The sequence below is a fragment of the Megalops cyprinoides genome, chromosome 11 (genome assembly GCF_013368585.1).
Source record: "Megalops cyprinoides isolate fMegCyp1 chromosome 11, fMegCyp1.pri, whole genome shotgun sequence".
NCBI classification, from domain to species: domain Eukaryota; kingdom Metazoa; phylum Chordata; class Actinopteri; order Elopiformes; family Megalopidae; genus Megalops; species Megalops cyprinoides.
The window spans coordinates 22,866,782-23,010,960 of record NC_050593.1 but is presented as its reverse complement, the minus strand read 5'-3'; the positions used below and the strand labels follow the sequence as shown (position 1 = coordinate 23,010,960).

Genomic DNA, 144,179 nt, shown 5'->3' with positions numbered 1-144,179 from the left:
TGTAACAGAAAGATAAAGGAGTTATAGATAGAAGATATATAGAATATATAGAAACGGCAAAAGGAAAGAAGAAAACAAAAAGAGACAGAAACTTAAAATCAATATGTGTATACTAAAGGGAAACTAGTTCATGGAGAAAAATAAAAGAAAACAGGAAGATCAAGGTCACTGGTGAGTAGTAGGCCATTAGACATCCAGCCATCCAATAAACAACTTCGTTTCACAAACAAAAACAAAAAACAAACGAGCACCATATCCCTGCCCAACTAATGAGCCCAAAGGACAGCACATGCAACTCACTTTATGAGCTACAGGGATAGAGAGGGACGTAAAGGGGTATGTGTCCCTAAGGCGTATGTGTCCCTGTCAGTCATCACTTACAGAAAGACCAGGTTTTCACAGCTACAATGATTTTGCATCATTTTCAAAGGGAAGGTCCAATGTTTTGAGCTCACAGAAGGGAGCCTCCACATTCATCTCAGACTGCAGCACCGAGACACTCCCATTCCTCCAGCTAATATGCACCCTCTGTAGGCTGAGGTAACACCCATACACCCAATCTAATTATATTTTCATCAGCAAGAAACAGAACAACGAAACACAGAACTCCTGAAAAGCAGGACTTCACTGCTGATTGCAGAAAATCATCTAAAAACCCTGAGTAATTGTGGTTTTCTATTTAAACACAAAAGCCTGTTTTAGTGTTTAGCTTTTCCTCAAAGCAACTGCCTGTGAAAGTTTTGGTCTGTTATGATTTACTTCACAGCGAGAGCAGCCAGTCTGCTCATTCAGCTTAATACAAATGCAAGTTGGACCAAGACAGTTTATGATGAATGTACGGTGCACTCTGCTTATACGAATCACATTCATCTGGAACGATGTGATTTCTTATAAGCAGTTGATTATTGAAGGCAAAATTACAAATGAATGAATAAAATGTTGTAAAAAATTGTTTTTCCCTTAGCTAACTAAGAGATATCTTCAACATAATTTTTGAAATATGGAACAGTATGTATTTGAATGTACGGTAGCTTATTCAATCCTTGAATATTTATATGAATGGTTAATTGCTAGTGCTGTATAGGATACAATACCGTGATGCAATAACAAGCAAATTGCTTAACTCTTACCTCCTATTTTTCATCAATATACACAGTTGATTCTAATGTCAGTAATTTTTATAAATGAAGTGCAACGTACAGCAAAATTGCACCAGTGGGTTTGAACAACAAAAACACAAGAGGAAAAAAAAAACGGCGATGCAACATTTTTTTTTAAAGGCAGCTCGTTTGGGGAAAGGTCACAGACAAGCGTCCGAGACGAAATGAGTGGTGGCAACAGCAGGAAGGAGACCGGAGCTGGGAGACTCCCTCAGGCTGTGCACGCTTTGTTCCCCTCCCACATGAGCCGTGATTAATGCAGGACTGGATCAGGTAAACCCAGCGATTTTTTTTTTTTTTTTTTTGAGGGGATAGGCAGCCAGTCTCGGGAGATTATCGGAGCACTCGCCAAGCAGCTGGAGGGGAAGAGAGTGAAATGCGGCTTGCAAATGGCCCGCAGGCAAAGAGGTTTGACAGGTACACTGGGAGGAACACAAATTGTATAAAATACTGTCTGTTATGATACAAATCAAGGAATGTCACTGTGCCTCTGCGTATGTGTGCGAGTGTCCATATGTGCATGCACACATATTAGTGTAACTGAGATGTTCTGCATAGTGTTACACAGCTTTGATAGTTTTTAGGTTGCTAATTTGGTACACCTGCTTCATTTTGGATTTATTACTTTGGAGTCTAATCATAAAAGGAGAATATTTGACAGCTCTTTTGTAACTGTAAACAATACTTGATTGAGGTTATTTAATTTTTGATATTATAATTGTAGTGCTAATCTTTACTGTATTGTTGTGGTTTGCATGTGAGGTACAGATTAAACTCCTACACATTAAAACAAGATGACATTTTTCTGAATTTATGAATGCAAAACATTGATGTTTTATATAGTAGTTAGCATCACGGTCATGGAATCTGGCTGAAATCACTGACACATGACAGCACAAGAGCACTGTTTTGAAATGAAGATGAGTCTTCCATGCTAAAAATTATAGCCGGTTTCTTAACTAATCCCCTGGGGCCTTATGTGACCTAACCCTTCTTTTAATTTTGACCCTAGGACCTCTCCTACCTAAAAGCAGTTGAATCCTGCTTTTGCTGAGGCTGTACTTGACTTTAAAAACAACTATATTAAAGCTACTGTGAAAGAGGACCACACTGTCCCACACTGGCCTTCAGAAAAAAAAAAAACCATTGACCATATACAGAAATGCATGCCTATACTTAACAATGTGTTTTGACGTGCAGTCAGGATAAGAATCCGATGTGACGTTTGTAGGCACTTTTCCCAAAAACTAAATACAACGATGAATGAGGCCCAATGAAATGTTGTTCAATGATTCCCGTATAGTCTACATAACATAGGCTAATGAGAGCTGTGCATGAGCAATGTCATTAATGATGTCTTAATCCACCTCACATGTACAAAACCAGCAGTAATAATCTCGGTTTTTCTAACACTGAATTAAAATGGATTATTAAAGCCATGAATTCAAGTCACATAAAATCCGATCCATGATCTTCTCCATGTACAGCCAAGTAAGCAATTTGATTGCTAACTATTGCTAGTCCAATAGCCAAAATTGCTAGTTAGTAGGTGCAGTCAGCAATTAGCTAATTTTGATAGCTAAATACAACTGTAAATGTCAAAAAAAAAATACCATGTTCCTGCAGTTGATTCAATTCACTATGTACAAGGAACTGGCCTTTAGTGATGGTGGTATTATTCATCAAAAGGTCTGACTGATTCAGGCATCTGAACTTGAAATATGATTCATTGGTTGTCATAAGGTCCTTTATTAACACAGGGGGTGTATTTTACAAGTAGAAGTTAAACCGGGATTCCAGGCAGGGCCAAAGCTCATCATAATGTTGTTACAGTCCAATCAGAGCCAGACAAAGCATCCCATTGGCTTCTATTGAAATAGCCCTTAGCTTTCAATGGGAAGCATAGTGTCCAAGTGGGGAGCTAAATTCTCATCACAATGTTATTGTAAAATTAGGGCCAAGCAAAGTATCTCATAGGCCTCAATTGAAATACAATTTTCTCATAGATTTCAATGGCTAACCCAGCTACCGTGAGCTGACTTGAACTGAACAAGCGGGGATTTTAAAATGTTCGAAGGTTAGTGGTACAGTATATAAATATTTCAGTTTTAAAAGATAGCCGCTTGCAATGTACTTGTAACAAGAAAACGATTGGGTATTCAAAAAAAACATTTGAATTAATTTTTACAGTAGACTTGGCTCTCTTTGCCTCTTGTGAGCATCTGCCACTGTTTTATCGTTTATCTGCCAATGTTTCACCGGTTCACAGAGTCACTGCAGAGCTCTCATCCAGGAAACAACGGCCTTACTTACCAAGAACCTGGTTTACATGATTATGTGCAAGATGCTCCACAGACAACATACAGGAACACAGCACAATACATGTTCAACTAAAACAACACCAGTGGCAGATGCTCACAAGAGGCAAAGAGAGCCAAGTCTACCATCAGGTCTTGTTTATAAAGTGGTAGGTGTTAAAATAGCTATGTACAGTGTTGTTGGACGTCCACAGTATGATATAGTCGGTTTTACCTGGAGGAAACTGACTGTCCCTGAATCCAGATCTTCGTGGATTTGGGGAAGAAAGTAAAATCATCCCTCTTTTGGTGTATCTGGGAAAAGGAAGTAAATTCTTGACATAATTGTTTTCATAACAGATACAATATTTATATATCTGTCTATGCATCCTGTAATGTTGGTATGTTTGCAAGTTGTTATTTGACTCCAAAAGGTATTGATGCGTATCCATTATGGCAATTTGGTAACCTCTCTTTGCTGATGTTGAAATGGGGCCTGTGTCACTTGTCAGCATTTGAACAGCTTGTCTTTCTCCCAATGGAATGTTTTCAAAGGTGCATGTATATGTCAAATATGTCAATATTCTTGTCTTTTTGTTTCAGTTTGATAATGTGTGGGCATGTACCTGTTAAGGTTGATGTGTCTAGTCAGAGGATACATATAGAAAGGTTTGGCTGAAAACAGGGGTTATGTAGCATGTTTGTAAAAGCACATTTTATGCAGATGTCCTGATAAGAATCAGGTAACAGTTTCGTTTGTGCCAGACAAGATCTTTTTACAACAGTAGAGATAATCTTTTTGAGCTCAATGTATTGATGTTAAGACACCATTGCTTCATTTTCTCACAACACAAAAACCTATCATAAATGCAAAATACATTTGTAAACTGCTCCATTACCTTTGGGTTCAAGATTGTGCTACAGCTCCTGTATTATGGTTTCACTACAGGTACTGTAGTATAGAGCATTATAGGGTAAATAGGAGGGGCCCAAGCCCCCCTGAGATGGCTTTGTTGGCTTGACTCCACACACCTGGGTCTCTCTCTCCACCCTGTGCAGCTGGCTCCATGTGTAATTCACCTCCATAAGCAGGTGACCCGTCCTCACACCCCGCTCATATCTCAGACACATTCAGCCTTCATTTCCTTTACACTGTAAATGCAGTATATTTAGTCTCCATGCCACTCACACTATAAATTAATGTCATGCTGTAACGATTACATAATTGTCGTGAGACTGTAGCCAACAATATTGTGTTCACGCTGACACTGTATCCATGTCGTTATTTCTAACTAAATGTCATATTTTCCCACTGTACATACCATTCCTCTCATTCTAACATTAGGCAGCAAGGTATGCTCTGCAGTTCAGTAATAATGTAGATCAGCCTGTACATACACATGGCTTTCATTTCACGCACATTGTACAGGCATCTCCTCTTTATCACAGTATAAGAAGTATACAACAGTATTGTGATGTAACTGCTGATAGTCTACCTCATCTTCAGCACCCATACCTTTGTATTGGTTATGTGGGACAGTACATGCTAAGGTGTTCAGGACACTCATTTTTTGCAAATTTTCCCGTTGGGTGAAACATCCTTTATACTGCATTTCACAATGACTGTGCGTGGATAAGGTCTTACTCTTAAGTCTCTACTTCCTGAAAACACTCAGCACAAAGGTTCCAGTTTCTGTGATCTTCATTTTACGCACTTAGATCCCAATACACTCTGACAAATGCCATGCAGCAAGAATCACCTTATAAGGCAAGACGACACTTAGGACCCCCCCCCCCCCCCCCCCCCCCCGTGTCACTCAGTCGCCCACCTTCCCTTAAAACGGGGCCGGGCTGCTCCACCCCTCCCTCCCCACGGTGGTCGAACACCACCTAATGAAATATCACAGGAGGACTCGGCCCCGACAGCGCTGGATGAGGGGTTAGAGGGGAAAACACAAGGCGAAGCACAATGGCCACTGATAAGGCCCAGCACAGGAAACGCCCTGCATCCCCAGCGGACCTCTCTGTACGCAGGCACTTCCCCTCAGCGGGATGTGTCCTCACGTGGGAATTTGCCTTTATGTTTTTCCCCCTAAACACATTGTTCCTCCTTCAAGGCAGTAACATACAATACCCTTCACTCGCTACTTCATAAGAACAAGAAACAAAAGAGCATTAATTTAGACAGTGAGAAATAAGAGACGGAAACTACAGTAAAATTATAAAAAGGCAGTGAATTTCAACTTTATTTTATTGTTTTTTTTTGTGCAACAATTTATTTCTGGCAATGTTTCCTGTGCATCATATACTAAAGAGTCAACTGCCTGTACATCCGTACATGACCTGTACAATCAGTCAACAGTTATTTTTTTTAGGTGATACTCGGATGATTGTTGCTATACGTAATGTGCAAGACAACACAGAAACAGGGATAACTACAGCAGAACCGATGCTCAGGGAGCCGAAAGTGAAATTAACACAGATACTGCTTAGCCTTGCTGTACTCACCCCTTACTCCAGGAAGGCAAAAACAGAAAATTTACCATTTCACACTTAGAGCAGAAGTAACCCCCAGTCTGCTGCCTTTGGCACTTTGTCACCGAACAAAAAAAAAAAAAATGAATTCGATGAAAACCAGACTTGAAATTGTGATCTGTTTTTTGTTTCTATGTTAAACAACATAGAATGGTGCAAACTATTTATACTACACAGACTTCCAGATATGAATATTTGTAAGATCACGTTTGAGTCACTTAAATGAAAACCTGAAATTTAATAGAGAATGACCATCTTTCAGTGACCTCTATGCACACATCTCTATATTCTGTAAGAACTTATTGTGATGCATTCATTGTGGTTTTTACTGGCAATTATGAAAACCAATATTTAGTGTAAAGCTCCTGATACATGTCAATGCGAGGCAATTGCAAGTCTGCTGAGATGGCCCGTTGTGAATCTACTGCAGAACTATCTTTCACGAAATTGATCTCCATGCCTTTCCAGAAGTGGCTGATCATTCAAATGAGTTGCAATCGTTCAAACTGAGGTCCCTTGAATCTTTCAAACAAGAAAAATGAAGCCTGAATAATTATGACTGTACTGCTTTCCAACAGAACTTGTAACTAGTTTGACGCATACTAAAATGAAAATTAAATTGGTATGTTATATAGGTACACTTTCTGTAGGACAACTTGGTAAAATAAAAAATCAGTTCAAAAGAAAGCTAGACATCCTCCATACAGTACAACTTTGCATATGTGCACTATGTACACATGAATATGATTTACCCTAATTAGTAACACAAAAACTGGATTTCTTGTATAGTTGCTACTAAATCTATTGTTTCATCCTCTGCTGATCAGTGGAGCAGAGGTTGTAATTCACCTCTGTCTATGAATAGCATACATAAAAAAGTTAGTGGACGGATTTGGAAGAAATTTGGCGAAATGATTGCCAATAGGAAAACAAATTATGTCATTTCATCTGTCTGGAGGTATGCACCCTGCAGAGTTCCACTCTAGTCTCTGTTTCAGAATACATTCTTCATAGAATGAGCCATATTTTAAGGAATGGCAACAAATGTCACTGGACATTCCTCTTAAATGTGACTAGACCATGGCCAAGATTTTGCTTTGATTCATCATTTTACCTGAATGACAAGTGATGTAACAAGTTACATCGTGAATATGTCGTGAACAGTACATTGCAATCGCACTGAGCTTCATGCAATTCTTTACCACTAACCATTAACATACCAACTGAACTCAGATTTGAAGGCAGTCAGTACTCACGGAATTAAAGCATACATATGACAAATCAAAGTAATCGGGATCCTTTATATACAGATATTATTATGATTCAACTTTGACCCATGTTTCAGAAAGGATTTAAGTACTACAGAAAAAGGAAAAATCAGCATATTACACCACTCAGTTGCAAAAGCTGTGCTAGCTTTTTGTCCCATTTCCATTAACAAACTTGGTAAAACAGCTCACAAATAAACACCACTGAAATTTGGATGGAGTGCTTGTCTGTAACTTAAACCAAAGATCCTTAAAAAAAACATGGTAAATGTATGTACAAGATAAAAACATAAGAAAAGCTAGAGAAGGATCATTTGTAACATGATGAAAACGACAGGCTTCCAGGCCGGCCTACTCTCCGCGCGGAACAGTGATCCGTCTCCACTCCAGCAGAAGTGACAGCGGGGACCGCCTTCACGCTCAGTCATTTCCTGTGTCTTCTTTTCTCACAGACCCACTTGAGGCAGCCACTGCGCTGCGTGCACCAGGGGAACGGCAGTGAGAAATGTCGCCGGCGCGCCATGGCCGCGAAATCTCTCCGTCCTGCCTCGACATGACAGCACTACCTATGAAGCAGCTACGGAACTTTATTTTAACACAGCAGGATCACAGCTCATCCTGTGTGAGAGTTAACAAGAGCAGGTTACCGGTCAGACGGCAGGCCTCGCAGACGCTGCGGTCAGTCGCACAGGAAACTCGCGGGCAGACAGTCTTGCACCCTGTGAGAACGTTAGGTGTAGCGCTTCCTGTGAGCGCTACGGCTGCTGCGTTTGGTTCCGCTGCCGAGCTGCGGCAGCAGCTCTCCCTTTGTCACACCTTACTGCGGAAGGACAAACTGAGAAAACATTCAGCACTATGAGTAAAGCCTTTGTGTGGTTCAACACAACACGCAAAATATTCACACACAATGTCTGCTATTTTGTTTTTCCCCCACAACACAGACTTGAATCATGCTGTTTCTTTGGAAGGAGGATACATTCTTCTTAATTTCAAGTATATTTTTTTCGATACACACATTTTTTTGTTTATTTTTTCCCCTTGCTACACAGGGTAAAGCATAAAGCATGTGGACATGGCAACATAGACCAGGTTTGTTTTGAGTCATTCACATAGAGGTGAATGTGAGGTGCCTCAACCACAGACTTTGGCAAAGCATAGTTGAGGGCATGGGTGCACCTGGAGGGAAGGCTTCCGGGGTGGAGATCTCTCATCTGTCACAGAGCGAACCCCCAACACTGGAGAGCCAGCCCTCCATCTCTGTCCCTGAAGCACTACAGAGGATGCAGGATACACAGCAAAGCTCTACAGCACCACTTGACAGCTCTGCTCCCAACCATTTTCTACAGAGAGAACAGAGGTGGTGAGCTTTACCAAGCCAAGGACACTTCACTTTCAGAAAGTCCTAGGCCAACAATGTTAAGGCCACTCCAAATAAAAGACAGTTTTTTTAGCCAACTTTTAGAAGAAAAGAAAAAAACAAAAATCTATCCGTCCCATGAGGACGAGCAAATCGGGCTTGTCCTCCCACCCCTCGTCATGCGTCATGGCTTTTTGGTTCCCTTGGATTTGCCGTTGGAGCCAGGCTTGATCTGGGTCAGCTCCACATCGGACAGGGCGTCCGAGGGCAGGCAGCTTCGCATGCGCTCAATGGTCTTCTGGTACGAGGCCTTCTCCTGCTCCAGGGAGCGGATCATGTGCTTCATCTTGCTCTCCCGCGACAGGAAGTTCTCCACGTTCATCTCCAGGCTCTGGATCTTAACCCGGGCGGCCTGCAACAGATGGTGGGCACGCTTTAGCTCCGTATCTCCAAAGGCCTCTGAAATCCTGCATCTGCATTACAGGCTTGTGTGTCCGTGCTCTGAAGATGCAGCACGGTGTGGCATAGTTCACCCTCTCCTTCTCTCTCACACCACAAATATGCAGAGGAACTTTAACCTGCTTAATACAGCATTACATCACCACTTAAGACACCCTTCCAAAAGGAGAGGCACTGTGGTTAATCCTGTATCCAATGTGACCACCAGCAGAGCGAGAAAACAATGCTTACCTCAAGGGACCATCCTCAGCATTGTTTTTTTTAGACAAATTAATGCCTCACCATGCATTTTTCTAATGTGACTCTTAAAATCACAGCTCTTTGTTGCTCACGCAGAGAGTTGTTGGTCATCATCACATTGAATCACCTATCCTAGACTGTACATTGACATGATCCTTAACAAAGAGACAGTATGTCTTGCTTTGTGGAAAAATGAACAAGTATTTTCTTTCTTTGTCTGCTCATTACTATGTCTGGAGATGTGCTCTGGCGCCACCTGCTGGAACTGAAGGTGCCAAACATGAACTGGAAAATACTAGAGTTTTGTGATGTGACAGAGCTATTTCAACAGCTTTCGACTTCTTTTTCGACTTCTTTTTCCAAATACATTATTGTCTTCACTCAAGGAGCAAACACAAATAGAAAGCGTAAGATCACTAACTATCAGTTACAAAAAATGTAACTGAAAACATGAAAAACTCAGACACACAGGTGCTTGAGGATATGCATAGCCATTCCTGCACGCTCATACGCATACACACAGGAACACACACACACATACACATACACATACACTCACACACACACACACACACACACACACACACACACACACACACACACACACACACACACACACACTCTTACCTGGAGCTTCTCCAGCAGGTCCATGTTCTGCTTCTTCAGCTGGGCGTTGGTCTTCTCCAGCTTGTCTAAACGGTCAGAATCATCAGGAAGAGGTGCAGCCTCTAGCATCTCGTCCTGTAGAACATGGTACTCCACCTCATAGGCGTGCAGCTGCTTGGAAATGTCCATTTCCAACACCTGGCAAAGCAGTAACAGTCACATCAGTGAACACACACAGGACGAAGATCACTAGTCACTGAAGAACTGCAGGACCACAACTCTGTTCAATCCTGTATTGCATCACACGCAGACATCACCTCTGCCATGTCCTACCTGAGCAATGATCTGCTCCATCTGGGCTTGGGTCAGGCTGGGGATGGTGGTTTTCATGTAGTCCACCACAGTCTCAAAGCTGTCACACTCCACAATCTCGCCCTCGTGACTACTCAGCAGACACAGTGCTACCTTGAAGATCACCTCAGTTCCCTGGACAAACAGGATATCTACAGAGGCACACAAGGGCAGGTGAGGATCAAAGGATAATCCGAGTACCTTTGCCACAGTACACAGTAGGACTGGGTGAATGACGGGCAAAGTATCGCATGGTACGCACCAAACACACGGGCCACGAACCCCAGGGGGAACTGAGAGGCAAAGAGCGTGAGGAACCAGGGGGCGGCGTACAGGCTGGGGCAGATCTCATGCTCCTCCAGGTGGTTGTACAGGTCGCGGTGGTAGTCGTGCAGCAGTCGGGACAACTGGTACATCTGGATCTACAGGGGATGTGCCTGAGATGTGAAGGACGCCTGCTCCAGTGTACAGGGAACAGCCTGGTCACTTGGCCAGCTTTTACAGGAGGTACGGTAACAAAGTGCCAGCAGAGCAGAATGGCACCGTAAAGGACTTGACGTTACCACGCCTGCTGACCAAATCCCTTCAGCTGAGACCGCTGGGTAAGAATTCAAGCAGGGTGAATGGGGAACAGCGGAATTAGTGTTAAGGGTTGTGTGTTTGGGTGAGAGGTTGTGACACCTCTGTGCTTCTGTTGGGTGGAGACACTTAATCCATAATTCATTTACCATTTGAGAGAAAATATGAGTGGCATTTTCAGAATCACATGAACTACAGGGAGTGTCACCTGCAGGCCATGGTAAATTCAGCCTCATCACGCACACGCTCAGAAGCAGTTGAGTACGGTTCTGCTTTTCCAAGAGCCAGCCTACCTGGAGGGAGATCATGTCTGGCCGGTACTGCCTGCGGAAGCCCAGGTCGTACATGAGGAACTTGAGCATGTCGAAGGCCTGCTCCTCGCTCATGTGCAGCAGCAGGATCCCAGCCACGAAGCTGATGCCCTGGCAGTAGCCCACCTCCGTGTCCAGCAGGGAGTAGGCCTTCAAGAGGTTATAAAGAGACAGCTGCCCCGCCCCGAGCTGCGCAGAGAAGTACTGGTGCGTGGGGAAGGTCCTTCCTACAGACAGCAGACAGGGAAAGGCGACAATGTCCATATGCCCAGGCCACCAGGCCAACCACACACACAGCATTCCCAGTTTCTCTCAGTCTATCAAATGTGAGTTTTAAAAAACAGCACAGGCTAGGGGTGTCCTAGGGCAGCAGTGTATCATAGTGGTAAGGCGCAGAACTTGTAACCAAAAGGTTGCAGGTTTGATTCCCTGCTGGGGCACTGCTGTTGTACCCTTGGGCAAGGTGCTATATCCAGAACTGCCTCAGCAAATATCCAGCTGTGTAAATGGGTAACATGTAAAAAATTGTAACCTATGTAAGTTGCTTTGGATAAGAGCATCTACTAAATGCCAATAATGTGACGTAATGTAATGTACTGTGTCCTCACTATGAACACTTTTGGTAATGTTTCCGCAACAAAGCTGATGTAAGGAGTACCCCCGGAGCAGGAGGTCATGGTATGTTTTTCCTTGCTGTAGATCTCTCTATCCATTAGCGTGTCTGTAAAATATCATGCATCACTTTGCCAACTGAACGGACCCCAGATCTGTATGCAAATCACCAGGGCTACTCATGGACACCCAACCCCTGTTCCCGCCTCCCTAACACGCACCCAGATCGACCAGGATGGCGTGCTGCTGTGCAGTCAGCTGCTTGAGCAGGTCCTGGTAGGAGGTGTCCGGCGGCTGCTGTCTGCTGGGGAGACGGTGACGCAGCCGATGCTGCTGGGAAAGGAGCTGCCAAATCTCCCCACGCCGACTTTTAGGGACTCCTGGAGTAGGAGGGGGTTGACAGGGGAGAGGGAGAGAGAAAGAACTGTTAGAAAGTGCATAAGATAGAAAGGGCAGAGAGAAGGAGTAGGAGGAGAGAGCACACAGAAGAAAAAAAACTCAATCCAGCACACAGACAGCAGTGTACATCTCAGCATAGGTCACTTGATACCTCTGTATTTCGATACCTCGGTACCATGGAGATGGGGGCTGACAAAATGACCCCCTGTGGCTCTCACCCTGGTAGAGGGCGGTGTGAAGCTCCTCCTTGTCCCACTGGACCTTGGCTCGGCCTGGGACGCTGAGCTTCTTCTCCCACAGGGCCTGGACGTCCTTGGGGCACTCGCCCACCTCCTGGTAGTCCAGCTTCATCTTCCGGATGTGCAGCTCATCTCTGCTGGCTGCCAAACGGAGAGGAGGAGGGAGAGAGGGGGCGGAACAGGGTGAGTCACTGTCAGCTGTCACCACAAGGACACTGCAGTCAAGCGCCTTTCAGAACATCTCCATGCCAACTAAAGACCAAACTCTCATGAGCAAAGCACCATCACCTGTTGCGTTTCACCCAGAAAAACCTCATTACTTGGCAGAGGTATCGCATTTCCTTAGATCAGAGGGAGCATTACTGAACAAGCAACTACATCAGAATTGGCCAAGCATGACATACTGCGCTGCATTAAGGCCAATCAGCGACTGAACGAAAGCAAGACAGATCCCATTATCTGACCCCCGCAAGAGGACACCAGCACATGCCTGCATGACCTTATGCTGCAAACCAGGTGAGAGGGCGTGTGCTTGTCTTACCTTCTACTCAAAGAGAATATTCACAACATTCAACTCCTCATCTCAGGTGCACAGGGGCAGAACAAATGGCAAACCGAGAAACACAAAATTGGGAGTTTGGAGCAGGTACATTTGTGGAAATTCAAGCTAAGTAAAAAGTGAAACACTAGGTCTAAACATTTCCTCTAGAGAAGTGATCTTCCAGTCTGTTCCTGAGATTGCACTGTGTGTATTTTGACTTTCTTTCCAGATGCACTCTCATTTATTTGGTTTGATCGAGCCACTAATTGATTAACGATTTGACCTCACTTAGCACGTATTGGCTGTTAGTACTTTCCTTGCTACTTTCTTAGACTGTAGGATGCTGAAAGGTTTTCCTCACAGACGTATATAAGTGAAGGCTATGAGTTACTCAGTTTAGCACCTTAAACAAATGTTTGAAAAGAGAAAGGTACTGATTTAAACCCCACAGCTAAACAACTAAGGAAGCTCAGCTGAGACATCTGCTGAGACAGATATGAAAAAAAATAGGTCAAATACACAGGCACGTTAACAGCAGCACCAGTAGTTATTTGCAACATTTCTGGCTGTACTCTGTTTTCTCACAAAAGAGCTGCTATAGGGAAAAAATAACTGCACAGCTACAGGGGAAAAAAACCAGCATTCAGGAGGTGCCCCAGGATAGGCTTCCAGAAAGCCGCTTTAGGAAACCACAGTACTCTGATCAACTTAACTTTAGCATTCATTTTTCAACAGAGTAAGTTTTCATTTTTGATTTAATTGTATTTACACAAATCTTCAATCCCTGCCAACAGAAATCCTCAAATCCAATAAAGGCACAGCATTCAGACATCCCTAAACTAAAAAGAAACCTTCCAGGACCTTTAACATAGGTTGTGACACTAAATACATCACAAGCCAAAACTAAACCTTGAATGTATCCAGATACAACCCAGCTCAGCCACAGTCTGCATTACTGAAATTGAATGAACCAGGGCTACTCAATTCTGCTCATGGAGGAATGCAATTCAGTATATGTCTTTAAAGCACTAACATTGTCAGACCTGGGGAGGAAAGTTGAACTGCTCCAAGACCAATTACAGGTAGCTATCATTTCTATTGGTGAGGCCATAAATATGCGGAGATTTACGGTTGGTCTTTTGGTGTTTAATAAGCTCCCCAACCCAGAACTCTCCAATAAATAAATAAATAAAATAAAATAAAAAAAATTTCCTCTGTGTTTTGAAGTGTTGTGTGATGTACTAAACCACTCTATATTGCAATCTACTATATTTAAGTATATCCAACTGTAGTGTGATTTATTTATTATTAATTTATAATGTATTATTTACTATTTATAGTGTGCTAACATCTGAGATTTTCATTCATGTCACAGAATCAACAATTGTGCTTCACTAGAGGGCGGTGGTGTGTAAAGACTCCATAGCTGGCTGAGTAACCTTACAGGGGAAGAACCTTTGACACAGAGATGATGCATGCACAACCAACAATATTTAGAGTGGGTCTTGTCCGTACCCCTCCAAACGCATCACGCAGCTTCTGTCTTGACTGACCCATGTAAGCACATAATAGAGAGTTTATTTACATCCATTAAGCAGGGAGCTAGGCTAAAAATCTAAAAGTAATTTAGTGTGTTAGTGAACATCACAATGTAATTTTTCCCGGGCCTTCATTACAAGTCACCCCTGATTGTGGCATGAATTGGTAGAATCAGGAGATTAAAAGCCTGATTCCAATGACAGTCAGGAGACACTAAGGCGCTCCAGGACTAGGGCAGATTAGCCCTACAGATACTGCGGCCCTCCAGGACCAGGGTTGAGTAGCCCTGGAGACACTGGCTCTCCAGCACGAGGGCTGGGTAGTAGATCTAGACATAAGAAGGAGGTCAGAGAGGCAGTAGAGGGAAACTGACCCTCCAGGCGCTGGTTCTCCTTTTCCATGCGAAGCAGCAGGATCTGCTGGTGGATGGCTTTCTTCCACAGGGCCCGGTACTCAGCTGGGGTGCGACGGGGTCGCTCTCCTGAGGGAGGCTGATCGGGGGGCAGCAGGCTGGCCAGGGGGTCCTGGTCCTGGATTGAGGCTCTTGGGGAGAGGGGCAGCAGTTCCCTCCCATCCAGGCCATCTGCACCCCCCCACAGAGATGGAAAATGTGAGACACGCCTGAAACAAACCTGATTCTGAATGGCTAATTTGTCCTAAGAATGGCTTTGTGTTGGTGCTCGCTGAGCTATGTTGGTGAGTAGCAGGTTGCGTGTTGATGTTCAACGTGTTGAGCATGAGTGTAGAATGGATTATGTCAAACAGTTCATTGGGTTGTGACTGGGTGCTCAGCGGTTTGTGTGGGGATATACACAGACTGTGTGTCGATGCTGCTGTGTATATGGGTGTGCATGAACACCTGGATGCTGCATGGATGCAGGGGGCTTGTTCATGGGTGAAGCCACCCGCAGGAAGATCTTCTGACGCCAGGAGACTCGGCGGGGTGTGAGAGGGGGAATCAGGGAGTCGCTGCTGCACCCTGAGAGGGTCCTCTTCCTGCCATCTCCATTACTGCACCGGGGGCACAGAGAGCAGTCAGAGAGGACAGGACACAAAACACACACATGCATAAGCACAGACACATATACATGCATGCACATCTACTACAAAAAGCACCTCACACACACATACACACCTACTACAAAAACAACCCTCTCACATACACACACCACTCCTTCCTCTACCTTAAACATACTCTTACCATACACACACACACTCACACACACACAAAGAACATAAATTTGCTTAGAACTATGAAATCTCACACACAACCATAAGTAGCACCTTTTTTTCTCTTTACACCAATGCAATTACAAATATTGAAAATCTCACCAGACATTTGTGTACAGCAATCCTAATATGGACTTTGACACCAAGTTGGCACTACCACCAAACTGCTACTGTCTAATGAGTAGTTAATTCATCTAACTTAACATCAAACAGATGCTATCTCAAAAGCAAACCTAAGTGCATTTTCATATAAACACAATGACCATGATGACCAATTAATAAAGCAAAATTAGACATTCAATCATTAGTAAACATATTCATATAGGCACACATTAACAGAAAAAGCAGCTCACTTAAAGGAAAGAATGCGTTTTGGATTAAAAAGCATGAGCATGATGGCATTTTTGCAACCGTCACAGTTTCTGTGCATCACACGTTCAGAGACATGCAATACACATAAAGCTCACATCATAGAGTTCGACATGCATGCATCCTGCCAAATACCATCTGTACATGAGAGAAGCTGAAAAGTTAAGCATACATTATTCATACATAAAGATCTTTAAATGAAGAGTAGGATAATTTCATTTTAGTTGACTTACATGTATTAAATTCCCTTTTAAATTCCTTTCAGAAAAAAATGTCTCATGAAGAAATTTCCATGTAAGCAAGCTCAATGTTATTGCCTTTTGAATTGATCTAAAGGCAATAACAATATCATAAACAAAAACCAACACTGGGCTCATGGTCTGAGCCAGTGTGATGGAGCAGAGTCAACACCTGTCCCTGGATCAGTTAAAGATTTCTTCACATAATTGGGGTCAGGATTAAGACAAAGCAATCTGATCCTGGATTGGCTGCTGCAGACAGAAAGTACCTGAAGTATGGCAGCCAATAGAGTATAATTACCCATGATTCTTAGTGTGTGCAGGACTTAAAGGACACTGCGGCTTGAACAGAGCGCAAGGCAGTCTGCTGCTGGAGCCAGCTGGCTCCTGGGCGCTTTTCATTAATTACCTTGTGTCTGTCACTAACCTCAATTAGCCCTCCTTTCTGCCAGAAACGCAGACTGGGGTTGGAGCGGACGCGCTACAGCAACTCCACCGCGTTGATTATACACACCGCTCACATTTAAAAAGCTCTGGCGAGAAATAATTAGTAGAAGTGTCAGGACTTCACCTCTAAATCTCCACTCCGCTGACCCTAGGCCTGCAGAGAGCTGACTCGGTCCATTTATTTAACTACCTCACCCGTACCTTTAGGAAAAGGAGAAATGGTATGGTGGGACTTCACTGCACAGATATAGCGATGTAATGAGAGTTGCATACTCTGTAGTAGTGTGTTTAAATGCACCTTAGGCCATTTTACACCAATTCAATGAAAAAAATTCCTACTTACATGCTGTGATTGTCATAATGTCTGACAAGGGAACAGTGGAAGGGGGATGAAATAAAACTTCTCTAAAGCCCACTAGGATGTGGAGGATGGAAATAAAAAGGAACAGGCAGTGTGCAGCAGGTTTCTCCTTCCCCAGGTAACAAAAACATTTCCCAGACAACCCAGTCCAAAACTATTACTACTGATTCCATTCTTTTATACTGCTGTACAGTACAGGTTATGTGTCATTTTTGGCTAGTGGTAATGTTCAATCAATATTTACTCTAAATGGAACTTCTAGAAGAGAGACAGTGCTTCAGAGGGGAGTGAGTTAAAAAAAAAAAAACTGCTGGTCCTGTATTAGCAGCTCATAGGATCAATTTTAGTAGGGCTTTATTCAAAGTACACTGCAAGCACATTCACCCATACCCAATAGCATTATATGTGAATAGTTATTTTTCCCCCCTTTACCACCCAACTATTCATGAACAGCAACTGAACACTGCCCCCATCCCAGCAGCCTCAGCACCTGAGCAGATCGCGGGGCAAGGTGCATATGAACCTCAGATCCACACGTAATCCAGCATGACTGCTTTATACATGTACAGCCATACAGCGCACCAGGGAAGACAGGCACATTCCCCTGATGTTATCTGCTTACCTCGCATGCACCTGAGTAAGTTGCAAGGTGCAAGAGGTAAGATGAGCGAACTCTGGCTGACCTATCCACCCCTATGCCGTGCAGAAAGAAGCCGGTTTGTTCCACTGCTGTGGGCCCCTGGCCATTGTCGGCATATGACACACGTGAACTCCGGTCACAGGGTTCAGACTGCGCTGACAACACAGGCTTTTACCGTCTGAGCTACTCAAGAGACAACCTAACAATAATTACTTTTAATGAATCACTTCAGTGACATCAAAACCTCAGATGGATCTGACCACTCTGAGTCAGCTGTTCAGGGCCAGTTTGTCGGAGGCCCCTCCCATGTTCCCCCGACAGCCTCACAGCAACCCTGCAACACAGGCGTCCTGGGACGTGGGAAAGGGCACTGCTTGTGCCTGAAAAGTGGCTGTTTTGGCTGGGAAAACCTGCCATTCGTCCCGCCTGCCCTTTTCGCTGCTCCAGGGATCCACGTTTTTGGTGGAATCTTTCCATCTATTACGGTGCAGTCCTCCACACATTGTGGAGCCACATCTTTGAGATCATGCAAAGTACATCCTGCACCACTTAATGCTAGTTTGCCATCTAGAGTACGTTTATCTATATGTGCAGGTAAGTTAAGTTAACACAGTTAAGTTTCCTCAATCGAAAATAAGGAGAAAAATGATTCACACCGCAACTACACCCAGTTTGTAACGTGAAGTGATTATTCAAACAAACATTTTTTGAAACAGATGTGTCAGATATTAGAAAATGTTTGATGAAAGTAAAAGTTAGTCCACACATCTAATAGAATTAGGACAAATAAAGCAAAGCGTATTGCCTTTTCATAGTGGAATATCCATTCTAACGAAGCCAGTAACATTGTGAGAGTTACAGGAGAGGCGGTGCTGTTATCCTCTCTCTTTACGTCTGGGTTATGATAAGGGCTACAAAGAGCTGCCATGCAGAAGAACAGGAGAGAACCTCAGTCTCTATGTCCCCTAATGAAGGGTTAACATAAGTAGTAGGTTTTGCTTTTCCACTATGAAAGCTGATAAAGGCAACAAATTAGGCAGAACGAAGTCTGGAATTAGGAGTTGGACACAGATACACTGAACACTGTCAGCATCCCGTTGACGAGATCTCTGCGGTTTTGGGTGGGGCGGTCGATGTGTTGGGGGGGGGGGATAGGGGGCTGAACCCCCTCTCACCTCTTGGGGGTCCCGCTGTCGCCAAGTGAGCTCAGAGAGCCCAGAGAACCCTGGTAAATGTTTTTCAGGAAATTGGGTGCTGAGAAGGAGGAGGGGAGGCTGAAGGAGGACTCGCTCTCTGAAACACTGCGTTTTCTCGAGATGGTGACGGGGCTGGGCGGAGGCGACCCAAAACACACACACAGGCCCACAACAAATAAACATTGATTAAAAACAAGGGCAAACAAGGCCGTGACAGCAGTCAGGCGTAATTCTCGGGTGAGCGTGAACATGGTCAGGAAGCGTAAGTGGACCTTGAAGCCACAATGAATTATGAGAAAGTAAAATTTAAAACACCATTGTAGAGATATAAGCATATGTGACTTTTTTATCAAAGAATATGGCTGTGAAATTAAGTTCAAGAGGCAAATGCGTATTTACTTCAAAATAAATATGTCTACTACAGTTTCATGTCAGCCTACACCTTCTCATGGTTTCATCATTTACACCTGTACACTTTCTCAGTTAGTATCAAATCAAGGAAAACAGAGCAACATGCCACTATTCAGTATAAGTTAGTTCACATGCTACAAATGATTTGACCCCTCATTTTTTTAATTTTCAGCAGAAACAGCCTTTCTCAAGTAAATACTCTTATATGCATTCTCATGCAACTGTTACACCATTACGAATGTCACATTTTTAGTTCAATAAAAGTAGGGCTATTTAGAAAATATTCTGAACACTACTGCACTAAACAACAAAAACATTTTCATCCAGTTCTGATGAAAACTCAGATCAACTAATCTTGCACCCTTTCATATCAACACTCAACACTCACCAAAGACTTGCGGAGTGCTGTGAACTAAACAAGCATAAACAGTCAAACAATGCGGTGCAGGAAGTGAGATAATAATGCAGTACCTGCTTTGAAGCAGCTCTGGGGCCACAGACTGCTGTCTGCGGAGTGGGGCCTTGGTGTTCTGGGACTGCGGCTCGTTGAAGGAGATCCTCTTCTTGACTGGTGGGTGACTGAAAGTGTGGGCGCGCCGGCGGAACTGCGGGGCGTCCGGGTCTTCCTCAGCGAAGGTGCCTGGGGGTGTACCGGGCGGAGAGTCGCTGGGAGAGTCGTCCTGATGGAGGGACACATACAGGGTTGATGAAAGAGGACAGGAAAATTTTGAGGAAACCACACACTCACTCGTCCTCTGTTCACATGCTCAGTAGATAATCAGCAAACACAGGTTAGGAGTTCCCACACACACTCAACACTCATACTCTCCTCTCCAGTGACTCCCAACAATTATTCATAACGTATTCATATAAACAACTCATACAGAACATTGCACTCTAATAGTTACACTCCCTGGGAATACCTCCTTACAATACACATTGGGTTAAAAGAGGAATTAAATCGTATAACTCACTCAGCATTGAATGTTTATTACACATCCAGATCACACTTCTAAATCCACATTTACCCAGTGGCCACACTCATGAGATCAAATTCCACGCTCAATTCCACGCTCAATTTACATCCAAACCTACACTCACCCAGTGGCAACAATCATGAAATCCAATTCTGCACACAATCCACACCCAAATCCACATTCATCCAGTTTACACTCAACAGATCCAGTTCCACACTCAATCCAGAATTAACTTACTCACCCCGTATTTACACTCACATACACCTAACTCTGCACTAAATCCAGACCAACTGCATGTCTGCAGCCCTCTGTCTCCATGCGGGCTCCAGGGTCTATTACAAATGACCACATCCCGTGACTCTAAATAGCACGTGCTATGGGAGATGGGCACTCATGTAGCTGGAGCCTGTTTACTGAGCCATGGATAGGAAGGGCCATTTCTCTGCTGTCCGAGAGCTGCGTTTCCTCTCGCTCTCCAGTGCACACTTTCCTGTCCTGTGCACAATATCCTGGAACGCAGTTCTCATTACTCAGCTGAAATGGCCTAAGGAAGCGGCCGGCGCTGGAAAACACTTTCTGTGGCACCAGCAGGACAGTGCTTGCCACCCACTGTCAACTTTCCTAACGGCTCAAAACAGAAAACAGGATCTGATCGTATAAAATAAATGTTAACGCTTCACTTTAGCACCCTTTATGACTGCCACATTATGAATACACGATACTTATTTGCTTAGCTGGTGCGCATACTTACAGACTGCATTGTCATTTATCTTGTAGATAGTGCAGTCCACCCATGCAACTGGTTTCTAATGGGTAAAGAACTCTGCCAACATGTATAACAGCAGTGTCTCGCCTGGGGTTTGACCTTTAGCCAAGTCTACCATTCCCTGCCTAATAATTATATACAAAGGCCACACAAATTTTATCAGGCATACTGGGAATAACCACCATAAATGCCTTGTTAAGTCATAGAAGACGACATAATGACATCTGTAGCTTCTTGTTACAAGTGCAATAAAGTGTTGTAAAACATGCGTTATTGGCATCACGCTCTGGATGCTCTGAGACATGTAGTGTAAGTGACAATAAGTCATCTTATGACCACTTGTGCAATGGCTATGAAACCTGTTAGATAAAACTTATGAAGGATCTATGCAGTGCTTGTCAACATCGCTCAAAAAACTGTTACTACATAAACATATTCATTATATTCATTAAAAGAAGGGCAATTCATTTCACCTTGAACCATTCATCTCTTTGGGGGTTTAAAAGTGAAGACTAAAATGTACTGCTATTGTCCTTTCCACTTTATTTGAAAGGTGATATCCTAGCATACACCCATAAATGATAGCAGGGGTATTATAACAGTCAAAAGGGGAAAGGTTTTTCCAAAAAGAAAAACAGACATGCACAGGGAATAGTAAGAGGGACATGTGAGAGCTTGCTGGAAGGGAAGGCATGGTGATTTGTGGCCCTCCCTGCCCACGTTGCTGCCACGTCTGTCGAGGGGCCGGGCCAAGGGTCGCCATCACACGCCTACCACACATTCTGCACTCTAGTGAAGGTGACCAGCTCTCTGGATTTCAAAGGGGAGCTCCAGATTGCGCACATAACAGCCTGACAGGTTAGTAAACCCAAAACCGCCACGGTGTTTGCCCAAAAGGACAGGAGAAAGCTGATATATCACAGCAAAGTACACTGTCCACACGAGAGCTGTATTCAAGATAATCCACTCGATTCATACTCTGCTATTTCGTAGAACTGTACACACAAGGCAAGGTTACAGTGTGATATGTTCGTAGAGCGAATTCTAGGCACTCTCAACCCCACACTCGGTGACATAAGAGGAATTCATTCATTCGCAAAGGTTACCTAAGAACGATACTCACGCGCTCAAAGCTTCCCATGCTGCCCATACTGCCCAAACGGCCTCGCATTCGGTTAGCTCCCTGTGAAGACAGCCTTAGCCTTAGCATTTCTACAAAGGAACTGACTCAGACTCATTTTAACATCCAGATGTGGATACCAGAGGCTGTGATCTTAAACGCTAGCCATCCATGTATGAAATTCACATTGTGATGTTCTGTGAAAAGTATGTTTAACAAAAATTTTAATTCATTAAAATACACTTATTTATAACCATTAACTTTTAAGTTCAACAACTACAAATACAAAGTTTGCATCATTTGCGCTATACTGAAGTAGATGCATTGTACTCTGTGTGAAGGTATACTAAATACCAGCACTAAATGTCCAAATGTAGCCCATAGGTGAATGTTTATTATTTTTACATACAAGGGAAACACTTTAATCCTACGGCACAATTGGTTTTTCTGCCTTGACTCACAAACAGATGGCTGGGGCCTCCAAAACACTGAATACTCAGACAAAAAGGCATTATTTACCCATAAATGCGGCATATATAGGTCAAACCAAATCCCACATAACAACAACAAAATCAGCCAGGCACACTTACCCTGGAGAATATATTTTCTAGGGAGCTGGTCAGGGAGCTGCGGGCTTTGTTCTTCAGGATGTCCAGCTTAAAGCGGCCGCCAGTTGTGGAGTTTTCTGATGTTGTGTTGTTTGGAGCATTCTGTGATGGGGGGGGGGTCAGGGGGTCATGGGTAAACAATGGGTTAATCCAAACACAATGGTCTACATTTGTTGTGCATGAGTCATATATACCTTGTGGTGAAAAGAGCCTTGAATGGGACATTTACAGCATCATTTACTAGTTGCTATTTGCAGAAGATTTCATCCGTCCCGATGGGTAGCTTGAAATTATTTGTTGTCATGAAGTTATATTCACAATTTCTGTAAAATGGCAAATAATTTCAGAACATCCCTTAGAAAGATACATAAAACCAATTTAGTAAACTATATCTGACTTTCTAAAAACTAAATGGATTTTAAAATAATGTGTAAATGTTTCAACATTTTAAAAATTTCTCAGTTATACTGTACGTCCACAAAACAATGAAACTAAATTAAATCCAAACAAATAAGCTTTTTTCTGCCTTTTTGAAGCAGGCTACCAAAAAAAAAATCAATAAACAAATTTAATTATAACATTTAGATTCATTTTAGGCAATGATTTCCCTGAGGAGAACCAAGATGTTGCTGAATCATATTAATGGAACATTGTGATATAACTTCATGGGCATGTGACAATAAAGTCAAATGTTCAAGCATGATAAGTGGAACACTGTGGTACACTGAACTGAACACTGAACAAATAACCTAAATCTGATGTGAAAGAGTCCACGTCAAGTGTGGAAATAACACTGAAGTTTTTCTTTACTGACTTTAACAAGATTAACAACCAAGTGACATGCTGATATATTCTATATTGTTACTGTTTATTTCCTTGGATGCTCACACTACAGTTGCAAACATTGGAAAACAAAAATTGTCCTACATATTCACATCGTCCCTGGTTTCCAACTTTCCCATTTTTAAAATTTTTTTGTATCTTATGTAACTGTAGGTACTGTGTGTACTGAACTGTTCGGTACATTTTGATGTCCACAGTACATAAGCTATCCAGATTTGTTCAGTTCAGCTATTCTTAAAATAATTGAGTACAAAACAGACTGAATGTGCTCTCATTAAAGTGTGGAGGCCTACTTTCTTTGCTGCTCTTCTCCAGCAGCTGTCAGGGCAGAGACAGTAAAAAAGGCCCTACGGCTGTCATGGTGTCCTGAAAGCACTCCATTGAAGACAGGTGTGTGGGCTCTCGTGACAGCGCCCCAGGCTCCTGCTAGGCAAACCCAGCTGCTCCTCATGTGTTCATCCGCCTCTTTAGCATAAGGGCCCACGCGGTCACATACTTCAGCAGGGCAGCCTTGTGGAAATGAAAGAGGGAGACCAACACTGCCTTGCTACCTGAGGAGTTTCTCCAATATGGAGGTGGGCCTTCTGCTTAGTCTCACACAGCTGCCTGAGGTGCAGTATGACCAGCTCGTTCTCCTCCTGATCAGTCCCGGGCTTCATCTTCTACACAAACACAGCGAGGAAAAAACACCAATCAGCTAGCTGCATTTACCGTCAGTGCGGCAAGGAGGTAGGAGATGCTTCACGGGTTAATCCACTGCGATCATTTTCCAGGGCTTTGCATAATCACAGAGAAAACACTGCACAGAACATTGTGCTCATCTTTCTCTGCCAGTCTGAATAGTTTTCTTTCATTTGCGGTCGAGCCCTAATCAGCATCGCTGGCTCAGGGGACAGCCTTACCTGAACCCGTTCAAAAATGTCCGCCTGTTCATTATCGGAGAGCTGAGAGAGATGTCGCTGAATAGCGAGCTTTGCCCTGGGTGGGTAAAGACCTGCAGACACAGAAAACAGCCTCATTCAATGTGGCCCTTCGGTGAATTGTCCTGTGGCTGTGCTATAGTGACTGGTGAGAAGCCGGCCGCGCCGGTGAGGACACCATACCCTCAATTCGCTCGCAGAGTTTGTGCAGGTCGTGCATGGGGCAGGCCTCGCAAAGCTTCACCTGAGTCTTGGCGCTCTGCAGCGCTGCTGCCGTGCTGAAGGCCTGCTTAAGGGTGAGCATCACCTCATCCACCTGCTCTGACACAGAAAGGAAGCTCAGACATCTCCCGTTCAAAAAACCGCAACGTTCAAACGTCTCCTTCTCCGCATCTTACACTGTTCAAAGCCCTTCTCTCCGCCAAACCACAACAGACAACTCCCATCCCAACAGAAAAGATCCATCTTAAAAAATCTTCTGTTCACCAAATCACATTAATGAAACATTCACTGCGCTCCAAGCTCTATCACACAAACATCTGCTCTCCCAATAAAATATGCTCATAGAAAACTACTTCATAATGAAATATTCAGCAGGGAATGAATCAACTGATTTTTCCCTAGGACTACTTCAATATTCAAATTTCATTTCACATCCCATGTCCAGATTTAACAAGCCTCTGGACAGCCTGACGCACCCTTTCTACTGTAATCATGGGGACTTATACAGTAGACTGCATTAGCAGAGATTAAAAAGACAGGGTGACTTGCTGGGAGGGGGGGGGGGGGGGGCACTCACCAGAGACTCACTGGCACACTGGAACACGTAGCACACATACTGGCTTGAGCCGGACTCCACAGGGTCACGGCAGATGAACCCAAAGTGGTCCGTCTGTTTTATGCCCTGTACATCAACAAACAAGACAAGGAAAGGAAAGGAAAAAAACCTGCTGTGAGCCTCCAGAGGATAGAGCTGTAATGTTACACCAACAGGATGTGTCTATTCTTACTGGCAATAGCAGAGAGAGACAACATAGAGCTGCTGCAAAAAACCTCCCTGCAAACAGATCAGCCATATGGAGGTCTAAAAGCATAAGATTATTCTGTCTGTATCTCTAAATGGAAAATTAGCACGTACTAACTACCTGGCTATTTCTTTAATAAAACACCTTAAGTAAACACATCTGACTGTGCCAGGAACCGATTGTTTGCGTCAGCTTTTCTATTGTTTCATCAAGTGCATGCTTTCCCAGGACACAATTCCAAGTTAAATAAGGAACACCTGCAATGATTGCACAACTCAATTTGACAGAAGGCCCAGTACAAAGCTCCTTTCCATAAAAAGTCAACTGGTTGAAAGGCTGTGTCGTGGAACTGTTAATCTGTGGACCGTGATAGAGCAGTTGGCAAGGGTGAGGTGAAAAAAACAAACAATACAATGTATACCTGAGAACAGGAGGAAATGTCTTTGAAATTCTTTTCCAGCACTACCGTTTTGCTGTCAGGGCTAATGAGGTTCACTTCAAAGCGTCCAACCTATGGAACAAACCACGCTCATTAGCCATTTCACCACTGCAGCACTGACCACAGGAGAGAGAAAGAGAAGAGAAAACATGTACAAAGGCAACATCCTACTATGGGGTTCTCATTACAGAGACATGGCTATTTCCAGAGCCTCTTTCAGTTCAAACACATATATGATCAAGGTCAAAGGCTGAACAAAGTATTCCTCCAGTAACTGACATATTAAAGAAATCAAGGGCAGACCCATTAATGGTAGCTTTGCTCAATTAACACTAATTGAGGAAACAATAATGTTTACAGGGCTGCAAAATGTTATACGAGCCCTTTAGCAGATCCTTATTTTTATTACTGAGAAACAGATTCAACACAGAGAGGGCATTATGATCACAGCATACTCTTTGTTGATGTGTTTTTCAGAAGGAAACCACATGAATAGCAGGAGGTTTGCAAAGGATGGCTTCCCAACATTGCTACAAGACTTGCCAAACAATAGACCTACCTAATGTAAATTTCCCCGTGAAGTCCTAGATGACAAACACTGCCCTCTGCCATAGCAACATTCTGTCAGCAGCACCATTACAAACGCTCCAATTACAGCATCTGGCTTCATAAGACTACAGTTGCAATTATCATTTTGAAAGCACATCTATCGGGATTTTAACAAAACACTGAACACATTTCCAGAAAGTATTACAAAAAATATTTGAAAAAGAATCTTTGCTCAGTTGGTAAAAGCACTCGTTCTGAGTGTAGACTGAGCGCCATGGCCCGGGTTTGAGCTCAACCGTGTCACTAGCCAACAGTGATCAGGAACTCACAGGCGGAACACATTGGCTTTGTTCCGCCTGGGATAGGGGTGGGTACGTTGGCAGGGGCTTAGGTCGCATTAGTAACAGCGAACCCTGCTGGTCGATCGGGCGCATGTGGTCCACATGCCAAAGCTGCATACAAAATGTCTTCCTTTGACTCGTCTCTGTGCTAGCTTAGCTTGTGGACCGCAGTGCGAAAAGAAGCAGCGGCTGACATCACGTGTCTCAGAGGAGGGCACGTACTTGTCCACGCTCTCCCGGATTGACAGTGGGGGTTGCGGGACTGAACATCGATGATGACAAATTGGACATTCTAGAATTTGGGGAATTGGCCATTCCAAATTGGGGAGAAAATGGAAAATGGGAAGAAAAAAAAGAAAATGGAAAATGGGAAGAAAAAAAAAAGAAAAAGAATCTTTGATAAACGTGCCAATCCAATACAATAGTCAGAGGGCCATACCAGGCTTTATTTCCCTTAGATGCCTTTAAATAAATACTTATAGCTGATATTTCCACACAAGCAAACCTCCACGTTTCTCAAACGCCAGTGTGTTACATTCCCGCTGTCAGACAGGTGTCAGGAGAGGGTGATGACGAGGCTCAGAGGTGGAATGTGGGAGCGTGAGGCAGTACCTGGAAGAGCATGGTGCGGTTCTTCTCCGCGTCGGTGGGCTGCACGTGGCTGGGAGCGCTGGAATGCCTCCTTCGCACCGGCGCCTTCAGGCTGCCCTCCCTCGGCCTCCTCTGGAGGCCGCCCACCAGGCTGTTGCACCTGGTGCGGAACTCCTGCTGCTCCTCCCACCCGGAGTCCTCCAGGATGCATTCTGGGAAGGACGCGCGGAAGCTGCCCAGGCTGGGGCTGCTGGAGATGCCCTTGCCCCCGTTGCCCCCGTTGCCCCCGTCGCTGCCCTCCTCCGGCCCCGCCACGCTCTCCTGGTCCAGCCTGCCGAGCAGCGCGGAGGTGAGGGGGTCCCCGTCCCCCACGATGAACTCCACGGGCGGGTCCCCGGGGGTGCGCTGCCCGTTGAGCGGGCGCGGCCGCCTGCGCTCCTCCTCATGCTGCCGGAACTTGTCGATGCAGTCGTCGATCAGGGTGGAGGGGGCTTTCTTGTGCGCCACGGTGACTTTACCGCAGTACAGGACCTCAAACTTCTGTGAGTTGTAGAAGGCCTCGTCAGCCTCCTGCTTGGGCTTGGAGTCCTCCTTGAGGGCAGCCTTCGACACCTGCCGGATGCTGCTGATGACCTCCGGAACCTGGAGGGGGAAAAGGCAGCTCCTCAGACAAAAGCTCCTCTCAAACTGCAGCACAGTTTCCAACATAGTGGAGTAAATCAGGAGGCATGAGGAGGAAATTAGCAAAGTTAATATATTACAGACGTTTTAACGCCACACAAATAACATGCAAATGAAATGTTTGTACCTTCTGAAACCAGAAAGTAACAGGCATTTCTGTGAACGATGAATGATTCAAAAGAAGAGTGAGAATGAGGCCTTCTGAAATGCTGCTCAGCTCATTTGAACACTAACATCCTGATGCTCCTGACTCTAAAGGCAGTGCCGATGGAACACCCTGCTGCTACTCAGCACGACGCCAGCAATGCGACCGTTACCTCAGGAAATACATTTCATTTGGGTGGAGCTATGAACGGAGGGCGGAAAACTGCAGCAAGGGAAAAGGGAGCAAAGTCCATTACTGCAACTCTAGCTGAACAGTGTTTTGCCACTCTGTAGTATAGGATGCACTCAATGGGATTCTTTACTATTGTTCAGAAACAGACCTGACATTTTTAGATCTCTGTTACTGGAAAGATGTGTGAGACATTCAAATATTCAGATTACTTTCATGTTCAGTTCAACTTCACCCTAATGTGTGATCTTAAGGGTTACATTAAATGTGGTGAAAACAGGTTCTGCCTTCATTTTTGTTGCAGGCTGCGAACACTGACAAGTGTACAACAACAATAAAACTCAAAATATAATGACAAGATGCATCTTGCTGGGAGACTGAAAAACCAGCTCAGGTGACAGAATTGGGCCGAGAGCCAGGAACCAGCTCAGATATACTGTCTGGAGGCAAGCTGATACACAGGACTGTAAAGAGCAAAGGAACTGAAGACAGGGAGACTCGTTTCAACAGGAAAAATGGCGGCTACATCTTAATGTGCTACATACTGCCGATGGCTGAAACTGTACAACTCCTATAGTACATCGCTTCCTGTAGTCTCCACTGTGGAACAAGCAACACACTTTGCACAGCTGAATTAACATTCCAACAGCCAATTGTTTTTTGTTAATTACATCAAAGAAGCATGTGTGCAGCAACCAGAAAACTGGAATGAAATTCTTCAGTAATATCTGTGCACTGCAGAAATCACACTATGAACCCTGCAGACCAGAAACACTACTGACCTCTCCATAAATTTCTCAACCAGAGAAACCCATCCAAGCACATGATGCTCAGTTCTCTGTGTTCCAGGTGAAAGCCAAAGATAGTAGATCTCCCTCTTGAGAACATACTTCTGTCGTGTGGCCCAGGGTGTATCAGTTTAGCTGTTTTCTGGACACATTTTTCTGTTTTGAAGCGCTGCTATATTTAGTTCCTCACAAGACTATATCCTATAAGGTCCTATGGGGCTCATTCTGGACCTACTTTGACCTACTGTTCTATAGACTGGGGACCACCTGGGCAAAGCAGTATTTCAGTGTCAACCTGTGAAAGATCACAGTGCCACATGTGTGATGCTGGGGCATGAAAAATACTAACTGTACCATAAAACCCCGGGCAACAACAAATTATGTACTCATTATAGCACTCATTGGAACAGTTTGCAGAGCCAATAAACTGCAATCAGTTGAGCATCACCCTTCTTTCAACAGACACTGGGGCACCTGCTTCACAAGGTCTTGGTTCTTGCCTATAACGTCAGCATGGTCATGATTTAGGATGTTTGCACAATTCCGAGTCTAGGGCGATAAATATAACAGGATGAGCAGCATTAACAGCAGTCAATACAACAATAAAAACAAAAAGACATGGGGTGACCTCATTTCCTAATATGAGCTATTCTTTAGTTCTAATGTAATGATTGCTTTTTTTCAAAATTTAACCTGCACATTAAAATGACCGGAGGAAGATGTGAAATGGTGAGCACTGCTGAACCCACCCTGCCAGTTCAGCTCCTGGACACTAATCTGGGAGAATCCCATGTAAGTAATCCATCATCTTGTCCCAGACACATTTACTGCAAGGCCAGGAGAAAGGGCCTGTGAGAAAAATATCCCAATCGATACCCCTTCCCGTGTAAATCAGCCAGACACAACACAAGGGCCCTAATGGCACCACCATATGAGATCTCTCAAAGCCAGAGATTACGGGCCAAGGTCAAATGGATTACTTGTTCATAGCACTACTGGAAATGAAAAACAAACAGCCTCTGCTCCACATCGAACACACAAATAATTTAACCTAAATTAGAACTGGAGATTGTTTTCTTTACAAAAGTGTTCCTATCAAACTGACAAAAAGCATTTGACAAATCTGCCCTTTGTGCATAGTGGCAATTTCACTGTTTAGAAACTGGATGGAAAATTAGACAAATCTAAAGATAAGAGGCCCACTTTATAGTCTTCAGATACACCCGAATCTGTAATGACCTTTCTCGTCCAGAAATGGGGGAATCAACTAATGATAATGTCAACACCTAACAGGGCCAGTCAGGACACAGTGTGGTTGCAGCCCATAGATTATGTGTCTATTATTTAAATCAACATTTTGATTTAGCTTCTTCACTCTTCACTCAGTTTCTAAACATGAAATCATTGGCCTGCACAAATTGCACATTGCCATGCTCACAAGCAGTTTTCACAAATGATTCTCGGTATCTCTAAGTGATATGAAAAACATTTCAATCCATTGAAAATCATTTCACTCTAATGCAAAGCTCTGGTTGACAGTAAGGCCACATTCTAGTCTTACACGACAGGTACAAAATGCTCTACCTTGCAAGTAAGTACTTGTTACCTATAACAAGACATCACTTTTTGGTGTTTGACTGGATGTCTTTGTTATTCCAACAGTTTTTTTTTTCCAGGTTCACACTGCACACAGGGTCCTTCCTTGACCCCGATGAAAATGAATGGAACAACCAGGGTAGTACAAGGCACTTCATTGAGACTGCAGTGAAAAAGCAACATGCTCTCTCAGCCCTCTCAGACACAAGGCACTGACTTGTAGAAGTAACAGAAAGGGTGTGGTCACTTGTTTATAACTGCCTCCTGGCTCATTTCCCAGGATTTCCAGTGAACTTCAGTTACGATCCATGACAACTGAGTACTCCAAAAACAGCCAAACCAAACTTGTTGCCACAATCAACCCATTTAGGCTTAAATCTAGAGATTCATGAATGCTTTGCATTTACAATAACAAATGTTACTGTTGACCACTTCAAAACTTCCTTTTTTCCCCAGAAACTTATTCAAACCATTCATCATTCAACATGATGGAGAGGATTTCAATCTTATTTTCAAAACTACTGGAATAGCTTCATGAGGAAAGGCTTGCTGATCCTTGTGCTGCCCTGCAGATTCACCCTCTGCCAAGTTAACATTAAAAATAAACATACTTGCTATGTAAATATGACACAACCCAAAGAATCCCTGCAAATGATCCCAGACAACTGGAAAACACTGAACACTAGGCAACAACATGTGTGCAAACAACTGCAGCAGGTAACCCCTGGGGCAATCCAGAATACATACACGCCTCATTTCCATATTCCACACAGTTTGGCAAATGACTGATCACTCAAGTCCAAAACTCTACTGTAACCACCTCTCATGAAATTAGTGGAAATATGTTCCAACCAAAGAAACAGTGAGGTCAGGTGAGGCTACTCAGGTGAGGTTTTGATTGATTTCAGACAGAATGACAAGGCCTGTTCTTTCAGTTCCCTTGACACTGAAGACAGGATCTGTGGTTCAGACATAGCATAGGATAGGACAGCCAAGGCCAAAGCTGGTTTCACAGGCCTGTCGGTAACCAACTGCACCATCCAGTCATGCAAGACTTGCTCCAGCATGGGGCACGTAAGGAGAACAAACCATCACAGATACGGTGTCCTTCCTACACAAACACCACACAGCTTTGTGGAGCTTCAGCCAAGCAATGTGCAGAAAATAGACCTGTGGATTTTTCACACAGAGACTATGGAGGCTGGCCACTTTTCACAACTGGCAAATCCTTTTGCCTTCCAGCTTCTTCATTATCTTCAACATCCCAACTGTCACATATATTCACTGATCATAGAATAGTGGTAAAAAAATGAAAAATGACATAGATTCCAGAGCCATGTTGCCGATACCTCATGACTCATTTACAAAGCCTGTTTCATTTCATTAATTCTCCAAATGTCTGCTGATCTTGTAGTAACATATTTGCCCGACTCAAAATGTACATAATCATCCTTATATATTTTCATTCACCTCATTAATTATAATCTACATATCTAGAGTGTTTAGTATGGTTTTCACTGCTACCTAAACATCAACATTCAGGTTCTAGTCAGATAATGAGTCATATGTAGCTAACAGTTTACTGCAATTATTAGATTACACTGGGGTATAAGACCTGCACAGCTGGGAAAGTAGTAAAGTATGTTTTTCCATGAGAACATACAAGACAATGAGGCCTTTTTTCTATTAAACATTTTATTTTCCATAAAATATTTAGTTCATTTCACCAATCATCAAAGCTAATGTTGTAAATGAGATAGCAACAACCCAAAAAACATACAGTAACGCTTAAAATGTTAATGCTAAACGTTAAATGTTTGTTCTTCAAACCAAAAACTGATAGACATGGCTTTTAGACTGAAAAGAACACTGAGCTTCAAAGACCCTTTCATCAATGGGCAATCAAATACATATTGACTTATCATCAGAGGACAACCAGGATATTTATAAGCCATCTGTAATAGCCAAACACAACACGTTTTCATAAAATGCGTTTTGATTTTTTGCATTGTCTGCTTCTCAGTATCCAAATACTGGCACCCAGAAACTGTGAGCAAATAGTGACATGCACCATAGGAGCAAATGAAGACACAAACACTCCTGCAGGTAAGGTTAGTAAATCATTACAAAGAAAATGGAGCCATTTCTCATGCGGTGCCGTATAATTGAATGTGACAAAGAATGAACTTGTCACATAACAGTTGACATAAGCGATACAGGTCAAACCACACAGTTACCATGGTGGAAAGAATGATTCCCAGCTGCCAGAATTAAAGGCCACCAACGGCTGTTCTCTGAAAAACTACCAGTAGTTTACATTACAATCATTTTTTAACATGAAGTTTGTATTCAATTTAGAGCTTGACATTAAAAGTTTCGAGAAACACTCATAAGCAACCCTTTGAAAAAGAACCTTTGGAAAAAAGTAAAGTTGAGTGTATCATGCACCCAGCAAGTAAATGGACCTTACATTAATGCTAACCAAACATTACTCTGAGGTTTTTCCTCATAGATCACAACACCAGTTAGGCCTACATCCCAAAGAAAAACACCAATGGACAAGTGTAATTAAGCTTATACGAGCTGGAGAAAAATAGCTATTTCAAAAAACCACAGCACTCCACAAATAATGGCATCCTTTGCTACATTTATGCACAACCTATCAAAAAGCGGCAGTTAGAGGTAGACATTCAATTATGCTACAAGTGTTTATATTTGTATATTTAAACTACATAATAATTCATAAAATAATAAAGAACACCACTGGTTGAGACTTTTTGCTATTTAGCAAACCACTGAACCTGTATGCAGGCAATTTTCATCATTCTATCATCCAGACTATTTTTATAGACCAACCCCTTCATTGCAGGCAACTACCGAGAGCCCAATGGCATTGCTGTGCCAGACTGGGCAGAGAAGTGATTATGAAACCACCTCACGCCTCCAACTGTGTCCCTGCATACAAAGTGCCTGGGTGCTTTTCCACCTGCCGTGCCAGCTGACGATAATCAAGTCAAGCATGGAGACGGAGAGAACACTGAGGTCAACAGCTACAGGCGTACCATTCCATGGCTAGACGCCTGCGTAATGCATAAGCTACTATAATATATATGTATAATGAAATCAGAATTATGGGGTGGCAGCACAATCCCGTCACCTGCACAACACCTGTTGATGAGAAGATACCTGATTCACTAGGGTCACTTCATGGGTGCGCGCTCTCTGTTCTGGAAGAAGGGCATATTGGAGAAGGATATGAAAGGATTGCATACTCAAGATTCGCTGATGATTCAGTCACTCTTGGTCTTATTTGTGAGGTTCATGTTGACAAAACTAAAGACATTAATTTGATGTTACAAAACAAATCCACAGATCCCTTTATTAGACAAGGATAGGAGGAAAACAGGGCTGTTTGCTGACACTTACAATCACCTGTTATTGATCACAAGCTGTAATGAGAGGACAGTATAACAGCTATTTACTCCACAGCATATCAACGGTTTTACTGAGAAATTTTAATTCTGAGTGGAAAAAAAACACATGCTAAAGCTTTTATTTTCTTTACAGATCTTTCACTGAATCAATCTCAGCATTCTTTGTGATGTGCTACTTTGCCCACTAAATGTCAAATGTAAAGCCAGGCTGAGTAAAATATTCAATGATTGCTCAAAATGATAAACTTTGAAGTCTACCTTTTGCATGAGAATGATATGTGAAGTGTGGGTAATTTTAAACAAATGTGATGACTTACTTCTTACAGAATTAAAATTTCATCTCATTTCAGTTCCCATCTACAGAATGTCTAGACTTAGGGAGCAAAAATCTCTTTTGTGCTGAAGGCTATCTCAATCATTAATGTTGTAATGGAGCTACAGTACACATTCATTGCCCTTTTACTAGAGACCTTCAATCGACTTTTTAGAATCCCGTTTGATCGTATTGATTTAGACACATCTTTCATCTACTTTTGAAAAGTGTAATTAGCAGCTTCATTTATTGCAGTCCTAGTAATTTATGAGGGGGCTTAGAGGACATTTAGAAAATATTTTATAGCCATCCTGCACAAATGACAAATGCACAAATAGGTTTGTGAAATATGTGCCAAGTTCAATTTTCAAATTTCAGTTCTCTCACCCATAATTACAACAAACATAAATGATTAAATTATGTTTTGACTACGTACATGTCTGTCATGTGACACGTGTGTCAATCAATTACAACACAGTCAACTTCAATTACGTTAATTATCGCATATATCACAGGCAAATATCAGAATTCATGTGCTACAGTTCACCTGAGCAGTTTTGTCAGATGAGAGGCAGGTTTCTTTCTCAAACATTGCATTTTTGCAGCAACATTAAGATATCTAAAATTCTCTCTAACACATCAGACGAAACAACTTTGAAACAAATAAACGATACAGTATATCTGCCACACACAATATGGGTGCCTTGGCATGTGAACCAGCCAGTTGCTTAATCAGTTGTGTAACAGGTCAGCCCAATGCTTCACATGAGTCTCTTTGCAAGACCTAATAGTTATGTGACTGACAGAAGAAATGTGTATAAGTGCATTAGTGCATATTTACCATATGTAAAATGGCTGCCACACCATGAAAATCTCCTGAAAACAGATACTTTCTGAACAACTATATGTTCAGCATGTCAAATTTGAGCTAAACTAATCACTGCTATAAAGGGTTCTATGTGTTAGAAAAACAGACACTCAAACACTGGCTCACAATGAACTGGCAAACATTGAGGGGCAGGGCATCCAAATCAAATGACATGGGCGCTTCACAAAAAAATCACACAGTTCACCCTGCACTTATTGTACAACACCAATGATAGTATATGCAAACCCAATTTCAATGTCTTGCCACCTTCAGTTCATGATTAGTATCTGTGCGCCCCTATGTTTGTAGTCATGCTGGGTGTGTGCTACAGAAAAAATAAGATGACCATTATCAAAACACGCCAAATATTTGTAGAATTTTTCTCAAAAAATGGTTATGGTTAAGATTCTGCTTTCAACAGGGAGAAAATCAGACCAACAAAAACACCAGCAGCCTGACCTTGGAGGGCTCGACATAAAAAAAAAAAAAAAAAATTAGAAAACTTGGAATCAGAAATCTCCAGAGGAAATACTGCATTTCACATAGGCAACAACCCTGCATCTACTGAGTCTAATGACCTTCATTTCCTGTCTCAGTTCATAATTTCACTCTGAGCCAGACCTACACTTCCCACACCCAACAGCATCCTACCATCTTAGCTTGAGTGCAGCTAAGGGCGAGTCACTTCATCACTTCATACTCACTTTTCACAGAATGTAGCCGTTATCGCAAAACAAGTAATATGAGAAGTCGTGTCGGTTCATGAACCACAACAATGTAAATACAGCTTTGCATATTTTTTTCACAGTAATCTCCCAACTAATGCTTTTAAGACGTTTTACTGTATCTATTAACCTTTACTTTCAAAGTCATATAGTTTCCACACCAACAGAACATTTTCAAAAAAAAAAAAAATGCACTTCATTATAACCTATGGTGTTTTCAACAACTTTATCTCTGTAACCGCACAACTTTCAGATAGATGGTTTGAATTCTGCTGCAGGGACTAGTGGTTGATCCATGCCATCCATCCTTGCTGGCACTACTGTATATTAATGGCATAGACATATGTGAAAATCACAGTTGTCATTAACAGTTTGTGGCAGGTGAACTGATCTGAAAGTCCTATCATGGCAGAGGAGAGTCTTGATAACTCACCCAATCAATGCAGTCATTTGTCATTTGTCATGCATGCAGTAGCAATACAAAGCAACACATGGCACGTTTTCAGTTATTCAAGAAGCCGAGTGAGTGGAGGAATGGAGTAAACATTTCTGTGAGAGGACAATGGACTTTCTGGTTGGTGCACATGACCATGGCAACATACAGCCAATAGTATCAGTAACAAAGCTTCAGTACAGACAGGGAATAGCTCCACAAACACAAACAACATGGCAGTTAGCTCAGCTTTGTGTGTACTAATGCAATGAAGTGCAAAGTGACAGTGCTGGGTGGCATCCAGTGGCTAACTGGCCTCCTCACTTTTGCTACCACTTGGATCATGATGCATCCTGATGTCACTGAAGTCCTACAAGCCTTCAAAACAAAGCCGGGCATGAGCAACAGGCAGGAAACTGTGTGAAGGGTCACTGTCCCAAATTGACATTGACGGGAACATTGTCAGTCACCGTCTAATTTTTAAACAATGCCCAAATATGCCTATGGTATCTCCTAATACTGATGAAGGTTATTTCAAAGCAACTTAAACAGTGTGCATTTTCTTGCTCTTGATGCCACAACCTGTAGCTGGACATACTATGCATAGTGATGAGGGAGAATAGTATCAGAAAACCAGACATTTTTCTGTGAAAAACTGATCTCGGGCCATTGCTTGCAATAATGCAATAAGACAGCAGCTCATGAGAAAGGCTTATTAATGTTGTGACTCTATTGTTTATGCATATTGAGTGAATGAAAGCATGACGGAAGTCATTAGTCCATTAAAAAAGCTGTAGGGGTTAGAGAAATTCAGTCTATATAAATCACACAAATAAATGAACACAGAGATTAGTGTCAGTACAAGTTAATGAGGAGACAATAGCCATGGCACAGCATGAAAATGAGAGCTGGAAGTAATGATGAAAGAGGGTGACCTGAAGAACGACAAAACACTTTTGTTCAGTACAAAAATTCTGATAGATTCAGTATATTATGCCAACCAAACGAAAATTGCAAAATAAAAAATAAACATATACTGGTACACAGGAAAGTCTGATACTGAGATACTTTGATACTCTGATACTTTCCACTAACCGATAAATGCATCCATAGTAAAAGCACTGAGTAACAGTATCATTGAGATTTTATAAAGAATCCACTTGTGCTGAATACAGCAGCTATTCAGATTAGTAATTCAATCTGGAGTCTCAAACTATTTCTGCAAGGACACATGTGTATACTCCTTTTTGCACTGACCTCTGCCCTTATTAAGTTCCTTAGTCCATTCATTTAGTGCAACTTTTTATATTTTTCTATTTAATGGATTATAGTTACAGACTGTCCTGAGATACACCCACAATATATTCATTTTTGGGAAAATACTAGTTGTAAAAGCATGCCGCTATTAGACCAACTAGACCAATTAAGCCAGGGGAATTTAATGGAAGAAAAAAAACCAGCACACAGACGCAGATCCCTCCACAAATTAACTTTAACAGTTCTTCATTAAATACTGCAAAATCTATCTGCGGTGGCTGATTTTTTTGCTCTCATAATAAGAAACACTTTCAAATAACCAAGCAGGCAATACTTAAATGCACTCTGATATAGTATATTATCAGACAAGCCAAATGCAAAATGAAGGAGCATTCTTTACTGGCATGCAAAATTTCAGTTTCTGAAAACATTGTAATATACATCTTGAGAACATATGCAGACAGTCTATCTGAAAACATGGTGCAATGTGATGGACTGCAAAGGTCAACACAAACTGCGCAGCAGAAGAGCACAAACTGTGCTGTAGGAGATTAGTTGACAAAACTATGACAAGGGAATTTATTTGCATGTAATAAATATTTGTAGTTGTTGGCATATGGATAACAAGGGTGTATGCACAAAGCTTTGTAGGGTTGTTTCAATGCACACAGAATACAAATAAATATTTTGCAGGGTAGAAAACTAATAGTGCAGAACAGAGCAGCACAGCTAAACCCTGTGTGGGTGAACTCACATTCTTCAAGGTCTATCTGGCACGTGTTGCTACCCGGCCAGTTTTTCTCGTCTAACGAGGCAACAGTGAAGCACCTGTGGTCTCTCGGTGCGTCCTGCGGGATCTGACATTGTAGCTTCACTGCAGGGAGTAGCCCCTCCCTCTCCCACATTCAGCATTCAGGCAATGTGCAGACTGCACTTCATCACTCGTGTTGCAAGAATAAAACATCCAAGAGAGCACAAAGCCACGGGAGACAACTGCAGCGCACGAGCCTGCATAACGTTCCCGTGTGCAATGTTAAATATTGACCCCTTTCAAATAATGCCAAAAACATCTCTCTTTTTAGTAGGTTAAGCTTTAGGCTGAAGGTGCTGCTATTGGAAGCTCTGACCTTTTGTCATGCAGAGCTTCGTCATGGATATCAGGCATATTTGCCCGCAGTACAGATCAGATAATCATAAGCTGTACTGCGGTCTCCATTTTGGCTCATATTTTCCATTTGAATGCTGTTTTGACAGCAGCTTTTCCCAAGTGTAATGGAGCTGTTCTCCTGGCATCGTTACTGCAAGACCAGGAAGCTTCGCAAAAACTTACAAAAACAAAACTGCACTAGGCTAATATAATGTAGAATCAGTCTTTTCAGAATTAAGAAAAACAGGTCAAGAACTGATCAAACTGATCACTTATAACACATTCCAAAATTTCCAAAACAGAAAACAAAATACACTTTAAGGCAACCATATTATTTCATTGTACTTAAGTGGGCTGTAGGTGATACCTCTGAAAAGTGCAGTTTACACTGAAGATCTACATATCTAAAGAAAACTGCTACAGAAGCAGAGTCATATTGTTGTCAAATTTTTATAAACTTTTTTCTTCTTACGAATGCCAAATGTACAGAGATAGCAGTCAGAGTAAGACATATGCAGAGGAGACAGTTAAAAAGCTAGATCTTTTGAATAGCCCAACTATTCCTAAGTGGCTGGAACTTGACTGTCTTGTCTGAATTTGCGCCTTTTATAATTATTTTTGTATTTGATTTTTGGCTTAGTTTTTCACCATACTGGAGTACAGTGTTCTTCATTACACTGAAATAAAATGATAACACTGTCACTGAAGGCGTTGAAAGGCACCTTGGATGGCACTACCAAAATAAATGATAAACATAATCACAACAGTCTTACTAAGATTACACAGTACTTAATCTTCATAAAGCTCACAGCCTTTATCTGTTTTGCCTGGACAAAATAACACCCCTATGGTGACTGCTTTCAACAGTCTGGATTAGCATTTTTTTCCACAATGGAAATTACACCTTCTCCAAGAGAGTGCAATCCAAATGCCCTATAATGTATCTGTGTTCCCTCATAAATACCTAAGTGAGCTACATAAACTGTGAAAGCTGTCATTGTGGGATATGAACTTAGATCATAAATGCATTGAGAAGTTCACATTCATGAGGAAAAAAACTCAACCATCCTGCATGTTCGCTTTGACTGGAGCAAAGACTTTGTCCAGCTCAGACACTTTTAGACACTTGATGAAAGCCTTCCAGGGGGGTTATTTATTTTTGTTTGATCTATCAAAGTGCTGACCCTCCTATTTATATTTTCTAAATACAGCTTTGATTCTCAGTGTTACCCATAACAGAGATGGCTTTACAACAAGCATGTAATCTGTGAACTACCCCCAAGGCTGTTCTGTCCCAAAACACAAACCTATTGGTAGAGGGACACAGAAGGTCACACTGCAGGGTTTGAAGGCACTGGTGATCAAGCCAAGATCACTAGACTTTGCAACAAATGAAAAATCACAAGGTTCCACTGAAGCCTTATTCCACAACATACCAGCAATGTGTGGGGAAAAAACAAGTGGTATTCTGTAGCTGACACAACCATTGACAGCCCCCGAGAAATGAAAATGAGTTTTAGGGATTTGAATGGCTTTAAATGCACATCAGGATGTATCAAATGATGGCTGAAACCAGGCTGAAAAAGAGAGGTAATTCTAGTGGAACTGAAAGGCCATTTGGATTTGTTTACCATTTAATAATTCAACAGTATGACATTGCCAGAGGTCAGAGAAAATCACAAAGAAAGGTCATTAAAACGGTGAACTGTTGGTGGAATAGAGTTAAGGTGTTATTCACAACTCTGACACTATGCACTTCTTTGACTGTACTTACAACGGATCCCAACTGCAAGATTTTTACATCAGTGCATAGAGTACTACCAGTAATCCAGTATTTGCTACGACAAGTGAATGATCTTATTACATGCTGATCTCAAACTGAAACCACTGGCTGTACTTGAATGTGTGCCAGTACTCTTTTAAGCGCAAGATGCTCAAGTTGCACATGATTGTCTGCTCTAATTCAACAGCTGTAGATAATTTAGTGCATCTGAATAATTCATGAACTTTACAAAACTAAGTTTTGTGAAAAGGGAGACTGTTGCATTAACAGTGTATCAAACCAAAACCATAACAGATAAAATGGCAATGCTTTTGAATTTATATACATTGTGAAGCACAGTGTAAATAACAAAACTGGATTATTTCTTTAAGTCTATATAATAAATCGCCATAACACTTTCAGACTGCCCTGTGTCATAATAAAAGTAATCCATGTTTTATGATTACAGGTGGACAGAATTTTACAGTTTTTACAGAACTTTCTCAGGATCACAGATATTCATTCATTGTGTTCATTCAACACATTCGTAGTGTTATCATACAGCTATCAGGAAGAAAAGGGAAAAAAAAAACAGAGGTAGACGTAATTCCCTGTCTGTTTAAAATGATGCAATGTTGCCCCTTTGCTTCAGTTAATACATGCCTCCCAACATGCATGACTTAAGCACAGTAACACGGACTGTTTAACCGTGTATCATAATACAATCTACAACAACAACTATGCGGCATATCCCATCATATCTTCTTTCCACAGATGGCAGTTTGGACTGCCCTATCTCAAGTGCCTTACACACCAGCCCAAAAACACTGCTCCAAACAAGCCACTGTATCCACCTGAAAGTACACTGATGAAACAGAATGTTCAGTCTGTAAAACAAACACTGGGAAAATCTGTTCAATTACACTCACACTCATATTCTTGCAAAAAATATTGTGGTTGCTTATTCATTCACAAGCATGTGCTGTAACAGTTCAAACTGTGCTTTAAGGCTTTACGGATATCCACATACATTAGCGCACACAGAAGCACACAGACACTCCCAGCAATTAAAAATGCAGCAATTCTTCTCAGTGCCGTTCTAAATTTGGTAAGTTGAGCAGCATTCATAATTCAGTGATGTTTCACAGAAACATTACAAAGCACCATTTCTGACAAGCCAGGGCCGTTTGCCTGCAGCTTCAAACACCGAGTCATGAGGCCTCTGCCGTTACACAAACAATTCCTGGCACTGCCGATGCTCAACATTGATTTCTCTTAAAATGTCATGCAGCACAACTATGCTTTGTATGTAGGACATACAGGCACTCAATATAGTGTTAATTATGCTGTAAAAACTTCAGTGCTGTCCACCCTTCTTTGGGATGAATGGCCTTTAGCAGGTACATTCATTTGAGGGGAGAAAGCAGTACTGTAATAGGCACTCAAAAGGAACTAAAAACTGGTGATCTAACAAAAACATTTACCTCTTTTAGTTATCAATCTGATGACATAATAAACAACACATACTGCAGTTTTCCCAGTCACATAAAATCTACTGTTAATTGGGAATAATCAAGCCAGGACAAGATTATTCAAATGAGGAGGTGAGTAAGGATTCCTCTTGGTCACAGTATGCAGCCAAATGTTTATCTTGGCCAGCAACAACATTAACAATGGTTAGAAAGAATGATAACATTTCATCTTTAAATGAACCAGACCTATTTTAGCAATGTAACAAGCCATTTAAGCCTTTACACAGCATCAATTACCTGTGTGATTTCAACGCAGAAATGTGGTCACTGTTTTACTATGGTATGTCCAGATTTGAACTATATGAAAATTAACTATTCTGAACACAATGTATTATGTTCTGAACTACAGACACTCATAAGTCATCTAGATTTATGTTACTGATCTCAAATAAATTTTCCTATGCTGTGTTTATGCTGTATATATGTAGTATAAATAGAGGTGTGTAAAATCATGAAAAGACTGACAGAGACTTTTTCAAATGTTTAAGAGGACATCCATACACATCAACTGTCTTTTCCACTCCCAGTCAGGAGGTTTTTAGTCAGGAATAACACAGACCTTCTTTTTGCCATAAATACCATTTGCCCAGTCCTTTGTGCCAAGCATAGATGTACTAGTCCATTTGCTAACACATGCTGTTGCCTCACCATGCCATCATTCAGTAGAATGCCAAAAGTACTAACCCATAAATGGCAAATTATTCAGTTCATGGCATATTCAACAGTGTGATATAACTCTACTAACATGTAACATTTGGTGGGAGCACAAATTCAAAAGGGACCATAATAACTTGGCTTTGGCCTTATCTGTTGCTCTGTAGGTAGGTTGCCATCAATGCAACTCTGGGCACTAACCGACTTCATATGGTGTAAACTGTTTATGGTGGCAGCTGGCGCGCATACATGCAGCCTAAAAACATCAAATGTGGAACGCTCTACTAGGAATAAAATTAAAAAAATGTGCTTGGTAGGGGCTGAAATGTGATGGCAACAATCTGCTTCTGGCACTAAATAAAACGGCAATAACTGTGCACCCAGGTGCAACACAAAGTGACCACACAAAGTAGCAAGCTAGGTACCTAATATGTTCTATCAAACGAATTCATACTGTTTCTGACATGTGCCAATCAATTACCTGGTTGGGATCGCACGCCTTGAAAACATGGCAAGCCATTTCCGACTCCGGGTTGTCAGGCTGACTCCTGATAAGGTAGGCAAAATAGGTGAGGTCATGGCTGTTGTGAATGAACCGTGAGATGAACTGAGCTTTATGCTCGAAGATGAAAACGGACGCGTTGCTGTTATTTGCAGGGACACATCGAATGAGGGGAGGCATGAGAATCAGTTCAACTTCCCTGGCCTGGACGGGTCCCGTCTCGTTCTTCTCGCTTCTCCTGCGAATCTCTGCCACCAGCCACGGTAGCATGGGCAGCGTAGTCCGTCTGTCCAACGAAGACCATCCCATGTAACAAAGGCTAAATCTTTTATCTGGCTTCGAGGGATTATTCCCTTTGTCATCCTGACTGTTCATAACCTCCATATCGGTTTTAATTCGCGGGCGAACAAACACGGGTATTAATGCCTATTATTGCTGAATTTCAGCAATTTCAGATAGCAGGCACGGCTAACTGGTACATTCGATCTGCGAAAAAAGCTAAATTCTTGTCACTGGTTGCAAGTAAAGTATAACTATCAAACTAGCTGGTAACATTCATATTTCATTGCAGACTTGAAACTTCCTCTTTTGTCCGAAAAAAGTTATTGCAACCGACGCGTTTGCAGCATGCTTTCCTCGTGCAGCAATGACAAAAAACTCGGCTCACTAATGTGCTCCTCTTCAGCCTGGGAGTGTGTTTGTTGTTCTTCCGCCGAAGCCATCAATGTGATACTTGCCGATATCCGTCCGAAGGAACGGTCTCCTTTTACTTACATGGGACACGCACCTCTTGCACGCGCCGTCCTAAAACGTGGCGTTTCCAGACAGCTGCGTGAGCACAACACAGGACGAAATAAAACACCACCATCTACAACTTTTTGCTGTGGCTATACCCCTAAAAACATCTATTGCTCCGACAGTGTTAAGTTGTGTATCCACCCGGAGCTGAACTGGTGCCCGTTTGCAATTTACACTTCCCTGCGGTAGCTAGCTATGTGTTTGCCTCCGCTTTGTTATACTTATTCCTAAGGAGCTGGGTCGGGTCGCTCCGGGAGGAGTGGCTGTACGTGACAGGTTTCCCATCGCATGTGCAAGGAACAGGCACTGCTGCGTCCTCACGGTAGGAGGAGAAGCTGCACGTGACTGCACACACTTTCTCCTGTGCCCTAGACAAAAGGGTGGGTCGATGTCTGTAACCTAGCTAAAGCCCTGCAGGTCCGTGAGGCAGATTCATGAACTTTCAATTAAGCTTATCATGTGTAGAAATGTACTAGTTGGTTTCGTTATTTAAATGCCACAACGGTATCTGTAAATGGTGTTCATCAGAACACCTATTAGTCCAGTTTCAATTTACGTGCACAAAATACTGTGTATTGCATGGATCAGTAAATAAAATTGTATATAGTACCATTATTAAATACAACTGTGTGCTGCTGCGTTGTGATAATGAAACGGAGACTCATATAACAAATAACAGAAGGCTGGACGTTTATGCAAGCCGTTTGTCTTTTGTTTGCCAAAGTGCTGTTTGGTTAGAGAAGAACCAGACCCCTACGCAGTATTAAGGCATTCTTATCCAGCATCTCAGACAAGATGTGCAGTCTGTGTTGGCCTCATTTCAGGTTTTGTTCATTGCACATCAGTTGTTTGTTTCTGACTCTTGATTAAATGCCAACACTTTCCTTTTTCATGTACACTTGGAGAAATTTCTTCAAATGACCTTCAGACAACAAATTCAAAGGTTATAGAACAGTTACACTGATTCACATGTAGACACTTCATGTCACCGGAATGCACACTGCACTTTTCTTTAATTAAAATTTAATTAAAATGAAAAAGGTACAAATTGTCCTTGTAGTTCAGTGACCCTCAAACCCATCTTTGTTTAACAAACTTTAAAAGTAGGCTGGTACTTAACTTCATTGTTCAAAGTTAAGAACAAAGTGCACTATCATTGAATCAGGGCCATTACGCAAAACAATTTTTATTTAACAGCCTTCAGGCCATCTCATGATTTACTGATTTACAGATTTTATTTGGTAAATGTATAAAGGCAGAGATGAACAACTCTAAAGACCTTCCTTGGGCCTAAGGAACATTCCCTCCTCACTCACTGTTAGGATTATGGAGCAGAGTTCGAGTGTTTCTGGATGTCTGCTAAAGCCTGTAACAGGATGCCAGAGTAGCAAACCATATCCCCGAAATAGATCAAGTATGCGGCACATGTAACCCCATCAGAGTCACTCTCTGAGCATACTGTGTCCCACATGGCAACAACAGACTTCATTTCCCAGGCCCACAAGTTACTGGGTCACAGTCAGTGTGGCCAATCGGTCAAGTTTGACACCCATAAGAAAGGTTATGTCAAAAGCATATTCCATTTAAGGCCACAGAACAACTGGTGATCTGATCCTAGCCCTGAAATGCTGTAGGGTCTCAAGAAGTCATATTTCTCAATTTTATTCATTTTACTCCCAGCTGAACAAATCTTTCCTTAATGGATATCACAGCTGAATAGGGACATCACTGCTTTAGAAAAAGAGCACAACTGGAGCAGGCAAAAAGATTCAAGTTATCCCCTGATTGTTAACACTAATCATTTATGAGTTACTAAAAGTTACATTCAGTGTACCGTGGCGAGAAAATGTCCAGTGCCTTGAATACAGATGATTTTACTCAACCCACACACTGACAAAACACAGAATGGAATGCACTTATTGATACTTACTGAGGAAAGAAAACAGATTTTTAGATGTTACAAGGTCAGTCCTCTTGTCACTCAGTGTCTGAATTCAGTTCATAAAATAGTTGTAAAATAGAGCCCAGGGGGAACAGAGAAAAGAATTTCTTTCCAGAATTTCTTTAAAAGTCTAAGAACGATTCAGAGCATTGCCTATACCAAACACAGAAAAAAGGATTCTTGAAAATACTAAGGGGTGTTAGCTTATTTGAACTCCAAAATAAATTTGTATGACATCATTAGATAACCCAATTGAGTATGATTTGTTACCAATTATCCTTTTTCATTGTAATGAATAGTGATGTTATTATTTAAGATGCATTTATTTGTTATGCACTCACAGGCAACTGACAGTTATGTAAAGTAAACATTGCCATAGAGTAAAAATGTGTACTGTACATGGCTGTGCTTAGTATGCAAACAGCCAGAATTTCACAGGCTTCTGGGAGGTGAAGTCCAGAGCTTGGTAAATGCACTCCATAACATCCAGGCCGTGATTTTCAATGAAAGTAGTCTATACTGTTAAGCAGAAGTGATTTAACAGTGCCATGGTATCGTAGTGTATGTTTCACACTTCACGTACCATACAACAAACTAAATCAACATTTTTTGAACTCTGGTAGTCCACCAGTGTTGTGTTTTAGATTCTTGTGCTTGTAATGTTTTTAACACCCATCATCGTGAAGATCAAATGGGTTCTAGACATGATTCTTACCTTGTTTGGTAAATATGCTAGGGCCACGTAAGGGCTAGGGCAAGTATAGCGGTAAAAGTACAGCTAATTGAATAATCAGCCCAAAAGCCACTGGAGGATTGGGATCAAAGAAAAAAAGCGACACTTTGGCACTTTGGGACTTGGGGTTGACGCTACTGGTTTATTCCTAAGAAAACAAAACAATGAACTACCATTTGAGGGTCAGAATTTATCAGGCACAATGAGGTCTCTTTGAGCATTATACTGTCTCTAGGACGGCTGCCATCTCCTTGAACTGTCTGAAGAAGTTCTGGAATGAGAGAAAAGGGAGTTTTAAGCAAGATAAATTGAGTAAAACAAAGTGATACATAAAAACTAAATAATTCCTGTATGCATTATTGTCCAAAAATAACTGACCTGAAACTGTGGGATTGTCATTTCAAAGGATTTGCTGGATATCTGTCCTGAGGTGTCTGCAATTTTCAACAACAAGGAGACGTATGGCGAATTGAGGGAACGGCAGGTGTCTGAGCTGACCGCCATTCCCAATTTCCACTGCACATCCACCAGCTGGAGAAACAGATATGGTAAGACAACTCACCTACTGTTCTGCCCCAACAAAAGAGAAAGCCTCGTACAAATGTGGGTCATAAAGCTACCTTTCTACCAAATGCCAATATTCATTTGTGCAGTGCCAGGGAAAGAACAGAGATCACTGCCACTCCCAAGGAAGACAAGACAATAGCCAGTTTTGCCCTTCCTCTGGAGCTACCTACACTGATCGCTATCTGTTCAGCAAGCAGATATTTTCATATGCGAGGATGTTTTGTGCACATGTCTACAACTGCTAATAAACAAAGTGATCAAAGATAAAAAAAATTTTATAAGCTATCCACTAAAGAAGCAGACATTTCATTGAACAAGTTTAATTTAGTTTCTTTTCCACTAGATTGTCCATAACCTTGATTATGGTATTAGATACTTGTGTTTCACATGGTCAGGAGTGTCTATTGTCCTGTTCTTGAATGTTTAAACTTGTCATGCATGTCCGAGCACTCTGAGTCTAATGTAAGGTTATTCATCTTGTCAGTGGCTGAGGGGTGAGATGGCCCTACCTGTCCCACACTGCTCATGGCCTGCGCCTCCTGGTGGGCACGGACAAGATTTCCTTGTTCACTCCACAACTTGTGCACCACCTGCAGGGCAGGTTTAGACCACTTACTGCAGCCCTCTCTCAACCTAGTGATCAGCTGTTCTGCAGAGAGGTTGCTCTTTGCTGCTGACCTGCAATGAAACATGCCAAGCAGGAAACTGTCAGCCAAGAGGACAACGGTATTCAACTAAAATTAATCCTTGTTCATGCCTTGATTATTTTGTATTAAATATGCACATACAGTACCTGAAATTGAATGACAGCAGTTTACTGATCTCCTGAACAGCCTCTAAGTCCAGTATTATCCCAGCTTTCTGGAATCTCTACATTAAAAAAGCCAGAAATGACATTAGTGTGACTCTCAGGGTTGCTGTTTTTTGAGCATGGATATCTACATAAAAAGTATCAGGGTGAAGTAAGTACTCACACCACAGATTTCAACCACATCCACAGCCTGAGCCTGCCCTTGAAGCTGAGTCAGAATCTGCTGACACTAGAGAGATTAAAAGATTACTTGTGTTCGCACAAGCGTGCGAGCCTGGAGCTCAATCACTGTGCACGAGAGTACTGAGATGCACTGGAAGGAAACAGCTGCTGTACTCATACCTTAAATTTTAATTACAGATGTTGTGGTTATTGTGGCTATTGTATATATTACATTTTATGACCAAGAACTCGCCACAATCTTGATTCCTGCTTATACAGTGTGTGTTTATATGTATGTATATGTGTGCGTGCGCGCCTGTGTGTGTAAATGTAGCATGCTCGCTGTACGACAATTGGTATCGATTTGTTAACTGTTAAAGCACAACTCTAAGCACCTCTGTAGACAGATACCACTATAAATATTTGTTTCAGTACTTGTAAAGAGGGCATGGCAATCCTTACTGTTTCTGCAAACAGATCAACCGGTAGACTTCCAATGTTTTCGACAATTTTGTCAACACCTAAAAACAAACCATCAAAATTGCAGTTTAAGGTTAAAAATAAACTGTTTTGAGTCAGTTAACGACCAAGATGTGTGGCACACAAACAGATGCTAACTACAACGGATAATGATCGCCTACATTTCAACGATCACACAGCAAACAACTCAGCATGAGGCCCTTTCAATTACTGAAATGATTACAGCTAAACAGCTAGCTAACTGCCTGGCAAAGCCAAACAAAATGCTACAGCAACGCATGACCTACGCTGTCTTGACCATCATGCCTATCTGAACTAAATCGGGATGACCTCATGAGACTACTTGGCTTTTCTACGCTAAAACTGTAACAAGCTAACAGCTAACTGTAGCTAGCTACGGGTAGGCTGCGTGGTACAGCATAGGGAAACATATTATATTTAAATACTGTTTGTCCACACGAAAATCTGAAGAACAAAGCAGCTTATGATTTCATTTTATCAAACAAACCCCACCGGCGAGTGATCCCTCTCCCAGCATCTCCGAAAATTTACTTCAATTTCCGGGTGAAGCTATTTCTTAGCGCTGATTGGGTCTTTTGATGGCCCGTCACATACGATTGGTCAAGGTCTCACATCGCTTTCACTTACGTCATAGCATCACGTGAAGGAGCTACTGTGATTTACAAACATGAAAAATGTATGCTTTCATATACAGGCAATGAATATTAAACGCTTTCTAGTCTACCAAGATTGTCGCTGACCCTCATTGGGATGTGTTGGTTCCAGTAAGGATGAAATGCCTCCAGGCTTGCTTCGCTAAAAATACGCGACGTCCTGCGCTGTTTTTTTTGCCATTGAGTGCACTATATTTTTTTATTATTATTATTTTGCATACGCTTCTCAAAGTGCACGTTTTAATCACTTTATACGTTTTATGTCTTATAAACTTTAATTTATTGTAGATATGTATTCCTCAGTATGACAGTATTACTGGTATAAGGCGTCCACTATAATTGCGTCCTGTTAATAAACTTTTATTATTATTATTTTGTTTAGGTTAGTTTGATTGAATACAAATGCATCCAGGTCATTGATATTATTGCGTACGTATAATCTGCAACATCATTGGCAAAGGTCTTGTAAACACAGATATTCGCCAATAATTGGACAACTCTTATCAACAGAACATTTTGACTTTCACCAAAAGAACGTATGAAACATATTATATGTATGTTACACGTGCTCGTGTTCACTCACTGTCCCGGAGATTGTGGGATACCCAACATCTTTCTACCAGGACTATGTATTTCTGACTATGTATTTCCCCAGGATGATTGGATTCACACACACTTTGTCCTTAACATTGAGTGATAAATTTGGGCATTTGATCTGCAAGGTTGAGTCTGGATTTAAACATCACTGGACACTGTCTGATTTCGCTAACCCATTAACTCTAACCTATGTTACTGCATAACAAATCGTATGGATATCTAGCCAGCAAGTCTGTGCTCATGGAGTCACAGTGCACATACATGAAACAGATAGACGTTTTAAGTTCAAATAATAAAAAATTTCTTTGGGCACGGTGCAATCTATTTGCCTTGATTTTTTATTCCCACAAATTATGTTTTGATATTCTAAACCCCACGCGTATACATCTCGTTTAGTTGTACAACTACGCCCCCGCCAGGTGCATATTCCAATGTGCACTCATCAGAGACGAGTTAACCCTTACGAGATACACAACTCCCTCTGTTTTCTTGGAAACAGATCTGACTCCAAGTAAGTTCACTGGTATACCGGATGGGCGCACGTCTACAATGAGTGCTTGTTTCAACACATTAAACGACTGAAAATACTTCTGGACGAAATTATCATTCAGTTTTTGAACAGACCTACACAATATCTGTTAACCCCTCTCCCACCAACCACCCCGCCCTCCAAAGCTGAACACCGCCTTTGAGTTAACTATCTGGGAGCAAAATAAAGTAGCCTATTTGTTCGCCAGCATGCTGATTCACTCCCCCATCCGGCGCTGCTTTCACCCATACCCTATGACATGGAACAGTCCATTTGCTTTTTAGGGGAGCAGATTATAATTGTCAGAAAATTACAGCCCGGTTATGCGCGTGAGATCTGATATTGTTAAATACCTTGCATAGCAATACATATAAAACCACTATGCACACTTGTACGTAGTGTCACATTCATACATCTTTTTAATATGGCCATCGCATTACTTAAAATAACTTGTAACCCCTGTGTCGGTATTGAAGTATTGAGCGCATAGGCGGAAGCGCGTCTCATCTGTCAAGCCACAGCGGCAAAGCCAAGGAGTGAAGTTTAGCTCCATTGTAAAAATTAGCTTGATAGGTTTGATTAAGTACATCTCGTCAGATACGCTAAAATGGAAGGCCAGCGCTGGTTGCCTTTGGAAGCGAACCCAGATGTATGTATTAAACTTTCGTATTAAAATCACATGGCCATTCATTTGAGAAAACAATAGACTGCCTTGCTAGCTAGCTGGCTAGCCACGATTCGTAAGAGAGCGTTGTCAAATGATTTCTTTTTTATTCTTTCCTTTCAGGTAATGAACCAAGTGAGTGTTGGCCTTGTGTGACTCTCACCAGAGGTCTCGACTTTAGGGGTGAAAAAGACTGAAACAATTGCACGTGGTTTTATTATTATTAGCTTTGGTGGTAAAGGATTTTAATGATTGGCTGGCTGTTTGGAGGCCTTTGTAACTACATATTAAAATGGAATTAAGCTCCGAGTGAAAGTGAAGTGGTTGGAGGCATGCACTTAAAAGAGAGTTACATTGTTTCTTTATTTTGAAACCATTTCCCCCGAGATATGCATCGCTCTGCAGAGTTATTTAAATTCGGAATTCAGTGATTTATTTAGGTAACATGTTTGGGGGTGACCTCTGGTTGTCTATTATGAGTAAGTTAGTAACGGTATACGTAGACTAATTTTGTTGGTGGTGGCAACAGCAGTAGTAGTAACGTTTTTCAGTTGTCTACGTGAGTTATTTTGGCTGGGGATATAATTTGTGTCTTAGCTAATAAGAAATGAATAACACTAATTGTGTCTCTTTGCACTGTCATAAAGTGAAGACAGTATTTTGTGTGTGCTTTAAAGAATGCAAATAATATTACATATTATGGTTGTATGAAAATTACTCTGCACTCATCATTCAGACCATTTGGTAGCCTACTTCTCCACCACACCTACGACACCACAGTGCATTACATGTGTGATTACATGATGGTAGTGATGTCACCTGCTGTGTTTTCTAAGTTCCTGAGACAGCTGGGTCTGCAGCCAACCTGGCAGTTTGGAGACGTGTATGGCATGGACCCAGAGATTCTCAGCATGGTCCCCAGACCTGTATGTGCGGTCCTGCTGCTGTTCCCTGTAACAGAGAAGGTATCGCTCCACACGGCCACAGAGATGTGCTTCTCTCTCACTCTCTCTGTCATAACCAAGCAAATACCTTTTTTTTTATATTTCCTTTTTTTCTTCTATTGTCAGACAGAGGTCTCAGATGGTTCATCCTGTGCACATGTTACAGTACAATATTTGACAATCATAACCCCTCGTTCAAAGTCAAGGTTAAATGTAGTGCCATGTTTAAGGATGATGGTGTGTCCCCTTAAAAATTCATAAAACATAAACCCTGATAAAGTGGTGATAGGTATTTCTGTTTGTCCTGTCATTAGCAGTGTTCCTTTCCGAAAGTGGATCTGTTATATCTATTAAGATATCATTTGCCCTGAAAGCTTTGCCGGGATATTTTCAGCAGTTACTCATGAATAGTCTGATCTGCTGCTTAATGAAATTGTACTGGGTACTCCTGGGCATTCCATGAAAATACAACAGTGATGAGATCTTTTTTTTCCTCCCCCTTCTGTTCAGTATGAATCCTTTAGATTGGAAGAGGAGGCAAAGATAAAGTCACAGGGACAAGAAGTCAGCCCAGAGGTTTACTTCATGAGGCAAACAATAGGCAATGCCTGCGGAACAATAGGCCTAATTCACGCGGTGGCCAACAACCAAGGGCGTCTGGACTTCGGTAAGCCCCTGCCTCAGCAGGCCGCCTACCACAGCGTGCTGCTTCACTGAAAACACACAGGCAACGTTTGTAGTCTAGTCAACAAAAGTAACAGGGCGGTACAATTCTAATTTTAACCCTTACTAGGTGAAGGTCCTTTATGTGCTTCTGTTATGACTGTGCTTATCATTCATTCACAGTCTTTAAGAATTTGGTATATAGTTAAAATGAAGTTCACTGGATTTAGTTACTGATTAGTTTTTTGTCATTGTGTAAGTGTTCAGAGTCAGAAGCCCTTAGAAAAATGGAATACCCATTTAAGGAGTATTGATTGGACAGACACTACTTATTAATCGCCTGACTGTTATTGGTTTATTGATCTTTCCTTACAGACCCTGATTCGGCTCTGAAAACTTTTCTCATGCAGTCTAGTTCCTTGAGCCCAGAAGAGAAGGCAGCTTTCCTTGAAAAAGATGAGGTATGGACAAAGACACTGGAGACCCTTACATATATCTGTGCTTCTCCATAGAAAACTGTGCTACAAATAAGCAGTTTCTTCAGATTGGGGATGGTGCATTGATCAATGTTGATGATGCTGAAATGAGGAGATACGAATGTGGTGAAAGGCCTGCACGACAGAACAGAGATCAGAATCAGAAATGGGAGGGAAGGCAACAAAGGCAGGAAAAGTCTGCACATCTAAAAATTATTAACAAATAATCAGAGAATGGCTATAAATTAACTTAATGTCTTAGTATATTTTTATAAAAGGGTGCAGAGGAGGCAGATGATGTACTAGAGTGGCTAACCATAAGGCATGCATTTGACATAATAAAACAGTTAAGTTATTGTTAATTTAATCAAAAATTACACAATTTTTTACGTATGTAGAAGCTAACATTAACAAAAATATTGTCCAAGTAAAAAAAAAAAAAAAAAAAAAAAAGACCCTCTAAAAATTCACTCATTGAATTATTGCAGAGTATCCGCGTTACACATGAGTCAAGTGCTCAGGAGGGACAGACAGAGGTAAGTGCTTCATAACAATTTAAAGGGTACCCAGAGTGGTTCTATGGGTAAATGAAGAAGCCTGGGTAAGTGTTTGGTTGGATGCATTTGCACACTAGCACATTAATAAATTGGCAATGTTAGGCTTTATAGCCATTTGCTTGTTGTGTTCTATGTCTGTCCAAATAAACACTTTCCCTGCAGTTTCAAGTACTTGTTTAAGGGAAAAAACCTGCCATTAATTTCAAGTCCCAATCCAACCAGATTTCCACTGAACCGCCTTAGTTCTGTTTCTGACTTTCCGATTTGAGCCAAAATGGCAGTTTCCATATTAGCTACTTGGGTGTTACCTACTGCTCAAGTGTACTGACTTTTCTAGTATCATCTGCATTCACTGACCTTGAGTATATTTATGTAAATAAACGATGACCATTGAAGACGTGTGGTTACTTGCCAGTGGGTTGTAGGGGAAGATATGATGATGCTTCTGATTTTGTTGTGGAAATTTATGCTGAATTAGCTGGTGTTTATCCCAAGATATGAGACCACTTTCACTTACAAGTTATTTACATCATGTACAAAATAACTTGCAAACTAATTGTGTTTGGTTAGTGCTCTTGCTGCCACATTTGGACCATAATTCTATTTTTTACATTGGAACTATTCAGTATTTCTGGGTTCATTTGCCATTTACTTAGCTGTAGCTGTAGTTGTGTAATTGTATGGAGAATATACAGGTGTAGTGCAGAACAGAGACATCCTGTATGCTGTGTGTTTTCCATTGTGTTATTTGGTAGATTGAACAATTAAATCCAGGACAAACAGAACATACTGAAAGAACGCTGTATCAGTCTGTCTGTGCATGATACTGAAACACACTGGTATTGTCTGTCTGTGTATGCCACAAGTGCCATCTAGAGAACATGAAGGAGCTGAAGTATGTAAATGGATGGCATGTTGGCAGTTTGGTGCCCTTTTTGAATAATTCATTTCTAATTGAGCCTACATGCATGGCTTTCATGCGGCACAGGTCTGTAGTGGACAGAAATGGCCAATTTGGCGAGTTCAGTTCCATATGGTAGAGTACCACTCCTCGCCTATCCTTGAATTTTATTCTTGTTTGTTTATGCAGATCGGTAAATATATATTCATACAACACATTGTAAGTGCTGGCATGCACTAGCTTGAAAATTGAGCTTAATTATTCATTTATTTGTGTTTAGTTGAAGTGTTACTAGCACCAGCAGGCAGATCTGGGGGTATTATGACAACATAGGACAAACATGCTTTCTAATACTTGACTGGCATGGACACCTGGCTAACTTACAGTTGTATGAGTTGCCCGATATGCTGCCAACTCAGTTCAGTTTGGTGTGGAAACACCTCTGTCTCACCTTAGGTATGGCTGGCCTTCTGCTAAGGCGGGTCAGTGGAAACACATCTTTAGGTATACATCTTAAATGATATGATTTAAACTGCTCACTTTTTGGAGAGCAGCAGTAGATGATCTTGAAATCTCATTTTTTGCCTTTGTCCTGAAGACATAACAACATGTAATGTACTGTTACTGTAAGCAGCAGGTTTTGTTGTCATGACACCAGTCTCTGCTCCATCAGTAGTTCAGTAAACTGGACTAAAGATTACAAAGTCACTGAAAATGAAGTGTTTTGGACTAACCAAATTTTAAAATGTTATTGTATTGTGCATATGTTTTAAATGGTCCTCAAAGTTTGAAAGGCATTTTACATTAATACAGTGTTGATTGTTCTGCGTTAAGTACAAAGCATACCCTTAAAACCATAATACTGTTTTACAAAGTCATTTGGAAGGTGGATGCTAATGGAAATGTGTTTGCTGTTTCTTTGGAAATAATGTTATTGCTGTCCATTTGTTTTTCAGGCCCCAAGTTTAGATGAAAAAGTGGATTTGCATTTCATTGCATTTGTGAATGTTGGGGGCAATTTGTATGAGTTGGGTAAGTACAACTGTAGAATATATAGTCTGTAGTCTGCTTTATCCTTAACACTGAGTAGAAATACTCCTTTCAGGTACTTGTGCAACATGATTTTTGCTGTAACTGGAATGAACAAGAAGTGTTGAGTAAGAATCTGAATGACAAACCACTTCTCAAATCTGTAACACATTTAAGGACAATGTGCCATGCAGCTAGATTAAACAGAGGGGTATTTGAGAATCAGAGAATCTGAGATGGAAGTGAACTGGTTCCAGTCAGGTACCATTTTGGAAAATATTCCTGATACACTGCACCATAAAGAACTATTTGATCCTGTGGATAATACCTTTTGTATAAATGACCAGATGTCATTGTTTAATTGTACAAAATCAACAAGTATTACAGATGTTCAGCAATATTTGGACAAAGAAACAGTTAGGAAAAACTAGAATGTGGTTGACCTGTATAATTTGTACTTGCACTTGATATAGAATCTTGAGCATTTAGTTGAATTTTTAGGCATGATATTAACTGCATTTAGTAGATGGTAGCTGGAATATGAAGGAATGGGAAAATAATGAGCAGTGTGCTTTGAAAGGAATAACTGTTTTAAGTTTACCACTGTGGATGCTACTATGATTTTTTTTATATGCATAAGAAGAATCTTTGGTGTCACAAACTAATAACTTTGTTTCTTTATAGATGGGCGTAAACCTTTCCCAATTGCCCATGGAAAAACCACAGAGGAGACTTTCCTAGAGGTAAAACATGAATTAACCCTTGTTGTGTTATCATTCCTGACTTTTCAGATTAAAATGTAAATTCAACGGTTATACTGTGAGTACGATGAGAGGAGTCTGATGCGATCAATTTAATCATTTCCAGGTCACGGCCTTGTTTCTGTGTCCCCTGTTTTGACAATGTGCTTCAAAAAGGAGCTTGACATTTAGTTTTTGTGTATTATATATTTGCGTCTGTGTGATTCTCTTGAAACATAACATTTAAATGCAGTCCGCTAGAGTCAGTCATATAAATACAGGCCATTATCTTTGCTCAAGGTGACTAATGCTACTGTTCTGGCTTGTTTTTTTTCCCCACTCTCCTGAGTGTGTCTGCCCTGCAGTCATTTCCAGAAACATTGTTGAGTTTGCTGTGGTGATGGTCTTTCTTTCCCCTTACAGGATGCTACAGCGGTCTGCCAGAAGTTCATGGCCCGGGACCCAGAGGAGTTGCGCTTCACTGTTGTGGCTCTCTCCAAAGCATAGAGCCAACACTCTAACATTCTTCTCTGTGACTCGCTGCGATCAACCCAAACCTAAACAATTACTGCCAACCATTCGCAAGTGCTGAAAGTGTTAGGAAATTAGCATTTTTACAGAGTAAAAATCGTGATGGAGAAAAGATAGACAGGTTATGCAAGCCTAAAGTAATGACTCCTTCAAGATTTCAGTGGCCAGCTTTGCACAAAAAGATGAACGTAAACTAATTCTTCCAACTGGAGTTGCTACCAAGCTAAAAGAATGCTTTTGAGTCATGTGATTCTGATTTGAATAGTGGGTGTATATTGTTGAACATATCTTTATATTTTTAATTGGATGTCAGCCCCTCAGTATTAATGTAGTTCTACTTGCAGTGATACTGCCCCTGCACTAAACAACGGTTTTCAATGGGTGCTAATATTCTGAAGTACCATAAATATCTTGAAAGAGTAATACTGACAAAGCATTGATGCATGTGTATTATAATTTATATGACTAATTTCCTTGTGCCACAAAAAAAGAACAATTGTGATTTTTCTCAAAAGAATAAAGTTTCTTGATCTCTTGTTGACATTACTTTGTATAGCCATTTTTGCCTTCATATTCAGTTAAAAATAAAAACTGAGGAAAACATAACAATGTAGGTTGACCTGCCACAAGCCATGTCTGAAGCAGTGTCTTAAGCTGTGATGGGCTGGTTTGTGTACAATGAGAATTCTTATTGAACTTTAATTGAAGCAGCAGGTATATGAGATGTTTAAATGTATGCAGTTCCATGTTTGTACTATGAAAGGCAGAGAGACAACTGACTGTATGAATGTCATTTATTATTTTTGTGAGGCCAATACAAATCGTATGTCTACATGCTGTACTAATCATTGTAAATTAACTGCTGTTTATTTAGTCACAGATATCCCAATACTTTGCAGAGTGATTCGTGATTAAAGAGTTGGACAGATCATGTGAATGTTTACAGGAAGAAACAACACCCTTGACCTGTTACAGAAAAAGAATATGATGACTCCAACAAAAACAATTGTATACTGGCAGATAAACTGAGCAATCGGCAGAATGAAGATTAGTGACATTACTGCAGAGGGAGTGATCTTAGCAACAGTCTAGCCACCCTGATCTGTTTGAAAATAATACTGTACTGATACTGATCTAGAATGGAATATATTCTTTTTTTTTTTTTTTTTTGAGGGTGTAATTTTATTTTGTTGTGGCTGTCATTTATCGGATGTTGTCATTGGGCGTGATCCAGAGTACACTAGATAATTGCAGTAAATATTTTAATACAAGGGCTAGAATATAAATGACATTTGAATGGAGTGAAAATTATTAATGCTAAGAAAAGAAATGCACTTAATAAGCACGCGAATCAGTTTTTGTTTAAATCACGCAAATAAAAAGGATGAGAAAGAAAAGGTAGTAGAAGGGGAAAGACAGTAAAAACAGGTTGAACACAGTGGTACAAACGTTTAAAAGTTCTAAATCTATATCAAGAATCGCAAATGTAGCGAACTGAATCGGCGCGAGAACCATCAGCAGATTAATTTTGCAGCTCGATGCAGAGCGTAAAACCATGCACGGAAAATAACAGTAATCAACGCAATATATGCAGTCTTTTCGTGGAAGGGCGTCAATAAATTGTAATCTTGAGAAATCTGAAACACCAAAACCAAGATTCTTGATTTATTGTTTCTTTTCATTTCAAGTTTATTTTGCGCCTATTTCTTTGTCACCCTGACTCGGGTTATACAAGTATAGCTAAGATTTAAAACCCGACTCCTCAAGCTTTGAGCCGCTAGAGGGCGTAACTTCCTTGATACCCACGACTTTTCAAAGGGGCTTGCTGTGGTTTCAGAGAAATTTGCTGTAAAACTCTAGGAGCGGAATTGATGATTCAGAGTCAGTTGCAGTAGTTTTTAAGTTCTAGCATTTTCTTTTCCCATTTCAGTATTCCCTGCATCTAAACGCATTCATCGGACACCAGCAGAAAAAAAGTACGTACAATTACTTATTGGCTTTAAGTAGGTAGCTAGCCAGCTATGCTGTAGCAAGAGGTACCCATTGAAGTTTGCGCTGAAACGGGTTTGGCGATGTGAAGGTGAGAGCAACACGGATGAACAAGATAGGCGGATAGGAAGGTGTTACATGGCGAATGCAGATAACGGGCAGAGCGTATATAGCTAGGTCTAGCTTGTGTGAGCGACAGTTGTTGCAGTGGTTGATTTTTTTCCGCTCTGTTTAAATAGCTAGTTGCTTTTCGCCAGCTGAAGTTAGTTAGCTAGTCAGTTAGCCAAAGTTAGTTAACCAACTGTTTAACCAAAGTTTGCAGGTGAACCTGTTTCTAGCTAACTAGCTAACCGAGCTTCAAAACACAAACACAAAAAGGAATCTTGCTTGCAAGGTGACTACTTTGCACAGTTGGGTAACTTTGCATGTCACATTTTCCTGCAACACCTGCTAGAAGATCAGTTAATTCCAGCGTTGCATAAGGTAAAGTGTCGTTAATTAATTGTATAGCTAGTGAGCGAGTAAACGCTCTTGCAGTAAAACTAGCGTGCAAGGTAATATCTTTACTGGGGGAAAAGTACGTAAAGCTCTTAAGTGTTTCATATCCATTTAGGAGTTCTACAGATTTGGGTAAAGTTTAATGGTCATGACAGCTGACGTTACAGACATTTTCCTAGCTTCTTGAAGACTGACAAATTTTGCGTATAAGTAGCTAATAGGTCATTTTCGGTTGGTTACCTAGCTAGCTAAGGTTTTTGATCATCAAGTGCCATTGTTAATTTAGTTAACTAACGTTACACATTTTTGGGCAAAGGAGCGAACAGAGCTTGGATGATTTCGAGATGGAGTGGAGGGAGCAGTCGACGGTCAGCTGTGAGGCTGCCTTCTCGGAAGCCCAGAGATGGGTGGAGGTAAGCGCTGCTGAAAATGTGTACCCCCTTTAAACAGCTCTAACTTTCTGTTGGCTGAACTTGCCTGTGGTTTCTTTTGCTGTTTGTTTTTTTTCAACGCATGTCTCTGTGTGTTTGTTGTTTTCAGAGTTAGATGAGATCCGAGCTCTTTAAATAGCTAACAATAGCACACAGCTTTTTGTGCGGTGACATCATAGGAATTGATGTTCACCACCTGCATTTCCCTTCCCCTTTAAATGACAGTCAAAGTGTCCTTAGTTATTAGCCTTGGGGTACAGTAACTTGATTCACTCGCAATGCGCGCAGCTCCTCAGAGGTTCACGATGAAGTGCAGAAATGGACGTACGTACATACATATATATATAAATAAAATACATTTTGTTCACGCACGAGTGATGTTTTCGTTTATATTTTGTTTTAACACTGACTTCGAATTCATTGTCTGTGCATCTTGTATGCACAGCGATAAGGTAATTAAGGGACTTCCAATATTTCCAGCTTTAAATACTTAAAATATTTGTCGACGCTGTAGAATTATTCATTAAACCTCAGGATTCTGGTGGATTCCTCCAAAAAGCAGATGTTTGTTGCTGCGATCAGTTCATTTCTGCATGTGGCCAGCAGAAATGAACTGATCAAGTTTTGTGTCACTAACTGCTAGATGTGTTCTTCAGTTCGCACTCATTTCGCAAGTCATGTCGGGACCTGCTGGCTACTTCCATAGACATACTCGCAGAATAACAGAACTGGAAGAAGAGAGCTTAAAGTAGATAGATTTTCTGCATGTGCATGGGTGTGCCGCAATCTGTTCAAACCCAGAGGCAGATTGCACTACCATCTGCAAAGTTTGCTATTGTCGAGGAGATTTCAGTCATGCTTGTGGTGTTCTTGATAGGCGGTAGTCATTTCACACACTTTAATATTTCACTTTGCTGTGGTTCGTTGACCCTCCTTGAACTGATAAATAGAAATTTGTCTTCGTATCCATGTTCATGAATGAAAACAACTCAATCCCCTTTTGCATTATTCTTGTAATGGCTATATAAGAAAACGTAATGACTGGCTATTAGCATAATAGTGCCGCATTAATGAAATTGTCAGGGTCCTTTTTTATTGTGAGTTGTGTACTCTATTAAGAAACAAGTTTTGTTGAATGTGCTAATATGTGATAATATGTTAAGCAGACACTGAACTCTTTTTGAAATGTTCTCAACTTGTAAATGTTGTAGGATGAGATGCTAGATAACATTTTAATTGGGGTTAGGCATGACACGTACCATTTAGTGCCATCTATCATAGCCCATACAAGCTGGTTAATAATTTATGGAATGATAACTTTTATTATTCCCTCAAGCTCCAGTATGGAAATGAATGCTACCAATCCCAGATTACAAATGTTCATGTGTCTGCCATATTGTACAGCAGGCATGTTCTCAGTTCTCAGTTCTCAAGGGCCCACAAAGTCTTTGGGTTTTTGTTATTCTGTTGTGAAATTCAAACCATGATTTGAATAGAAATCTTGACCAGTTGACCAGGTGTAGAGTACCCATGTTAATCATGATGTATAAGTACTAACAGTGTAACAGAACCTGAGGTAGGCTGTAAACGATAAGGTCAAAGGTTTTGGGGCTTAATCAGATAAACAGTATTATTGGATTTTCAGTATCATTTATGATAGTTTGTGCCCTGATTTCAAGAAAGCCACACAGTCTTTGGGCTAGTACAGCTAAAGACAATTTGTGCCACCCTGATGTCACTCATCAGTAAAGTTATGTAAAGAGGTTTTCAAGTTGTGGCTGGACATATAACATGACATACTGTTCTAGAACAACCAAGATGTTATTGGCTGAAAACCTTTGAAGCTTTCCTGAGTCTCTGAGGGGGGACCTCACAGAACCCCACAGTCCAACATTACATGTGATGGTAGATCCTTTTTCTGTTGGTTGTAAGTTTCCCTTAAAGTGCATCTGGTGCTGTTCTCTGACAGGAACTGTTCTCTGACAAAGGTTTACCTTACCATTATCATTTAACTTGTTCATCTTATTGGAACTCTAAAATAGTGTGTTGGTTTTTACTGGAAATAAATATTTGTAAATTAGTTAAAGGAAAAGTGTTATTTTTGACATACTAAACATGCATCAAGCTAGTGGCCCTTATGAGTATGACACATAATTGCGTCAAATGTTTTCCCTGTGTTTTACATTCTCATGTCCTAGAGGTATTTTATACACCAGATCAGGAGGGAAAGCACATGAAATGACAACATTCAAAACAAAGCGGTTGATTGTAGCCAACAGTACAGCAATGCAGTGTACTCCGGCTTTAAGGGAAGGTTTGCTGTAGTGCCATATAGTGGTGAGGAGAAGAGAATGAGCTTGTTATGACAGTGTTCCTGGTTCAGCTCCCAGGTGGGGAACTGCGGTTTTACCCTTCACAAAGGTACTAAAACAGAATTGCTTCAGTAAATATTCAGCTGTGTAAATTGGAAATCTGTGAAAATGTAGACTGTTGCCCTGGATAACTGTGACTGCTCAGCAAATAAAGTATGAATGTTGTGTTGTGGCGCCTCTTTAAACCTGAAGCAGTCTAACACTGCAGTAGGATGTACAGTATGTGCAATGGCCGACAGAGTACCTTTCAAATAGTGGAAACAGCCCTTATAGCCGGCAAAGTGTACTTATTTTCCCAACTTTACTAATCAAAAGTGATGTATGATCATAGGTGTAACTGCAAACACATTCATTTGGCTCATAATCAGACAGACTCCCGATTAGACTCTACTGCAGGTCACAATTCATACTGAACTGTGGTGAGTCTCAGATGTGACCAGACTAGATCTGCCAAACCAACCAGACCTCTCCCCCTTAAAGACTCATTGGTAAGAAACTTGTAGTGAATCAGGCCTAACCTCTGCCTGATGTCGTCAGTGCTGACGTGCGGTTGAAGAAATTTTCCACGGTTATTTCTGTTTCTCTCTGCTCTTTTCGGTAAACCTTTAGTCCAAATTGTGTGCAGACCTTAGTGGTACAAAAAAGCCCCATTGTTGTCACTGGCGGTTTCCGTGCAGAGGTCTTTTATAAGCTTGTTTGAAGGGTCACTGATCCTGGCAGCAGTGTTGTGTCTCAGATCAGATTTGAACTGTTGCTCTTTTGGTGCTGTACGCTGGATGAGAAGCAGTCTTATTCTGCCCCTCATTCACCACCTCAATAGTGGGTCATTATACCTGTTAGGACAAAGATACTGTAAGTAGGACCAGGTTCATGAACGAATTGATTTAAATGTCATGTGAGCACAGTTGCGCTTGCATCTCCTTGATCAAGAAATTCAGTTTTAAAGTGAGCCTGATTGTACTGGAGCTTTCATGCTCCATCATCGCAAATGCAGTGGGCAAAATGATATCTGGATAAAGGACAAAGTCAGCTGGGTAGAATGAGGTTGCTATTTCCTCAGGCCTGGCCTGTGCCTTTAAGCGGCTGAATCAGCCAACTATTGTGCTTGTATCCGTGTTCAAAATTTCCTAGAATTTGAGCAGAATAATCTTCTTAAAGAATGTGTTGCATTATTATGAGGAGAAACATTTCAGAGGTCAGAGGATGTGCAGAGTATGATGAATGTGCGACACTGCAATGCTTTGCAGGACTCATCTTTTCATTTTTTTTATGGAAATACTTTAGGTGTTACTTCTGTATGTGATCAAAGAAGGCGATCAGTACCGTGTAACCACAGGCGATGTGGATTTTCATAAGCAGCTGATTTGCCCTGGTAATAACTTTTCACTTGCAAATTGCGATTCCCTGTCCCACAACTGGGTTTTATAGACGTGTGAAGCGTGAAGAGCACTGGGTCAGTCGAGGTTGACCAGCAAGCCTGGTATCATCTAGTATTTTCTCTTCCTCTGTAGTGCAGCCTCATGTGTTGCTGTGATATCAGGCACTCGTGTTGGAATATTAGCTGCCAGACTTTTTCCCTGGGCCTTGAGAGGAGCTCCCGGTGGGAGAGATATTGAAGGTAGTTGGTTGTGGGGATTAAAATTTTTGTCTTGTTGCTTATGGACAGACAATTACCAGTTTGCCTACCACCCCAAGAAGATGCAGTTTTTACAGCGTTAAAGAGCTAAAAGTGTGTTGAACTCAAGGTGAATCCCAAGTTTGTAGTTCAGATCAAAAACTTGACAGAAATAGGAGTCAGCAAGACAAACTCTGATATTCAATACATGTTTCCCAGTGTGTACTCCTGTTTTATACATATAGTAAACACTGGCAGTTGCTCATCAGCTTATTGTATGTTGCCAGTACATTACATTATATTACATAACATGCAGACACTATTATCCGGAGTGACTTCCAGCACAATAGAACATAAGTGTATCCATTCAATTTCAATGAGCAACAGTGTCAGACCAGGCTAATAACACTTCCAGACTAGTGAGTGTGAGCATAACACTATTCAAGCCCTACCACAAGTTAACTAGTGAAATCTAATAGAAGCCAAGTATACTATGATACAACAGTACCTAGAACACAGAATCAAAATACATCACAACACTACCCGTAAAATAATCTCAAATACTAGAGGTAGCAAGTTTTAGGGGGGGATTTAAGTGGGATCGTAATGTAGTCTGAAGAGGTGGATCTTCAGTCTGCTTTGGAAGATGCTCAGTGATTCCGCTGTCCTAACCTTTGTAGGGAGTTCATTCAACCACTGAGGGACCAGTGCAGACAAAGATTGTGTCTGAAAAGAATGACCCCGCCAGGTTTGAACAGTCAGTTGCCCCTATCACTCAGATGGTGCCATTCCTCTTGACAATTTCACAAGTGACATTTCTGGGTTCACCAGACACAGCAACTTAAGTGTAAATAAACCCGAAGAGGTTGATATTGATATGGCACTAAAGCTTAGGAAAGGCAAAGATGGACATTTGCTGACAATAATTGGGAGTGAACAAATTCATGTAGTGACAGAGTTCAAATACTTTTGAGTTGATATTGATCAATTCAAGTCATGCACCAGATCTAAATACACTTCACTCTATACTAAATACTAAAGTAAATATTGCGATCAAAACACTGTAACAAAATTGTTAGTTTAGTTTTATTTGCACATGAAAAACACTAACATTAAAATGCATAAAAGCTAAATAGGAAGCCTTATGGGTCTGACAATGAATGACCAGGTAATTATACAAATTAAACAAATAAGCAAATGAATGCAAAAACAAAAAAGCATGCAAAAACAAAAAAAGCATGCAAAAAGGTTATATAATCATAGAAACATGCATAAAATATTAAAATCTACATTATATGCAGACTAACTTAGAACAAGACAATAATTGAGTTGCATTCCTGTTGACACTAAATATTGCACTTAAAAGAGTCAAGCAGTCTGCCTTTAAAAATGATTCTGGGGTCAGTCACCATATAGAATGGGATACCTGACTGAGTGGAATGGTGCCTAGTAAGTGCAAAAGCCTCCAGGTTTTATAGCCTTGCAGTTTATACAGTCAGCTAGCTTGCAAAGTAAAAACCTGCAGAGATCTTATAATTTACCTTAAGTAGCTCTTGAACCTCATTTCAATGGCATGGTGAAAATAAAGTTAGCCCAGAAACACTGGCAAGTAGTTACGGTTAAGGTGAGGATTACATGGAGAAATCTGATCCTGGTACAGGGCATAGAAGTGCTCTCTCCGTGTTTACACAGCGACTGTCTGGACAAAGACATTCATAACAGTAAAAAGAATCTTGTACAGCTGTAATTTACTTTGGCAATTTAAAATATAGAATGACGGAATTATGGGATTTGGGTGGTACTTTTGACGAGTTTCCAACCAGGGAGCTGGAGAAAATGGCCAGGCAGGCTGTGTGTGTTTGGACATGCAGGGGAAAAACCCTGGCTTTGACTTGCATTTTCCTGGCATTTCATGGATTTTCTGTGGTTGGCTTCATACCATGGTTGCATACCATGAAATATTGTTTAATTTGTTATTGCATACAAATGGCTGAGACGGAGAGCAACCCAGAATGCATTTGGTGCAGTGTGGACTAAGCGTAGTTTGTAAGACTCTACATCATGTCATGCTGAGCTATACAAATGCATCTGAAGGTCTGATGTTTCTCTGAATGTAAACTTTCTGGATTTGGAGCAGCAGTGGACCGTGTGTTTGTTTAAAATAGTGCTATTTACGACTCACATGTTTTAGAGCCAGCTCATTCCGTTAAACCCCAAGACCATCTTGTACAGTTTTTTTCCCCTTTTTAAAGGAGCAAATGATGCGGATTTTCCTTGCTGCTGTGAATTCTCCTCCCAGCGGGGCTTTACAGAGCCTTAACACTGACTGTAACTAAACAAATATTGTTCTTATTTCATGAGGGGTGAATCTGAATGCTTTCACTGTTGACGGCGGCCTCTCGCACTAGGACACTGGGTCATTGTAGTGGCCCGCAGATCTTGGCAGGCGAACGGCAGAGCGAGTTTGCGCTGATTGCTCCCCTGCGAGGGAAAGCGGAGTGCCATTGGGCCAGCCGCTGAATGATTAACATGCTGTCAGACAGGAGGGCACACTTTATAGAGGTGGCAGTGCAAGGAGGCGGGGGCAGCAGGGGTTGTTAAAACAGAGGAAACGCTTTGGAATGAGTCACACGGAGACATTCCTTCGCTGGATTCCATCACTGTGGACCTAACAATCCATGTTACCCCCTGGACCGGGCCCGTCAGCCTCTTAAAGCAGGCATGGACTGTTGAGTGGGCCCACCCATGCTATTACGGCAGAAGTGGCACAAGGGCTGGTTCTTTCAACACAGCAAGAGTGCTAAACCCTTTTAACTGCTTTCATGATGTATATAAATCCACTTTATGCAGGGAAAGTGTTCATGGACTGCCTTGTAGCAGATTTCCATTGCCAAATCGTTTCTAATGCTGGACACTCTGGTAGTCCTTGAGAAGCAGAATGTTAATGATTTATTTTGTTAGAAGTTGTGGTTCAGCATGTCTACTTGCTTTTCAAAGCTGATTCTTTTTTGGCAGGTGCCAGACTATTGATCATTAAGCTCTATTGTAGGTATGGTGAATTAGGGTATTGATTTGCTGGATGATCATTTAAATTACATAGAGCCCCAACAGGGTTTCCAGTGAAATGACCCATGGGTGCATCGGTTTGTGCTCAGGTGGAACAGAATGTTGCTTACTCTGTAGTCCTCATTTTTGCTGATATTGTTGATTTCCACTATTTTCAAAAAGACCGTTGATGAAATTTTAGAACCTAGAAGCTGTGCTGTCCTGAAATTCCTCACTGTAAAACATCCAGAAACACTAAACCTTCCCTGCACGAATTTTAAACACTTAATCTAGACTAGTTAGAATGCCATTGTAAACAATTGTTGCCTTTCTCCAAGCATTAGGGGGCACAATGCTTAATGAGCTGGTTAAAGGTCATTCAGACATGTGCTGCCTGCTTTGCACTTCATTGCAGTTTGTGGTCATCTCATTTCGCCTGGTTCTAGAGGATATAGTTGAATTGCTGTACAATTATATACTCAACATTCTAGCCAGTGAAAGGTAAGGAAATGAAAGGAAATTTTATGAAAATGAACGTTTATGGATTTTTTTGTGAAATAAATCTTAGATTTCTTTATTAATTATATCACCAAATATCCCTTCTGTCTGAGCTCTGTTAGCCCTGTGACTGTAGTTCTATATCACATTATTTTCATCATTTTGAGGCAAACGATAGGAAGTGCAACAGAATAACTTCCCCTTGAAATGATATATGATCTAAGTGTTTGTGTTTTAAGGGAAACATTTTTCTTTACTAAGTTACTTATTTTTGTGGTCAATTCATTGTCTAATTTAGTTTTTTCATGCAGCCATAATCATTTGATCCATAGGTCATTGTTCTCAAGTGTCTCTGTTAAACTTGATATGTCCAAATGGCATTTACTCAGGTTTTTTTTTTTTTTTTTGCTTTGAATGCATTTGCTTTCCTAATGTTTTTTGGCTTGGCTTTGTCGTCTTGCCTACAAATCATGTACAGGTTAGCAATAGAATTTCTATGAATCATATCTTCAAACACAAAACTGCTTTCAACTGAAATAGACCTGCACCTGTTTCCAGCTGCAACCATGTTATTGTCAGCATATGAACTTGATTCTTATCACTTTCAAGCTGAGAAATTTTAAGTTTATTTTTAAAAATGAAATAATGTTTTTTTTTTTTTATCTGAGATTTGCCTAATGGTGTATTGTTCTGTCTGTTCTATTGGTATATTAGGTTATTCTTTATTTCATGTTTGTTTATTTTGCATTGTGGTATATATTGTAATTATAAAGTAACTCAACATTAAGTTTAGATGAAGACTGACAGGCTTGGGCACAGCTATGTTATGTGTGATTTGGTCTTGCCTCTCCGCTGTAGTTCACAATGTGAATGGTTAAAGTACTCTTCTGTGGCTTTATGGAAAATATGGTGCGCTATAATAAAACTTACCAAACCATAACCGCATTTCCTGAAGAACTGAGACTTTTTTTCTCCTTACAGACTATTTGAGGAAAGCCTATGGAATATTGGTTTCTGTCCTCACTTTTTTATTCTTGTTCTTCATAATTCGGGGCATTTCCCCTACCTCTCCATATGGGCGCAATCATTGTAAAATCTGAGGTGCAGTTAGCCATGGGCTGCATTCTGCATGTCCACACAGACAAAAGATGAGGGAATGCCCCATTGTCCCTGCATGAATGAACTGTGGCCTGGATCCTTGCCGCATTGTGCTAACGTATAACCTGTGGAAACTAAGGCCTTGGGCAGTACATGCGGGGTCCATCATCATTTCTGGAGTCGCCGCGAAGCCCAGCGGATTAATGTTTGTTCTGTTATTTCCTGACATGGAGGGGCAGAACAGTGAGTGTCTAGCAGTGTCTGGAGTCTGCGACATTCGTATTGGTTTAACTTGAACTGTATTGTTTGAAGGATGTTATGATAGGATTGTTATGATACACTATCATGAAAAGCAGGAAATGCTCCAAGGAAGCAGAACCTCCTAACACGATTCAGTCCACATTCTTTTGTGTATAAGCTAGTAGTGGTTTATGTTTGATGAAGGTCAAGTCTGTGCCTCTCAGGTTTTTGCTGTTTCTGAACAGTGGCTACATTTCATTTATACTGGCGCCCTTTCTGGCTTGGCTCCTTACTGACCTGATACTTTGAATAGTATTGTGGGATTACGAGCCTACCAGTAGTAATTTAAAACATTGTTGTTTTTTTTTTTTCCTTTGCCTGCTGACAGTATTGTCTTGGGATCATAGAATGTGAAATTTAAAAATAGCATCTTATAATCTGAGCCCTTTAGCTTTTAAAGAACGTTTCAGTAAAATGTTTAACTGCAGAAAACAGTAAAACAGAAAGGTACAATAGTAGCTTTGGTCCTCAGTGCCATTTAGGAGACACCTGGAAGTTGTTTGCTTTCATTTTTGTAAACTGCATGAAATCAGGTAATGCTTTATTTTATCTTGAAAATGGAATACATTCAAACTAACAATTGGATTTGCTGCCTTACAGGTAATTTCCTGGCTGCATCAGTTAAGCTCTAAACAAAAATTACACATTTGTAATCCAGATATAAAAGCTATTATGCGTTTTCACTTTGTACATGTGTTCTCTAGGAACGCGGTTTACCCCTTTTATTAGTGAGGTCAAACCGAATACTCGTTAGCAAACAGTCTATGCTATGTTGAGCCTATATCTGTGCCAATGGAAAAAGCTTAAGCAGCAGCAACTAGTATCAGTGGCTGAAAAAAGGATTTGCCTTAATGTATGAATTACCCTGTATTTTATTTCATTTTTCAGTATTGAACCCACTGTCCGAGTAAAGAGTTTTCACTGTCCCTTGTGAAGAACATGCGAGACAGTTATTTGCATGAACACTATTTGTGGCACCAGCAAAATGGAAGGAGGGCCAGTGCATTCCCAGGTTCTTCAGTTGCAAGCTAGGCAGTAACTACAGGAAACTAAACCACACTTCAGTTTCTTCTGTAGGCAAAAGTATTTCATATGGCCTCTAAGAAATCAACACACTGAGCCAGTCCATTATTGTCAAAACCATAATTGGCCAGATTTATATCGGCACGTAGCACAGACTGGTTGGTATGACCTTCCACTGGCAACCACATTCTGTTTTGAAATAAAGCACATTCATTACCCAGGATTACAGCAAATCTAACACGACATGTTCAGAAGTGCTGTGCGCAGAGCAGCTCGACGCTCCTGAATTAGTGGTCGCTAATGAGGCTGCATTCTTGGGCAATAAATAAAACACTGTGATGTGAGAGGATCACACACTGCCTTATTATGGGGGCAATATTCTGCCATTTGCCTGTTGAAGGGGGACATTTCAGTGTTTCTTCCTTACAGTTGGTAAGTTTTGTGATTTGGGTATTCTGAGTTCACTACCTCCACCACTAGGGGGAGTGCAGGTTATGTTATCGGCCCACTGTTCTTGTGTTTGTCGATCAGTGATTGCCTGTTTGTTTGCTTGTTTATCTTTGAACATGATAACTCATAATGTACATAAACAGATTTGGGTGCAGCTTAAAAAATTATTACCTGTTAGGTAAAAATTTAGTTTTTGCTCCACTCGATCCACGGTCATAAGACCAAAAAAAAAAAAAAGAAGCTTTTAATCAAACTGTCAAAGTGATGCTTTGCACCCAAATCGTGCAGATATTCTTTAACTTATTTAATCAGTAACACCTCTTCACCCAACCAGCGTATAATCTTGTTAGGCATGTTTCTTATTGTTGTTTGTTTGCTGTCATAACAGCTGTAAATCAGTTCTACAGAGTGCCATTCAGTAGAATTGAGACAAGTTGTCTCATTCAGCTATGTTGGTTATAAATCTACAAGGTTTACTTTAGGTATAGTCAGTATATGCCCACAGGAAATGGAAATTATTTGAAAAGCACCATACCACAGATTAGAAATCTTTGCAGTAAAACTTCTGAAAACTTGCATGATGTGTATACAGAAGAGTAATTCACTTTTCTGGACAAAAATTCAAGGGAAGATGACAGGCATTCAAATATAACACCAGGGGTCAGGATTTCACATGTCAACACAGGGAGCAGCAGATGTCTCCCATGCTTGCACAGTATGGACCTGTGTGGGTGCCAATAATGAATTTCTGTAATTCAGATTCTGTTGTGTGATCCACATTCTCAAGCTCTCACAGGTATTGTATGTCTGTGGGCCCCGTCTGTGTCTGTGCCTCTTTCTCAATGTGTCTCTTTGTCTGTAGCGCCTGTGTTTTATTTTGGATAAATCTGTAGTGAATGCTGTTTGTGGTTCAAGATTTTGACAAATTGTTTTGATTACACAAAGGTCATTTTGGCATATTTGGCATTAATTGATTAAGAATCACATTGACTGTCAGAGATTCTGATGCTCACCAAAAAAATAAAAGTGTTTTAAACCGAAGAAGCAGATTTGTTTTGTTCTAAATTCTCATCTTTCCTTTCAAGGTTAAATGTCAAAGATGCAACTAGCTGAAGTATGTGTTTATGGTCTAAAATTAGCTATTGGCTATCACAGCAGTTATTTCAATACAAAGTAATCTTGTACAGGATCCTATTTCAAAATCAGTTTGCATGTCAGTATCTCACCTAAACTGCATGCTTGGGTAAGGGGGTTGGGGTGCTGGGGGGGAAGCCATTTTGGAATGAAATTTAAAACCCCCTTATGTAATATTAGTTTTTTTATGCTATATGTATTTCTCTGTTGTTCATGGCAAACCATCGAAAGCAAGATAGCCATCAAGATCAGGAAAAATGTAAAGGCAGATTTCATACAGAGCTGATATATGATATAAAACCAGACCTGTTGAGAAAATGAGAGTGCAGGTCCACTTGTCTGTTTTAAATGTTTTAAAAGGTGGGATTTATTTCTATTCCATTATGCAACAGATGAAACCTGTCCTTTGAAGTAGCACTTTAAAGGCAGGCTAACAATGGATGAGAACAAGTCCCGACTGATCAGTCAGTCGTTGCTGGTTGCTCTCTGCACAGCCAGTCCAACCTGTTTCCCATTCTCATCCATTTCCAGGGTGTGGAGGGTCCCCTGGGAACAAACCATCATTTAGGATACTCAACAGTATTTAAATTGGGTAAAATTACTGCTGCATGGATCTCACAAGAAATGGAGGAATATTGATTCCTCAGTTGTGCATGTTTACATTACTTTACATTACATTCATTTAGCAGACATTCTTATTACAGCCCAAAAGAACATAAGTGTATCCATTCAAGCTGAATGGGCAACAGAGCGGAATGAGCAACATGTGTCCGTGTGTGTGCATGTGTGTGTGGTGGGGATTGCTGTAGCAGTTACAATCATACTGCATGATGGTGATGTTTGTGTCAGTTATGCATGTATGTTGTTTGTGTGTGTGTGGGGGGGAGGGCTGGATAGTTTGCTGAGATGGTTAGGGGTCTGTGGTTTAAAAATAGTGACATTTATGAGGTGGCATCTCATACACTCACTGTCAGTCAGAATGTTAAGAGCATAATGCAGTCAACACCAAAATTCAGTTGGTTTATTCAAGTGTATGCTACCAACTTTACTTTTCCGACAAACAGCAAGAATTGCTAATCAGTTGGACATTAAATTATAGTTTAATATTATCTGTTATATGTTTATACAAAGCAGGATGTTTGTTGAAGTGTTTCAGATTAAGTGTCTTGCAGTAGTACCCCAGCAGGGGTTCAAACCTGTACCTTCCTGGTTGTAACCACACTAGGCTGCCGCCCACATACTGTGGTGCAACTGTAGTGATCTGTGCCACAGTTCAAGGTCAAGGGCTATAGTCTGTGCTACAGACTGTGCTACAATCCTGTGATCAAGAAATTACATACATTTAAAAGCATTTTACATGACTTTTGCTACACATTATAATTAATAAGCATGGGTATAGACAGGTATTATCATACATTGAATGTTTTCCTCCATAACATTATTTGTTGACAGTTGCAGTTGTTCACTAGTTTTCAACACCAGACTCGCAAACCGCTTCTCCTCAGTGTCAGTCCCCTCGATTTGATTTGATTGGTCAGCCGACCAGAAGGTTACAATGACGTGATGCGCTTGCTAAATGTTATGTGTATGCTCAGTGCAGTGGTCTGGGCATTTTAGAATCGTTTTCTTGTTCTCATGTGGAGAGATTAAAAAAAAAACGAGTACTGTGGACGTGATCCTTTTCAAAACTGAAAGAAGAAAGTGAGTGTAGACAAGGCCACAGACCAAGCCAAAAGCTACATGAGGATGGCAGCACTCTCAGATAAGGGGAGAAAAAAAGCTGTTATGACGGTAATGGTGGTGACAGGCTCAACACAGCGGTACACCTCCTAATACCGTGGTATGGCGGTGATGCGGTTATTGTTGCAGCCCTATGGGTAACATATTGTTAATGTTCTGCAGAGAGGGACTCTTTTGGGGGGAGGGAGACCTGAAAGGAGCAGGAAGCCAGTTGGTCCTCGTGTAATCAGTTAGACTGTAGGAGGATGTGATAACTTCACAGTGCTGTAATTGTGCGAACTGTGTGATAACTTTACAGTGCCACGCCAAAATAACACGACACTTCCCTGATGACATAATGTGGTGATACTGGTTCTATGGCCTCTTCACACGAATCACTATCAGAGATACCATGAGAAGTGTTCTCAGCATACCAGTGTGCTGCTCTATTGATTTTAATGTGCTTAGTTTATTTGTGTCAGTTAGGTATTTTTACTCTCACCAATTATTAATTCTATTTAAATAAGTGCATACATGCATGAACTATAGTGCATCAAGAAAACAAGCTATTGATATTATGAACTTTTTATTATGTAACGTACACCTGATTATATAATCTTTAGGAAAGCGTTCTGTTTCAGTGCACCATTGTTTTTTTATTTTTAATTTATATTAATTTATATTCGTTATTATAATCCATGCTCAGCAAGCATTATAATGTCAGTCTTTATTTTGTCTCTGTCTGTGTATGACTGTGTGTATTGGTGTGTTGTTATATTGCATACTGTTCATCTCTACTTTGTGTTTACTGTAAAGCTGTTGCCTTGGCTAGGTCTCCCTTGAAAATATTTTTTGTCCGAAAGGATCCTGGTTACGTAAACGTTAAACAAAATAAATACATTGTCAGAAATGAAAAATGGCACAACATTGGATCAAAAGTGCAAGGAAATGTCTCAGCAAGAGTAGAAAACCTACTGGTAATTGTTTCACAAATTAAATGTTTTCTCTTTTGAAGTACTGTCATGTTGATGAGTATTATGAACAGTTATGAAAACTTCATTGTTCTAAGTCATCAGCTCAAAAAACCATCAGCTAAAAAAAACTAAGCTTTGAATACAGTTTCCACAGGAATGTCATAACATTTTTTGGCAGATTTATTTTTTTGTTTGTTTTTTTTTTTTTTTTACTTCTGGCCCTCATCAACAGCAGTATAATAATATTGTGTGAGAAATGATCTGCCATGATGGCATTTGCTCAAAGAAACTCTGTAACAAGCCTTTCAGCCTGACTGAGATTGCTGATCTACACAGAAAAGTATAATGTACAAGTATGACGTTGATACATACCATTACATCATCACACTCTCTTTCACGTATTTTGAACAGTGAGGTCATTCTGTATGCACAGTTGTACACATGTACTTACACACAGACACACAGTCTTTTCTGTGTGTTTGTACACACACTTCTCCGTGTTTACTTGTCCATGCGTGCACCTGTGTGTTTGGCCATATCTGTCTTTATGCGTATATGTGTTTAAAAAGTAACATTTACAGAATGATTTCACTGTTCATAAAGATAAGTTTAAAAAAAAAAGTGATGATGTAAAGGTCTGTATACTTCTTGTGTTATGAGTTTTTTGTCAAAGCGTGTCGATGAGCGATTTCAGGCCGTAAACACAAAACACAAACAGCTCCCTGTGTTGCGCCTTGGCCACAACAATGCCGCGTCTCTTTGCCGACGTCCCGCAGCCATGGCTTTGAGATCAGCGGGGAGGCATGAGGCTGGCGCTTAGCGGCACAGTTGACATTCCTCCGGACGCCCGTGTGCGCTGCGGTTTGAGAACGGGCCGGCCCCAGCGGTGTTTGCAGGACGACTGGGAGCAAAGCGAGACAGATCCAAGGTCTGCCAGACGCTGCGGTCGACTGTGCTAGAGCGGCGGCCTCAGCCGTTGGGACTGGAGGGGGAAAGGGCACGGGGCTTGTTGTGGCCACACACCGGCCTGTGTTTTCAGTGATCTCTGCCTTTTCTCCACACAGGCTGTAACCAAGAAGAAGTTTGGGGGCAGCAACTTCAGATCGGCACTGGAGAATGGAGTCCTGCTGTGCGAGTGAGTAATTGCCGCCTTTCCCTGCATGCTGGTCTCAGGTCACTCAGTTATAAGGGCCATGCATTGGGTTCTGTTGCGAATCAGAAGGAAGGACGGTGTACTTCAACACTGCCCCATGGCAGAAGGCTAGTGAGTGAAATTCGTTCAGAAAGGAGAATTTGGATGTGTGTGGCTGTACTTTCCATCTTCAAACGGACACTTGCGTTGCGTGAGATCCTCCAGACAATTCAAAGTGGTGGAGAATGCAAAACAGACGGGATTGAAAATGGGCAGAATTTGGATTTTGCCAGATGAGGCAACCATGCACTATATAGATGTGGCCTGCTGTGATCTGTGTGGTTGAAACCATACTCGTGCATGGTAACAGTTTTCTCGCTCTTTGAAATAGCGCAAGGATGTAGCTGAATGGATAGTTTAACGTGTAACGCAGACATAAACAGAGTATGTTAAAAGACAACTGTGAAAATCTCTTAGAGGGTGTGAATACCTGAAAGCTGGGGTCAGACACCAGACTCCTGCGAGATCCTTTCTGAGAAATCAGTTAGAACCTTGTGGGCGTTTGGCAGTGATTGAGGGGTGGAGTTGGGAGGGGGGAGTGGGTGGTAGCGATGGCGTGAAGTCGTGTCAGGTCAGGGATGCTGAGCCGACGGGCTCGTTTATCGACCCGTGCGGTGACTGGGCGGTCCCTCTGGACGGACACGCCGGTGCCAGGCCTGTGACTCAGCAGCCTAATTACCACGGTCAGACGCAGAATCCCCGAAGCCTGCCCGCCCCTCCGTGGGGAGGAAAGATGCCGCTGTAATTTCGCTCGTCTAAAATTAAGTCTCCTCCACCCCCCTCCCCAGGCCCCATCCACAGATCAGTGTTCCTACACCGTGGGCTCATAAGGGCCCCAGAGAGCTCGCTCCACAAGAGTCAGCGCTTTTAATGTGGTGCATGATGGATCATCACCACACGCAAAATGTCTTAACGACTCGTTTCCTTGCCCTCTGTGCATTCCCTGGAAATGTTTGTTTTTCAGATGTTACAATATGGATTCGGTTGAGCAGTTCACACTCTCCAAAGTGTAGGCGATATCATTGCAGACTTATTTTACAGCAGAGCAGTGCTCACAGGTCAACTACAAATGGATCCATAGGGGGGTAATCACTCTCCAAATAGCAAATGTATTATGTTTCCTAATTATCCTAGTTGGCCAATTGAACTGAAATGTAGGCTATTAAAGCCTCTGACTTATACAGTAAAGCTGCCATTTTAGATTCATTTGTATAGTTTTGTATTTTCTCATGATTTGAGAGATCATTGTGTCTTTAGGAAAATGAGTTGAATTCACATTGTAAGATAAACTGTAACTGTAACTGTAAGGTCTGAGTGTTTTTGTTACTTGAATGAAACATAAAACTTGAGAACTCGCTCAAGAATAGTTAAACATAAATCTGAAAAAACCTAAAAGCAGCTGTCAGGTTAATTTTGCATTTTTCAGAATGTTTTAATTTGAAAAATTTCCACAGACAACCTTTGGTGTTTGAGTACCAAGGATTCAGCTTGTTTGATAACCTGCTAACAAAGGTTACGGGTGTGTCACTGCTAAGAATAAATAGCAGGCATTATACTGGCTTGAAAAATTGTGTGGCTTATCCGATGATATTACTACATAAGGTGATAAGAGGGCAAAGTGCCAAAGCTACACTATTTGTTGGATTGCTCACACACTATTCTAACCAAATACAAATAATGTGCTGTATGCCCAGCTTCTCCATTGCAGCACTGGCATAGAACTGGCTTTTGTGGGAATGTGCAGGAGAGAACTGCCTTCTTCTGTGTGTCATGGGGGAGATTTAGTCAACTAAAGCCAGGTGGCCAACATTAAGGGAAGTCATAAAAGCACAGGGCAGACTCATTACTACTGTTTGTGTTCACTGAAGGATCAACCCCTCTCTCTCTCTTTCTCTTTCAAGCCTGATCAACAAGCTGAAACCGGGGATTGTTAAGAGAGTCAACAGGCTGTCCACACCTATCGCTGGCTTGGTAAGCTTGCTTTGTTATTCTGTTGGTCCTCTGTGTGAAACGGTAGAGTACGGAGGGAATGTTTGAAAGTCTCATGTTGTTTTTGTTGTTTGACAGCCGCATCTTTTGTTTAAGAACGTTTCGTTCCACAATTCAGCCTTTGGTAACAAAACTTTTTATGTCATTCATTGTGTAAATGGCTTCTGAACACAGTGGATCTGTGTGGAGTATGTTGAATAAGCTTAACAACTATATGGATTATATATGGATTTTTGCTTTTACAGTGCTTAGTAGCAGTGTTACAGGAAACAGGCTTGTGACTAGAAAGTTTCAGGGTTTAATCCCTTGTGATGGAAAGTGTTGATCCCTTGAGCAAAATGACATAACCTTTTTCACTTCATCCATTCTGCATTTTCAGCCATGCAAATGGGAACAGTTCATGTTGTAAGATATGCTAGTCATCCTCTGTAAGGACGTCTGCTTATACAGATGTTCTTATACAGGCGTGCATATTGTAGAGTCAAGGTGCCATCAACATGTTTTGCATATTTTTATTTTATATGGTCAGTTAACTGTGACCCCTCACATGGTATAGATCTGTACATGCATGTAGTCAGATGATCTGTGCTACCACACTTTCCTCAGTATGCATCAAACAGTGCTTGCTGCATGTAACCTGCTGCATAGCATCCTTAATATGCATTTCCCATGACCTCAAAGAGGATACTGAATAAAAGTCAAACACTGATATGTGCAAGATGCAAGAAGACAGTGCTTTGTTTTGTGTTTAAAATGATGAATCGGCTTAGTAAGGGTGAACCCTCCTGACTTCAGCATAAGCATGACCCTCATATGAAGGTGATCCTCAGCATCAGTGACATTAACATGTGAGCTGGGAACCTAAATCCCCATTCCCTGTAGGCGTGTGGCATCTTTTTATACAATTTTTATTTTGAGTTTTTCAGGGATATTATGATGGGGTGTATATAGTAGATGTAAGAGGACACCATTGAAAACATTTAGTGAGATGGGGATTGTGTGGCCCATCTTTAGTATAAGGCATTTTTGTATGTTTTTCTTTCAGTAGTGTTTGCTTTAAAGGAGCAGGAACCAGGAATGTTGGTTAGAAATGGTGGACATAAGATTTTCACAAAGGATCTGAATTAATTTGACCAAGATGCTGCCTGAAAAGGAAGTATGAAATGCACAAAGAACAAGGAGTGTTCCCGTTAGCTTCCATTGTATGTGAGACAGTAAAATTGATTTAATCTCCACAGATTGAAAGCCTCATTAAAACTAAAATATGAAAATGTGGAAGCCATTATGGTTATATTTCGGTGCAGTATTGGTCTCCTTTTTTTCCAGAATATGTAGCTTGGCAAAAACAAATGTTGTTAGGAAGAAAGCGGAAATGAAGAACGGTTTTGAGGAATGTCTGGTGAGATTGGGTGAGGGCTGCTGTGCTGCTGTTGGCTCAGTCATTTCTGTTGGTCCACGGTTCGATTTCCCGTGTCATTGAGCTCAATGTTCCATGAAAACTCCAAGCTGTGGCTTTCTGTAGCATTTCCCAGGGATAGCTGGAGCTGCTGCTAGTTTGAAACGGAGGCCTGTTCTTGTGTGGTGGTGCAGTTTACCACATGAGAACATTGCGTTTTGAAGGGCTGTGCCGCGAGGAAACAGTTGGAAATGACTTCATGGGGTTTGACGAGGTAAAAACAAGCTATAATTGAGCCCAGTGGATGTTTCAGATCGCATTCTCTTCAGCGTGACTTCCAATTAAGCAAAACAAAGGAAAAGTAAGTAAACGGAAATCCCTAGGCTTTTAGACATTTGGAATTTTTCCTCATTAGAGTCTTATCTGTGCTGCAATTTGAAGATGAAAATGTGTGTTTAAAATTTGCATCTATAACATATAGTCAGGTCAGTTTTTAAGATTTAGTGTTAATCTCACCATCACAATACTCAATAGAAATGACTTCAGGTCCGATTTCTCAAATGCTTAGCGCATTTTTCTGGTCTGAACAGATTATCAAAAACCAAAAGGTTATGCCCGTTGTGAAGCCTCAAGGCAGATTGTCCTAAGGTCTGTGTTGATAGTGATGGGTAGATGACAGGCTTTTTTTTAAGTGGAATGAACCTTTGCAAAACTGCATGTTATCACATGAAGGTGGCCTCAGTGTGTTACAACAAAATGGCAACAGTTTGGTTTTCATATTTTGAAAACCCATTGCAATTAATTCAACCAAAACAATATATCTGACTTTATACTTACTTATTGAGGGAGTTACATGCTAGATGTTTATTATAACACCTAACATTGAACATCTGCTGCACAGTTATTTTGCGTTAGTAACATGAACGCTATTGGTCAAAATATTTAAATCCCTACCTTTTTAAAATGCCATTTTACAAGATTACCGTCATGGTTATCTAAAGAGACTCAACTGTGATTGATGTCAGTTTTGTAGAGATGGATTGAATACAAATGTCAGTTAGCTACAGTGTGAAGTACACTGGCGTAATAGTTAACGGTGCTTGTGTGGGTAGTGACTTGGAGCTGTAATATAACTAAGGGAGGGGAGACCATTAGGTTTCATTATCTTCCATATCAGTATTTGCTGTCCAAGCAAAGAGGCAAACAATTGATCAGACAGCAGTATAATTCTGCATAACATTCTTAATGATAATCACAACATCAGCAGCTTTCTAGTAACATTACTATCAGTGCAGGAATCCTTACTTCAGCAGCAGTTAGATTTTACTTATTAGGTGAAATAGTTGAACTTCACGTGTACTCAGATTAAAGGTTGATGGTGGAGATTATTGAACTGTTCAACATTTTGAAAGCTGATTAAAGAATGTCACTACCAATGTATTGGTAGCTTTATAAAGTCTTAAGTTCCTGTGAATGACCAAGAATAATTGTGACAGCTTCATGGGTGGATTATGATCACTGAATGAGTCCAGCATTTTTTACAGGATTAAGTGAATAAATTCTTTATTCATTATTGGCGTCTATCTGTGCAAAATTAAGGCCTGAAGTGTTCATTTTAAACATTCTGGACATTTTCTCTGCATGGAGTATGGCAAGGGTGAGACAGCAATATTTGAATTTGGAGAGGTCTGTGAAAGTTTTTGTCACAATGTGGACTGAACTTCCAAGTATGGTCAGATTTGATTCTGGTTACAGACATCTAGTCTTTGGAAGACTGACCCAGTGGCTACTGTCGATCTGCCCTGGCGAAACATATTTGGGAATCGGCTTAATATAGATGACTCCCTATCATACTGCAGCTGTTGTGTGCATCCAACGTGATGTAACGCCTCATTGAGTGTACTATGACTAAGCAGAGCCCCTTCACTACTTCAACACATTTCCATCCCACTTTTGTTCTTGTATCACATCACCTCACCGTGAGCACCTTAAAAAGACCTCTGTATTGGCCTGTATGTCGCACTGACCAGGAGAGGTAAAGCTGTAGCATAGCAGCTTCTTTAAGCTTGAGTGATCTGAGCGTGCTGAGCACGAGAATTAGCCTGCAGCATGTTGTTCTGTGCAGCGTAATATAAGGTGTGGGCAAACATAGGACTGGATTCTTAAGGTTGTTCTTAAGATTTAATGGAATGTCTTCTAACCATACTCTATTGTAGTTGCAGAGGTGTTTTACAAACAGTTTGTTGTCTTTGTTGTGTGGTTTCAGGCACACGCCTGAAGATGTGTTGAAACAACACAGACACTGTACAGACTAGATGGGGCTCCTGAGACAGTGTCACAGGCGTGCCTGAGAAACTCTCAGACAACAATGGAAGGCCTCCTGCAATTGAGCCATGCACAGGGTTAATTCCACTGCGATGTGGGGAATGATGCTTCACCAGTAGGGTATGCAAATAAGGCCTATAGAATTTAGACCGCTTGTCTCTGGTGCATTCGTTTCATAAGGAGGGCATTTCTCGGTAAGCTGACTATGTTCTCCCCATCTGCCATCTCTTATATAAGGGCTGTACATTTTCCCTTGACACGTTAGAATTTAGTTTCTGTGTGTTACATGATGTATTCATAAATGCCAAATGAGCTCATGAGCAAAGTACCGCTAGCAACTTCTCAGGGTCAGTCTCCTGCTTCTTAACTTGATGAATTTTCAGGGTCAAACCTATGGGGTACTATTCCCACCAATAATGTTATTATTCACTGTGGTCATGCAATGTGTGTCTATTGAGCTAATTATAAATGGCTTCCTGAATGGCTCAGTTGGCAAGGCATTTGCTTTGAGTGCAGGATGAGCCCTACAGCCCAGGTTTATTTGACCAGGATCCCACAGCCATGGAACAAATTGGCTTAGTCTGGTCAGAGATGGTGGTGGGTAGGTCAGCCTGGATTTTCTTGTCTTCTCATTCTCAGGCACCTTGCTGTTCATCTCCTCCCTATGAATTGCTCGAATGAAGATATTAGTGTAGTGCCTATCCTCTAATGAGCACCCACTCCACTATAATGCACTGTGTAATTCGTAGTGCAGCCATTGACTACAGACGAGCGTATCGGAACATTGCAATTGTCTCGCTTCATTCAATCCAGCTGTTTCTTGCTTGATGAGGGAAAGTACATTTAGCTGTTCTGATAAACTGTCAGTTTATGCCCAGCTGCGTGTTGGAACATTTTTGAAAGGTGGGTGTAAAATTGCAGTGATTTATGAACCTACTTACTAACAGACTGCATTTATTCACTACGGTATGCTTTACGTGGATCAATGTAATTAGCTTCCATTTAACCTTAACAAAAGGCAATTAGTGACATTTGTCGTTCTTTAAGGATCTGCTCAGAGGTGCTGCATGTGTGATGATACGACCGAGTCGATTCTCGTCGGTTTGCTTTTCAGCGCAATGAGATAAGATAAGTTTTACGGCAGACACCTGCGCGGTGTGAAGGGCACGAATGCCATGGTACATACGCTTGTTTGCGTGACTTTCGAATGTTTTCACTTTCTGCTGTAACCCGGCCTGCAGCGAACACCATGATTAACCGGCGCGTGAAAACTTGGCTGCCAGAGAAGAATGTTGACATAAATGATGTGAGATATCTCACATTTTTTAAGAGTGGGGACATCAAACAGCAGAACAATAACCCAGGGGACTTGCGCAAAATGTGAAGAGTGTCGGCAAATTCCATACGCCGTAGATTGAAAATCTCATGTTCCCTGCTCGGCATATGAGCAGCGTTCCTTGAAGATGGATAGCCTGAGAATATGTCAGTGGCCCTCATTCGTATTCCCACTGCCAGTGCTGTTTTTTTCCGCTCCCTGGGGTGGGCACGCGGTGCACTGCGTGGATGGAGCTGTCCCTCTGGACTCGCGTCTCAAGTGTCCCTGAGCCACTGGCACAGCACAGCAGGTCTAATTTTAGTCCCGGGGTGGTGACGGGTAACGGAAACCCTGCAACTACAAGGGAGTGAAATATGGCAGACGGTTTTAATATCAATAAAAATATCGACTGGTTTGGCAGGACCCATTCATGGATTTTTATATAGTGTGTCCGGAGACGCCTGCCCTTCTGCTTGCCGTTGACCTTGCCTCCGCAGTTTAGGCAGTGGTGCATCACATGGCTGCATGAGCCTTTTGTAAACAGCAGAGAGGCAAACTGCGGCAGTGTGGCCCACCACCCGTGATCTGAGGTTGTGATCTCCGACCCCTCCGGCTCCAGGGCAAGCCCATACCCATGCCACTGTGGAGCGAAACGAGCTGGGAACGCGAACAGTCTGTACCGAGAGTTCAGCTCGGTCTCTGTGTGCCGTGTCCTAATAAGCATGTTGTTTTGTATGCATGTGTATATATAGAACAGAGGACCCCATAATTATTTCAAAGCTTGTATAATGATAGGGCTGGGCTCGCGTCAGCACTCCCAATGTACTACACATGTATAAACGCAACACTGCAGTTGTAGCTGTTTTGCAGGAATAACTGCACTATAACTCGCTGTGTCAGTGTACAGTATGTAAATCTGATGTGTTGTTTGGCACAGAAAAAATGTAAACCGTGGACTGGATTGTAAGTGAATTAAAAAAATGTATAATACCTGCATACTGTCGGAATTGATTTTTGTCTATTGGCTGACTTATGTGTGGGAAGGCCCCAAGGTTTTGATGGGGAAGCAAAATCAGATAATCAAAACAATCTGTTACTCAGGAACCCCTCCTCCCTCTAAGAACTGTCCCAAACGGGCGCACGCTTCCTATGAAAGTGCAAACGCTGAGAGCAGTGAAACCCATTCCGCCACGCCCCCGTGCCTCTGTGCGCACACAGGCTGCAGGGAAATACTTTGTCGTTTCAGTCATCACATTTTCTGATCTCTGTTTCATGGCAACAACGTGTCTCCAAAATAATCCAACACCCCCCCACGGACTCCACAGGTATTCTGCAGCGGGCACAGCCCAGGCTCTGAGCAGCTGGGTGGGTGACAGTTTCTGGGTGTGTGTGTGTGTGTGTGTGTGTGTGTGCACGTGTGTGTGTGTGTGTGTGGGTGTGTGTGTGTGTGTGTGTACCATTTGTGTGTTTGGCTGCTTTGCATGGCTGAGGGTGGGGCCTGAGATCGTTGACCTCTGGCTGCTCAGTCTCCACCTCCATTGCAGGCACACACAGTCCAAACAGGTAATGCTGGAGGAGTCAATCAATGCAGTCACGCAGCCCTGCCTGCATGTTACATTGTGTCACTGTTTATTTGCCATACACCACTCCCTCCCCCCCTGCACAGTCACCCCCCATGGCCTCTCCCCCCCCCCCTCCCCTCCCTCCCACCAGTCCCGCCCCCACCCCTGCCGGCTCACTGACGATCTGAACTTTGGATGCAAAGAATTGCGGACTGTGTCTGCCAGAGAATTCCTGCACGATTATTCCGTGACTCTAAGCGTGGGCAACTCGTTCCTCCTTTTAACAGGACAACATCAACGTCTTCTTGAAGGCCTGCGGAAAGCTAGGACTGAAAGAGGCACAACTGTTTCACCCGGGAGACCTGCAAGACCTTTCCTCACGTGTCACTGTCAAGTAAGTCCTGTTCCGTTCCTGTGATAGGAGGCGGCATGGCGAATCCAGGTGTACCCGCAGTATACCAGGAGATGAAATGACTGTGATAACGAATGCCATTTGCTTTATCTGACATGTAAATGTCCGTTTCTCATTTCTGTGCTGCTCAAACACTGGGCTAATGTGAGCTTGTACACACTGACCCCAAGTTTAAATTTAACCAAGTGATCTTTTACCAATGCTGTCTTTCACATTTAGTAAAGAGAAGAGTGTGGTGTGTGGGGGTCTAAGGGTGGAGATTAACAAGGTCTAAAAGTCAGAAGGTTTTTAGGCGCAACTTGTGAAAAAGAACAGTCAACTCACTCTTCAGGAAGCTGGTACCATTTGGCTCTTTTTGGTCTACTGCATCAGGTGACAATCTATACACTAACTATGAGAATAAAGGTCCACCTGTCTTTATACCATTTGAATCCTACAGTGAAGCCAAGCCAGCCTACGCAGCAGAAGGGAAATGAAACCCAGTTTACAGGTGTAATGAAAGTGGGTTCTGATAATAACTCACTGGGCCATAGAAATTGCAGCTTTGTGTGCCAAATTGAAGTCTGTGAGCTGTAGTTTAAAATGAGATCATGAGTTGTAGGGTGAAACTGCACATTAGTGTTACTTATCAGACACGGCAGAGGACATGCTTCATACTGTTGACTGCATGTGAAATTGAGTTTGTGCATGTGCGCACACCGCTGTACTGTCTCATTTGCTGTGTTTTATGATTCTGTCTCCTGTTGTGGCATTCATGGGCAGAAAAGGGGTTTTGGTGAAATAGGGCCGGTATGTTGTGCAACCTGTTCAGTATCCACGTAGGTGCACCTGAGAGGTAAAGGGGAGGAACAACAGGTGATTTACCTGTTATTTTAACTGCAGCATTGTACGTCACCTGTTTTCAGATTCCATTTATTCTTAACACATTTAGTAGCACTGAGATTTGTCTCTTTATGTGTTTAATATATGCATTACATTACAAATGCTGAATGAATGTGGATTGGGTAGTATACATTTGGGAGTTGAATCATTTGATAAAAATATGACCACCTCTGACAGAAAATGGTCTAGCTGCTGTGGTCTTAAAGACTCTTCCCTCCTGTTGTAACGTTACTGCATCATTCAGCTGCTCCTGAAGACTACATACAGAGATGCTGCTCTCATCCACAGTTTGATGAGTTGGCACAATGGGGGATTCGTTTTTTATCATGTTACACTGCTGTCCTCAGTGAATTTGGCTGGGCTGTTTGAGTCTCCGTTGTGATCAGAAATCAAACAAAGCCAGCCCAGCGTAAGGACGGTTACCAGGCCACACCCACCCTTCCCTAGCAACTGCAAAGACATTCCAATCAAACAGGACCGGTGCCTTCTTTCTGTCAGTTAACAACTTGTAACAAGGCCTAAGCACCACGAGGCTGGCCACTGGACCCGGGCATTTTCCCCATGGCTCCTGTGAAGGGGGGCTTTACTGCTCCTAAATTTAGAAGTGGAAGGTCACTTTTTGACATTGGACCAATTGGAATGGCGATATGACTCTGGACAGGGAGTCTTTTTATAGAGCGTTTTCCTGCATGCATTCCACTGTCACTGCTCCAGAGATTGCTAAAGCACATACAGTCTGCTCAGACAGTGTTAATTTGTTCTGTGATGCAGTTACAGCTGTGAGGCTTGAGTGGGTATTTTGCATGCACGCTCTGAACATTGTTTAGGTTTGGTATGAGTTGGGTGCACGTGATCCCAGCAAGCCTGAAAAATGTCTCTCTGTTGTGTTGATCTTTTTGGGGGCCTCCTTGTAGGCGATCACGCTGTATTCTGTAGATGTAAAAACTTGCCAGTGGTTTTGCATGAACAGCAAGTTCCGAATTAATTAGATTGAAAAACGCAAATACTCGAGTCAGCAACTCAACAAGTGGATAACATTTCTTGTCTTTTCTGGAAAAACTCTCATCCCTGTGGAGCTCATGTACATCTGGATGTCACTGCCAGGTTTTAATATATTGTTTTTAATAAATTGTTTACAGCCCTAATTTCATAATACAAGTCATCTAGTGAGAATGTTCTAAAAGTAAATTCAATACAATATAGTTTCTTTGTCTTTAAAAGCAAGATATTTCCATTGTACATCACGGGTTTTGAAGACCGTGGTTGGATGCTTTTCGTCTGTAATTGACTTACTTAATTGAGGCTTTAGTGGTAGTGGAAACACATGGGCCACACAAGCACTGCAGTGTACCGCCAAGTAAATACTCCCCAGCTCTCCCTTTGGATCCAGAACATTTACAGTCATTGCAGAGGACATGATTGGTGTGATACACGCAGCAGTGCCAAGAGATGTTTCACAAATTACTGTGGCGCCCATACAAGCAATAATTCTGGTCATTGTTAGTCATGAGAGCATTAAAAGCTTAAGAGAGAAAGTTCTGGATCTCCCGCATCTGCTGCTATCTGTATGCTGTCAGTCCTATGTGTCCCTTCCCAAGCAAATCGAACAGGTGCACCACACACTTTTATCTGTGTTGCAAGACTGCACTTCAGCCTGTATCCTGGTCTATAAATCTAATCCTCAATTTTACTTTTTTTTTTTTTTTTTGTAACTTGCATGTACTGCAATGTATGTTGGCATACACTCACTGTAGTGTGAGAATTTTTGAGTTGATGATTTTAGCATTTGATTCTTTCTTTCTTCCTTGTATTGGTCACAGTGAATGGTATGCCTTGAGATGTGACCTTTGAGCTAGGCTTGGCACTGTGATGTTGGCGTTGCCTACTGTACACATTGTCATATTGCTTGAGATTACATAACGCTAAGACTGATAGCGCTAAGTCAACTGTCTACATGAGTATACTTTTCTGAAGATTGCAGTATTTTCATTAGCCACGTAAACCATGATGGTGTTGGCTTATTTCCCGTTATAAGAATACTTCATCGGAAGACCACTGGCCTTGCACAACCCTGAACCACAGGGATTGAAAAGATCACTGCCTCCTGAATTCTGGTAATTATGTTGTTGCATATCAGCACTCTAGAATGTGTCTTATTACTCAGGGATCAGAGGGATTAGCATGATTTTGGGATTACTGGAAAGAATTACAGTTACAGCTCCATTATTCTGACCAGTTCTAGTTATTATGTTGCTGTATTAAGTTTTGTTAAAATTAGTTACATGGTCGGAAAATGGGCTTATTTTGCCTCAGTGAGTGCTGTGAATTTGGATGCCCCTCTGAATACCTCATCCTCTCTGTGTTAAAGCAGGGATGGATAGATCTATGTCCTGCAACTCTAAAATTATGTGGGTTGTGTTACAGTCAGCAAATTTGTTTTGATTTAGAAAAGCTGACCTCCTAATCAAAACAATGCCATTGGGATACTTGGTAATGGAGGTGAAAGGGTCGAAATACCCACTCCTTGGCCTTTTGTATTACCCGCCTTTTGTCTAAAGGATTAGAGGTCATTCTTATCATTCACACAATTTTGACGCTGCCGTCAAGTTCCCAAGAGATTTTTTTTCCTGTTGGAAAACTTTAATGAATTCAATGGGTTTTCTTTAGGTTTTGCTGCAGGTTTTTCCCCATTTAGAGTAACTGTGTATTCTTAAAAACAAAGAGGACAGCACAAGGAGGTTTCAGTATTGAGTGGTGACCTCAGTCCCTCATGAAAATGGCATTGGCCTCTGCTGTCAGTGTGGCACAGAGGGGTCTGTGATGGTAAGAAACTCCACAGCCATTGTGAAATATCCTCCACATACACATCATCCCTGTCATGTCCCCCCAGGGAACTGAAAGTTAAATGGAACAAACATTGAGGTTAATGGTGGTGGTGAATGTCAGTTATGTGACAGGCATAACATTCAGATTGTCATCATTTGACTAACCTAGACTTCTGTTGTGTCAGTTGAAAATATCACTAGTAATGGTATTTGTGTACTGTCTGTGATTTTTTTTTTTTGCTGAGAGTATGCATTATTGAAATAACTTTTCTTTAAAGGCAGCATGAGCAGAGCTTGCCCTCTGTGCATGTGGTGTGTGATGCTGTGCGGTTCTAACAGCGTACCGACCCGGGCAGCGTGTTCAGAGATTGTGAAACAAGTGGTTGTGATGAATGGCCAATAAACACTCTATCATGGCAACTGAGCCTTACCATAAATGGTCACACGAGGGCTGCATTTGCAGCCTGCGACTCAACTCACCAGGAAAATCGAAATGCCAGCCTAACCCTATTTGCCTGTGAATAATCGCCGTAGCGTTTGATAAGGGGCAGGGTGACTCCTCCGAATGAAACTGGCATAGTCACAGCTGATGCTGTCAGTAAGGCCAGTGTTTGAAAAGCCATTACGATCCATGACGTTATTCCTTTTATTCAGAGCGCCATTTTTATGAAGGGTGACGAGGCTCGGGGGCGTGGCCCGATCGCAGGAATGTGGCCTCGTGGACAATGAGCGAAATGGGGACGTGCCGTCTTGATTTCGTGGGTGCGCAAACACACACCCTTTAATTTGCTGCTTTCGCAACCCTGAGAATGATTGAGAAATGAATCAGAAGTTGATGGGTGACAGGGTGGTGCTAACACTACAGGCAGGTGACAGGCCTACCCTTCCATTGTCTGTATGTTGGGCTGGGTCAACGTGTCCATCTGTGCTTGGTGGGGTGTTTGTCAGCCTGGGAGCCATTTTGAATGCTCATATTGGGATTAAATATATGTAAATGTGGTGTTGTTTGACATGTGTAGCTAGAGCACTGCAGGTGTCTGCAGTGTTTTTTTTTTATTTTATTACTTATTGTTGGTGATAAAAATAAGCAGAAAAAAGAAGAATTTTGTATGTAATGTAATATATTCATTTTCATCAATAGCCTGCATTCAAATGTAGATGCTGCTAGTATGACGTTTGAAATAGTTGTATATGTCCATTTGCCTGCCATTGCAATAAAATGGCTATTTGTGTCCATTTTTTAAACAGAGTAAGAGTAATCCTAACCACTGATACCGCTAATGTCTGATACTGCATGCAAAACCAACTAACGTCTGAGCAGAAAGATATTGGAACAGTATGATAAAGCAAGGATTACACAACAACGAACTCTTATTGGTCACAGTCACGTGAGAAGCCATTTTGACCATGCCCAAACATATTGCTCAGTGAAGCTTTGCTTTTTGGTGCTTGGTGTATTTCTTAGACTGAAAGTGGTTACTCCCCAGCATGGAGCATCTCCATGTGCCATGATGTTCACCTCTGTCGGTAGTACCCGCAGTTGTGGTGTAGTACTGCCGCGGGCCTTGACCACACAGGAATGCTGCCTGGGTGGTTTTCCTAGCTGTGGCCGATGCGTGTACACCTGGTAGCAGGTTGCTGGCTCAGGTTTGTTTTGGCTCACTGTGTTCCTCCCCCTCTCGCCTGGCCTGGAATGTAAAGGTGTACTACCTTGTGACGGTGTCACTGCTTGCTTGGAGCAGCAGAAGTGCTCAAATTGAGTACTGGGTACAGGTGGCCATGGCTACAGGCCAACTATTTGTCGGCAGCCTGGTCCTAAGTTGTAAGTTGGGAGTCTCACCTGTTGGGTTCCCTCAGCATGCATGTCATACTGCAAATTGTTGATGACAGCAAAGTCTTCTGAAGAGAAACGGTAATGGATGTTGCATTGCAGTCATTTATTTTCAGTTTCTTTTTTTTTTTTCTTTTTCCAGGAATTTCAAATGTGAGCCAAACTTACTTTCAGGAATAGGGCTCTATTAAAAATGGCATTTTGTAGATCACTCATGACACATAATGTAAATCTTAATTGTGCTATTTGTGCAAGAAAAAGATTTCAGAAATTAATTTATAGAAAGTTAAACGTGGTGCTGTGGCTTCAGTTGGCCCATCTGATGGTTTTAACCAAAAGGTCAAAGGTCAGATCCACTATCCTGTCACATAGAGGGAGGAGCTCATCTATAAATCACTGGAAACATGAAGCAATAGTTCGTTCAGTGGGCGAGTCATTGTTTTTTTTTAATTTAGTGTCAGAGAGATAGCGAGGTGATGTCAAAAGGTGTGCTCAGGGACGTGACAATGTTATGAAATGTTCACATGAAACTTGCTCTATTACGCATTCCCATAATTCACCCAGGTAGAATATATGAAGGCTGGTGAGGCTTGTCACACAAGCCGCTCCCAGAACGAGCTGTTCTGTTCCAGGTCTAGACTGAATCTACTGCTTGTTGTCACAGGCTGTACTGTGACATGCTGTTTCTCCCAGGCCCAGTGCTGGTGCACCAGTGGCCTTGTGTCTGAAAGACTTCTGTTGTCCACATATCATTGACCAAAGGCCCAATGCAGGTGCGGCATTTTTGAATGTTGGTTTTGGAATGAAAGTGCTGGTACAGATAACCGATTTTGCATTTGAAGTCACCCCTATCGAGGTGGCATTGGAGAGAATGGATGTTTTGAATGGGAAAAAAGAACGTCCGGAATGTTCTGGAGTCACGCTCCCGTTTATCTGCTGTGGGAAGATAACCACTAGCTCTTCTGTGAACAACTGCTCTTGTGAGTGTCCAGCACTCTTATTGAAGCCTGCCTTCAGGGAAATGGAGAATAAAGCACTGCATTGTGAACGATGTTTAATAGCTATGAAACAGTCCCAGAAAGGCAGAGGATGAGCTTTTGAATATATACTGTTTCTGTGTACATAACTTTGGATAAATACTAAATGGGACCTTTTGTTTTCATTTCTGACCTTTGCATGGTGTGATGCAGTAGAAACAGTTGTATTGGAAACTACACAATAATCATAAGAGCATTCAGAGGCCTCTGAACAAAACACAAGCAAGTTGCAGTTATTTAAAAACACATTAAGTGTTGTTTCTTTGCTGTAGACATTCCTGCTATACACCCATGAATGCGTGACTGTCGCTGGAGTGTAAATTCATCCCGTTTCGAATGATGAAATGCAGTCAATCTAGTGTTTGGGGTGGACTGTAATGTTTTATTTCTTTTAATAGTCCCCAGTCCCACCTCGCCAAACAGTGCCTGGTGTAGGCAGTAATAGCTGGTTCTTTGTCCATCTGCTGTCTGTTTTATCCAGTTTCGATTTGGCTCGGAATTTGCTTTCTGGTGGACTACAGTACATTAACACTGGACATGAGAGTATTGCTGCACATACAGTTTTGTTTTGATGGATTTTCATGGAAATTTAAAGGGTGTCATTTGGGAATTGTTTATTTTTGCAGTTAGTTGCAGAAATGGTCTGTGCTAAAAATGTGCACATTGTTTGATCCACCACATTAAAATATAAATGTTTATAGTATGTTTGTGCCCTTCGCCATCTGTTGCAATTTTCAGAAAATAACAAAACTGCGATCGTTGAGATCAGCTGAGTAGTTCAGATGTGTCCCCCCCCCCCCGCGCCTCATAATAGTGTTGGTGCAAAAAAAGCAGTTAGACTTTTACTTGTACTGTAAATGGGGGGGGTGGGTGGGGACTGCTTCTGCTCACTATTTGTGACTGGTGTGTCACAACTTTGAACAAGAGACAAAAGGTCTGTAGTCAAAAGGTTCCACAGGCAAGAAGCAAACTGACTCCAGGGGCGATGTTATTGCCAGTAGTAGTTTTACTTAACATTTTAGCATATTGGAGTATAGACCTATTCATTTTAGAATAACAGGGGCTTTGTTTGAAGTCCTACTTTGATCTTAATGACAGATGAAAGAAAGCAAACAGAAAATAAGTATTTATGAATAGATGTTTTGACATTGTTCTTTTATTCTTGCTAACTGCTGATTTTATAGAGTTACAGTACAACCCTTAGGCCTCATAGGTTAGAATAGCCTCCTTGATCCTGTATTCCCAAGAGAGTCCTTAGGCAGTAACAACCCTCATAATCTGCCATTAGGTAACATGGGTTGTAGCAGATTGTTCCCAAAATTCCCTTTCCAGCTTTGCCATAAATGTGGACTTTGTTCCAACACCAGAAAGCAGAATGTTTTTTTTTTTCTTCTTTTTATGGTACTCATAAATTGCTGAGCTCTGGTTCAGCAACCGCTCTCTTGATGCAACTCAGCTCACATGTTAACGGCTCATGGTTTTGAACTTGCATCATTTCATTCTGTCATCGCCAGACAGGTCCCCCATTGTGCTGGAGCCCCCCTAGTTCGGGCAGCTTCAGTTTAAAGGGCGCCTCGCCTCCACCTAGCAAGAGCCTTTCAGGCCGCTCTTTCACAGGCTTTCAGGCCGCATCTCGACCTGAGAGGAAGGCGGCCAGAACATCACTGCGACTCAGGTGTCAGAACAGAATGTTCTGCGCATTCCCAGCAGGTGTTCCCAGCTGCACAAGTGTTGTGGAATGCAGGGGCAACCAGATACTAAAAGCGCTCCTGGATCGAGGCATGTGGCACGATTGTATTACCCTTCCCTGCGAGGAATGTGTTGCGTAGAGACAGGCGGCGGTATCTCACGCTTTCTCATGACCACTGGCCCTACTGCGGCTCATTATCAGGATTACAGAGGCCTTCAGGGCGGAGAGAGCCTGTTTAAAATGGATGGCTGATTTTTTTTGCATAAGGAATTGCTGCAGGCAGCCAGGTTACTGGCACAAAGGCAGTGCAGCTTTGTTTGACAGCTAGGCATAGAAGCCACTGTCTGTTTGCAGTCCAGTGGTTTGGCCAAGCCGCACAATACTGCGGAAGTTGGAATGGAATTACTGAAATATTATGGGCAGTTTGTTTGACGGAGGAACCACATTTATTATCAGAAAGCTTGGAGGTTAAGTCTTGTGCACACATGGAACTCGGCAAAACATGTCGAGTTCGGGCCAGGACAGACTCTGTGTTTCTGGATGTCAGAATTTGAATGCACAGCTGTCTAAAATCCAGGGTAAAATTTCATTTTGAATGAATGACATTTACTCAAAGGGAGTGTAAGTTTTATCAAACATCATGCTTGAATGGAGGATTAAGTTATTTGCTTAATGTATGTACTAACTTTTCAACCAAGTGCCCTCGTTTTCCCAAAAAAGGACAGTTTGTTCACTTGAACCGTTGAGCTGAGTCTTCCCATTTTTATTTGTTTACTTGGACATGCTTAACTGTTTTCAGTGTATAGTGCACTGTTTTCCCAACAAGGACAGACTGCATTACGTCAATTTGTTTAGCAGCTGAACATTATATGCTGTGGTATTTATTTATTTTGTACAAAACCATATTAACACACTATTAATGCACTGTGTTCTATCAAAAAGGAGACGTTTAATATAATATTTGGAATTTGTAATCTGCTGAACTGAGTAAAGGAAAGGTTCAGGCACAGTTGGGTAACAAATAACAGTATTCAACTTCGGGCTAGGTTTGGGAATGAAAGAGTTCGATATGGGTATTGGAGTGGGAAGTTCGGGTGGGATTGGGATTCAGTTTTTATGGTCCGCGCACACTTTTACTTTGAGATCCTTTCAGAAAGTAGTGCATCAAGTTTAGTAAGTGGAGGTTATGAGAAAATCCATTTAATCTCTGGCCTTTTCCCTTCAAAGACCGATTATCTTTTTTTATGGTCTTGGTATTTACTACCTGTCATAAACCATGCTATGCAGCCCAAAGGCTCTATCATATTAGAATATTATAGAATACTATTTCCCAGTCAAAAATGTTATTTGTACAAAGTATCAAAAAACAGAATCAAATTCTTCAACAGTATGTACAACGAATTTCACATTAATGTTGTCCTTACCCAAACAGTACTGAGTTAAAATGCCAATACAACTGACAGTCGCATCACTCAAAAAGTATTACAGTAATATGAGAAAGTGGGAACATGAGTGGGGAAGTTGTGGTCAGCTGGACTGCCTTGCATCTTATCAGTGATACTGGGAGCTGGTCAGCAGCTGGCTGAGGTGGAATGGTACCGAAGGCCCGTCTGGGTATCTGAAGGCAGCATGCTGTATCGGTAGCACCGGTCCAATTGTTTTTTTTTTGACTGGCAGCGGCAGGCAGTGGCCCGCTCTGTCCCGTGTGAGAGGGGAGGAATTTGGAGATGTGCGCAGCTGTCCGGTCCAGAGAGCACGGCCTTTTGTGAGGGGGTGTCGGGAAGAGGGGGGGGGGGGGGTTGCAGTAGAGATTGTGCTCTCACTTTCTAGTATTTTCAGTGTGGAAACAAGAGGGACATGTCTGCCATTCTTTTATTGCCATTTTTACAGGCTATACGAGATTAATCACACACAACTCTCCTCTCTTTGCAGACAGGAAGAGACCAAAAGGAGGCTGAAGAATGTAAGTAGACATGACATGCGTGTGTCTCTGTGTGTTTGTTTGTCATTGTGTCTCCGCATTCATGTGTGTTTGTGTCTACCTTTGTACCTCTGTGTGTTTGTTTGTGTTTGTGTCTGTGTGTTCATTACAGCAGACTGCCTCCCAAACCTTCAGGATGTAGACCCATAATCTGCAAGGCTCATCTAAGCATTGCACTTTGCAATTTATTCTTACTTGGAGAAGTGTTATTTGGGTGCACACTGACTGCAATATAATTTTATGACAGAGACAAAAGAGATTCTGGCCTGTAGACAGACCAGAGCACAGAGTAAAACAAATTTTCTGTAGAATTTTCTGTAGCATCAACAGAGTTTGCCTCACCCCAGGAGGTCAGAACAAGGAGATTGACAGATTTCTCTCCCCCTCTGACCATCTTAGACACCTCTGTTTTATTAATCTGTGACAGTGTGCTGACCCACAGGAAAACACTGTGTTTTTTCCCCCCTGCAGAAACTGGTGTGCTCTGTCTGCTGTGAGTGCTCTGTCAGTATTGTACCTGATCAGCACACTGCTCTTTGAGAGGGGTAGAGGGTTCTGGATGAACACAGAAACAAAGGCCTGTCTGCACCATGGGCCAACAGATAGCCCCCCCCCCCCCCCCCCCCCCCGCTGCCCGCCCACACGTTCAGTGCAGAGCTAGGCACAGCTGTCCAGAATAAAAACGGCTAAATATGAACAGCATTGTATTGAAATATCTTCGCTTCTGAATAGCTGGATGACATTGCCTAATAGTTGTTCTGAAGGCTTAGAGAGATCTCCAATGACAGTATTAACAATGCGTTGAATGAGGAAATTACAATGAGAAAACAAGCTGGTCAATAAATTCAAATGCCTGCTATGTCTGTGCTGCGCTGACAGAAATGTAATTTGCCTTGTTCAAGTAAACAGCTTGAGCAATAGTCTAGAAGTCACTCCCATCTAAATATCAGCTAGGGCTCCCCACCCCTTTTTCCCCAAGTTACACATACTACCACATACACGAGATGCATAAAAATATTACTTTTGCTCAGTTATGTTTCTCTCTTTCAGGTTTTAATAACCATATATTGGCTGGGCAGGAAGGCACAGGTTGACCCCATCTATAATGGACCTTACCTAAACCTGAAGGCGTTTGAGGGATTACTAGGCCTAGCGCTTTCGAAGGTAAGTGAGTGCACGTTTTCTGTGGAATCCCTACTGTATACATACTGTTAGTAGCCTGTGAGTCATCTGGGTTTAAGTGGCTTATGTTGATAAGCAGTTACGTGTGTAATCCCGGTACACCAGCAACTGTGTGAAATCCTCTGAAATTACCTCAAATTATTTCTCCCGCGGTGCATGCTCAGTATGTCTCTATCCTTTGTGGCATTTGAAGTATGCGCTTAAAAGACGGAGGCGGATTTTTCCTGTTGGCCCACAGGGCCCAGACTGTAAAACTACACGCCAAGTCGTAAGTAATTCATTCGCTCAGGTATTTAAATCCGATTTGCTTTGCGCAAGCCCTAATTGGCCACGGCGGCAGCCCGAGTGGCCGGGGTTGCTGTATGCAGGGTGTGTTGTGATATTTGAGCCCCTCGCACCCCGGTGTGCATGTTTTGCCGCTGATGCCTCGCACGCAGACATCCTACACCTGGCCAGTGCAGTGGAGGTTTGGTAATGGGCTCAGCAGTTTGCCCGTCATAATGATTTCCACTCTCACACAGTTTAGTGTCGAGCTCAGTGATAAATGCTTATTTAAATGTAGCAGTGTGTGTGTGTTGTGTGTGTGCTTGCTATATATGCAAGCATTTAATCAGTGTCGTGTCATTACATTTTATATTTTAATATTTTGAATTTGCAGGAATTTTTTCTTGCTTTTACGGTGTCTGGATTAACATACATTATTAGTGGCCTTAGTGTGTAACAGACGGAGATCAAGCACATTGCTCCAAAATGTTTTCTGAACTTTAATTGTTCTTATGTTCTGCAAATAGTCTTAGCGCAGATGTGTATGAATCAGCAGTGAATACCATTTTCTCCATTTTTTTGCATCCCCAAAGTTAGGAGTCACCTTTCAGAGGAAAAACTACAGAACAGCATGCTCTGATATGTTTACCTCCACTGTCAACACAGTGAAGTCTTGATGGAGTGATGGCTTGGCAGAGCAAATGGATTTGTGCACTCTGGTATCATGGATCAGAGGAGGCCCTTCGAGTGCCCTTCAAGCACTGACATCCTCTTCTTCCTCTTCCTCAGGCACTCGAAGATTCAGCCAGTCTGAAGGGCAACGTCAGGGACAGCGGGTTCGGCGACAGCTGGTACGAGAAAGAGGAGCTGTTCCCATTGCAGACTGGTCACAGGAGAGAGGATTCTCTTGACAGTTTAGACTCTGTGGAGTCTAGGACGCTGAGCATCTCTTCAGACGTTACTCTGAAAGGCAGCAGTGAAGGTAGGGGCCCTCTCCCAGAATGTTGTCAGATCCGTTTAGTGGAGGCAAAATGGATTTCACACCCTCAGTCGGCTGCACAGTGCTATTCAGAGAGCTCGTTCTTCTGAGGGTATTTCTGATGGTAATCTGCAAGAGTAGTTTAGTGGATGCTTTTACTGACAGATATATGAAGGAGTCCAGCCACCAGCAATCTGTAAATGATCTGTAATTGGTGATTTGCATGGAAGGTGGCAGAAGCTAACAACTGCATGCTGTGACTTGGTGACCCACCCCAGTCCTGCTGGAGGGAGCAACGCTGTGGGGTTGTGGGTGAGGTACCTGTCAGAGAGACAGGAAAGACAACAGTGTCATGGCTTGCAAACAGAGACATGAGTCGGTAGCACTCGGTTCACTTCAGGTCTGACCTGTTTACAGGCCTCAAGGGGCCTGCTTGAATAGGTCTATTGAAGTCAAAGACAAAATCTGTTCTCTGTTGAATATTAGTATCCGCTGGGTGTTTGTTGTGGGTCTGCTGTGGAGGACATCACAGTTAGAGCAAAGGGAATTTGCTTCTGGCTACATTGGAACATGGGAGTCTGTACCCATCTGTCCCCTTAATGGTATTGTGTAGCTTTGTTTCATACTGCCCATTAAATAATGCTACCAAACTGCATGTTTGCTCTGAGCAGCGGGGAGACTGCTACGGACCCGCTGTGCGTTGTTATGATATAATTCAGCGTCGTTATTTCAATATTGATACAGTAGATCAGATTATTTTTCTATGCAGCAACCAAATTAGACGAAGCAGCAAAAACCAACACTTGACAGGGCGAGTCTCTGCGGAGGCCTTCCTGATCTGTTGCACAATGACTGTTTGATGAGAACGATTCCTGTAAGTTTTGGAACGGAGATCAAATCCACAGAAGCCTTTGATCTGTGAGCAGCTTGCAACACTCTCCTTTTCCAAGTTAAGGGATGGGCAGCTGCATTTCCTCAGGCATGCACTCATTTCAGGTTTATTACATCACCAGGTTTTAATTATTGAATGAAAGTCACTCACTTTGAACAGTTCTGAACATGATTCCTGCCCTGATAGCAAATGTACCTTACATGTACAATATATATAAAATATCTCATTCTCATCTGACAGTGTATCTTGGCTGTCTTTAATGTTTGAAAATGGTGTTTTTTAGTCTGAAAGTCTCTTCAGTTGCTATCCAAATGAGAGGTAAAGACATAATTTTCCAAAATACTATCCATAAGTGGTTTAGTGTTTCTAGGTTTCTGATCCATTTTCTAAAGTAGGGACATGGATTTTACTTTTGGAAAAAGTAATTGCGTAATGCCCTCTAGTGGTTGGCTGCTGTAACATAGCCACCACTATATTATAGTTACCGCACTATATTGCTGCTCATATAACAATGCTTTGTAATGAGCTTTCACCAAATTCACCTTTTATCTCAACATGCTCAGACAGATATTTAGAAAGTTTTAGAATGTTTTTTTATTGTATATAAATAGTTTTGTTATTAAATGATATGGTGTACTGTATCGCTCTGTGTTTAAGGCATTCATACCCTTACAGTCCGAAGGAACCGCTTATCTGTCTGCGTTGAGGCATTGCTCAAAATGACACCTAGCCGCCAGTAATAAAGGCTGTTTTCCACTGACGCTTGTCCAAAGACAGGGGAACGAAATGTCCCACAATTAGCAGGTCTGTCCACGCTCACCTCTGTGAGACATTCTGGAACATTCCGTGCAGGCCTGTAAACGAAAATGCTCCGTGTTCCATCAAGGTGGCGTCACTGTTTGTGCAGCAGGATCTGCGCCGGGGCCCCAGCGCCACGGGGCAGGCGGACCGGGGGGCCCCCTTCACCCCTGCTACCCCACCCCCTCACCCTCTTTCTGCCCCCCCAGGCTGTGGCAGTGACGCAGAAGCAGAGCTGGGCTTCAAGATGACGGACAACAAGGACTCCATCACTTACCGTCGCTCGCTAGTCATCGAGCCCAAAGCCACCGCGCAGTTCAACCAGTTCCTCCCCAGCAAGGACAAGCCATCAGGCTACGTCCCTGCACCACTGCGAAAGAAAAGAGCCGAGCGGAACGAGGATAACAGGAGGAGCTGGGCCAGCCCTATGTACACAGAGGAGGATGGCACCTTCACCAGGTAATGCCTGGCTTTCTAGGCCTGTTCTGCTCTCAGTTGTTGCTGTTCTGGGTTTATGTAAAAAGCAATGTTTGGCGAATATTAATGTCTTCGTACATACATGTAGAATTGTCATCCAATCGCTTGGATGTCATTTTAAGCCCGCTTCACTACTGAAAAAATTAACCACTGTTCTTCCAGGGAAACTAGCTTTTAACCGGTTTTAATTTTCACTTTCCTGGAAGGCAAACTGCTTCCTTGGCTAATGGAGGGATGCTTTGCCACCAAAATTTTGGGGAAGTTTCCTGTTCGGATACAGTTACATGTACATCAGTTTCATGCCCACTGCTGACACGTAAAATATGCTTGAAAGCGCGTCACCTCATGCTGGCTGTCTGTTGGTTTTTGTGCGGTTGTTGACTGCTGTTGGTCGTTGGTCTCAGTGGAGGCGGGACTGGTACAGACCCCTCCCCTCAGAATGGGCATGGCCCACAGAGTACCCCGCAGGCAGCCTGGCCGCAGTGGCCGTACGAGTACGACAGTGAGAGCGACTCGGACGCCGACCGGCCGGACCCAGACCTGGTGCTGGACGACTTGGCCAGCCGCAGGTTCCGCAGCCCCTCCCCCGTGGTTCCGCCCAACTTCGCCCTCCCCATGAGCCCGCTGGAGGCGGGACCAGTCACGAGAGCCCCCCGGCCGTTGGTCGCTGTCTCTAATGCTCCACGGCAGACGCTGGCCTCCCCCAGGTCAGACACCTGCCAGAGACGCGCGCTTGTGTTTACCTTACTGCCTTACAGAGAGCCCTCAGTTCTTTACATTCTGTGCTGCCCGTAACTCGGTTGGTTGGTTTACTTTTATTTGTTCTCTGTGTAATTTTACCAGAGTCCCAGATAGGGAAAATACCATTTAGTTTCCCACTGGTACCCTGTTACTACCACAGAGCCTTTGGTTTTTTTTTTGGTTCTGTTGTGCCTTCCACTAACTGTGTGCTCCTCCTGGAGATTGTGTTTAGAGGGCATGCGTTGGGTTCGTTGCTCTGTGCTTGGAGTGCGTGTGTGTGCGTGGGGAAGGCGCTGTCGCTCACACAGTCGGCTGTCTCCCGAGCAGCCGCGCGTCGCCGCCCCCGCAGCCCGGCAGGGCACGGGAGGACGTTGCGCGGGACATCCTGCTGAGGGAGCTGTACGAGGACTCTGAGGAGGACGACAGCGAAACGGGCTACGCCGACCCCGTTCAGGACGACCTCTACACGCGCAAGGTGGGCCTGAGCCTGCAGGCCTCCATGAACGTGCCCTACGATAAGTTCCTGCCCAAGTTCTGGACTCCCGAGGAGGACGTGCACGTGCACAAGATCAAGCTGGGCTCCCAGCGCCGGCCTTGGTACAAGAAGATTCAGGGCTTCAGGTTTGTCCTGAGTCAGGGAGGGAATAGGGGGTATCCATCAGTCATTACACAGCCACACCAAACCCAATGCACACATCTCAAATAATCAGCACACACCTGCATGATAGCCCCTCATCACTCTCCTCTGTCCTCACCTGTTCTGTAAATCAATGCTTAAATGCCCTACATCTCTTAATTTACCTCTCAGTAAGGGTGTTCTCAGATCTGTGTATGCCGCCTTGGTGAGGGATTGTATTCTTTTATGGTTCGGTGAATGCATGTAATTCTAATCTCTTATGCTCACTTTTGCTCATACTGTTTTCCCTTCTGGTGGTTTAGTATTGCAGTCAGGCATGGCTTGTCTCTCTTCTCCTCTTCCCCCCTTCCTCTGATCCCCCTCTTTCTCTCTCTCTTTCCCTTCTCTGCACCTTTGTCTGTCCACCCTGTCTCCTGGCTGTAGCCAAAAGAAGTCGGGCTCGTCGTCCGAGGACTCGGACTGCGATGTCAGTCCCTGGCTCGCACCTTCGTCACCTCCCCCGGCACAGTCTGACAAGCCAACTAGTCACCCACACGCTCCTGAAGGCTCCGCCCACCCCCAACCCCCCGTGGCTCAAAGGTCGATACCGCTACACGATCATGAAAGGACAGGAGAGCCCTCCTAAAAACACAGCTACTGTAGAGCTGACCCCGGCACACTCTAATCTTATGATAGTATTGAACTAATATTCTCTAACGAGCACTTTTCTGGTCCATGACTTGGATGAATAGAATACAGTCTGACAATGGTAACATGTAAATATATAGTGCTTTGACAAAAAGGGATGTTGCAGATACTTTTGACATACCTCAGTACATATGTGTACCATATATATGTACTATGCGTGCCACGACATGCTAAGCTTTTAAAATAAAATGCTTTAATTTTGAAGTAAGGATTTTAAAGCTATCGTTATGCATAAATGACACCAAAGGCTTTTTTCTTCTAAATCTTTGAACCTCTCTCTCCTTGGCTCTGCTCTGGTTTTCTGCTTTACCTGCACTTAAAACGCTTTTCTGCTCTTCTCTCCTGTTGCCCTCCTTCAGCACTTGCACGCAACCACACACGGTCTCACAGCCGTACACAGACCTCCCTCACTCAGAGCACCCCCGAGAGGGCGCGGCTAGGCCCGACCCCTCGGCCGGCCCCAGACTCGTTAGGTGCAAGAGTGGTCCCTATCTAGGGCCCCTGCACGCTCACGACTCCTATGACATCCTCCCTGACCTGGAGAACGACGACATGTTCGCCCGCCGAACCAAGGCCTTCCACAGCTGCGTGGATCTCGTCAGCTTGAAACCGGAGGGCGGCACGGGCCCCTGTCCGGCTGCGGAGCCTGGCTTCACCATCGTCACACAGCCCAGACGGGGCAAGCCCGTCGTCCCGGACGTTCAGAGAGACGACGTGCTCTTTCGAAAGGTCAGCACCGGCAAAGAGAAACGGCCTCTCTCTGGCGATCCCGACACTTACAATGCTGTGCCCATCCCCGAACCCTGGGCCCTGCCCGCCAAACTCCGAGACAGGCTGCTGTGCTCGCCCTGCCCCCCAACTCCAGAAGAGGAGGCCGGAGGAGGCGGGAAGAGGGAGGGGCATCCTAAAACTGATGACATGCTGCTCAGGAAGTTTGGGGCGGGGCCTCGCCAAGGGGCGGGTCCACCCTTCGCCCCCTCCGTTCCCTCCTCCTGCAGTGAGGGGGACATGCTCAAGTGGCAGGCCATCCGGGAGGCGAGCCGTCTGAGATACAAGAAGAGGCTGATGGTGGAGAGGTTAGGTTTTTGAACTCTAAGGAATGGCTGGCTCTGCATCCGCGTCTTTTCGTTCTCTCACTCTCCAGGTTGTCTTGATATGATTTTTTAAAAATTATTATTCCATGCGTGATTAAACCAAAGAATTTCTACTTCATGCTTTAACGTCTGATATTGGAGTGCCTTAAATTGCATGCAGCATATGCAGTTTATGAATGATGGACTTTACAGTCAAAGGTCTACAAAAACCAGGTTTATATCTTTTCACTTTTTAAGTGTTTCAAAGGCGGTGGGAGGTGGTAGACTATCTTGCGTACCATAACTCACTGTTACACCGTCATGGTGATAAAAACAACCAAACTTTGCTTCCAACGGTCAACCTCAGTAGAATCTGAATAACTCCTATATAACACTAAATACTAACAATGAATTTACCAGTTAAGAGCCCCCCATGTTAGTTTAACTTTAGTTCTCCAGTAAGTTTAATTAACTTACCATGTTAGTTTTAATGAGGGGATAAATGGTGGTAGAGAGGCACAACATGAGTGTGCAATAGTTTGCTGCTGTTTATAATTCCTGAACCTGGACAAAGCTCTTTCCACAGGGATTTTGTAGGCTGTCTGTAGCCAGCCTCATCTCTGTGAGGAAGAGACAGGCTTTGCATACAGTGAATGCTATGATACTATCCATAATTTATTTAACATACTATTTATGAAAGAAATACATGGGAACTTTAGTTTCTGCCATGCCCAAAATAGCGTGAAAACATTTGTTGATCATCAGATCGAACGAAATGTTTTTTTTTTGTGTTGTTGTTTTGTTTTTATTTTTCTTTTTTTTCTGCATAAGGATGAACTTTGCCTGTGACATGAGTTAAAATTGTACTAGTGCTTAATAAAAATGGAACGGGCTTGAAAGCAGTTGGCATGTGTGATAAATGCTTTTGGAGAAGGCTGCCTCTCAGAGTTGCACCTACATTCAAACGGGATGGTCTTCATGTTCCCTCCTCTGCAAAGGAGAATTCACACATACTTGAAAAGACAGGAATGCAACACCAAAGAAGTGATGCAAGCTTTAAGGGTGACTAATATCCATGTGTAACTGAAGCTCCGCTGTCAGGGGGCTCGTATCAGTACCTGAGCCAAGTGTTAGGCATGGATTGCTTCTTGTGTATGTACATGGCATGTTATACTGCTGGTTGAAATTCCCCACTGCCATGTGTTTATGTGAAGGTTGTTACCAGCCTGTTTTTATTTATAGATGTCCATAGTAACACCTTAAACCCGCCCTTTTGATCCTGCGGTCACTGTAACCATACCAACCAGGGTTAGATAGACACATGCGTCATGGGAGATGGCAGTATGCTCAGTGAAGCTGGAGCCGTGTTATGAGTTCAGTTTTTTGCATCATGCCTGGGATTGTTGGCTGATGGCAGTGTTAACACTCTGGGGTAGCTGACTATTGAGGGCTGGTTTCGCAACAGTTATTTCTCAACAAGCGCATTTGAATTATTCTTTTACTGTCACTCAGTCAGTTAAAAGCAAAGGCATTTACCGTATACAGATGCATCTACCAGTGGTTGTGAGAGGTTAAGAAGTACAGTGGCATCCAAGTTAGATCCAGTTTGCCTATTGTTGTCTGCACCTCCAAGTGTTGTTGTCAAACACACACTGCGTGTGAACACCCATCCATCTGCACAGTGTGCCTCGGAGGTGTGATGGCTGCCACTCACACACACACAAAGGTGTTCATCAAAAGGAATGTGAAACCCAGTCAGGAGTGCCTGGTGCTGCTGTTGTTATGTTTGCTTGGAGTGACGCCTGACTCTTTACTAAGGTACTAATCATGACGAGATGCCATTGACCCTGCCCCACACTGGGCAAACACCCCTCCTTTTGTGACCGCTCTAATCCAACCAACCACTGATCCAAACGAAAGCAAAGGCGCTCGGCCACCCCGAATGTGACCTGGTTTGTCTGTGGTTCTCTTTGGTCTCCTAGACTGCTCCAGAAGCGCTCAGGTTACGACGGGTGAGTTTGATCTCCGGTCCTGGAAGGCCAAGCGTTTGTGTTTTTTTTTTTTTTTGCGCGCAGCTCTGCGTCCGTCTGCGTCCGCTCTGCCCTGCTGCCTGTGCATTTTGTTTAGATCCGCTGGCTGGCTGGCTCGCTCACTGCTGACTGCTGGTGCGCACGTGGCTGTGTATTTTGCAGTGTGAATCCCGGGGGGGGATGTGGGGGGGACGTGGGGGCAGGGGGGGGAGGCGTACGCCACTGTTACAGCAGAAAAACAAACTCTAGCAACCATGTTCTCGCTGTGTAATCCATCCAATAATAATATCAAAGTAAAACGTGTTGTGTAAGAACAGAAGCACATCGGCCTCAGGAGATGGTTATGGGTACCCAGCAGCTTGATTAATTGTTGTGTTTCTCCACAGAAGGTAAGTTTACCTCTGAAAAAGACTAAAGCTGAAAGTGCTGTTGCCACCTAACTACTTGTTTGTTTGTTAGTTTGTTTTTCAGTTTTTTTTTTCTGTTTGTGCGCTTATCGGATGGCTAACGTGTAACACATTGTCCGCTGCAGCGCATTTTTATCCTGTCTCGGCATATTTTGCTAAGCTGCGTTTGACATGTTTATGTATATTTATGCTTGGCTGAAAAAGCCTGAAAACATTCTCTGTTTGCGCTGTCTTTTTTGTGCCATTTGGTTAATATTTAATAATGTGTTCACATTTCAAAAGCAAGCCGCTGGTTTGTTAGAATTCAGAAACTTCCTTATCTGAATGTTCTCTGCTGCACTGCAAATATGAATGCCAGAATTTACAGTTTGAACAGCCCCCATGCTACAGAATTAGAGGCACAGTGCTCTCCAAGACAAAAGCAGAAGCTGTAGTTACCACACTAGATACTGTGTTCTTTAGATGGCAGTGAATACTTACTTTAATTAAGGTGCCCTCAATGGTTAGTGGATGTATTAATGCAATGATAGAAAAACATTCAGGCCACAATTATGACCTAAATGTCTGCTTTTTCTTCAGTGGTTTTCATGCTTAAATTAATGCGTAAATTAATTTCTCAAAGTTAAAGGCAGAGCTCTGCATTTAGATTGAATGTGGGCATGGATGTCATTCGGTGCTGTAGTGCAGCAGATACATGTAGGATACAGAGCTCAGTTATAAGGAAGTGCCTGGACAGGCCAGGCAGCTGGTCTGCTTCTGCTGAACAGAGAGTTTTCGCTCATCTACTGGCAAGATCATCCCTGTCTAAAGGAGGTGGCCTGACTCCTTTACGATGGGTGCTGATTTTGGCATATGCTCATGTGTAAGTGCACCACCAGAAGAAAGGGGGCGCTGCTCTGCAAGATTAGCCTGTGACGTCCGCTCACTGTCTTTACAGGAGCAAGTCCATGAGTGACATCCCTGTGGATCCAGCGGTGCTCCGGCAGGTGCGCTATGAGGAGCTGCAGAAGATCCGCTCCCAGGTGAAGGAGAACGAGGACAAGTGGCAGGATGTGAGTGTGTCTGCCGTTATGGCCGCCTTGGGGGGAGGGAGGGGGGGGGTGACTGAGGCCAGAGGAAATCTCTGGTGGAAGGAGAGTTAGCAAATGCTCTTATCCAGAGCGACTTCCAGCACAGCAGAACATAAGTGTATCTATTCAAGTTGAATAAACAACAGTGTCAGACCAGGCTAACAACCAGACCAGTGAGTGTGAGCATAACACTATTCAAGCCCTACCTAAAGTTAACTTGTGATATTGATCTGATAGACTCCTGGAGGTGGTCCCAATGCACTCTAATTGGGGATTGACATTTTTGAGTTTGTTTCGGCCTAGAAAGCAAATATCAGATGGCTGTGTGAAAATGTCCAATAGAATGCAATGGTCTGGATTTGATATCCCTGGGAAATAATGCTGCATTTCTGCCACATAGATTAATTCCCTTTTGATACGGTATACATGGCAGGGAAATAAACAGCATGTTTCAGATAAACAGAACAAAATGCCCATGTTTCCCCAGGGAAAGGGGAACCCTTGCTCCTGGTGTTCTGCCAGGGGACAAAGTGTAGGCCTGAAAATAAACAGCCATCTGAAGGCCAACGCACCAGCCCAAGCCCACTTTCTTTTAAGGAGGTCCCTTCCCTAGAATTAGAACCTTCACATGAACCTAAAAACACTTTAAAAAGAACCTTCCCATAAACCTACCCTAAAATGGACAGAGTTACAGCATCAGTCTGGCTTAGTAACCGTAAATGAATCCCAGCTTATCAGATGGCTATCTATCTGGCTATCTATCTTCTAAGGCTGTAGGCATTCATTGTGCCCTGCTGTCAGGCTCTGTCTTAAAGCCTAAATTAGGTCACGATAAGGACCCAATTCACACGGGACTGGAGGTGTGGAGCAGACAGAAGTAGGACACCTGCGAAAGAGGTCCTCTGGCTGCCCATTTCCGAGCGGGCGTCGGGGCTGGCGGCATGGAGGCTAAGCTCTCTTTTCCTTCGTCCCCAGGACCTCACCAAGTGGAAGAACCGCCGCCGCAGCGTCAACTCCGACATCATGAAGAAGAAGGAGGAGCGGGAGCAGATTGAGCTCATGACCTCCGGGAGCAGCAGGAGGTCCAAGACCTTCAAAGAGATGCAGAAGGAGAGGTAAAGTCGCACCCGGCGCCGTCTCTGTGCAAATCTTTGAAAAAGCCATGCATTTCATTGAACTGCAGAATGGTGTGTGAGTGAAAAGAGCCAAGGTGAACCTTTTCACAGGGAACAGAAAACCCTACTCTTTTGCATACAGCATGTTACTTTCTCAAAAATGAATGGATGTTTTTTTCTGCTCATAATTGAAAGTCATATGCGAGTGTGTGTGTGTGTGTGTTAATTCCTGCTGGTTTCTCAGAGAAAGTGCTGCAACTCTGAATGATCACTCCACTATTTGTCCCCCCTGCCTCAGGTGAAAGTGTAATCTGATATTTTAGTGCTTACTCACACCCCTTTCCTCCCGTGTTTCACTCCCCAGGGAAAGCAGAGAGCAAGGCAGGGAAAGCAATGCCTTTTCCGCCAGTATGGACGTGTTCTCCGAGCCCCCGTCTGCGCCCCTGCCCCAACCCCGCACCCGAACTCTGCTGGCCCGCAGCTACACGGTGGACACCCCCTACATCTCTGCAGAGCGAGCTGCAGCTCCGTCTGCAGCATCTGTGCCGGAGGACAAGGGCCTCCCCACAGTGCCGGAGACCGACAGCACCACCACCACCACCACCACCACCCAGAGGGCTGCCTCTCCATTACCCTCTAAGACCAGCACTGTGCAGCCCCCTGACACCAAGGAGCTTGACCGGTCTAGCACTGTTCAGTCCGAACCAAATCACACCAAGGAGCCTGACCGGACCAGCACTGTTCAGCCTGAATCCACTGACAGCAAGGAACATGACTGGACCAGCACTGTGCTCAAAGACGAGACCAGCACCGCCCTGAAAAACCAGAGCATCGCTGCCCTCGAGGGCCTCACCAGCACCACTCCCACCAACCGGTTCAGCAGCACTCTCCCTGCCTCGACCAGCGTCGGCCTCGCTGGCCCAACCAGCACAAGCAAGACAGAGGAGAGCCCGGCTGCTCCCATCATCAAAGCTCCTGAATTCAAGAGTCCCTTCAGCAGGGTGGTGGAGGACCAGAGCTCCAGCGTTTCCTACAGATACAATTCAACGGATACAAAACCAGGGGTATCTCGAATTTCTGCCTCCCTCCCCAGGAGCTACCAGAGACCGGATAGCGCGCGCCTCACCTCTGTAGTTACACCCAGGCCCTTTGGGACCCAGTCCACCCGGATCTCCTCCCTGCCCAGAGCATACACGGTGAGTAGCTCTGCTTGGGTAAGGTTCTCGCTCAGGCAGCTCTCAAATCACAAACACACGTGGGTGGGATGTTGCTGCACGCTGCATTCCACGTGAAGACCTTAAGTTACCTGGTGCCAGCTGATCTGTTTACAGCTCTCGTGAATAATGAAACAGCCCGACGCACAGTACAACTTACCACTTACACAGTTAGCTCGGGACACTCTCATCCTCTCTCCTTTAAGTGCAGTGCTTATTGAGGAACTTGGAGGTGAATTTGTTGGGTAGGTTCTCCATGTGCTTGGGTAGTACTCTGTCAGTAGTCTTCATATAACTATTTGTACGAGCAGTCAGATTACGTGCACTTCGCATGTGTTGCTGTTTTAGAGTGAGATTATTGCCAAGTTATCCTTTCAACACTTATGAACCTCAGGTGGACATTGGGATCCCAGAACAGTTTGTCCCTGCCCCCCCCAAGGGACTCTCTCAGCGATACCCAGAGGAAAGACGGACAGTTTTTTTTGTTGTTCTTTGCAGCTGGACGACTCATACAAGCGCTTCAACGGTGAGACTGATTCCCAGAAGCCGGCCGCCCCCAGCCGCTACAGCCAGTTCATGACTGAGGACGAGGCTCGCTCCCAGGGCAGCTCTGCACAGAGCAGCAATGAGGACGAAGAGGAGGAGGACGAGGAGGAGGAACAGCAGCAGCAGCAGGAGGATGTGAAACCAGCCTCACCAGCCCCACTGTCTGTTCCCCAGTCCAGCGATGATGGGCCAAAGCCGGCGTCCATCCCCAGCACTGCCCTGGAGAGTGAATCTGTGCAGGTGAGTGACCAGTCCATCCTTTCAGTCCATCCTGAGCTCTCATGCCAGGTATTTCCAACATGTTATAAAATGCACCAGATTATGTGATCTGATGAGAGCAATTGGATCACTGCTTTTAAGCAGACACTTACAAGACACATTTCATCTCTTGGATCATTATAGCACAACACACATAAGGAATTTGTTGCCACCAAACTCCAGATTTTTAGAATGGGCAAAAAGATCAATAGGTCTGGATTGCATGTTTTATGCTATAGGTCTTGTGTTACATAATCTGGCCATGAGTAGATACCTGTTTAACAGTGAAGACCATGCGAGGGAAGGTTCTGTGAACATTTATAGTGCTCGGTCTCCCATAGTCTTTTAGCACGATGAGTGGATCAGTTTTCCACAGGAAACAAGTGACACTGGATCCTGAGGTGTCACCTTCTGTCATTTCAGGAGTGCTACAGTGACATGAGGATCAGCCTGAACCAGAAGCCGAACAGCAGTCGGGACTTTGGCTTCCAGACCAACTGGGACTCTACTGGTGCCTTTGTGAAATCCATTCAGCCAGGTGACCCTCTTTTGAGTCTGCAATGCTTGGTCTTGTATGACACCGTGTAAGAAATGTTAATGTTCTCTCCCAGCTGTACATGTTCGATGGAGAATCTCTATTTGTACATTTGTTCTTTTGAACTGATGTCAATAGCATAAAAGTACAACATATAATATGACAATATAAAAGTATAACAATGTAGTTACAGAACTTTCATGAGAATAACATACTGGTCACAATTCCCTATGATATCTAGGCAATAATAAAGTGGAATTCTGGATGCTGGAATGCGCTTGCTTACTGAGACACCCATGGATGTTTAACACAAAAGGACAAACATTTTCCTTTCCCTGTAGGAAGGGTTAAAGAACAATTCCTCAAAACATGCTCAGTATCCATTCAGTCCAACTTCAGCTCAGAATAAACCTACCAGCGCCCGTAATGTACCACCTCATCACCAATTATTTCAGATATTTCAATGGTAGATATGTGGCAGGAATGATCAGAATTCACATGCTCCTCTCCAGTGGGCTCCCTCTGCTGCCTCCTTACAGCACATGCCTATGTAGGACACGTGCTGTCAGGGGCATATCTGGTGAACATGCTTTCTTGGAAATACTGAAATAGTATTCAGAAATTGCAGTCCGATGACATGTTGCAAGTTGCAGGAAATAGAAATACGCTTTAAAGATCTGTTGTGTAGATGAGTATGTTGGAGTGAGGGGTTATCGAGTGAGATACTCCACACACACACACACGGGCTCTGTGTTAAATGGCACAATTAGAACGTGTAACCGTTCCTGGCTCCTGTGTGGGCGTGTCCTGACCGGCGGTTGCGGTCTGATTGGTGTGTGGGCGTGCAGGCAGCCCAGCGGAGCAGTGCCAGCTGCAGGTGGGCGATGAGGTCCTGGCGGTGAGCGGGCGCAGGGTGTCGGAGATGAGCTACGAGCAGTGGAAGGGCAGCATGGACGCCGCCCTGCAGGAGGGCTGCCTGGTGATGGACATCCGCCGGCACGGGAAGAACCGTAAGTCAGCTGAGCTCGCCTGCGGTCCTCGCGAACGCTCTGTAGCCTGTTCTCTACACGAGCCCTTACATCCATACATCCATACATACATGCAGAGCATATCCAGATGAAACCGTCACCAGGAGGAAGTGCTATCAAATGCATAAGATGGGAAGCCCAGAGCTGTGAATCCATGGACATGCTCTGAAAACCATTGTGCAAAAATGTGGTGAAGTATTGGTTATGTCCAAGTACAAGAATTTGGAAACCAGTTGGCTATGGCCCAGTGTGGATCTAACTTAGACTTTCTGAATTAAAAGAGCCTCTGTAATGATCCTACTCCGTACTTAGAGGAGTATCTAATTCTGTTGAAGATGTTTAAGCTTTGAGGTGGCATGTTCTTTGCTTTACTTCATGTGACTCTTGAAACTCACTGGTGAACTGTAGTGAAGGCAATTGGAAAGGATTGTGTCCCTGTGTCCTGGTGACCCTTTCATCATTATGTGGGTGTCCGTTTGCTGACATCTGTCGGTCCCCGCGGTGGTAACATGTCTTTCTAACCTGTGTGTATTTCGCGGGATTAACTTGGTTTCTCAGATTTGTATATGGTCCATTTTAGTTTAACTGGTGTTAGGATGTGGTACTTTTGGAGTATATCTTTACCAACAAGATTACTGCTCTCACACTGGCTGATCATGCCCAATAGTGGAGGGCTGTGATATAGATGTTGAATGAAATATTGTCGTATCATAAACAGCGTATGTCTGGCTAAGTGTTCAAATTTACAACCAGTTAGGCTTGAAGCATTGCAGTGTGGGTAATCCTGTTGGTAAAGCTGGTGTTGTCTAGTCAGATGTAGCATGCATGGCTGGGGAAGGTGGTCTGTCTGTCGTCCCCACTCCACTACTCTAGTAACCATGGTAGCACTGTAGCTACGGCTTCTCTGCCTTGCACTTGCGTGTCGCTAACGTGCATTCCCCATTATTGGGGCCAACAGTGTCTCTTTGAAACTGATGTTTTTATGCCATCATCATGCGTCACTCAGACTGGGACAGAGACCTACCTTCCCTACCATATAAAAGCCGTAAGACCATCAATCTGACAAGTATGGATCCAACACTTGTAGGTCCCCCTGAAAAGTACATCAATGCCTGCAGGGAACTTACTCCCCAGCCACCCTTGGAAACCACTGTGAAAAAAGCCAATACCAGCAGCCAGCCTACAAATGTGAGTACCCAATGGAAACCAACAGACGAATCACATTCACAGATGTCATTATAATGTGACAGTGGTTGACTTGTTGCAAATCATTAAATTCCATGTTTGAATGGATAGAAGTACTCTATCCAGTATTCCTCCAAAAGACTGTGGCCTGAGATTTATGTACTGTACTAAATGATACTATTCTATACTGTACTATACTACACTACATCTGTTCCTGTTTTATACTTAATTTAGTACATCTGGTCATTTTTTTAATTCAACCTCTCAGAGGTCAAGCGAACAACAACAAAGAATATAGCATCCCCAATATGCATTCCACAATATGGAAAATTCAACTATAGCTAGGAATCACATCATAGCACACAATCAACTAGCCAGTTCTAATAGTATTTTATTCTCCTTGTCTCCCCTTGATCTTAAAAAGTCGGCGGTTTATAAGTGTATTGTATAGAATTCTTTAGTAAATGTGCAGAGTGTGGTCTCCCTTTTGCAGGATCTGGCATCTAAAGGCATGAACGGTGGTTTCCGTGATGAGCCCGTGGCCGAGAAAACCAAAGGTAATTAGCATTGCGCCAAGAGCAGTGTTCCGCTCCGCCTGCATTAACATGAATGAGAAATGAGAACGAATGTTTCCCTTGCACATGTAATTAAAATTTGTTTGGTGGCTATGCTTGGTTTATTTGCCAGCCGGTTCTGTGGTGTGAATTTGATCAGCATTATTGATCTGAGAGACAGAAATTTGAAAAAAAAAAAAAAAAAAATCATGAGTGCCTAGTAGTGTTCTGAAATGACTTGTGTTGATGTTTAAGTTGAATGCGACATGTAGACTCATCCTGTCTTCCTCATATTTCCTGTCCCTCTCTGTTCCCATGTCTTTATCTCTCGTGTAGAATCTGAGCCCATTTCTTTGAAAAACTTAAAAAGGAGATCAGAGTTTTTTGAGCAGCAAGGTAAAGACTGGGGGTACAGGTGAACACCGATGATGGCGAGCTTTTCTCTGCCTCCGGCTGGGCTCTATCTGGTGCTGGGCTCTACAACCTCCATCTCTTGCCGCCCTCTTACGTAACCTAGCAACGTAATGCATCTGTTCTCCCTTCAGGGTCCGCAGGGCTTGTGTTCAGTTCGCTGGTCTACCTCTGTGGTAAAGGGTCACGTGTGCAGTGCTACACTGTCACCCACAGTAACGACACGCCGTCTTTATATAGCAAGACATGCATAGGTGTTGCATGTAGGTGTTTCATCACATGATCGTAGAGTTCGGAGGGCTAAAGAAAGCTCTCCTTGTGGTTTTATACACCACATCACTTCATTTTGTATGTTGTGTTCAGTCACAGACAAAATTATTAAATGTGTTTGGTCAGACACTGCATCTACTTGTGATACTTTTAAAGGAAATTATCCCTGTTTTAACATGAATGTACTGTAGGTTAGACAGGCAAAAGGGGGACAGATACTTTTGTTAGTGGGAACATATACCACAGTTCTGAACATTCTACTGGACGGCGTGTCTGAAACCATAGCAACATATGTAGTCATTCTGATGTTCTGTCCACCTCCGTTCACTCTGACTTGGAGAAGCAGAGGCGGTTGAATTAATATGCCAGGTTAGACTCACATGGATGTGTCTGTCACGTACATGTGGTATGTTGATATGGTGTGTAGATTGTGCAAGACCTTCTTCACTTTGCATGCTGTGCTGGGCATGTCCCTGGCCTTTACTCCGCATACTAATGGCCAGCGCTTCTGCATGTTGCAGTATGTTTTCAGTGACTGGTGTGTCTTTCCATCTGGTTGCGTTTTGTAGTTTGCATATTTATACTTTACAGCATATTGGTTTTCCTCTTTGCATGTTGCTGTGAAGCAATCTGGACAGTTGATGCATGACTCTTTTGTTGTTTGGCAAATTAGCTTTGAATGTGGGGATTAACGAGTGCCAGGGTTAAATATTTAAATATTTTAATGTGCAAGTGCAGCAGTTGCTAGCGATATATGTTCAAATCAAGTTTCCAGTCAGTTTACCAACCTGGAATCTGAAATAGACACATAATGCAGACTTGATTTGAACAGTATTTGAACTGCAGGGCTTTCTGTTGGACATACAGGCAGGTGTATTTGGAGATTTTGATGGCGGGCGTCACAAACAGTGCGCTGATTTCTTCTACCTTCTCTTGCTTTCTAGGAGGTTCAGAGTCTGCCATATCAGATGTAAGTGAAGACCATCCATCATTTCATCATTTCTGCAAGCTCCTGTGTGTTAATTCACATGCCAACATCACATGTTCTCTAATCTGCAATACTTGTGTTTTTGCTCATTTTTATAATTCTTTTTGTATGGATGGAATGCCTTTCGGTGTTCCCTAGCAAACATGTCAGCAGCAGCCTGGTGAGCTTGCACTCAATGTGCTGGTGGCCATCAGTTGTATTTTAACCATGTTTTGTGGTCTCAGAGAGTTAAACCACTCTCTGTGCACGGGAGTAGCAGGCAGTACCCTCTTGGAGATTGCAGTGTTCATTATTTACAAGAGCTATCAGTGTTGAGACAAATAAGCTGAAATTATGGGTTATTGTGCTTGCATTCTGCTACATAAATGTGAGGAACTACTTTGTTTGCCTAATTTTTCCCACAATTGTGTGATGACAGCAGTCAACCGTTTCAGAATGTTATTCATTTGAATTTCTAATTTGAAATAAACAGGGTGTTGCTTTTTAATACTGGGCCTGCCAGCAATATTACTTTCAAGTTTATAGTGCTGTACTGAAGAGTGTGGCAATGCATGATTCCCCACACCCCACCCCCTGGAGGGCTTACTGAGGATGCACTGCAGGAGTAATTAATTTCAGCTGCTCTGTGCTGGGGAAAAAAATGAATTAACGGAACTGACAATGCAGAACGGTGTATCATTGTGTTGCAGAGTCCCAGGTGTGTGGCTTTTGATAATAGAATTGAACACTATTTTTGTGATTAGAATACAGGAGGATGTTCAGCACCTCAGTCTTCTTAAAAGGAACTGAGGATTCTGTGCTAAAGAGTCCTTGATGCACGGAAAGTGTTTCTTTATGGCCCATACTTTGTAGTCGCTCAGTGTTGTATGTTCAGTCTGACAGTTTCCTAAAAACTCATTGTTTAATGAGTTCCAGGGACTTTTAGATAGTTTTGAGTCCTTGCTGTTATGTAAATGGATAATCATAACAGTAAAACCTCTAGGTGCACCATAACATTCAACAATTAGGCGTGTACAGAGTCAGAAAGTCATGCAACATTCTTCATGGCTGTGTAGCATAGTGGTAAAGGAACAGGACTCATAACTAAAAAGTTGCTAGTTCGATTGCCCGCTTGGGCACTGCTGCTGTACCCTTGAGCAAGGTGCTTAACCTGCAATTTCCTCAGTAAATATCCACCTGTATAAATGGATAATGTGTGCAACTATAGCCCTTGCACTAGGTATGAGAGTCTGCTAAATGACAATAATGTAATGTAATAATGTAGCCACTCTCTGGAGTCAGAAAGTCATGTAACCATTCTCGCTCCCGTTAGCTGCCGGTCCCTTCCATCGGCACCACGTCTAACCGCTGGTCGTGGGATCCTGAAGATGAGCGCCGGCGACAGGAGAAATGGCAGAGGGAGCAGGAGCGCCTCCTACAGGTGAAAATGGAGATGTCACTGGTGCTCTCATACACCAAAATATTTCACGTCATTTCATCAGTTTTCCTCCAATGCCTGTGAAAGGGCTCAGATTCCAAAGCCTATTTTTAGAGCTGTGGATCAGTCGTCTCTAGCCTAGTTCCTGCAGAACAGCTGTGCGTAATGTGGTAATCTCTTTGGAAAATTCCCGCACTGGCTTAATTGTCCTAATTATTTAATTTGCTAGATACACTCAATACCTACCCAGCTGACTTCAGTTCAGTGACCTTCAGAGAGATAGTTAGAAAAAAATCCGGAGAACTTCTGATTTACTGTGATAAAGCTTACTATCAATGTGCTGTGCTGAGGGTGTTATTGTCTGAAAATAGCTTCTCCCTCAAGGCAAGTATCCATTTCAGGTGATATATTTTTGAGCTGTCAAAAATAATCAAACCAACATACCAATGGAATTGTTTCTGATGTTGGACTGAAGATCAAAGGCACCAGGAAATGACGATGAGCTCCAAAGTAATTGCAACCAAAGCAATTTCTCTTATTTGTTTGATCAGCTCCCTCTGCTTTGCCATGAAAGAACAAACTGCAATTTGACAAAACCGCCCAAGAATGTAGCACAGCTAGCGTAATCCGACACCCCTGCCAGCTCCTTTCACACTAATCTGACCCACATTTCCTGGCTTGCGATGGCCCCCTCTGTCTGTGAGCAGGAGAAGTACAAGCGCGACCAGGAGAAGCTGGAGGAGGAGTGGCGTCGCGCGCAAGAGGAGGCAATGAAGGAGTCCAGGCGGCAGCAGGAGGTGAGGCTGCTGCCTGCATGGGATTCTCATCTCCTCGAAAAATGAGTGTATTCATTCAGCCCCAGCTGGTGGTCATACATTTCCACAAATAACGTATTAGCACTTAGCATTTTGTTTTGGTCTGGACTTTACGTCAGTGTGCACAAGTCCAGCCTAATAGCTTGGAATGCTTCTATTTTCCTGATTCTATCCTGTCTGCTGCGTCCCAGTGGAATTCGCCAGATGTTAAACTGGAAGAGAGTGGCTTTTCCATCATTCTTCTCTGTGCGTCAGTGCCCATGAGAGACATTTTTTTTTACTTGAATGGAATGTTGTTATGTAGCTAATGCACTTTCATGGCATTTGATCTTAATACACAGTTTAGGTGCAGGAGTGTAAAACTCTTCTAGGGCTGTGAGCAAGCTGCTTTTCTGCTCCAGCAACCTTTCTTAATTACATAATTACCTCAAATCATTTAGCTACACAGTTTGACCTTTTTTGCATTTCTATAAAGAATGAATCACAGCTTTTGAGGAATACCCAATAATATTTTGTCGCCACGTTTTCTTATGCGCAGGTGTAAATGAATATAGATGATTAACTAGTGGACTGTATTAAGAATTTGGAAGTGGTTGGCATTACACACATTTTGAGTTTGGAATTAAGTTTGTAATTTTATGCAATAATAGACCATATTCCATGGGAAAGCAAGTATAAATTGCCCTGCCGCATGAATACGAAATATTATTGTCTTTATAAGGAAAGCCTTTGGGATGGGATGAGAATCTCCCCCCACACATGGCTCAAAGGAGCAGAAAACCACAGATGCACACGCTGGCATCCTCAATCCTCACTCACCCCCTGTCCTCTCTGAGCCAGGCCGCGCCCCCTCCGCGGGACGAGGAAGAGGAGCGGCGGGAGGCAGAGCTGGAGGAGAGGAAGAGGCGGGAGAGGCAGGAAGCGCTCCAGCGCCAGGAGCAGGAGAGGCAGAGGAGGGCGCAGGAGGAGCTCAGACTGCAGAGGATGCGCGAGGAGGAGGAGGAGGAGGAGGAGAGGAAGAGGCGCCAGCAGGCCGCGGAAGAGCAACGCCGGGAGCAGGAGATGGTCCAGGAGCAATGGTGAGAGAGAGGCACAGTGCCAGGCCCAGTGGGACAAGGCCAAACCTGAGGCCTCCCAAGTACAGAGCCCCTTTAGAAAAAATTATAATATGTATCAGATATGCATCCCACTGGATACACTTATGTTATATTGTGCCGGAAGTTGCTCTAGATAAGAGCATCTGCTAAATTAATGTCTGCGTACATAACATAACATTACCTGTCCATAAGATGAAAATAAATTCTGCAGTGTAAATACAATTCAAAGACACGGCTAACAGTTAGGTTTGGTTAGTTTGTTCCCATTTATAGTGGTAGGTTGCAGATAAATGTGGCCATTCTAGTTGGAAGCAGGGTTAACACTTTAAAATGAGGTCATCCGGGCCTATGCAGGTGGAGAAATTGCCTTTAAAGGGTGACATCTAGGATATCCTGCCATATCATTCTCTCTGTTGCAGAGGGTACTGCCTGCTGTAGACTCTAACATTTACCAGCAGCACTAACACCTTAGCAGCTTTGCGCACTAGTTCCTCCGTGGCTAACAGTCAGTCTGTCTGTCCTTCCTGTTAACATTTGCCTGCTGTGAACTCCTGCTTCTCTGTGCCCTTCTCCCTGCTGCTGCTTCGTAGGGCGGGGGAGTCCTATGGGTTTGCCAAAATTCTCCCTGAGATATCCCGTTCAGACAGGTCAGTATGGCAGTGCTTTCCTCAGCGTGTGCAATGCTGCGTTAGCCATTAACATCCCTTCTACCCTGCTCTAGAACAGCTTCAAGCCCTGCTGGACTGAGGCCTAGTGAGACTACATTTCACCAAGTCTCTTCACCTTTAAAGCATATAATGATGATTCTATGTTGGAATGATAGGTTTCTATGTCAGAAACACAGAATGATGATTCTCGTTTTTAATTAAGTTAATTCACCCAGGACTGACATTAAATGAAATCACTAAATCATCTTTTCATCCAGAAAGTGCTTGTGTTCCAGTCAAAGCTATTTTTTCTCTTATTTGCAAAATCCTGCCCCATCCACATACTGGATACTTTCATAAATCAAGCACTTGAATTTCCTGAAGTTTTGTTTGTGGTTCACAGGGCAAAATCCAAATCTACTCCAGAGCTTGATGAAGCTGACAAACCGGAGGAAAGAGGTTAGTCTTTTTGTTTTTTTGTTAGTATTCTGTTCATAGTCTTCGACTTTTAAAGTGAAAGTCAAGTCAATGTTGCCTTTAAAAATGTTCCTATATTTACTTCTGCCTTTTCAGTTCAGGTTCAGTCTGAACCCAGCAAAAAACTGCAGTGTGCCCATATTAGGTGTATAACTTGGAGACAAAGCTTGCACAAAACCTGAGCTGGTCCACTGATCCTTGGATGGATGGATGAGCTAAAAGCATGAACTGAGCTGAGTCACTAATCTGTGACTCAGTGTAGCATTCGGCCACATGATGGTCACACTGAACTTGTGCTTTGTTTACAGGATCAATTCAAGTTCAATCTGAGAAATGAAAAATGTGGGGAAGTGTAGGGAAACCTCTACCCTTTTTGTTTCCAGCTGTAATTTATGGTATATTCTCGAGGACTGTATTGTAAGGGAGATCATTTGAAAGCAGTGAAAGATCATGCCCCTCACTGTGTGAAAAGCCTGAAAAGAGGGCCTGCAGTGCATTGTGCTGTGTGCGAACATGGGATCAGTAGGGCTGTGTGAGAGTGCATGTGTGCGGCTGTGCCCAGGTGTGCCCAAAAGACATGGGGGCATTGCCCAGTGGCTTCTGGAAGAGGAGTTGAGGAGAAAGAAAAGCGTGAAGGCCCAGAGGCTGCAGGCAGCATCCGAGCTGGAGGCCGAGAGGAGAAACATCCTCAATGCCATGAAATACAGGCATCCAGAGAGAGGTGGGCGTGGCCCTCTGATCGCTGCAACCAATCAGCCGCTGCCATTTACCTGCCCAGCCAATCAATCGAGTCCGCCAATCTAATGTGCTCCACAGCCAATCGGAACCAACCATCTGAATCAATCAAATAATCCTGGTTACCAGTCAGTTAAAATGAGCTAATTTGCTTAATTTTTTTAATTCCTTTAATTGTTTAATATCAGTGATAATATCTTTGCAAGCAATTTAATTTGCACTTTTCTGATTTCAGGCACATTTATGAATTGACTTGTGTCTGATTTAGTTAGCATTGATAAATGACTCATTGCTTGCATTTCAGGCACATTGATGGCCTTGTGTCTTTCTAGCATATCTTAATTGATAACTTCGGTGATTGCTGTTCCGGCCAGAGACATTTGCTTTTGGGGAGACAGGTTGGGGTCATCCTCAGGCGGGAGGGGGTGGGGGTGACCGAGTGTGACCATGTCCTCTGATTGGTCCCAGTGGTGAGCAGCAGTGTGGGCGAGGTCTCCTGGAGCCGGGACTCTCAGAAGAAGAGCGGCCAGCCGGCCTCCCTTGCGGAGCAGGAACGCAAGCAGATCCTGGAAGAGATGAAGAAGAAGACTCCGCTGCTGACGGACAGCAGCTGGATCCGCCAGCGCAGCACCAGTGTCACCAAGGAGGCCGCCAGCGTGGGCCCCCCCCTGAGGAGGTCAGTCTGTGACCTGCTTAGTGTACAGTAATCAGCCAATTACTGTAGTTAAAGCCCAGGAAGTAGGAGGAGTCAGCTTACACTGATTAGGACTCACGATCACAGCAGAGAGAGATAGTGGGGGTAAATACTTCATCTTACTGATAATTACGTACAGTGTATTCTGCTTCTGCTTACTTCCTGATCTTTAGCTCTTTAACCCTGAGACTGTCTTTCCTCTGCAACTCTTTTTCACCGTTTGTGGGGTATCATCAGGGTCCCTGTGGCGCCCGCTATCCTCTGATTCTGTTCTGTATCTATTTGTGACCAATGTGACCTCGTGTAGGGGCTCTTGCTCCTCTGTTCTCTGGTTGTCTCCCTCCGGGTTCTCCTCGATGTCCTGTCTGGATTCCTAGCCCTGTCTTCTGACCCTTTCTCTAGGGTAAAGGCCCATGACCCTCAGCCATGGAGAAATAGGAAGTAGCCGAGCTTGGAAACACCAACGTTGCAACAATGCTGGAAATAACAGCTAAAATGCTAACCATAGCAACAATAAAACTGGAATATGAGAAAAGTAATGAGTGTTACTTTCAGGCCATTTCCAGTAAATCTAATCCGCTGGCTTGCTTGCTTGCTTGCAGAGGCGAGTCTCTGGATAACCTCGACAGTGATCGCCCCTGGAGCCAGCCCTCTTGGTCTTCCGGTCTTCCCTCCTACAGCCGACCCCTCTCCGCTTCCGGCTCCGCCCCCTCCTGGGGCTACACACGCTCTGCCTCCACCACCGCCCTCACCACGAGCTCCTTGAGGCAGGGCTCGTGGGCCCCTCCCACCTCCACCTCCCCAACCCCGCCCGCCTCTCAGAACGAGGACCCCGCACCCTCATCCCAGCAGCGCGGCAGGTACAGCCCAATCAGAGACCTTCAATCTGTGTTTCTCTACTTCCCACCAAAGCAGACCTGCCAGCACGTAGGCGTGTTGCACACCATGTACACATTTTAAGATCAAAATGCACGGGTGTGAGATTGTATGAGAACCTGTGCAAAAATGACAAATTTAATAGGGGAAGTAAACAGCACAACTTTCAAGACAGCTTTCCTTATCCGTACACAGAGATACTGCTCAGTGTTCTGCCCTCTGTCACATTATAGCGTACCATCAGGGCCAATCCTTCAACCTGCAGGACCACGTCTGTGTTTCGCTTACCACACAATTAGTTCATTAACATTGCTGCTAATGGCTGTTAGATATGATACATGGTACAACCAGCTGGCCTGCAGATCAAAGAACAAACTGAACAAAATTGTGTCAATGGCCACTAAGACGGTTGGCAAACCTCAAAAACAACTGAGCCAACTGTACAGAGAGAGGACATTGAATAAAGCCAAGAGTATTGTGGCAGACAGCTCCCATCCTCTTTTTAGTCAGTTCGAGCTCTTGCACTCTGGTAAGCGCTATAGAGTCCCACTGGCGACTAAAGCTGTCTTTAAAAAGTCATTTGTCCCATGTGCAGTAGATATTCTAAATACAACTGGAATTTAAGACATGCTAGCCACAGAAATGGACAGTGTTTTTTTTATGGATTGTGTTTTAGTGTATTTATTATTGACTATGTTTTAAGTTGTATGTTTTAAATGCCTTTGACCTGTCTTATATGTATTGGTGAGCCAAAGGAAAATTTCCACCCTGGTGGACAATAAAGATCTTTATTTATTTATTTATTTATTATTTAAAAGAAAGAAACGTGACTGCCACAAGAGTGCCTTCTGCCCTTTGGAACAGGCCCATTGCAGAATCATCTTGCCCCTGTTAATCCTTTCCCAAATGAGTATGAAAGGTGTATGCACATCCAGAATAAGCAGCAGTGGGCACAGTGTACTGATGCACGATGTGGAAGTTTTAAAAATTCTGTTGCCATTAGGTTTAACATTTAAAAAGGGTAACTAATATTGGAAAAATTAGGCGTGCTTTATATATCTATAGTTTGCTAGCTGGCTAGCCAGCTAGTTAGGGAGCAAACTTCTTATAGTAGTAATCCATCTAGATTGCTAGGTCACTGGAGTAAATCATGTTGTCTAGTAGATGGCAGGGTCGCCAACAACAGAAAAAAAAATCTGTATCGTTCATTAACTTAACCACTTTCCCTGTCCTTTTAGATAAGCATTTCTGTTGCTAATTGCTTTGTAATTACTGTGGCTTTACTTAGATGATGTCATTTGATGAATGGATTAATGACTGCATTGTCAGAACAGTTGCAGATATATTGAGAGTGCACTTTTAGGAAAAGAACTGATGTTTATTCAGTTATGTCCTCTTTGGAATTACATTTCAATATGACCTTCCTCTTTCTCTTAAGGATACCGTTTTATATGTTTAGTTAGGTTTGTCCTATTTTTATTTTTTTTTCCAGTGGATATTGTTCATTTCTATAATTACTTCTGGAACCAGTTTCTGATCATTTCTGTGGTACTGAACAGCTCAACGTGGGAGATGTGGTTATGATGATGATTTTCTTTGTAAAGGTAACAAAGCTAAAAAAATGTTTGTTAAAAAAGGAAATGATTATATTTCCTTACTTTGGTTTTCTGCCTTTGCAAATATAGGTAGATTACACTAGGAACAAAGCTTTCTTCTTGTTGGGGGTGGGAGAACACTCAAAGGTGACAGCTTGGCAGCACACAAGTATAGATGTGCACAGCCATGAATACACATATGCATATATATATATATATAATGTGTAGTACTGCATTCAATTAACATTGTTGCTCATGGCAACACAGTAGATAAAGTATGTATTCAGCAGTAGCCCATGTCCCTCCTCTGCAGAGATCTGCTTCTATTTATACTCATTACTGATGTATAATCATATTTGGTTCTTATTTTGCCCATCAGGGGACTGGGTGCCTCTCTCTCTGGGCTCAGTGTTAGATGTTTTTCTCCTCAGTGCGCTTCCTTCTTTGGAAGTCTCTCCTCTGTCTGTGGGGGAGAGGCTCCGCTGAAGCAGGCTCTTGGTCTGTAGCTCTTCCAGTCACGCCAGCGTTCCATTCTGTAATCCCAGGTCAGTCAGCGGGAAGAAAATCTGCACGTTCTGCGACACGCCGCTGGGCAAGGGGGCGGCCATGATCATCGAGTCCCTGGGGCTCTGTTATCATTTGGGTTGCTTTAAGGTGAGAGCAAGGACCGTCACAGTCTCTGTCTCTGCCACCACCGCCAGCAACTCGAGGGAATCGGCTCCAGTCTGTCTGCGGTGTGATCGGGATCGTTTTTCTCGCATTGACACTAACCCAATTGCTGCCATGATCGGGATCCACGCGGTGCCATAAAGCCATGGAAACTCATATCTCATATTCATGTGCCCTGTTAATCCTTCATCCACTGCCTACAAGATTTTAAATGTCTTTTTAAAGCAAGAAGAGCATCTAAATGACCAAAGAGCATGATAGTGTGTACTGAGTCATTAGAACAGGAAATAGTTTCCACATGAATTTAACAGATAATGTGTCAGAACTCAACTGTGAACATAAATGGAAATGAGGTGTGTTCAGAATTTGGATAGAATTCTGAGACTGAATTAGAGGGTGTGTTGGCATTGCTTAAGATTCAGATGATTGGCCTCAAAGGCTGATGGGAAGAAGTGGTTTCCAGGAGGTGCCATGGTGTTTTATGGTAGCGCGTGTGATCAGCTCCTCGCATTACCCAGGCCATGCCAGTGCCAAACTGCAGTCCTCAGTCCTTTTACCTCACAACTTTTACCTCACAACTTCTACCGGTATCATGGCTGGTGTCTTTCTACAGGCCCAGCCTCTCCCTGCTCTTAAAGGTTTCAGCTCTTGTGGGAATGGCTCCTTGTTCGTCCTGGTGTCTGTCTCTGGCTCTGTCTAACCCTGCTGGCTTGTGGGTAATTTCTTCAGTCCGTATTTCGTCTCATGGCTGGTACTTTAGCTCTGGGCTCGCAGGGTCTTCTCCTTCCTACGGAGGTTTTGGGGTGGAGGGGGCAGCACACTGCTCACTGTGCTTCCCCTCCCTTCCTGTTCCAGTGCATTGACTGCAAGGCTGACCTCGGAGGATCGGAGTCGGGAGCGGAGGTCAGAATACGGAACCGACAGCTCTACTGCAACTCCTGCTACATCCGATTCAAAAGTGAGCAGAGCATCACACATTACATCTTAACACATAACTTAAAGAATAAACTATGAACTCAGAATGTGATTAACGTGTTTGTAGCCCTTTTGTGGACTGTTTGTTGTATACCAGGGTCAATCTGGTAAAAAGCAATGGGTCAGTAACAAGAAATTCATGGATAGGTTAATATTTTGTCTTAAGGAACCTAGGATGGTTCAAAGACAAAAGTAAATTCCAGGAAAGGTGTAAGGTTGTGTTCATTCATTTACCAAGGCTACACATGTACTTTATACGTCCAACTAAACACTTTCCCTGGGGTTCATTCTCACCTTTTTCTTCAGACCTTGCATAAAATATTTGTCTGAGATGTAAAATGACTGTAAGGCAAACTACAGATATGTTGCTTGAGGATAGCTCTTAATGGCCTTTAAATTAGTTAAAACCGTGTAGAGACTTCATGTGATCTCAGCAGAAATGCAGCAAGGCTGGTTTAAGGGTCAGTGTTAGCCCTTGCTATGTTGTAATGCTATTTCTTTTGCCTTTAGCCGGACAGCCCACCGCCATGTGACCTGTCAGCATCACAGCAGATTAAGGAAAAGGCTGTCAATGACAGAAATCTCTGATCACTGCAACTGTGAGCACACAGTTGTGGATCTTCACTAAAAGAGTATAGAGGTTATGATTCTGCAGGCCCTGATTGTATAATTTACATTTTCCACTTTCCCTTTCCAAGAGGGTGAGATTTAATAGGGTGATATGTTTATACGAGAATACAACAAATTGCCTGTACAGAATATAAGGGATGTGCATGTGTTTGTATGTCATCGATGTTTTATCAGAAACACATACACTATATATGTCTTGTCATGAAATAATTCTGGGGACTTCCAGCTGGTATGACAGATTTTCAGAGTAGCACTGTTAAATTGTTCATATTAAAGTATTTTATCATTTCCTTTTCCCCAGGGCCCTTATCCAGTTCTTTCCCATATAAAGCTTGTTTCTTGTCTAATATATTTCTTTGTTACAGTATATCAAAAATGTGCCTTTTTGTGATGGTAAAAGGTGGTTATAATAATATACGGTAAAAATATATATTTAAGGCTGACACGAATGGTTAGAAAGCACTTATTTCTTTTGTTGTGGAGGTAATTCATTTGATGCATTTTGGGAGCAAAGTTTTCTGCGAAGGAAGTGTCTTTTGCCAATAAATAAGAAGGCAACATCGCATATGATATTGAAGCAAACTGGATTTTGTTAATGTTTGTAAATAAAATTTACCAAATCTACATGTCTTTGAAGTGTCTATGTTGGGCTTTTTGGGTGTCACATTAACTTAATAAAATTTGAATAAAACAGCATGTTAGACTTAAGAGTGACTAGGTCTTCCTAAATAGTGTTGAAGCATTATGGGAATTCATTTGGCTGTGAAGCACTTAATATAACATACTGAGATACTTGCCATATTGGATTTGTACAGTACAGTATTCTTTACTTTGAAAGCTCAGTGACACTCCTGCATTGTGGAAATCATTGTGAAAATTTCCTTGTATGGATTTCTTTAGTGTAAAAAGTGACCAGAACAGAAATTCAGTAGCAATTCAACTGTTTTTTTTTTTTTTTTTTTTTTTTTTTACCAGTAAGTTCAACAGTTTACCTTCTTGGTCCAGGATGTGGATCACATGATAGATGGTTCATGCTTGTACTTTTCCCCACATACTGTGGCATGTATATGAACGTGTTACAAACTGATGATCTGTCAGCTCATTTCATAGTACTACATTCTATTTTGTGTTCACTGCCCTCTTTGGAAATTGTGTTGCAATGATGATGGGCAGACTTAGCACGAAGTGTTTCCTTACAAAATCTTTATCCAGAACATCATCTTGAGCAGGGTTTAACCACTATATAAAGCAATTGTAAACAACAGTTGTGCCTTATAATTGCTTTATGATGGCTAATGTAATGATAAACCACATTTTTACATGCACATTTTGAGATATGCAGGCACTGCCTCATACAGTCAGCCATCATGGAGTACTGCAGTTGTTCATAAATTCTCTCTCAAACAGTAATACTGTGCTCAGGAAGGCTTGTGTTCACTTTTATTTCTGTGCGTATCTAGCTTCCTGATCTCCAGCTATAATTATAGAAATGAGTGTGGAGAGAAAAAACAGGATATGTAGTTTTTTGAGTGGAGTGTTTTCATATGTGTATAGAAATGACTCTTGTAAGTCTTGACAGATTATATACAAACAGTCATATTACAATTTGGCAGCTTCCTTTAAAGAGAAAGCCAAGTCCAAGTTCTTGAAGACCAATTCAGTCGGTACTGTGTGACGCCTTCCGGAACTCTCCAGCCAAAATATGTGACACTGCAACGCAAGAGCCTGAACTGTGTTGCTGTGGACGTCCCTGTGCCAGAAATGATGTGGAATGTTGACAATATATATTTTTATAGTGTCTAATATTCCATAATTTGAAAAGCATTTTCATGGAAACCTCACGTTCAGTGGATGTTGGTAGAGAAGACTTTGCTGGAAGATTTCTAACAAATGGTACACACATCTTTCCTGACAAATTCTTCCATTTCCTGGCAGATAGCACAGTAAATTTCAATTAACGGACAGTGGAATGACAAACCTCTCTGTCCTGTGACAATTTTAAATGAATCTTGGGAATGTACCACAAAGACAATGAATCCATTCCTTTTTATCTTTCCAATGGAGTATGTTGACCAAATTCCTAACACACACTTCCCAAGTTTCCACATATTAGAACGTGAAACCCCAGGAAAGTGTTTTGCTGAGTACACTAGGCATGCATCAAGTAAACAGCCCTTACTAGATAAAACTATAAATGCATTTGTTTTAAGCCTGAGCAGAACTACAATAGGAGTATTACTACATGGTATGAAGCAGCAGGGGGCGCTAAGTGTATAAGCTGTCTGTAATGACTGAGAAATCGCTACACCAGTAAGTAGTTCCCTTAAAAATGTCAAATTGGAGCCTTAAGACACCATTTTCAGTGATTTCAGGGCCCATGAGCAAAGGCTCAATATGAGCAAGTAACAAATGGGTTACAAGCATTCTGTGAATAGGCAGCAATGCATGCCACAAGTCATAGTAGCTGAAAGTATGTGATGGTAAAATTTAGTAATTTTGGAATAAGCTTGCTTGTCGGGGAGTGTACTGAAATACACAAATCTATAGCAAATGACCCACAGAAAGGACTTTTCATTGCCGCTAGATGGCACTCTCAGGATTTGGTCAATTCTGAGCAAAGGACAACTTCATGAACCAAGCGTTATCTAGTGTACGCCTGGTGCTGATTCTTTATTCAATCCCTCCCCAAGCTTGTAATTGGTGCAGCTGGTTGGTTTTTGAGGCAGCTAAGCATCCTCTTTTTTTGAAGGCTTTTGATTTTGCAGAAAGTGTGCATAACCCTGGTCCTGGAGTGCCAGGGATGTGTCTGTTCTATCTAAGTCCTTAAACATATAATTGCAAAAGTTATTATGCTAGTACAGTGCTGATAGCCATGTGTTTGGTGAGTGCTGCATTTCACCAAATGCACATGGTCACCTGTGTTAATTTAGCTTAATACAATAGTATCTGATTAAGCTTGGATGGATCAAAAACCAGAAACATCTCCAGCCCTCCAAAGCCTTGTGTCCCCCTGGGTTAGAATTCATTGAGCAGAACCTAAATCTTACGTCTCTGCACTGAGGCATGGAGGACCATGTGTTTCAAACTGTAATGCAAAGTCCAGAGATAGTTAATTCCTAGTTGATTCATAAACCCAGTTGAAAAATGGCTAAAACAAACATACACATGGAAATATATGTAAGTTAAAGAAAGTCGTTATGGATGAAGCAACATGCACTTGATTCAATGCAGAAGTGTAGTCCTGAATCTGCAGCACTCTCTGTAGTAGCAGTGGCAAGACACTGACGCTGACTTGCCACAGAACTCTGGAGACACTGGAAGGAAATGAAGTTCAAACAATTATTCGGGACTTGCAGATAGAAACAGCAGTGGATTCACACCATGATTAGCAGGAGGCTGATAATGAATATCCTGCCACTGTGGAGCATTTCTTGTTCACACATCTTACAACTGCTTGAACCAAAGGACAAAATTCCATCTTACTTTTTCCTGATACATATGAGGACATGACATAAAGCAAATTAGGGACTCCATCTGACAGATCTACTGCATTAACATTTGTAAGGGCTACACAGCACGGCTGTCTGAGCATATGATGCTGTCTTACATCAGCAGTGCTTCACGCCATGTGTGTTTGACAAATGTTGCTTTTGATGCCGAGCACACTGTTAGGCAAATGACAAATTCACCACTTAAAATTTAAATGCTTAGCTCTGTGTTCGGTTTGCTGTCTGACCAGATCATTTGTGCTGAATTAAGTATTGTACTGAATCCTAATAATACAGATTTGGTGCGTCGGTTGTTGACATGCATGTTTCTCGGTTTCTCAGTTTCCGAGCCTGTAATTGGTATAGCTGAGAGGAAGGCGGGGCACTGCCTTCCTCCCACATTGCATTCTAAAGTGACGTATACCATTCCGATGGGGTGGAGCCACACGCAAACAGCAAACAAAGGATTTATTTTTAGTGAAAACAGGAAACTTTTCTCAGAAACACTGGATTCCAACCTTCTATGACCCATATTCTGACGTTGACTGTTAAGGCCACTAGAATCAAGAGAAAATTTACTTGTTCACAAGGACAAAAACAGCATCAGTATTTTTAAGTATGAGTGGTTTGTTGCATTTAGCTGACAAGGACACGTTCTTAGACGTGATAATGTTTGACTGGGGTTTTTATTGCAATTGTTACTATGTGACATAGTGGAATGGGGAATGAGGATGGCTTTATTAGCAGAATGCCATAAAGAAAGGTCTTGTGCTTTATTACAAGACTGCAAGAGTCATAAATTTGGTGAAAGGTTTGGAAAATGTCTTGAATAACTACTGCTTTATGGTTCCAGAGTGATATTGTAATGAGTGAAGTTTACCTGACCACATAAGAATGCATGGCTGGTATCCCTTGTCTCTGTACCTGAACCTCCATCTTGTTCTCAGACCAGAGATGGCTGGGATAGTACCGAGACCCTGGTTTCCACACTGATCATGGCATTGAAAGAAATGTCCCATAACAGAAGATCTCCTCTTAATTCCTTTATCCAGCTGTGAAAAAAGCTATGGACGTCACTCTAGATAAGAGCCTCTGCTAAGCAAGTGTAATTAAGATATAATGTAATTAAGACGGCACAACTTTGAAATGAATACTGAGCTCTGTCACCTGCAATCTGTGTCACTAAATTTAGACATGGAATCAATGATGTCGTACTAGTCCTGTTGCCATGGTAGATGGATTCATAGAGATGTCTTGTGCATTGAGATGGTACAGTTTATCTCCCATTTAGATACAGTTTTAGAGGGGCTTGGCAACAGATCCCAGTAGGATATGTAAGTGCATATTACCGCTGAAAAAAATGAGGTGCAATTCAGTTCAAGAACAACAATGGAGTGAAGGCTGTGCTATTTTTTTTTAATAAGCATTGAGTATTTGTTTCCAAATTACATTGTACAGACAGGTCTCCTGGCTTGTTTATTTGTAAATAAATCTTGTGTAAAATGTGTGCCTGTAAGAAGCTTGTAAGGTGACCACACAATTAATATAAGCACTTGAAGTATATTTTTTGGCTCGACGTAGAGGAGTAAAGAGCCTCAGATATGTTTATTTGTTTCATTGTGATTTGTGAGGTTTGACATGTGGTGGTACCAGTGGCTGTTCAGATGCGTGTAGATACTATCAAATACAATTTTAATAAAAATGTAGGGTTAATTAAATCCACATATTCCGTTACTTTGTCTGTTCAATCTGTTCAACTTCTGAGAAACACAAATGTAGGAAACATCTATGAAACTGTCATAGTATGTGTAGAATCATTAATCATCATGGAAACTCCGAACCAACTGAACTGACTTGAGGCATGATCAGCTGTAAGGTTGTAAATCTATGTTTTAAGCCCGGAGCTGTTTCTAATGTACACAGCTGTAAAATATTCTGTTATACACTTGTGTGTTTCCACATACAATCTGCAATATCTATTTTCCCTGCAGAAAGTGGTCTTCACTAGGATAAGTTGGCTCCTCAAAGAATGTTCAGGTCAATTTGGAGTTAACTCAGCTGGAATGTAATCAACAAAAGACAGTTCTGTTAGCCCGTAATAAATTAATGACTATATACACATATAATCTACATTTGATCAGGGATTTGTTACTTTTGATGAGTGGGATGATTTACACTTATGAACAATGCATTTGGTTTTAAGCAGTAGGTCCTTTATGTGACATGTTTAAAAAAAAAAAAAAAAAAAAAACGTCAAATATTAACATTCTACTGATGCACCCAGAGCTAACAACTGTTTTAGCACTAGAGTAGGTCATCTTTATCTGAGTATGATGAGACAAGTATTTTATCAGTTTTACAGCTGTTTGTAAGAATGAATCAATGCCATCTGAGTTGAAGACCAACTGGAAACAGATGGAACAATCTTTCGTGCTCACAGTTTACCACGTCAAACATCTCTCTTCGTGCAGGCAGTGTTTTTCTTTCCCTCTTTTGGAGAACTACTTCTTGTATGAGGTCACAGACATCATAGTAATGCTTTGAATAAAACCGTTTGAGTCTGCCATTTTACATTTGAAAGACCGAGGACTTTAAAACCTAACCTGAGCTCATTTTCTTTTGATCCGGCTTTTGGTTTTGACTTTCTGTTTGAGTGTTTTTTTTTTCCCCCTCATTGGCAAAGGAAGTGACTGTGGAAGAGATATGGGCACTCTGAGCCTGCACACTTTGCACTATGCTCATGAGTGACAGGGGAGGAAGTGGTCTGGATGAGGGCTTCACTGCACTGATCTCTGGTCAGCCCTGACCACAGCAGACACTCTTGTGTTGGCCGTGCTCCAGTCGCAGTTGCTAACGGGCAGGACTTCTTCCGGAGAGGGCCCCGGACTCAGCACCTCACCCAGAGCACGGCAGGAGCTGCCCAGTTAGTTGTGGGAACATTCCACTATCCTCCAGCATATTTGCATGCTCTCTAGGTCTGTACAGTGCGCAGTGGCTAGATGTCTTCGCCTCACATATTCCAGAAGCAGGCCCACTCACGGAAACATTTCATGTCAACTTTGTGAGCTATGATAAGCAGGGGCAAGCAATAAAGGTTTCTCATGAGACATGGTCTATTTAAAAAACACAATAAAGCAAATAGGCGTGGACATATAAATACAGAGCAAAAGCATTGTCATGAGAATTTAAGTCCCAGAGTTATGAGGGAAAGCACAGAGTAATAAATATGTAGTAAAGCAAACAAAATAAAAAGAGATGTTAGCCAGTGAAAAATAGCCTCTCTCTCACACACACACACACACACACACACACACACTTGTAGGCCTTGTTATATCAATCATCTGTAATCTGTATTTCCTATAACAGTACTCTGTAGATTGATTAATCCAAACATTGCCAGAAAAAAATAACCAATTTCTATATTAAATAGTGAAGAAATCTGCTGAGGAATACTGACAGGAATACATTTTTGCATTTTTGTACATTGATTTTGGGGGGGGGGGGGGGGTAGTGATTAGTGACAAGTGGTTCATTACCACATTACAGTAAAAATATTGAACTTAAGGTAAAAATGTTGTGTTTGTCAAATCAATTTAAATAATTTTTTTGCTTTTAAAAACATACCACCTCTGGGCTTTTCTTTCACAACAGGGGAAGGAAGTTTAAAAAAGGCAAGCAACATTAAGATGATAAAGTAAACAGTGATATGCATTCATTAAATTAAAGCTGAATCTGTCCCAAGTGGCACAGTGGGGAAGGCATTTGCTTTGAGCTCAGGATGACCCCTACAGCCTGGGTTCAGAACCAGCTCTGTCATTTGTCAATGATGACCAGGATCCCGCAGGGGTGGAACAAATTAGCTTTGTTCTACTAGAGATTGGTTTGAGTAGTTCAACCAGGGTTTCCTTGTCACAGTGCTCTCAGGCACCCCGCGATTAGTCAGGTGCCTGTAAATTGCTGTGATGATGTCAATGGAGTAATGCCTATCCCCTAATCAGCATCCATTCCATTGTAGTGTGGAACTGTAGTGTCTCTCAGTAATGCCTTCAGTGAGAGCAAATTTAAACAGTGCATTTCTCTGTGTCATAACCGTTTTCATCTGGATCCAGTCTGTGAACCTGTGACATGTATTCCAACCTTGTTTCAGCTCCTGATTTGCTTACATGACAAAGTTGAGACTTATGATACTTTCCTCTTCCAGCTGCTAAATCTGGCTCCAGGCAGAACTGTTTTCAAAAGGCTGTTTTTCAGAAGTTCTCTTCCAAAGAGCAGGAAAAGGAGACGAGAGGTTTTAGCAATCCATTTATCAAGATCTCAGCTTGTTTTCTCTGTACATGAATGTAAAAGCAAGTCAAAAGGGCTGATCAAGCTTTCTGAACAAAAGGTGAAATCCATGAGTCATACCCATATGTGTTGGAGTTTATTTCTTGGAGGTAAGTTTACTGTAAACAAGGAAATTGGTTTTCCGCTACTACACCACTTGGTTTCATTTTTCCAATGTTGAAATGTGATTAGCATGATAAAGTATCATGAATAGACTCTTTCCAGAAAGACTTTCTTTATAGTTAGTTGTGAGAAGTCTTCTTTTTTAAATGTTCTTGTAATTAGTACTTAATGGTACGTCACACGTAATCAGTGCCTTTTGAAACAGCATTACAATTGCCCCAATGCTTTTCAAATGTTCTTTATAGCTTGGAATGAGCTATCTTGGTGTTTATTCAAAAATGTACTGTAGCAATAATATGACTGAACAGGCACAAGTACCACTCACTCATCATGGTGACGAGGACTAACACTATTGCTAAGTATTGGTAAGTATTGTTAAGTACAATTTCCATATAATTTTTATAATGAATACATGTCCAAGATATTTTAAGAACTGTCACTTTCATATGTGCTTGCATATACAGTATAAACTGCATATCAACTAAGAGTATGAAATTATATGTACAGTATATTGTTAAGTAGGCCTATGTATTATAGGTATGTATACAATTTAATTGCTTTTGCATAGCAGGTAACCTGGTCTCCAACAAACATCTCAGTGAAATAATGAAAAATGTTGCACTGATACATCATGTTTCTATTCTGTTCATGAACCAGCATCATTATTAACAGTTCAAATTCCATAGTGCTGCTGTAATACTGACACAGGGTTAACTGTGGCTCCTCAGGTCTCCACAAGACACATCGATACAGCTTCTCTCCCATTGTGTGGAGCAGGGAGTTCACACAGCTGCCTATGTCCAAGCTTGACATACAGCTTGCTGATTACATGCTCAGTGGCTAAAGTTGAGATCATGGACTAGTCATTGGCAAAGTTTACATCCCAGTCAAATCAGATGGTAAAATGTGCTCAAGTAAACTTATTCCATTTTGTAGCCTATGGTCTGTCACTCTGACTGCATTCCACAGCATTTTCTTAATTTATTTACTCTATCATGGTTCTTTAGTCATGTTTACCTTCCATAGCATTTACTTTAGCCTGGTCTGTGTCTGCTTCTTTCTAGCTGGACCTTGTTTACCTACACTGGGTGCTCAAGGGTCTGCCTCTGGTCTGCTTGGCCATCAGGCCCTCCTGTACTGTACTCCCCAACCCAACTGTAAAGGATGTCACCTTGGAGAAATGCTGAGTGAACAGGTAATTGTAATAAAAAACAATGCCAATATAAAATGTGTCAAGGCCAGTTACCAGGGAGAGGGTGACTAACATTTAGACAGGTTACTTTATAACCCCTGACTCCACATACAGATATGCACCCCCACACACACACACACACACACACAAAGAGGAATGACATCACTTCCTAACTATTTCCTGAGGGCCCCTGACAGTGCTTGGTATCTGAGCAGTCCTTGAAGGCCAGACAGCCAGCCATAATTGGGCCCACATTTTTAAACTGTTAGAAGCGGAACATGACTCCCTGCTGTGTTTGAAGTTCTGAACACCAGCCAGGAAATGGTGAGGACAGGAAAACTGCTGCCTATCCCTACATTTCTCATCCACCTTAATTCTCTTTTGGAGAGTTTGGACCAGGCCCATTGGTTAGGGGAGTAGACCAAAAAAGTTGCAGCTCTGAATCCTTGATGGGTACTGCTGTTATGTGCATTGGAGCAGGTACCTCACCTGCATTCCGTCAGTAAAAGTCCAACTGCATACACGTCAAATGTAGGTGTAAGCTGCTCTGAATAAAGACAAATGTAGCAACCTTATACATTGATATGGTTTTCACTTGGACTGTAGTGATGTCAATCAAAGGCCCCACAGCCCCACTCCAACAAATACCCTTACTCTCTCTCCCCAGCTGGGTGATTCAGATTCACATCCACTTTAGAAATCAATTTTTAGAACAAATGACGTTTTTCTGAGCTTGTTTAAAAAATACTAGAAGTCATTAGCTTTTTCCAGCAAGAGGAATCAGAATGAAATGTTAGAGAGGATACTTCCTGTATGGCCAAAGCTTGTCCGAACCAAACAAAAGTTAAATCTCACCCAGGCGGCCAGAAAGGAATACCATGTTTGCACAGTTTTTATAACGTAGAATGTTTAGACATTTTTTCCAAAAGTGTTTACATTGTAGTCATAACACACTTTTAACATAAGAAGTACGTAACATGAAGTTTCCATTTGTGCAGTCACATTTCAAACTGGTTGTAGAGTGGAATGTGTTCAGACTGCTGTTAACTTAAACCATTTGAACCAAGTTTGAAAAGAGTATGACCACGGTTCATCTAAAGATATGCATGTTATTTTAAGGCTTCCATTTGTGGGAAATAGGAATGCTTTATCTTGTAATAATTCTCAAATAATGAAAACATTAGTGATACTAATACTCGCATTTATACAGGGATGAAACACAGTGTTACTTTGACTTTCTTTTGGGTGCATGTATGAATCCAATATGTGTAGATACTATGCAACAATATTTTGCCACAAAAATACATTTACTTGGCTTCCTTTGCCTAGACCAGGTTGCATAAGTTAACTTGTGGTAAGGCCTGAATGGTGTTATGCTCACACTCACTGGTCTGGGAGTGTTGTTATCCTGGTCTGACACTGTTTGCTTATTCAACTTGGATGGAATGAATATACTTCTGTTCTTTTGTGCTGGAAGCCACTCTGAATAAGAGCATCTGCTAAATGCATGTAATATAATGTCAAATATACACACATCTAAAAATAATATACATAAAATGTCCTGTTATTCAAAGGCATTCATGATGGAAAAGCCAGGACAGGCATGATATGAGTGGCACAATGCAGTGATCTTGTTCATTGAGGCAAGGCAAATGCTATGCAGCAGGGGGCTGCTGCTTAGATGGCATGAGAGAGAGAGAGAGAGAAAGAGTGGGAGACATTACATTACATTTTTGTCATTTAGTAGGCGCATGTTATCCATTTACAGTATACAGCTGGATATACTATATATTGAGGCAATTTTGGGTTAAGCACGTTGCTCAAAGGTACAACGGCACTGCCTCAGCAGGGAATCAAACCAGCAACCTTTTGATCTCGACCCTTGCTCCTTACCATTATGCTACACTGCCACCTAGACAAGAGTATAATGTTTAGAATAGGATAACCTGAAAATGTAGGTGCAGTGTGTAAAGGGGGAGCGTGACACTATGTGGCCCCAGCAAAGATAAACTATGCCAATAAGGCCACAAATAAGGGCACAAGGATCTCACATTGGCTCTTGATTAACATCCAGAACATGGATGATTGGAAATGGGTTCTGGAACCCACTTTTCAGCAGGCTTCAAGGTATCTGTGAGACTGAGGAACACAGTTAATTACTTTTCCTTTCTGACGCATATTACGACCGCAAAATTATTTCCCTCTAAGATGGCACCACCTTTCTGCTGGCACTTAGAGAGAAATTACAATATGACCTTTTGTACAAGGAACAAAAAAATCAGAGTGTTTAGACTTCAATTATTCTTGATGCTAACGATAGCTCCAGTGGCTCCAATGGCTGTGGATAAAATAATGTTCAATTCTTCCATGAAATGTGTGACATTTACTTTTTAATCAGTGAGATTTTTAAAATATGTAAAATATTTAAAATAACAGCACCAGTACACTCTGTATGCGTTGGAACAAAATAAATGACCCAAAGAGAATTTATCGAAGTGCCAGAAATATGCTGTACAGTGGCCATCTACATTGCTTTGCAAACACACTAAATCCTTGCTCCTCCACCCAGATCCTGAAGGCTCTGATTATCTGGCTCTTGTTCCAGTCTGGCAGTTAACCATCTGACTGTACAAATCAGAGGTTGCTTGAACTTATTGACACTCCCATCCCCATTTTGAAGAGAGCAGAAAAGTCTGCCGGGTTGAGCAGGCTTTATGCAAACTGAAAGGACGGTAAACTTATCAAACACACTCATCATTAATGGCAGTGTGATGGATTACTGTGGGTCAAGGGACAGACATTGTGTATTTTTCAGAGAATGTATTCTTTCCAACAAAAGCAACAGTTCATCAATATTAGCCAAAGGCAATGGGAAAGGCCACTGAAGAAGTAATATTACCAGAGACGTGCTGAAAATGACAAAATACAAATATTGTGATTGCATGACACATTTTTAAAGGACCTGTAGATTCAGTCAGTCATCTATGATGATGAATGGCTCAAAGTTGTCATAAGAAAAAAAAATGCAATTAAGTTTCCCGTTAAAAAATTCGCTCACTAGTCGAAATTGATTAACAACATCGTGATAGGACTATGTAGACACCAAAAAAAATATGTGACCAGTTTTTTAAAACATCTTTTTGTTTCTTGCAGGAAAACAAATCCAAAATACAGCTGGTAAAGGAGTTATTCTACACTGGAGAAATTATGCAATGCATCTAATGCTAAACTGCATTAATGATTGCATTTCCACTCTATTAATTTCTCTGGGAAACTGCTGCACATATACCTTTCATTTCATGCGACATGGTTCAGAGGCTCATCTGAAAGTGTGGCCCTCTTAGTGGAAGTGATTAATTTCTTCTCTAAGGTGATTTCAGCGTCAGATGCTTTTCAGTCACAGCTGAGCCTTGTGGGACCTCCGTGGCTTGTCACAGCCTTCAGTCATATCCGAAGTGACAGCTGGTGGAATCGGCCACGCTCTATACGTCCACAACAAGAGGTCTCGGTGTTGAAGTGTGAAAAGAGAAGGGATTCCCAGGCTTGTGAGTGGAGCATTTAAACCAGATGAAGTGTGTGCAGTATCTTTGTGTGAAAGAATAGGACCATACCTCTTTGAGTGCAGTAAGTCACAAAAGGATCAGCGACACCACAGCAAAAGGATGGACCTCCTATTCCAGGCTTAGAGGTGTATCTAAAAATGTTAACTTCTGTCAGCATTTGAGTGGAATATTGATGGTTGAGTTGTCACAAAAACACTCTTGATTTCAGAAAGGAAACTTGAAACCATCTCTATGTCTTGCCTCACTGCTTTGTACAGTGTGACTGTCATGTGAATATGCTGGGTTTTCATTTTGGGGATGAAGGGGACACGTTGCACACTGCGGCTCATAAATGATGTTTTATTGCCAAATCCAATTCTGCCACAGGTGAAGTGGAAGGACATGTTTCAGATCTGGTTTAGATTACTGATCTGGAGTCTGTTAGGGCATTTGTACATGGGGCCCATTTGAATCCCGTTGTAAAACTGTTTCATAGAAACGTAGGCTAGAACACTGAACTGAAGGTCAGTTTCCCAGTGTTCTATATGAGTGGAGTTAAAAAAGGATTTGACCTGTAGATTGGGGTGACAGCATTGTTTACACTCTGGACAACATTACACATTACCAGTAATATCCTCTGGACAGCAGTGGATCTCAGAATTTTGGAGGGAAGCTCTCTGACTGTTGTATGAATGGCAGTAACAGGCATGTTATTATCCAGCACTCTTTTGGAGGTTTTGCAAGGTGGTGAGCTAACACTGAAACTTCGAATTGATTTAAGGGCACTTTGGGATATTGTCAAAAAGAAATAAACCAGTCCGACTTTATAATACACAGTCCCTATTGTTAGAAAGAGGCCCCTATCGTCACACCTTGTTGCACAGAGGTTTTCACTATTCTGGTCCAATTCCAATGAATCTCATCCTTATTACATAATCATTGTCATAGGGGTGTACTTATGCATTTGGCCAGTTAATTCTTACACTGACTTGTTACACCTTTTTTTTTTACTTACAGCTACTATTACATATGTACAATCTACAGCAGAAAATAATTGGAATTGTACACATGTACATACACACTATGCAATTACATGTAAAGACATAAATACATGGTAGTTACATTGTAATGCCAAGGGAATAAGGGCAGCGTATGACAAAGTTTGACCACCAAACAAAAGGAAATTGTTTGGTTGGACATATTGTGAATTCATTATGTGGTATGCACTTGGTATGTTCAAGCAAATCATAACCCTGAGTTTCACCTTGGAACACCCGTTCACTTCTCCCTGGAAACTTAAAGTAATTTCAAGTGCTTACTGATATACACATGTAACATAATAAAAGTAGGATAAGGTAACATTATTTTATTCAAAGAAATAACCTAGGTGCTCTCTAAAAGTATCTGAAGCTACCTAGAACCCGAGAATGTCACCCTATATCTAGGATAAGCAGATAGTACTCCGAAACATGACCCACAATAAAACGTCACAACTCTTATCTTAGGCAAGTTCATCTTTACAATCTGTCCTGTCTTTGTAGATTTGTCTAAAGCTTTAAAGCATGGAGGTAACACTGCTGAGAAATATTATTAATTCAACAGTTGTTGAATTTTAAAGTGTATTGATTTTCAGGTGGCAGGTTTAGCAAGCAGTTGGCAGAGGGCATTGATTGTCATCCATTATATGCTTTTGTTCTGCTATACAGAACAAACATAGCATGTGGTCAGTTAAACAAGGAAGGAAGGACAAGGAAAAAAATGATGATTTTTGTAATATATTGTGTCAATCAACTCATGGTTTTTTGTATTATAGTGCTTTAGTTTTGAGGTCACTCCCCATCTCCCCAGTTATAATAATGAATAGTTATAATTACGCTATACACATCCTTTGTCTACGTTGTACTGTTCTACGTTCTTGCCTCCTGGATTACTCTGGTTGTGTACAGGTGCTGAGTAAAGCTAGTAACACTCTCATTATGTCACCAGGGAGGATATGAGAATAATTTAACAGTCATCAAATGAGCATATTTTGAATTTGATTTCAAATCATCACAGCCCTGCAGAGACAATCAATAAGAATGAAACCCGATGGCAGTCTGCTATATCCTAGAATGCTTAGTACCACAGAGACACCTCTCACTATGAACAAAGGTATTTCGGTCCATTTTTTTCCTCTGCATTGGCGGATCACTCTTTCATCTGACTGACGTTTCTGTAACTGTCTGTGAAAGGAGGGCACAGCAGACAGATAATAATGTGACCTGCTCTTCCACTATTCCTAATTGGCTATTTATTTGCACTGTGTGTGCTTGACCGGCATACCGTCTCAGGGAGATGATGAGAGGCATTTGTGAGATAGCGGGGCCCTTTTTAAACTCCATCAGAACACAATTGGTCTTATTCATCTTGCCATATCTGGCAAGTGATTTTCTTTTCAGTTCAAGAGAACAAGTAAAACATCGAAAGGAGGGAGGCAGGGCCAGAGGCGAAAAAGAGAAGAAGTTAGTGTGTCTTAGATTCACATGAGAGGCAGAGCGCAACCTGTTTAATGCCTTTCCAGGGTTTGTGAAAAGGTCTGTCAAGAATGCCAATTACATTGACACTAAATGATAGAATTCTTGCTGACTCTCAACAAAGTTGAACAAACCTACCATTGTAAAAATGTTTTTATGTTTAAACAAAACATTCGCTCAGGAAAAAATAGGGTACAGAATAATACCTAACAAAAATTAAATACAGAATAGCATCAAACACACACACACACACACACATACTTGTTATGACACATATTCACTAATTAGTCTGCTCTGTTCATGAACACAAGAAGAGTAATGACATTACACAGTTTCTTTGTTCTTTATACTCCTAGTTTTAATAAGTAGCTACTAACTTCTCCTACAGATCTTGAGCCTCATATTTCAAACTTCACACATTTGTGTAGCTCATGTATTTCATCTGACTTAATGTGTTATGTTTTTTTTTCTCGAAAACTTTGTACTTTTTGTCTGTATCTTTTTTGTTTCCTTTGAACATACAAGAAGAAATACCCTGTGTATAAAAAACAAGCTATAAAGCAATGTGTGTCCTAGCCAACTAAGTGTAAACACTTTGAACAGTCTTATTTTCGCCTGGCTTAAGAAGACAGTATACTTGCAGATAATTAGCTACATTTAGGCATTAACTTTCCAGCTGGGGTCCTGAGCTTGGAGTTATGGAACAAAACCATGATGTAGACCCACATTTATCCCCTGTCCCCAGTTATCACAGTAGTTAACATGAGCTTCATGTCAGTGCGGAATGGAGTAATATAAGCAAAAAAAAAAAGCCAAAATAAATGTACAGATGGTATACGCTGTAATGTTAATGATGTCAGTTTTGTCAATGTAAAGTTAAGGATATCGTGAAAAGTGAATAACAGTAAGACAGCATACTTCTAATGTTGGTGGACTGTTGTTCCTCTTGAACTGAAATATTTTTGTGTACAGTACAGTAGATTGTGATCCCATTAGTAAACTATTAGTAAAATAAAATATTAACATGTATTGATGGTAGTTATATAAATGATGAGTTTTGCAGAGGCAACTCTAAAGGATGATTTATTTATTTATTCATGTATTTATTTATTTATTTTACAGCGCCTTTTCATTTATAAGAAATAAATCTACTTTTGGACATATTGCAGAAATCCCAACAACGTTTTAAGAAACGGTTATTAATGAAATCTTCCAATGTTAAACTTATTTTATATCTGATAAAACCAAAAATGTCTATAAACAGTTATAATTTCAAAGAGAAGGAATTTTGTTTCCAAGAGATTATGAGTATAAGTTTTTTTTTATAAATATAAAATAACTAATCATTTGATGTTAAGATAATACAGTACGTGCAGATACATATCTTGTTCATGTTTCTTTTTTCATAATCACAGTTATCAATTCAACCACAATTATTAAGGCATCCACTCTAATGTACATTTCAAGATGTTTAATTATTAAAATTAGACATGATTTCTTTTTTTAGGAATATTCTGTGCTCGTATTTAGATGAAATTATGGGATTTCGTGAGTTGACAGCATTTTCCTTTTTGGGTCTGCATCCTGCCTGGCTCCCTGAGGTCTCATCGGGAAGAGAGAGTCGGCCGATAGCAGGACAGGGTGATCGTGATCACCCTCTGTGGAGTTATTACAGTGCAGGCTTCAGCAGTAATGATGGTTCTGTTTATAAGGCTGCATGAGACATGCTTGTTTACAGATGGAAGTGGTGACGCAAGGCTGCCTTGTTTTTTGTTTTTTTTTTTGCAAGGCCATATGGCCACGTAATCATAAGAATACATTAAAACCTAGAGATTTTTTTCTAGACCTCCAGATTTTTCCTTTTTTTGCCTTGTTTACCACTGTTTTGGAAACAGCTCCTTAAAACTCAACACCAATTCAGAGCTGTTCCCTCTAGAATCAAAGACCTCAAATTCAGCCAAATTAATTTGGTCAAAATGTATGAATGCATTTGGCAAAGCCAAATGTTTTTCTAAAAAGCAAGGAATTAAATGCCACAGTTTGATTGATGGGAGATATGGCAGAAAGTGGAATACCACTCAGAGATGCTTAAAGAGTTCTAATTTTCTATTTTTATGGTATTAGTGTTCACCGAAAAAAAATAAAAGACTATCCATTAGTATATACTTTAATCTGTTCCATTTTTGTGGATAATGTTTCAGAAAGAATAGGGCTACTAATGTAGATCTAGATAATGACAGTACGTGTTTAATGTAGCGTGAAGGCAATAGTTTTATTTGTTTTGTTATCAACAAAAAAAAAATCACCCTGTAAATTAAATTCCTCAACAACAAAAAAAATCTACTCTAATTCAGTTTAGGAGTCATTAAATGACTATCCACATGTAGTCACGCAAAGAGAAATAAAGGAATGAAAAACTTCCTCCAAGTATTGGTGTAAGATGGCGGCTTGGCAGAGTGAGGTGGCAGGGTCAGCTCAACGCACACAGATACTGAGCAGCTCCTCAGCTGTTGTCATAGAAACAGAAGATCAGTCAGATAAAGAAGGTAAATCAGGGAAGGTAGCGTGCATAGCAGGAGGAGGAGAGAGAGGATTTGATCATCCCGCACTGCCGTAAAAGTCTCTGAAATTATATTCAGTCTCAGAGCCTCTAACACTGAAGTCCAAGAAAAGTTTCTCTTTTTTTCGGAAAATGAATTTCTAATCGATGTTACTTGGATTAAGGATTATTTTTGGAAATGTGGATCAAGTTCTCCTTGTTGACAGTCTTGTGTTTTTGATTTCTCTCTGCTGAGAGGTGCCTCTTGGGAATTTTGTTGTTATAAGACATCAAGGATTACTTGGCCAAAGTCTATACATTTTTAGAGAGGCACTTTACATCAAGGAAATCCAATTTCGTCTGCGGATCAGAAAAGAATGGAATCTTAGGCTTTCATATTTGATATGGACTATATTGTGCCATATGTACATTCAGTGTGGGCATGGTCTCCACTAACAGTGTTAATATGCACCTTTACAACAATGCCAAAATCAGTTTGAATATCAAGGTCAACAGAGGTCACACCACCAGCCATCAGGGAAAAAGTTCACATCTTAGTGTAATTCTGGGGATGAGTGGTGAACACCTTTTTCTAATTACAATCTCCACTCTGTTTCTGTCTCCTCTCTTATTTGATTTCAGTGGTTTTTGTAGATTTTGCATCAAATAGTGGCACACAGAAGAACTGGGACGTTGTGCTTCTGGAGTGAATGCATTGTCTGAACCTGGGTGAAGATCAGTTTCACTCTTTTGAAAGTGTGTCTTCTACATGCCGGCTGAATGCATAATCACAGATTGTATAACCAGTCATCATCAGAGAACATGAGTCTCTGCTTCAGTATTGCCTCTAGGCAACATAATTGCAAACTACATAGGTGTCAGAAAGAATACATATCTATCGTTGCAATGTGTTTCACCTTCTATAGCCTGGAGCCCACAAAAGAGGCTGTACATGGTATTTCTACACAGAGACTTCATCTGACACAATGAATTGAACATACTATAATATATGGGTGATGGGTGATGGGTGTAGGGCTGTTTGATTGTATGACTAGAGCTGGCCAGGCCATTTAATTAGGTTCCACAGTAGATGTGAGATGGGAATCTGCATTTTGTATTTGCTCAGCAGACCCTTATCCAGGGAAAGATGGTTGACATTTTCTCTCAGTAACCAAGAAGAAGAAGAAGCAACTTACAGAAACAATTCAGCAATACATTTCTGTACAGGTATATTTTAGTACAGTCACAATTCCCACTGATCCAGCTATATCTATATTGCCAGCTCTATGGTGGTATACTTAGGTTGCACAAGTTAGCTTATGGTAGGGCTTGAATAGTGTTGTGCTCACACTCACTGGTGTGGTAGTGTTTTTAGCCTGGTCTGACACTGTTGCTGATTCAAATTGAATGAATACACTCTTTTGTGCTGGAAGTCACTCCAGATAAGAGCATCTGCTAAATGAATGTAATGTATATCTCAAACAGAAAGAAGTTTGCTGTGCAGTGTGATATTTCACAC

At 42.2% G+C, this 144,179-nt stretch overlaps 4 protein-coding genes across 6 annotated transcripts; 2 read left to right on the top strand and 2 right to left on the bottom strand.

Annotated features, from left to right (window-relative positions):
* Positions 1-5,695: 5,695 nt before the first annotated feature.
* On the bottom strand, positions 5,696-44,704 carry tbc1d4 (TBC1 domain family, member 4). 3 transcript variants are annotated; one of them, XM_036540055.1, is made up of 20 exons: positions 43,571-44,704; positions 27,587-28,207; positions 26,067-26,156; positions 25,420-25,524; positions 24,804-24,936; positions 24,603-24,694; positions 24,252-24,362; positions 22,840-22,959; positions 22,253-22,312; positions 19,858-20,066; positions 18,955-19,107; positions 15,353-15,504; positions 14,867-15,076; positions 12,393-12,554; positions 11,997-12,155; positions 11,146-11,390; positions 10,536-10,695; positions 10,256-10,425; positions 9,944-10,120; positions 5,696-9,029 (listed from the first exon to the last, which is right to left on the bottom strand). In XM_036540055.1, the coding sequence occupies exons 1-20, from the start codon at positions 43,973-43,975 to the stop codon at positions 8,802-8,804; spliced, it is 3,762 nt and encodes a 1,253-aa protein (XP_036395948.1). In that variant the 5' UTR covers positions 43,976-44,704; the 3' UTR covers positions 5,696-8,801. The 3 variants fall into 3 exon arrangements, with proteins under 3 accessions (XP_036395948.1, XP_036395949.1, XP_036395950.1); XM_036540056.1 differs by lacking the exon at positions 18,955-19,107; XM_036540057.1 differs by lacking the exons at positions 14,867-15,076; positions 15,353-15,504; positions 18,955-19,107; ... (8 more) ...; positions 27,587-28,207; positions 43,571-44,704 and adding an exon at positions 12,955-13,397.
* Positions 44,705-46,764: 2,060 nt separating this feature from the next.
* commd6 (COMM domain containing 6) lies at positions 46,765-49,630 on the bottom strand. Its single transcript, XM_036541172.1, has 7 exons — positions 49,598-49,630; positions 49,067-49,125; positions 48,606-48,671; positions 48,425-48,501; positions 48,141-48,309; positions 47,443-47,595; positions 46,765-47,335 (listed from the first exon to the last, which is right to left on the bottom strand). The coding sequence occupies exons 1-7, from the start codon at positions 49,620-49,622 to the stop codon at positions 47,285-47,287; spliced, it is 600 nt and encodes a 199-aa protein (XP_036397065.1). The 5' UTR covers positions 49,623-49,630; the 3' UTR covers positions 46,765-47,284.
* A 1,757-nt stretch (positions 49,631-51,387) lies between these two features.
* On the top strand, positions 51,388-57,867 carry uchl3 (ubiquitin carboxyl-terminal esterase L3 (ubiquitin thiolesterase)). Its single transcript, XM_036540814.1, has 9 exons — positions 51,388-51,533; positions 51,672-51,683; positions 52,385-52,513; positions 53,003-53,159; positions 53,531-53,616; positions 54,120-54,167; positions 56,046-56,121; positions 56,803-56,861; positions 57,282-57,867. Exons 1-9 carry the CDS (start codon positions 51,492-51,494, stop codon positions 57,363-57,365), a joined length of 693 nt encoding a protein of 230 aa, XP_036396707.1. The 5' UTR covers positions 51,388-51,491; the 3' UTR covers positions 57,366-57,867.
* Positions 57,868-59,225: 1,358 nt separating this feature from the next.
* On the top strand, positions 59,226-125,520 carry lmo7a (LIM domain 7a). Its single transcript, XM_036539974.1, has 34 exons — positions 59,226-59,365; positions 60,193-60,289; positions 75,600-75,670; positions 77,629-77,698; positions 84,602-84,708; positions 94,924-94,954; positions 96,023-96,136; positions 97,208-97,400; positions 99,297-99,546; positions 99,969-100,271; positions 100,633-100,926; positions 101,366-101,521; positions 101,989-102,705; positions 104,685-104,714; positions 106,077-106,191; positions 107,185-107,324; positions 107,689-108,520; positions 109,037-109,324; positions 109,766-109,880; positions 110,726-110,887; positions 111,993-112,093; positions 112,584-112,647; positions 112,981-113,040; positions 114,270-114,295; positions 115,626-115,733; positions 116,438-116,527; positions 117,386-117,624; positions 118,693-118,748; positions 119,329-119,487; positions 119,970-120,177; positions 120,798-121,055; positions 123,212-123,320; positions 124,191-124,293; positions 124,821-125,520. The coding sequence occupies exons 2-34, from the start codon at positions 60,221-60,223 to the stop codon at positions 124,841-124,843; spliced, it is 5,661 nt and encodes a 1,886-aa protein (XP_036395867.1). The 5' UTR covers positions 59,226-59,365; positions 60,193-60,220; the 3' UTR covers positions 124,844-125,520.
* Positions 125,521-144,179: the final 18,659 nt, after the last annotated feature.

What these genes read in the sequence shown, in the direction of transcription:
- tbc1d4 (XM_036540055.1), bottom strand. Translation starts at nt 43,975, where the DNA reads ATGGAGGTTATGAACAGTCAGGATGACAAAGGGAATAATCCCTCGAAG. An exon ending in AGGCGTGCGATCCCAACCAG is followed by an intron (nt 28,208 to 43,570) that starts GTAATTGATTGG and finishes TTCCCCCTCCAG; the next exon opens with GTTCCGGAGGTCATCAGCAG. An exon ending in ACATTTCCTCCTGTTCTCAG is followed by an intron (nt 25,525 to 26,066) that starts GTATACATTGTA and finishes GTTGATGTACAG; the next exon opens with GGCATAAAACAGACGGACCA.
- commd6 (XM_036541172.1), bottom strand. Translation starts at nt 49,622, where the DNA reads ATGCTGGGAGAGGGATCACTCGCCG. An exon ending in CTGCTGTCATTCAATTTCAG is followed by an intron (nt 48,310 to 48,424) that starts GTACTGTATGTG and finishes GTTTCATTGCAG; the next exon opens with GTCAGCAGCAAAGAGCAACC. An exon ending in CCATGAGCAGTGTGGGACAG is followed by an intron (nt 47,596 to 48,140) that starts GTAGGGCCATCT and finishes CTGTTTCTCCAG; the next exon opens with CTGGTGGATGTGCAGTGGAA.
- uchl3 (XM_036540814.1), top strand. Translation starts at nt 51,492, where the DNA reads ATGGAAGGCCAGCGCTGGTTGCCTTTGGAAGCGAACCCAGAT. An exon ending in CTTTCCTTGAAAAAGATGAG is followed by an intron (nt 53,617 to 54,119) that starts GTATGGACAAAG and finishes GAATTATTGCAG; the next exon opens with AGTATCCGCGTTACACATGA. An exon ending in GGGCAATTTGTATGAGTTGG is followed by an intron (nt 56,122 to 56,802) that starts GTAAGTACAACT and finishes GTTTCTTTATAG; the next exon opens with ATGGGCGTAAACCTTTCCCA.
- lmo7a (XM_036539974.1), top strand. Translation starts at nt 60,221, where the DNA reads ATGGAGTGGAGGGAGCAGTCGACGGTCAGCTGTGAGGCTGCCTTCTCG. An exon ending in AAGCCCAGAGATGGGTGGAG is followed by an intron (nt 60,290 to 75,599) that starts GTAAGCGCTGCT and finishes TTCTCCACACAG; the next exon opens with GCTGTAACCAAGAAGAAGTT. An exon ending in TGGAGAGTGAATCTGTGCAG is followed by an intron (nt 109,325 to 109,765) that starts GTGAGTGACCAG and finishes CTGTCATTTCAG; the next exon opens with GAGTGCTACAGTGACATGAG.